Source organism: Mytilus californianus, unplaced genomic scaffold (assembly GCF_021869535.1).
Source record: "Mytilus californianus isolate M0D057914Y unplaced genomic scaffold, xbMytCali1.0.p SCAF_5, whole genome shotgun sequence".
Classification (NCBI taxonomy): Eukaryota; Metazoa; Mollusca; class Bivalvia; order Mytilida; family Mytilidae; genus Mytilus; species Mytilus californianus.
The window spans coordinates 41,543,278-41,662,321 of NW_026262701.1; the positions used below are offsets into that span (position 1 = coordinate 41,543,278).

Consider the following 119,044-nt stretch of genomic DNA (forward strand, 5'->3'; position numbering starts at 1 on the left):
GTCACGGTACCTTTCTATCCCAAATTCATGTATTTAATTTTTATGTTATATTTGTTATTCTCGTCGGATTTTGTCAAATGTCTTAACGTCTACTCTGTTATATTCGTGTGTTATGGTAAAGATAATTAATCAACCCCTTCATTTATTAGATTTTAGTTTGATTCAACGAAATTTATACGATATATTTGGTTTACAGTTTGATTCAGAAGAAACACCGACATAGCTAGATAATGCAATTAACTATCTAATTACTACCACAATTTGATATTAATAAGTATTGTAATTTTCATTGTTATTAATAAATGTAATGTCAGTATTACAAATCTACAAATCAATCCTAATCCTATCTTATTTTTGGGAAATATTTTTTACAAATTCAAATGTGACGTCACTTTGTGTGTTTTTTTTTAGAATTTCAAATGTGACGTCACTTTGTGCGTTGATGCTTTGGCTAACTCGGCTGTGTATTTTTATATGTTGGATTAAGTTGTTTTATGTAATGTATCCGTTTTTATTCTGTAGTTAGTCCCCACTTCGGTTTTATCATGTATATCTATTATATAGTCATTTTATAAAATTTACTGTTTGCAAAATTATAAATTATTCTAAATAATAAGGATGTTCTTGTCCCAGGCAGAAAACCCTGGCCGTGTTAGGCGCAACTTTTTGGAAGTTTTGGTCCTCGGTGCTCTTCGGCTTTGTACTTGTTTTGGCTTTCAAGCTTTTTTCATCTGGGCGTCACTGGATGGTCTTGTGTGGACGAGACGCACGTCTGGCGTATTGAATTTTAAGCCTAGTACCTTTTGTTAGCTATTATTCGTGTGTTTCTTTGTTCTATATGTTCTCCCATTTATTTGTATTGTGGTCCTGTCATTTGATGTTGTCGTTTTGGTGATGTTTTTGACTTTGCCATTAAAGCGGGAGGTTTGGCATGCCACAAAACCAGGTTCAACCCACCATTTTTTTCTTAAAATGTTCTGTACCAAGTCAGGAAAATGGCCATTGTTATATTATAGTTCGTTTCTGTGTGTGTTACATTTTTAATGTTTTGTTTTTGTTGTGTCGTTGTTCTCCTCTTATATTTGATGCGTTTCCCTTAGTTTTAGTTTGTAACCCGGATTTGTTTTTATCTCTATCGATTTATGAGTTTCGAACAGCGGTATACTACTGTTGCCTTTATTTCCATATGAACGATTGAACCTCAAGGTGTATAATTCCATATAAAATAATTGAACGCTAAGAGTTACTGAAACACAAAGTGTATTTTTCTAAACATATTTTAACATTAAGGGTAACTGAAATTAAGTATTAATTCAGTCTGGTATATTAATTATGAATTTAAGACACAGACAATTACCACTTCCTATGTTTTTAAATAATAGAGGGGGAGGGTCCCCAAGAGCTCCCTTATATAGTGTTAATTCCAATTTTTCGGACTTAACAAGAGAAAATGAGACACAATTTGTTTCAAATAGTGGGTTATCAAATATGCCAAGTTTACATGGTTCTTCAAGTCAACTTACCTTGCCTGCTTTAACCAGTAATAATTCATTAAATGAACCGGGGGTGTCAATGATAAGAGACAGTGCACTGTGCATTAATGTTCTTGTACAGAGTGCATTGAGCACAAACGTACAACATCAGAGTGCATCATGCACATACATTCAAACTCAAGGTGCACCTATCACATGTATTTCATCACAAAGTGCACTGAGCACTGGTTATTATACCCAAAGTGCACTGGGCACCGGTCCATATACCCAAAGTGCACTGAGCACTGGTCCTGATTCCCAAAGTGCACTGAGCACTGGTCCATATACACAAAGTGCAATGAGCACCGGTCCATATACCCAAAGTGCACTGAGCACTTGTCCTTATACCCAAAGTGCACTGAGCACTGGTCCATATACACAAAGTGCACTGAGCACTGGTCCATATAACCAAAGTGCACAGAACATTGGTTCATATACCCAAAGTGCAACAAGCACATTTATTCAAAACAGTAGCGCTTCAAACACTTATGCAAAAGTACAAGGTGTACCAAGCACATGGTCCTTTTCCACGAGAGGAATAAGCACATCTTATGCCTCTAATCCATTTCATGATCAGACAAAGACGGCTAATATACCAAAAATCACATCGTTCAGTGACACCAGTTTCAACAGACCAATCAGCCATAATAACGGTGATGACCAACAAGAAGTATTTAAATTGAGGGAGAAAATAAGGGAAATTGAAAATGAAAGAGATTATTACAGACAGCAGAATCTCCAATCAGATTATGCAAGACAGCAAAATTTTCAAATTGAAAATGAAAGAGATTATTACAGACAGCAGAATAACCAACCAGATAATAATAAAATACGGATTCAGTGTTATTGAAAAATGTTTGAAATTATTTAAATTAAAGAATGTATCTCCCTCATGCAAAGCTCTGATTCCCTGCCCGGCTTTGGCTATACTTTTTTGTCCTTTTTGGCTTATAGCTCTTCATCTTTTTAATAAGCTTTGGATTTTCAAATATTTTGACCTAGAGCATCACTGAAGAGACATTGATTGTCGAAATGCGCATCTGGTGCAGAAAAATTGGTACCGTTTATGTTAATAATATAGGACAGCAAAATTTTCAACCAAATTATACTAGACAGCAAAACAACCAAATGAGATACCGAACAGACTCCACATCTAGCATGCAAGATAGTTATCACTAAAGACTACCATTCCTCAATGGAAGAAGTTACTGGAGTACATTTCAGATGCAATTTGAAATAATTGCTGAAAGAAATAATTGGGACCCAAGACGTCAAGCTGAGGAAATATTACTAGTGTTTAAAGATGAAGCTGCAAAATTTGCATCAGAGCTACCGTATGACACAAGGAGCTCGTTTCGACTTTTATCCAAAGATATGGAAAGAAGATTTGGAGATAAAAACCTGCCTGAAACCTACAGAAAAGAGTTGCAATTTACCAGAAAAATTACAAGGAGTCAGTAAATGAATATGCTGCTCGCATTCAGACAATGGTCAGGAAGGCATATCCAGACATGGATAATCAACTATTCAACAATATATCAATTGAACATATGTTAAATGGATTAAATGATCAAAGTATTACCTATGATGTATTGACAAAAAGACCTAACACTATGGAGAAAACAATCCATCTTGTAGCATGGCATACTACATGCAAAAATTGATTGAGAAGCAAAACTCAAATAAGGCAAATTGAAATTGAAGAAGAAGAAAGGTCTTTTGATGCTGATCAGTCTGATGACATAGAAGTGAGACGAGTTGGAGGTAAACGATTTGTTAGAGGAGCGTCTGAATCAGTTTGGTAGAGAGATGAAATAAAGTATCACGACTGAAGTAACAAAGTCTATTGAGAACATAATGAACACAAGACTACCAACATCAAATACATACCAGCCTAAGAAGAATTTTAACAGTCAAAATTCAAGATGGAATAACAAGGACAAAAACCAGAAGCAAAACAACACAAGATGCTATGCATGTAATGAAGAAGGACATTATGCAAGGTCATGTCCTAACCAGAAACCGACACAAGGACAGGCTTCAGACGGAAACCCGTTAAACTAAAACGGGCTGAGACTAATGGCCAAGTGTCAGCCCGCAATTGCAAAATTAAAACAGACTTAGTATATATAAACCAGACAAATGAGGATCAAGTAGATAGAAACATTGAAAGTGTGTTTCTAGGTAAGGGGATTGAAAATCAAATGGTGAACTCTGCCAGTAAGAAAGAAAATACAGATTTTGTTGCTGAGCCTATACCGGAGGACCAAGGTCTCTCTTTAAATGGTGATAGTGGTCAGGATACAGGTACTGAGAATGACGTGATATTCAACAATAAGGAGGAAATTGTTATTGATCGCGTAACAGCAGCCAGTATTAAGGTAACAATGGAAGTCAGTAATCAAAAAGTAAAAGCTGTAATTGATACTGGAGCAGAAGTTACTGTTTCAAATGAAAATGCTGAGTCAGCAGATTTTAATATTGATCTAATTTTTGAGGAATTCGAGATACAGAAAGGAAACAATGAACATATTCAAAAGGATTTAAGTCCTTTGACTCCTGTGAGGATAACAAAGATTGTGGAGGTAATGTCTGAGTTGACGTCAGGACAAAGTACCTCAACTGCTGTATTGACTCCTATGGTGAAAAAGGAGAATGTTGACAGCAGAGAGCAATCAAGTTGTGATATCCAGATAGACAGAGTGAGGTCTGCAACCATAAAAGTCCCCATAAGTATTAATGGGCAGGTGACCAAAGCTGTTTTGGATACAGGAGCGGAAGTAACAGTTCTTAATAGCAGTCTCTTTTGGGATTCCAGAGGAAAAGAGACCACTATTAAAGAAAGCGACCAGAAAGCTAGTAGTAGCTGAAGCAGGGAAAACATGGAGACCCATGGAATAACGACCATGAATGTTAAGCTTGGGAACCATGAATTTTCTTGGGAAATGTATGTTGCGCCTATAGGTGATAGTATTCTTCTTGGGTGTGATACTGTAGATGAACTGGACATTACAATAAACTCCAAGAAGGGAATACAGGTAGACGGCAAGTGGATAGAATGTCACACCGAGAGAAAGGTGGACGACCAGATAGAAAGAGTATTAACTGAAAATGTAACCGTTCCAGCCAATTCAGAAATTATATTGTCTGGTGGGATTGGTAATATTGATTTTATAGATACCAGATATTCCATGCTACAACCAGTGGTTTAGGATAGTCAAAAAATTATGGATGCACATTGGAATACGAGAAATAGGAAGACTAAAACAGAAAACTCCTTGGATGTGAAATTTGATAGGTGCAGAAATATGGCCGATATTTCTACCATACCAGATCATTTCAAGGAACCCCTGACAGACACAGTAAAGAATTGTACATTTGATGTACATGTAGGAAATAGACCAATTTGTGAAAAACCATCCAAAAGGTAATGCTGAAGGATTGCAGAAGGACCATGACATTAAAATGAACAAGTATCTAAGTGAAAATGAGGAAAAGGTAGAAGACTCCAAAGAAAACTAATGATGAAGAAAGAAGATTTGAAGTTCTGTGTGTCTTGTGCACTCAAAGAAGTGGAAAGACCTTATAATTTGCATGATTTATATTGAACTTTTTAATGAATGATCGACTTGACTTGTGAAAATTGTTTAACATGTTATGCTATTTTATCATATATCAATTCTGGGGACAGAATTCTTTTTCTTGATGGGAGACAGTGTTGTGCCACGATTATTTACAGTAACATTTTTAGCCTTCATTTCATTCGTATTTCTTGATGGGAGACAGTGTTGTGCCACGATTATTTACAGTAACATTTTTAGCCTTCATTTCATTCGTATTTCCCGGCGTATATTTTCCGCGAAAGTGGGTCATACTTATTTTCACTTTTGCACACTTGCTTGTTATGCGGAATGATCTTTCATAGTTACAACATAATTACCTTATTCAGACGTTATTAATGCATCCTATTTAATCCATATTTATCCTTTTATAAAGTTAGAATTATCCCAAATTCTACTTGTCAACTAGAAGACCACGTTGGTTTACTTTCACATGTGTGTACACATGTACTATTTTTAGCGTGTATTGAGTGACGTCGTCTTACAAACGTTTTGAGAAAGATAGTTTAAGTTTTCAAATTATAGCCGCTGGCGAACAGCTGATTTTTAGACAGTGACCCAGATTTATTTATTCAGGTATTTTGGCACACAACGCAACTCTATTTACATACATTGTAATTTATTAATAACTATTATTAATGATATTAGCTTTTAATAAAGCTGTATTTATTTATTTAAACAAATCTTATTCCTTGATTATCCAAAGTTTGGACTTCAAAACAGTTTTATTACTTTGACTTAATAATTGATATTTGTATAATATCTGCCAACCATTTACAATAACGGTTGGCGCTTCAAATGTTACAGAGAAGAAATGTACCACCAAATTACAAAGGAAATAGGAATCCGTAAAATAAATACAGGCACACTGCTAGGAAGATTAGAACAAGAAAACACAGAAGAATATAAACGGAAGTTAGAAATCATTTCGGTCTTGCAAAAACAGGACGTTTTGACTTACCAGAACATCCGCAACCTCAATCGTAACAGCAAAAACAAAATTAAAGTACATGGAGGAAGATTCACATAGGGCGTAATATGCACCAATGAGGACAGTTGTGCCATAAGGCCATAAGATTGAGGATTGAGGAATGTTAGTACATTTACGGTAAGTAAACCTAGCTGTTTTTGTACATTTTCCACGAATTTCATAGAACACCCCCTTTTTTAAAAATGACTCAATCCGGCCTGAAAACTATTATTAAGATTATTGATTATGCCCGGACACTGCAAATTTCACGACAACCCGTGACAAGCCTAGCTGCGAAACCGTAGCTCTTATAGTTTAACATGTTTAAATATGGTCCTTACGACGTTCTTTGACAATTTGCAAAGCGGACCATATTAAGCGATACGGTTCCACAGCTACCACTAGAGTCAGTAGAGATCCATACACACATACAAAATATTTCAAATTGTTAAAGTCGGGCCCTTGCCTGCAAAGTTTATCGTGGAGCCGATTAGACTTAAGTGTGTTTATTTTATCTTTTTATTTACTATTTTTGTTAACTATTTGCTGTTTTACTATCAAGCTGCCCCCCCCCCCCCCCCCCCCCGAAAGCATTTACAGATAGAGAATAAAAACGAATGGGAACTACGATTAGGTGTACCGACACAGTGATGTCTCCTTGCATTAGTTACAGAGGCGGATTTAGGGGGTGCTTTGTTGGAAAAATTTGGTTGATTATTGAGAAAATCACTGAAGCATGATTGGAGCGATCCCTCTCTAAGGCAGTCAGTGCCCATCCCCCTTGTGAAAATTTCTGAATTTGCCACTGAGTTAAGTCTCCCGGTTTTTTTTTAAAGTTGAAATTCAGCCCCCATCCAGATCCTTCAAAATCCATGACCAATGCCATTCAGTTAACCCATTCAGTTCTTATTCTTTAAAACAATTTTTAGGGAAACAACAGGTAAGGGCGAGAGTTGAGCGCTCACATGTTTAAACCGGCCACACTAGTCTTTATGTGCCTGTCCAAAGTCAGGAGCCTGAAGTTCAATGGTTGTCGTTGATTTATGTCTGTCGTATTTCTTTTTCGTAAATTGTTTTGCTATAGATTAGGTCGTTAGTTTTCTCAATTGCATTGTTTCATATTTTTCATGTGGTGGCTTTTTATAGCTGACTATACGGTATTGGTTTTTTTCATTGTTGAAGTCCATACGGTTGCCTATAATTGCTTACATCCACTTCATTTGGACTTTGGTGGATAGTTGTCTCATTTGCAATCATCCCACATCTCCTTATTTTTACAAGGAGGTTGTATGATGTTCTCCTTGTTTGGGAAAACTGTACAGTACATTTGTTACATGATCATGCAGCATCGTGCGATGTGTTTATGTATGAAGCTGTTACTGTAACAGGGTAATTTATGAAAAACTATCAACAAAATCGAACGACAGACAGAAAACTTTTGAAATTTAGTGAGCAAGAAAAAACAAAAAAGAAGTTATTCAAACAAATTAAACATACATTTATTGCGAAAAGATCTGGACAGCACATTTCAAGAGTGTTCAAATCAGTGGAAAAATTAATGTTATTAAGGAAATGACATATTTCATTGATCTTCAATCAGATGCATGGGGACAAAAAAAAACTTTCAAGGGAACGACTTCAATTCAACCACTAAGAACCCTTAGTTCAATAAATTCTAAAATCAGTAATTGTGATAAATAAATGTTAAAATTATGAAGTGTATAATATTTACATATATATATATGTAACTATATAATATGTAGTTTCCATTTCTCGTTTCAGCATTTTTCAAACAGTGGCTATACCTTTCATGTAACTATTTACGTGTTGCTTATGAATTGAATTCTAAAATTTCTTAGTGACTAGATAGGTTAAACCAATGCCTTCCTAGAAAACTACGACACCAATAAACAGCACCTGACCTTTTGCCGTTCCTGCTTATAAAGTAAAATTGGCTTCACTAGAAAAGGACGACACCTAGAAAAAGCATCAATTCCATGGCTTTCCTACTTGAAAGATTTATTTTTCATAATTCCAGTGTATATGCCAGTTTACTATAAATTCACTGTAATTTTCATATTTAAGCCAGTCCAGTTAGATATCGACTTATGATATGCAGTCAAGACAGATCATTGCAAATTGTTTAAATTACCGATAATTAAAATACATGCATGTTTGGGATACATCTTTTTACAGCCAATTGTAAACAGACATCCCCCTAAAAGCATTTAAAAAAATACCAAACAAGAACTTTGTCATACACCATGTTAACAGGCAGAGATGCAAACACAATGACTTAAAAACTTTGCTGTATCACTATCTATTTAGTATGCATATTGCCATCTATATCAAAATTTAAGACAGTTCCATTTTCTATCTATCAATTGAAATTACTAACTATGAGCATGATGAAAAATAATAGTTTTACAATTTAAAATATGAATACAACATACGGCTGGTTAGAATGCGAACCGTTCAGCTTGCTAAATACGCAATGCAGACCTGACAAATACTAGTATACGCATAGAGTGAGAGTTTAGCATACGCCAGGTCGGTATGCCTGCATACAAACCTGACAAATACTAGTATACGCTTAGAGTGAGAGTTTAGCATACACCAGGTCGGTATGCAGGCATACAGACCTGACAAATTCTAGTATAAACATAGAGTGAGAGTTTGGCATACACCAGGTCTGTATGCAGGCATACAGACCTGACAAATGCAAGTAAGAGAAAAAAGACTGAATTTAGCATACAATTCATTGAAACATCTGAAATAAAGATGGGTAAATGCTATGTTATGTACATATTGCAAAAATGGCATAAAAGTATAACAAAAATGCAGAATGAGTAATTTTTTAAGGTTTATTTGCTTCAACTATTTCCTGAGTGTTGAAATAGTTCTTTCTAGCATCCTATGAAAAAGGTTAATGATAAAATGATGAAGTTTGGGATTTGCATTAACAAAAAAGACAAAAAATCTTGCAAAAAAATGACAGACAAATATAAATAATGCTACACAGTGACTTTTTAACGCGAAATGTATCAATCATGCCAAAAGATGTAGCTTTTTCACACAAAAATGAGTGTGCATATGAGAATTTCTAATTTTAGATGAGAACGTGTTATTGGAATAAGAACATGGCTTTGTTTCTAAAGCAAATGAAGAACGTCATATTATAATATTTTGATTCTCTTTTGATCTGTATGTTCATCAAAATTACTGTGTAGTCATTCCGAATGAATAGCCCATTTCGATAATTATTTCCTTCAATGTTAACTACACATATGTATTATTTTCCCCAAGGTCGTTTAGATTTTCGTATTGTTTATGTATTTTACAACTACATTTTCAGACTTTTAACAATATTTGTTATAATTCTTTGCCCGTTATATTCCGTTTATGCGTTGATATTACCCTGTATATGTGTCTTCCAAACTACTACTTGAGACAGCTCTTAACTTGTGAATTGTGGTGAAACTTGAACAAAATGAGCACATGTATTTATAAAAACCCAGACAATGCTTGTATTTTAATTTTAAAATAGGGCAAACAAAACCAAGGCGTTCCTGATGAAGGTAAATCCAGAAAAGCGCTTCGGACGCATGAATTTTTTTTAATAAAGTGTTGTACAGTAGACCCGTGAAAACAAATTTGAAACAGTTAACAAGAGACAACTAACGGCCTGTCTGACTTAAGTCAAATCTTTCAGGCAGGTAATTAATGTGCAAATGTAATCTGTCAGAATAAATTTAGTGGTTTTGGTCAATTTGTGTTAAATTATCAACAACAGGAGTGTATCTATATATAGTAATAGTATGAATGTAGAATAATAATTTAAAATCTGAAGAAAGTTTGTGGCCTCAATATTCTGTTTAGAAATTTCATCTTCAATACGGGACTTGCCCTGGACAGGAAGATGTACGTTGGAGACAATTTCTTTACAATTAAACTAACCCCCCCCCCCCCCTGTCTCTCTTTGGTATAAAAAATTTCTTAACATTCTTATCTTGTTTACCAAATAACACAGTACATCATGTACATTTGAGTTGAAAAATTCATTGTTGTTTTGTGCTTAGTATTTTTAAATACAAAATTTGTGTATCCCATATTCCAAACAAGGTACAAGACACCTCAGCATAATTTGAATGGTTGACGAGGAGTACATATGTAGCTCAGCTGCATTTTTAGAATTTTTAGGCAGAGAAATAACTTGTCCCTGGCAGCGAAACAGCATGCCCCGAAAAGTCTGTATTCAACATATAAAAACAAAATCACTATTTACACTTGCTGTGCATGTAATTTATTTTGTTTGCTCATTATTGTTACCACAAATTCTTCATTTTTTTACGCCGTAGTGGAGGGGGCATTTAGTTTTACCCTTGTCTGTCTGTACGTACGTCTCAAAATTGGTTTCTGTTCTCTAACTTCAGTTTGCCTCAACCAAATGATATGAAACTTATACAAAATGCTTATTACCAACAAACACAGATCAAATTTGAATTTTTTTTGGTGGTGTCACTTTTACTGTTCTAGAACTATGCCCCTTTACAAATGGAAAAATTACTGAATTTTTTGTTTCCGTTCTGTAACTTTAGTTTGCCTCATCCAAATGTTATGAAACTTATACACATTACTTATTCCAACAAAACTCAGATCAAATAAAAAGTTGGGTAGTGTCACTCTTACCGTTCTTTAGTTATGTTCCTTTATAACTTTATATCCAAGTGGGGGCATCATCTGTGTCCGATGGACACATTGCCCATTTATTTAAAATATGAATTAGATTGTGCTTTTAAATGTCAATCATGGTTGATTTTCTGACAGAATTACTCTGACATTTAATTTCAGGCTTCAAGTACATGTACAAGGAAGGAGTGATTTGTTGTGAAAGATCCTGGAATGTTCAACTTTACTTGGAAACTATTGGCAAAGTACTGAAGGAATTTACAGGAGATTAGCCAGTATCATCTTGTCTTGCAATTGGGAACTAAATGTAAAGTGCTGAAACTTAGGAACAACCAACATTAGAAGCCAAGATCAACAATACTTGGAACTACATGTATAATCAAAGTACTGTCAGAATCCATATGAGAGAACCCAAGATCATCTACACTTGGTGTCTATATGCAATGTGTTGTCAGAATCCACTTAAGAAGCCAAGATCAACTACATTTTGGAACTGTATGCTTTAGTGCTGTCAAAATCCATAAAAAAAAATCCAAGATCAAAAGGACCTACTTTACCTACCTGTCCCAATGTTGAATACAGACTATTGAGTCTTATAAAAAACACTGAAGATTAATATTGATGTAAAAATAATGAAAATATAGAGCTGATCAGCTAATGATTGTACATGTACATGATGTATACATGTCAACAATTACTAGTATATTGAAACTAACAATGCTAATTAAATGTTTTATAAATTTAATCTCATAGACATTTGAGGAATAAAAATAAAAAATGTTTCAAAAAAATGAATTTTGATAGAGCTGAATTAATTTTTTTTTTTGCTGTCTGTAGTGAATTTTGCTGCAAACACAATTCATGATATGCAAACTGCAATATATACAGTTGTCTTTAATACAGAAGGTAGCTATGAGATTTGTAAATTTTGGAAATCATAATACCAAGTGGCAGTTATGGTAAATGCACATGCCTTTGCCTCATCTTTTACCTCACCAACCCCTGACCTAAATGGCCACTTGAATTATTTTACATCATTTGGCATTTGTTTTCCATCCATATGCTATTCAGTTTCTATTTCAAAAGTTATATTTTTTGGATAAAAGGAGAAATAAAATACAGTTTTGGTCAATGAGACAGCAACCAAACAAAACAACCAAAAGAATTATATATTGTCTTGCAAAACTTGTCTCACTATTAACTGACAACATTTTTACCTACTGTAAATTCAGAAATTATTGCGTGCATTTATTATTGCGATTTTTGACGAATTGACTAAATTGCGAGTTTAATTATTGCGATTACAAAAAAAATCTGCATAAAGATCTATAATTCAGTTTTCAGAATGCAAGTTCTTATTATTGTGATATTCACCCTGTCGAATTATTTGCATTAATAATAACCTCACAATAATTTCTAAATTTACAGTATCACAATGATCCAGATTAATATTGTTTTGTAAAGTTAGATATGCACTCAAATTGATACAGATTGCTACAAAGATCTCAACCTCATTTCATGGATCAGTGATCAAGGTTAAAGTTACCTGATTAGGGTGTTTATCAGATACTGTTAGCAATAGGTCATTTGTCAATGTCATGTTTTTGTGTTTTTGTCTGTTTTTTATTATACTAAAAGTACATGTAGTAGATAAACTATATGTATGCAATGATTCACAAATTTAAGGTGTACATGTCTGTCTGGCAGTTGTCATTGACCACATTTGCAAGGTTCATTGGTCAATGGTAAGTCCTCTTTTAACATGCTGCATTGTGTAATCAATAGGTTATTATATATGGTGTATGGTATGATTATTAAATGTATATATTGAAATATTAAGTAAAAAGATGTGATATGATTGTAAATGAGACACTCCACAAGAGACCAAATAACACAGAAATAAACAACTAAATGTCACCATACGACCTTCGACAATGAGTAAAACCTATACTGCATAGTTGGTTATAAAAGGCCTCCAAATGACAAATGTACAATTTAAAACAATTCAAATGAGAAAACTTAACGGCATGATTTATGTACAAAATAATGAATGAAAAACAAATGCCTGTCTTACAGGGTCTATCTGAACTTAACCTCATGTCCATAGTTTCGTCTGTTACTGGCAAAATATATATATGTTTCAAAATATTTGGTTGATGGGGTGATTGTAACAGAGGTGGATTTAGGGGGAGGGCCCATTGGTTGATTATATAGGGAATCACTGAAGCATGACTGGAGCAGGCCTCTCTTGGGCAGTCCCCTTACCCCTTTCATGAAAAATTCTGGTTCCGCCACTGTGTAAGGCTGGCTTGGCTTGGTTTATCTGATCATTTTCATGATCATGGATAATATTAATAAGTCCCCTACCGACGAAGTCGAAGGGGATTTTAGGTTTGCACTCCGTCTGTCTGTCCATCCGTCAGTCCGGCAAATCAGCTTTCCACACTTTTTTTCTCCATTCTTGAAGATATTGATTTGATATTTGGTATATAGTTTTATCATGACAAGTTATAGATCAAGTTCGAATTTTGTTCGGTCTGATGATTTAGTCCAGAGTTATAGACCATAACTCTGGACCATATCTAATGTTAGAGTACTATGTTAAACCATATTTCTGTACAAAGGGAGATAACTCATTTTTTAAAAGACATTCTTTGTTAAATTATTTGAAGAATTTTTTAACAGGTTTGTTTGTTATTTAGCATGTTTAGTATAAACTAATTTTCTGAATACTATATATATAAAAAAAATTATGAAGAGAAATCCTTTGATTAGATAATGTTTAGTATGAACTAATTTTCTGAATGCTATATATATAAAAAAAATTATGAAGAGAAATCCTTTGATTAGATAATAATCTATTTTTATTAATGTATATATTTCAATACATTACATTGTGTAGCTAAAAGTTGTTGACATTTTATAGATAAGTTACAAATCTATATTAGTTTGTGACAAATGAAAGAAAAAATTATTTGGAACTATTAATTATATTTGATTATAATTTGAAAATAGATATACACTGTATTACATCATATCTAATTTTAGAGAACTATTGACCATATCTAATGTTTTTTTCATCTTGTTTATAAGATATTGATTGATAATTGGTATATAGTTTTATCATGACAAGTTACAGATCAAGTTCAAATTTTTGTTTCGGTCTAATAATTTTGTGCAGAGTTATGGTCCTTGGACTTGAAAAATATACTCATATAATCAGTTTTCCACACTGTTTTTAGTCATGCTTGAAGATATTGACATGATATTTACTTTTTGTTTACACCATGACAAGTTATAGAACAAGTTAGCATTTTGTTCCAGTATAATGAATTTTTACCCTGTAGGGGACTATGTTTTTTTCTGATACTTGTAATAAAACTTTATCTTTAGGAATATCAACATAAAACCAATCATGAATGATGATTAGTAAAGCAGGTGAGACATTTCAGCTTGTGCACTCTTGTTAACACAAAAATTATATGGACTGCTGCCACTAGAAAATGAATGGACAAAGCATGCTTGGTATGGACAAAGTTCCTCCTTTTTACCCTACGAGGCTGCGTATTTATCGTGGGGGGGGGGGGGGGGGGGGGGGCGGGGGCACTTCCTATATTCAAGGTGATAGGATGTGCCGCTGGAATAAGCCACCTTTTCAAGCTTGAAAATATGTGAATAGGTCGGCAAAACTATCAAAAATATATGATAAGGTCAATAAAGTTTCCATAACTTCTTCGTCTGTCATCTTTCTTGGTGTTCCCGGGTGTGATTTTATCAACCAAATTTTCTCTTTCAACACTTTGGTATTCTAGTCTTACATTACACTACATAAAACCCAAGCATTATAGGGAAAAGGTTACATTTTTACCTACGCAATATATGAAAAGTTATACATTTTTGAAATATAAATTACTAGTATATGAAAAAATTGGGCCCCAGCGGCACCCCCTATATCAATTAAGTATTGAAGTGCCCCCTCCCCCACCCTCCGAGGTATTTATACATCCAGCTGTATGAACACCCTGTCATAGCAAGGGATTATCTGTCAGATTAGGGAAGTCATATTTCAATACCCTACGATATGAAAATAAGGAGATGTGGTATGATTGCCAACTATCCACCAAAGTTCAAATTTAAAAGTCAATATTAAAAAAAAATTTCTTCTCCATATTATCATCATAGGCCGATAATTACGTTTCTTTGCAGCTAGCAGGTGGGTCAAACCAGTGTTCACACATCATTAAAACAGTTTTCACACATATTTCTTGCCGCAATGACACACTGCACTTTAATTTTTTTAAATCGAAAACTTTCCTTATTAGCTTCCCTTTTGAAAAAAAACGCATGTCAAAAAGTAAGACAGAAGTTAAAGTTTGCCAATATCACCGACTAATATAGCGTCCCTGTTTACTGGGCGGAGTTTTAAAATTACAATCCCAACTTTTCCTGAACGTAGTAAGTAGTATAGATTTTGTTTATATATATAATGGCTTTAACTGGTAGTGTTTGGAACTGCCCGGTGGACTGCGGATGTGTGTCCTATGCAAAATCCCGACTTGGTCAAACCAAATATTTTGCGCTTCTCCGCAAATCATGCGGTATTGAGGGATAATAGCATATACCGATATATAAGGTCGGAATACTAGTATGGTCCCGGTTACTATTGGCCAATTTTCATCTACATGATCAAAGGTGGAAAACTGCAAATTATTGAAGTGTCCGGTTTTATTTCTGCGTAAAACAAAAAATGTGTTGCTCGAGTTCCGTTAGACTATTATAATAACTCATTCTTAATCAATTATTTTAGTTTTTACGCTGATATTTCCTCTTTTTTTTTCTTTTTTTTTTTTTAATGCGAACTCTGATGGCATATTGATAGATACAACAGAACATAGAAAATTAACAAATAGCAAAATAAGTAAAAGGAAAATATCATAAATAGAAAACATTGGCCCCGAGGTCTCATGTTATAGGACTATAGAGTTCTAAAAATCATAGAATCATGATACGAGAAAATTTGTTAGATATTTTCGTGCCCATTATTTGATAAAGTATATAAATCTTTAAATAAAAATGTTATGTGTGACTGTCAAGTATTTAGTCTTTGTTTGAAAATTGTAATGTCCAAAATTTTTTTGGGAAAATAAAAAATACTTAACTATTATAACAATTTTGCAGTGTTAAAATATTTCACATACTCCGGAATTGTTATGTTCAAAAAATTTTGGCAAATAAAAAATACGTAACTATTATCAAAATTTTGCAGTGGGAAAATATTTCACATACTCCGGAATAAGATCCTACCAATACTTGGAAATGAAGATAATTCAAGTAAAAAAGAGATTTATGACAATAACAAAATGTTATAATACGCAAAACGGATAAAACGGTTAAAAGCTCATTAATTAGAGCTTATGTTGACTCTGTTTGTATACTTTGCCGACTCTAAAAAAAGCTTGTTTATTATTATTTATTTCTTATTTATAGCGTACAGATGAACCCCGATGCCTTTATACTATAATAGCATACTATGGGTTTTACTTGTTTTTGAAAGCCGTAAGGTGACATGCAGCTGTTTACATCGCTATCCTTTGTTTACGGTTAAACGTTGCGTCATTGGCAAAATATTTTCATATATATATACTAATACATCAAAAAGAAATCTTTTGATATATTCAACCAGTATTTAAATGAAAATAGGGTGCGAACGGATCCAAGGGGCGAACGTGTAGGGTGAGAATGTGTTTTTGGAGCGAACGCACGTCAGATACCGTCGTACATGTCAATATTTATATTTTCTTTTTTTTAATGTTGTGCTTTAATATATATTATGTGTAATTCTGTCCTTTTTATGTGAAAAATGAACAAACCACTCTGTAGTTCTGACCGTACGTGTTTCTGTTTTGTAGAACGTTTTTCATGGTTTGTTGACATCGGGAAAGGGTGCTTTCATACACGCCCGCGTTCCAATGTCGTCAAACGTCAAAACTATTTTTGAGAAAACCCCTCAAAGCGACCGTTTCCAAGGCGCTCGTCGTTAGATACATGCGTTAAAATATGCGCACTGTTAAAGGGCCGAGCCACCTTAAGCGTAAAATTCTTCAACGGAGCGTTTTCCTGATTCTATCAATCACATTTATGATATTTTTGTAGTGTAATGTAATTTTGTTATGTATGACGATCCGTACACTTGACAAAATACAAGTAAGACATCCCGGATACAGAATAATAAATGGAAACTTAGTATAATTTAAGATAAAAGATAAAGTTGTTTTATGATTTTATAACAAATTCCACATCATATTAGTATATACATATACCTAATCACAAACTTTTATGTAAAAAGTGCAAAATAGACTGTGACTTAGGGGCGGAACCAAATCATCTCCATGGAAATAAGATTTCCCAATGCTAAAACAACTGCATACCAAATATCAATGAGCTATCATTAGTCGTTCTTCTTCAACTGACATAATCACAAATTTTAAATGTATAATATGCAAGAGTTTCAATTACTTCTTGAACCGACATAGTCACAAACTTTGAATGTATAATGTGCAAAAGTTTCAAAGACAATAGACTATGACTGAGGGGGGAGGGGCCATGCAAACCCATGGAGGTGAAATGCGTGAATGCTTAAAACTGCATACTAAATATCATTGGCTTACCAAAAGTGGTTCTTCTTAAACTGACCTAATCACAAACTTTAACAATTGTTGACGACACCGCTGACGCCAACTTCGAAAACAGCATGCCTAATTATCTCTTCCACTGGTTTCATGCATTGATTTTAAACGGAAATCATCTTTTGTCACTTCTACGATGTTAGATGTGAGCAAAAGGAGCGCCTATCATATCCATTCCCCCTCCTTTTCTTTCCTTATACAAAATTTCGTATCTTTCAAGGCATATTATCCCTTTTACTCAACTTTTGAATGATGCATTTTGTTTTTATCTTCAAGTTCAATTTTAAAAGTACAATAAAGTAATCTTACCTATGAGTGTATTAAGTTCATCTGGCCATGCATGCCAATCCGTGTCGGATATAAACATAGATATCCAACCTAAATCAATACAACCGTTCCCTCCGATGCACCACTGCCAAAGTCCAAAGTACTGGTCATTTTCAATCATTTTTATCAAAAATGCTTTAAAATTTACCGAAGGAACGTAAAAATCAGCTTCAAAATTCTCTGTAAACGACACTGAATTTTCCGGTATATGAACTGTTATCCAAAAAGGAGTAGAAATTCCCATGATCAGTGAAAATATTGCCATTGATGTTGATATTAAAAGACATTTGTTAAGGACATTTAGTGATTTCCAACCATCAGTGCACGCCATATTGAATATTTCTTTTGTTCTGATTAATATGGAAAGTCCTTGTCAGTTGATTTTGTAATCGAGAATTCTTGAAGCCACACGTCCGTAATAGTATAAGTATTCAATATAAATGTAAATATTAAAAGCTTTCAATTGATTCAAGACAGTATTAATCGACTTTCTGTAGGAAGAAAGAAAATTTCCATTCCCCTACGTATAAACTATATCCAAATTCACTTGTTTAGTATAAATGTATATTAATGTTTCGCTGATGCGTTTTTTCTATACTGTTAAATGCATGACTACGAATATACACATTCATCTTGTTCGATATAAAAAGAAGATGTGGTATGATTGCCAATGAGACAACTCTCTACAAGAGACAAAATGTCAAAGAAATTAACAACTATAGGTCACCGTACGGCCTTCAACAATGAGCAAAGCCCATACCGCATAGTCAACTATAAAAGGCTCCGAAATGACAAATGTAAAACAATTCAAACGAGAAAACTTACGGCCTAATTTATGTACAAAATAATGAACGAAAAAAACAAATAAGTTACACAGCAACAAACGACAACCACTGAATTACAGGCTCCTGACACTATTATATAAATGACACATAGCTGAGAGGGTGATAGAGCAGATTGTTACCCCGAGAAAACATTGTCAACTGAGGCGAAGCCAAGGTTGACAATGTCTTTTCGAGAGGTAACAATCTGCTCTTTCACCTTCTCAGATATGTGTTAATTAATTTATTATACTGAATGTTCTGTTATTACTATCGATTAAATTTCAAATTCAAAGTAATAAACTATGACGTCTAGTACATAACAACCATCCGTATTTAATAAAGCGCACACTTGATCAAGCGTCTCCGTGAAGGGTAATAGAGTATTTGCCATAGGATAGAGAGTCGTATTTAATAAAGCGCACACTTGATCAAGCGTCTCCATGAAGGGTAATAGAGTATTTACCATAGGATAGAGTAAATTATTCCACTGTTTAAACATATTGATAATTTAATCAATATTTGATTGGTTGAGACTATCCCACGTGTCATTGAACAAATCTTCATATTCCATTCTGAGGATCATATTCCCCTCTGAAATGTCGGGATTACTTCGTGCGACGTTACGCGCGGTTAATGTACATAACGTTTTTAACTTCGTATTCTTCTTAAAATAGCGATAGCAAAAATCATTATCATGTTCAAATTTATTTCAGACGATAAAACAAAAAGACTTATAAATAAATTTTGATCCTTACTGTTTATCAATGGGTATGTCGTGTTTAGTTGACTTACAAAAACAAAAAGCGGATAAGAAAACAAATGTATGCAAAATAATATTTAATGTATTGATAGTAAACAAAGCATAGGCAGTGGAATAAAACATTCATTTCCCTTTGCCTCGGGAGATATGAAGATTTGCTCACCCTCGAAAAATCATATTTCCCTCGGGCAGAGCCCTCGTGAAATATGAATATTCTTGGGTGAACCAATCTTCATATCTCCCTCCGGCACGGGAAATAAATGTATATTGTCTCCCTCGTATTAACCAATCAAAATCTTGCATTTTGACATGAAGTATAATAATACACAATGTTGTGGTTTTCAATTGAAACTGATTGAACATAAGCGAATATATATTTTGATTGAAGTGTCATTATATTTTCCTTCAATATTTCGGCTTATTTAAAAATAACATCAATAAAGATGAATAATTCAAGCAGTACCTTATTGTACATATTATTCATTTAAATTCGTTTAATTATTCTGAGCAATATACGGATATTTCGAATCGTCTTACTATCCATGGTTATAAGAATGGTGTCATTCCGTTTTTATGACCTAGAACTGTGTCCGTTGATCTACATTATAAGTAGAAAGGTCCGTTGGTCTGAAAATGTGATTTGGATTTACCAAAAATTCTTAAACGTTTGAAGATCAGATGCGAATCTTATATTATTATACAATTTGTACTCTTTATTTTTTAATATGAAACATGTATGCAGCAATAATAAAGAGATTTGATGTTTTGTCTGTGTCACTATCACTATACAATAAGTTGAAATTAGGGCCTAAAGGAGAAATCAGCTAAGGCCTGTGTATTAGATTTCGTAAGAAAAAAATGTAAACATGGCATCATCATATCTGTTTTCCCTTGAAATTGCTATCTGTTTAATATCAAGAGACATTAAGATCATATCTTTAATCATATAAATTTGAAATTGAAACCGAAGGTTCATGTTATCTATTGCAGCAACTAGATGTCCGTCGTGGTCAGTTTTTGTTTTAATTGTATCCTCTGAAACAAACATGTCTATCTGAACTAAACTTGTTCACAATCATTCCTAGGGAATCTTGTTAAAACAAAATGTGTCGCGTATGTCCGCCATGAAAAACACTAGGCTTTTGTTGTTAAATATAGAACATATTGGTCAGATCATAAGTTAAGATATTATCTCGAAAACTATAACAGATAGAAAAAACCTCTTTCCTAAAAATGATCAGCACCTCACTATCTACCATTCCCTTCGATGGTACGAAATTGTCAATCGACTCCTTATGGAGCAAACGTGATCAGTAAGATAAGATCTATAAATACAACTATAAATAAGTTAACATAATCAAAATTGTCGATCGACTTCTTAGAAATTTTGAACAACAAAAATGATCAGCAAGAAAATATCTAAAAATAATTCAGCATGATCGATATTGTCTATGGAAACCTTATATACACCATTGAGGACTAAATGTATGGACTGCTTGTCCCCGTGAGTATCATCAACTCTAGGTTGGTTCCCTCCGTAAAATATTCAGTATGTCTTCGGGATATACAAATCCAATAACGGCCGGGTACCAGTCTACATCAACTCAGAAGTCAGTGTTTCGGTATCGACATGATTTATAACATATATTTCTAAAATTCCCCGTTGATGAATTAAGAAAGTGTTAAGAAACTATGGTACAAACTCCCTCAGGCAAAGATGACCCCGATGAATTAGGTTATTCTTTTTATGTTCCTTTTGTTTGATGATATAAATGTAGCTCCTACCGTTTCTACATATTTTTACATCCCTGCCTTTCAAAAGGTTTAGGTGTGAGCGTTCCCGATGAAGGTAAGTCCAGAAAAACGCTTCAGAATCACGAAATTTAAGGATTTATTAACCTTAAGTGAATATATCCCAAAAATGACCAACCAACCAAGATCTACCAATGGGGCAACATGACCAAATCGTCAATTGAATCCTAGCAGAAGTTATTGCCTTTTTTATAATTGTGTGAAAAATGACTGCCAACGTTCCATATTTGTAGGTTCATGGGAGCTTTTAACATTATTTTATGTTTAAAAAAGCTTTTTATTGCATTTTTGAGATTAATATGTGTGTATTTTAGTGAGATCTCATATATTGGCCTGTTGGCAGGTAATTCACCGGCGATGAAACAGTGCAAGGTCAATTGTTCCGAATCTTTTTTTTTAGTGTATTTAATGATAGTTGTTTATTCCAATAATAGAAGAAGGGTTGAATACTCACAAACTACCTTTCGTGTTTAAGGTCGTCTTTTTTTTAATTTGAAGCATGTTTTAATCTTGAGATTTAGATGATAAGATCTATGAATAACATAACACATAAGTTATCATAATCGAAATTGTCGATCGGGTCCTAAGAAAATTTAAAACGATCAGCAAGACAATAGCTACACATATGTCAGCATAAATAAACGCATTAATTAAACATTAACTCAATGCAAACCAATTTAATATATAACATTTTTTCTGTAAAGCTGTATCTCCCGTAGGTCCTTCAGTGATCCTCACATATATATATATAAATAAGGAGATGTGGAATGATTACCAATGAGTCAACAATCCACCAAGGTTCAAATGAAGTGGATGTAGGCAATTATAGGCAATCGAGAACGGCCTTCAACAATGAGAAAAAACCATACCGTATAGTCGGCTATAAAAGGTCCCGACATGAAAAATATAAAACAATTCAATTGAGAAAACTAACAGCCTAATTTATAACAAAACAATTTACCACAAACAAATTTGACAGACATGAACCAACGACAACCACTGAACTACAGGCTCCTGACTTGGGACAGGCACATACAGAATGTGGCGGGGTTAAACATGTTTGTGAGCGCTCAACCCTCCCCCTGCCTGGGACAGTGGTGTAACAGCACAACATAAGAACAAACTATACAAATCAGTTGAAAAAGGCTTAACTCATCAGATCATATAAATGTTTGTACAGGTCTCTTTGGTTTCTGTTGCAATGAAAATAGTCTTTATATACTGGTATTATACTAAATATATATTTATACTCACACAGTCAATGCATTACATCGGTACACAGAAAACAATTGAATATACAGAAAAAAATATATATACATATAGTGATGAGAGAGGCACACTTGAATCAATACACAACTGATGTAATAAAGGGTATATAGCAGGGAAAAGTAATAATATCTATAAATTTGTTTAAAAAAATTAAGTTTCAGGCGCTAGTCCATTTTGAAAAGTCATGTTGTGGCCTCTAGATATCTTTTGTGGTTAACTTTTCGTTGCCAAGTTGCTGTCTAATTGATGTTTACCCCGCATCTCATTTATTTAGAGATCATGATTATAAAGATAATAACCAGAAAAAAATGTGAGTGATTTGAAATGCGACAAAATTGTTTTTTGTTTGCACCTTTTCGTTTACTTTATTTTCGACTTATGGGTTTGAATGTCCGTTTGGTATCTTTCGCCTCCCTTTTAAATCAGTAAACTGCCAGTATTACTTTACACAGTATTCTTATTACTTACCAAGCGCAAGAAATATGTAATTTCGAAGAAAACAACATTAAAGTTGAAAATTTGCAAAGCTTTGGAATTCATGCAAATTCGTCTTTCATAGAATATTACCGACGTGATCATGAATAATCATTACAATTTTTTTTTTCTTTTAATTGTAATATTGACTGATTTTATCACTTAGAACATGGGGGGACTGGAATATCAAATTTGCGATATTTTGGAAAAAAAGATGGAAACAACTTGTCAAATGACTGAGTCAAATATGTTATATTCATCAAAGGGCTTAGTTATATTACGTTCTATTGATAAACAGACAGTATATTTATTATTTTTGAAAATATGTTGTATTTTGCATTCTTTGCTCAGGAAATAATTATAAAGCCGCACATTAATTTTCAGTGTTGTTTGATGCAAATTTCAATGTTCATTTTCACTCCTCTAATTTTTACCGCACATTTTCAAACATTTGTTATTAAAAAGATTTGAATAATTATCGTGTCACCTTTCAGTTTTATTCCAAAATAAAACAAACATTTAACTCCTTAATTTCTCTTTATTCTCTTTGTAATGATGGAACATTTGGTTAGATAATCAGTAATATGTGCCAAAAGACTACGAATTCGAGAAAACTATTAAATTGTACAAAATTGATTGCATTTTTTTTTACACGAGTTTCCTACTTGAACAACTGACTTTTCTTCTATGCAACATACAAATGCAGATCAACCGACTGAGTTCTCGCTTAACCAAATGGGACCCTTGAATATCATAATAAAAAGTAACAAGATACTGAGGGATCACTACAAAATCCTTTGTCAAAAAGTCACTACAAAACCTTTTATTTGGCCAAAAGGAAAATGATGCAGAGACAAAAAACTAAATCCTACCTAATCCTTGAAATCAATATTGCATTCTAATAATTGAGCAACTCGGACACATTATAAATAAACTTAATATAAAAACAGTGTTAAATCAAGAACGGTAAGCATTTCCTCTTCCATATGTGGCATCCATCTTTTTACCAAAGACACATGTATGTAATCGAACAAAATGCAGTTAAAATCAATTAAAAAATATACCGAGCTCCAAGGTAAATTCAAAAAGGGAAATTCCATAAAAACTGATAAAATCAAACTTTATCAATCAATGGAACGAGTGGAAAACAACTAACATATTTCTGACTTGGTACAGACATTTTCCGAAGAAAATGGTGGGTTAAACCTGGTTTTATAGCTAGCTAAACCTCCCACTTGTATCACAGTTGTTTATGCCTCCATTATATTGACAAAATCGGTGAGCAACCAAAACAGAGATAATTTTATACATCTTTAAATATCCCTAAGTATCAGACAGTCTAAACCAAAGTATTACATAAGATGTAATCAAAAATTTCGTCTCTCTCTCTGTTTATTTTTTTTAATGTTAGTGTAGGCCATACTCGAAACTTTGAATAAAATAGTCGGTAATTATAGATGATGATATGTAGTTAGTGGCTTCAGTTTTGAAATTATACTAGTGTTTAATTCATAATGAAGAATGGAAGGAATGAAAATCAAAATCAAAAAATTAAGAGAGAGGTTATTGTTATCATAAACACTTTCTGAAAATAGTAGAATCAATTTCTCCTGAATTTATTTCACACCATGTAATAAAAGTCTTTCAAACTTGTTTACTAAAAATCTTAGTATAAAAAAGGAGATGTGGTATGAATACCAATAAATCAAAAAAACACCAGAGTTGTAATGACGTAGATGTATGCAACTACAGTATGATAGCTTCGTGTATGAACTTTTTATAAGATTCGTATTACATTGTCACGTATTGTTGAATGTGTGATCAACTGAACAGTTCCTTAAATGAATCAAAACTATAATTTTGGTAGATGATGGCAAATTCTGCTCTTTGCATGAAGATGGTGTACTAGAACCCATACAATAGTTAAATATCAATCAATCGATCATTCCATACTTTATTTAGCATGATGCAATATTAATTTTCAACAACTATGTTTTTGGGCATACAAGTCTTCTCAAACAGTCAAGAGAAAAATATTGTGTCTATGTAAAAGAGAGGCGGAAGATACCAAAGGGACATTCAAACTCATAATTTGAAAACGAACTGACAACGCCATGGCTAAAAAAATAAAAAGACCAACAGACAAACAGACAAACAACAGTACACAAAACACAAAACACAACATAGAAAACTAAAAACTGGGCAACACGAACCCAACCAAAAACTGGGGGTGGTCTTAGGTGCTCCTGAAGGGTAAGCAGATATTCTGCTCCACATGTGGCACCCGTCGTGTAGCTCATGCTAGTACAAACCCGGTAGTAAGTCTAATTCGGTAGGTCACATTCTGGAAAAAGGGGACGGGATTGTAGTTACGACAATTGGAACATATCAACTGTCATCTCTGAAACGGATATTCCATAACGGTCAACCAACTCGTGATGGCGTCCGTAAAATTTACAAAGTGATGATTTCAACTTCACCACTTGGAACTCTTGGTTTAATAGCTTCCTTGTCAGCAGCAACCCTCTATCAAGGAAATCTTGATATAGGAAATACAAGTAAGCCCTGGAATAAATATTGCGTTTCAATGTTAAGTCTAGATCTGCACACACGAACAAAAATTAAGATTTATTTAAAAAAAATGATTATTCAGTTAAAGAAGTAATATTTTTTACAATCAGAAATTTAAGTCTTCTTTATAATTGCATATGTATATAAGATCTTTTCGATTTGTTCAAGTCATCTGTAAAAGTGTATGTCCAAATATTGGCCCTTTGAATTATCTGTTGTTAATTATTAAAATAAAAATATTCGTTGCAATTCATTCCATTTTGGTGGTTTTTACGGACGCAATCACGAGTTAGTTGACCGTTATGGAATATCTGTTTCACAGAAGACGACGGATATGTTCCAGTTGTCGTAACTGCAATCCAGTCCTCTTTTCCTCGAATGTGATCACCGCATTAGACTAATCACCAAATATGTACTTACATGAGTGACACGACGGGTGTCACATGTGGATCAGAATCTGCTTGCCCATTCGGAGCACCTAAGATTACCTCCGGGTTTTTTTTTTTTTTTTGGTTTTTTTTTGATTTTTTTTTGTGGAGTTATTGTTAAAATTGAGAATGGAAATGGGGAATGTGTCAAAGAGACAACAACCCGGCCATAGAGCAGACAACAGCCGAAGGCCACCAATAGGTCTTCAATGCAGCGAGAAACTCCCGCACCCGGAGGCGTCCTTCAGCTGGCCCCTAAACAAATATGTATACTAGTTCAGTGATAATGGACGTCATACTAAACTCCAAATTATACACAAGAAACTAAAATTAAAAATGATACAAGTCTAACAAAGGCCAGAGGCTCCTGACTTGGGACAGGCGCAAAAATGCGGCGGGGTTAAACATGTTTTTTGAGATCTCAACCCTCCCTCTATACCTCTAGCCAATGTAGAAAAAACAAACACACAACAGTACGCACAGTAAAACTCAGTTTAAGAGAAGTCCGAGTCCGATGTCAGAATAGGAAACAAAAGAAAATAAACAAAAGGACAATAATACATAAATAACAACAGACTACTAGCAGTTACTGACATGCCAGCTAAAGACCTCAATTAAACTGATTGAAAGATTATGTCTTCATCATATGAATATCAGGCACAATCCCTCCTGTTAGGGGTTTAGTATTATACCATCGTAAAATATATGAGAAGAACATAACCCGTGTCATGCCAACAACTGGTTTTAGAATAAATATGTTTAATTCCGATGCAAAGACCTTGCTCAGTCTTTAGTTTTCTAAGTTGTGTTTTGTAGACTTGTTTGTCTTTTGGTCGTTTTTCGTTTTTTTTATTTTTTTTTGCTGAGGAATTTTCAGATCGTTTTCGACTTAAGAATGTGAATATCCCTTTGGACTAGTCCGCCTGTCTTTAACCATATCTTGTCTAAGAATCGGGACGATTTAAAGAATAGAATGTTATAGTCTTAATTACATTTGTCTTTTGTTGAAGACCGTATGAAGATCTGTTTTTGTTTGTGGTTTTGGGGAGGGGGTGATGATGCAGCATTTACATATACCAAACATAACATCTTTTATATTCGAACATATCCGGAATAATAGCATTTCCCTGTGACACATGACACAGAGAGTCAACATAAGAAAAAAATGAGGTTTCTACTCTTAGAATTTGTTCGCAATGCGACAATATAAACCACATTAAATAACATTAATGGTACCAATCTTACTGTTAACCTTATGATCTCTTCGTCTGTTTTTTTGGAGGAAAATGATAATAAAAAAATTTGGTATGAAAGAATAAAAGGAGATCTGAGATTTGTTAACTATAGAGTTATACTTTGAATGGCGCTGATTTTTGTCATTATTTTACCTCTAGAGGAGATCATAAAACTGAGTCTATTATTTTAGTATTATGGAAACATATTTTGGCAATCCTAAATGATATATGTTGAACACATGGCAATGTTATTTGAGTAGCAAAATCGGAAGACAATATTATATTATCACAAAAATCAATATACATGCTAAAAAAAGATTTTATCACGAAATGTTGTGATTAACATTTATTATCGAAATATTATTCTTAAAACATCTCTATCCAATGTTCAAGATTTACAACAACTAAACAGCAATCATGAAAACAGTTGAGAATTTTTTCCTTGTGATTTGTGGAATTTTTGTTATCAGCGTTAGCGCACATCTTAGAGACAATAGTAAGCCTTAGTATAGTAGAAAATGAACATAACAACTAAATTGTAAATGTTGGTCTCGCCTGTGATAATTATACCAGAATGTTAGAGATAGGCATGTAAATTTGTCTATGCTGTATAAGGCAGTATATTTCAAAGGGTATCAGATCTAGTTCATTCCATAACACGTATGCATACAGTATGGTGGGGTTTAAGTACTAGTTAGTAGTTGCAACCTTAGTTTCAGTATAAGTCAATAATTCATCCATTTTACAGTCATGTGCATGTAGTAACCAACTTGATATCAATTGTATTATTACTACATTCATTTTTTTTTTGGTTTGAAATAAAATTTCTTCATACGTCAGGATAACGCCGTTTTCATTTAAATATTCTTCATCTTTTAGTACTCGCCTTTTTCAATCGATACAAGTTCTTAACTTCTTTTAAGACTGTCACAGGACTTGCGTTTGTTTTGGTACATTTTAATTAAAAAATACATAAGGATTTAAAACATTAAATGAAACAGACATTTAAACTTTGCACACATGTATAAGAATCTGTAGAATCTTTGGCCTCGGTTCACAATGTTTTCTCGGGGTAACAATCTGCTCTATCGCCCTTTCGTCTATTTGTTATTTATATAGTGTTCACTGATCCAGATTAGGGTGAGATGGTAGTACCAGTGCGTTCCAATATTGGTAAACACAGTCAAGGAGTATCATATCGGAATTCATAACGAGACAAAAACTTGACGTTAAGCTCAGTTAGAATGAACTTGCACCAGCTAAAAAATTGAGATTGGTTGATTGTTGATTGCTTAACGTCCATCAGTAAAATAGCTGGAAAGACAATTTACTTTTACTTTAATACAATATTCAAAGTTTTTTTTTATGTTTTCGTGTATTAATTTATATTAGGTGTTTCAAAGGAGGATGAATGGTAAAGTAAATTTTTACAGAGATTGGAAAGAATATAAAGAAGGATTTGGAAGTCTGCAGAATGAATTTTGGTTAGGTATGAATTATTTGTTAATCATCTTAAAAACAAGACATTGTTCTTTGTCTCGTGGTCTTCGCATTCGTGGATACCACATCATACAACCACTACGTACTTAAAAAGAAATAATTCATGCAAGACTTAGATTTGTTTTAAATCTTCACATAACATCTTTTGTAAGTTTCAAACAAGTTTTACATAAAAACAAATAGAAAACTTGATTGGCAAGTAAAAAATAACTGCCATTGAATGCACATTTTATGCAAAAAAAATATGTTCATGCTCAAATTACATTTTGAACATTGTTAATGTAGTTAAGTTGTGTTTTAATTTAATCCGGTCTGTCCAATTGACAATTGGTATTCACATGTTAAAATTGAAGCTCTAATTGATAATGCACTACATAATAGAAATAACAGTTCTGTAGTATTCACAGCGAAATAGACATTATATATTTAGTGTTTGCACATAGGTTAAAATACATGTGGATTTACGTCCGGGGGGGGGAGGGGAGGGAAGGAGAGGAGGTAGACTGTAACAGCTATAAATATGTACATCTGTGAGTCCTTCTCTATTAATATTTTATCACGCTGTTATTTACAAAGCGAAAGCAGAGCAGCCCTTCATATTAAAATTTAGCTTCTGTTTTTTACATGGAGCATGAGAAGATGGATTTGGAAGGTGCATGGGGTAAAATTTTCAAAGTAATGCAATGTCAATATTGGTGGCTATATTTGTAGACAATCTCGAATTGTGATATTTGTGTCAGAATTGGGATGTCAAAGATATCCGTACACTTATACTTAAGTATGGGGATGAAAGCATACACAACCGCGCCTGCTAAGAATTTTTTAAAGCTAATTAAATAGAGTACAAGATTACATGTATGAATGAGTGAGCTCTTTTAAAACAACAAATAACTCATTGTTTTATCACATTTTGAAAAGGGACTGACACTGATGACGGCCATTTGTTGAACCGAAATATCTCTCAATGCGATTTCATTTCATCTTGTTCGTATATTTTTTTTATCTTTTATCAATATCGTTGCCCTAGCCTTGTCTGTGCTGTACAGTCGTTAGACTGTCCAATGTGTATTAGCGAGAGAGAGAGAGAGAGAGAGAGAGAGAGAGAGAGAGACATCACATTCTAAATATCTTTGACAGTTTGACGGAATGTTAAATACTTTACCTTTCAGGCAATGACAAACTCCATATGCTGACGGCACAAGGGAAATATGAACTGATCATAACCATGGAAGATTTCTCCAATTGGAACCGTTATGCTAAATATGATAACGTTAAAGTAGGCGATGAGAAATCGAAATATGTGTTGACCTTTGGTACTTATAGGGGCGATGCAGGTATGTTTAACTTACCACTAGAAGTTATAGCTTCTGTAAATCTAAATGAGGAAACTTGTATTGTGTGTCTCTTCTCCAATTACCACAAACAATAAATCAGTAGAATTTTTTGTGTTCTGGAGCCACTGTGTCTAGAGCTAGCTTAAACAGCGTAGTTTGTTTTCTTCACTTTTCATTACTTATTTGGTATTATCAAGGGAATACTCGAGAAAAGAAAACGATTTTTGAATGTTCTTCCGTCTTCCGCTTCAGATCGACGTCAATATTTTAATTTGTTTCCTGTGTATCAAATAGTAAATATATGACTTTAAAAGCAACATATTAAAACGCACCGTTCCTTAAATATTTCAAACAACACAGCACAACGTGCATAAAAGATAGTGAAATTGTCGTTTGTCAAACATAGTGGAGTCCATGACAAATGGAATCAGGCAATTTTACTCGACGAAAGTGGTCTGCAGTTAATCCGTTGAAAAAAATCCGAAATTTGAAATATATACCCATTAATTTTTTTAATAAGCATCATAAGTAACAATATTAATCTTACAAAGTAGAATGATATTGCCTAAGTCATATTTTTTTAAATAACGTTATAGAAAAAGCATTGACGTTAAACAAAATCAATACAAAAAAAATCATTTAAGGTTTAAACACAATTAAAATTCCTTTCACTCCCGTGTTGACAGTAATGAGTTGTAACGTGTTAGTACTTTTTCGGTCTGTCAGATACCTTCTCCCTATGTGCAATCTGCTAGTATATGTTGAATGAACATTCAAAAGTTTGACACACATTTCTCCAATACCATAGAACAGAATGGGATCATATTTGGCCTGCAGCTCACCAGTAATGAGTTGTTATTAACATGTTCTTTTCGGATCTGTCAGCGCTACTTCCTCCAATCTGGAAATTTTACAAAAATTTACGACAAAAGTTACGATTTTTCGTTCTCTATTGTAACTTTTGCTTTTGTTTGACGGTGAGGTTCCTTAGGTCCTATCTTTAATGTGTATATATACCAACTCATTCTCGATACTTATAGTTGCATTGCACAAGATCATGGTTTTCTCTGACTGTTTATGACGTATTTATTTAAATCCATTGGATGTGTACTGATTGATATTATAGTCTTGGATACATTATTTTTTATTCATTGTAATTGGCTGGGAATACGATACAGTTACAGGGGAGGTTAGAACGTTGCTAGCGTACAATGTTATTTTTCGCGACTTCAAACTGTGACAAATCGGGAAAAGATGCATTTTTAGACTGATTTTAATCAATAGCTTGAAAAAATGACATTAGGCTTGATTATGTATGAAGATTAATTGTAACAATTTTTATAAACAAATCACCGATGAAATATTTTTTAATGAGATAAATGTTCAGCATAAAATGTTGAAAAAAAAATTTGATAAAAATGAAATATTTCCAAAAAATTGTTACACAAATTTAGAGCATACTTAAGTTAAGAAGATATTCCAAATGTTTTTACAAAAATTCGCTTGTGATAATCGTTTGAAACCAAAACGATGGGCATGTCCGTTCATAGGATAGAAATGTCCAAGAAACTGACATTTTGGGTAAATGTCTAAACTTTCGACCCCATTTATCTCCAAAAGTAACACATGAAGGTATACTTTTTTTATAACATATTTGAATTGACTAGATGAAAAATAGCTTGCATGCAAATGTTAGTCAAAAATTCACCGTCGGATCAAAACTGTATTGTATGCCCTTAACTAGTTGCCAAGTGTTAAACGAATTCGTCTATTTCATATGGTTAGAAAAGGCATTATTTAACACCTAAGTGGGTGACTGGGTATTAAAATATGGTCTTTAAAATGCAGGAATATTTCACTGACATTGAACATGTTGGAGGTTAGAATATGCTGGTTTTTTTAAGTAGCAAAATTTAGAATTATGTTTAAATAGAATTATTTACTCACAAAATATCATATTTATAGATCAAATGACAGGAAAAACTACTGAAATGAAAAAAAAAACTTTAAACTAATTTTCAGGCAAATTTTCGTTTTTTAAAGATGTACTATATATACTGGAGAAAATAAAAATAACACTATTAAAATTTGATGCGTCCAAAGCGTTTTTTTCTGGATTTACCTTCAGCAGAAACGCCAAAACCCAAAATATTAAAAGTCAACCTCCATTCCCATGTTTGTGAAATAAAATGTTTTGTATATATAATTTAATGAAAAGGGAGTACTTTGTGTATTATACATTTAAGTAAGAGAAAAATAAAGAAAAGTCTGAATGCTTATTATTGACACAAGCATCTGACAAAATTAAAAATTTGATAGGAAAAGTACATCTCCGATATCATATCTGTGGAGTTGACAAATCATTGTATCAACCTCATCAACTGTCAATAACTGTATACTATCCATTTTTTTGCAACATCATCAAATATTCCGTCTGCTCATATTGTAGAGTAGTTGTATTAATCTTCTGGTTTTTTTTACAGGAAATTCTCTTTCCTATCATAAAGGTCAAAAATTTTCGACAAAAGACCAGGATAATGATACTCATTCTGCAAATTGTGCAACCAGTTTCAAAGGAGGCTGGTGGTATGAAAGATGTCATGGTGCCAATCTGAATGGACTCTACCTGTCCGGAAAACATTCTTCTTATGCTAATGGAATAAACTGGAAGGCATGGAAAGGCTACCATTATTCACTGAAAACCACAGCAATGATGATAAGGAGACTAAAATAAAAGAAAAACATATTTTTGTTTCGTCTGCATGAAATGTTGAATAAAAATATTCTACCATATGAGTCGTTCATCCATCGTACGTCAGTTCCTCCGTCAGCACACTTCGAGTTAAGTTCTTTTTGGCAGAGTTTTAAACGGATTGAAACTAAACTTTACAGTTTTTACACTGTGCAAAAAAGCTCTAATCGAGAATATTGTTGTCTTCTCTTAGAGCCTTTATTCAAAATTGCAAAAACAGTCAAATTATTCAAGACTTTTAAAACTATGTTACTTGTATTGAGAAACAAACAGATAAATACAATCTGGAAAACACTAGTGCAGAAAGGTTACTTGGAATGTTGAAAATTATATTTTTAACAAAAAAGATGTTATTTTAAACATGTTTTTTGTACAAAATAGATAGGAGCTAAAGTTTTACCGGAAAAGATATTTTACACATCGTATCATCTTTATAAAACGAATTTGAAGCAAAATATCTTTTTGGGTAAAGCCATGGTTCGTAACTTAATTTAAATATCAAGAACCCATTTCGCAGTTTTGATCTAAATTCAAGGAGTTGAAACTTTTGCGCAAATGTTTAAGAAAAAATTCAAAACCATTACTACAGATATGTGTCAGACTATGAAGATCTAAACAAAATTATTTGCTTGACTTAAAAAATTTTGATTTTCGAATTCAAGGGACCAAAAATAGTGATATAATCATGCACTCTATTTTTGAATTCATTCATTAATATCCTGCTATTTTCCAACCCCATTGGAGGGTAATAAGCATCAGTCAATCCCATTGTCGTTTAAAGTTTCCCTAGTTTTTGTCATGCATGCGACAAAAAACAAAAGAGACCTTGACCTTTATTTTATTGGCCATTGAACAATGTTTAGTTTTAGGGTTTTGGTCTATTTCTCAGGTACTATAAGCAATAGGGTCACTATATTTCAGTATGGAATGATTGTAAGTTGTACATGTCTGTCTGGAAGGGTTCATCTGACCTTGAACTCATTTTCATGGTTCATTGGTCAATGTTAATTTTCCATGGTTTTGTCAGTTTATCAGGTACATATAGCAATAGATCAACTATATTTGGTGTATGGAATGATGGTTTGGTCACCATGTTTGTCTAGCAGGTTCATTTGACCTTGACCTCATCCTCATCATTATTATTCAATAAAATTAAAACATAAACAGGCGAAACATTTCAGCGGGTGCACTCTTGTGATTCTTTGAAACTTCATAAAAACGTCGTATTATCATCTGCGGACAAAATAAATGACAATTAAAAATTGTTTCTGTGATACCAGTCATCCACCTCATATTGTTGGACTTATAAAAAAAAGACTCAACATAGTATTGCTTCAATCTTTTGTTTGAGATGATCTCTCGTTGTAAAAGAGGGACGAAAGATACCAGAGGGACAGTCAAACTCATAGATCGAAAACAAACTGACAAAGCCATGGCCAAAAATAAAAAGACAAACAGACAAATAATAGTACAGATGACACAACATAGAAAACTAAAGACTAAGCAACACGAACCCAAACAAAAACTGGGGGTGATCTCAGGTGCTCCGGAAGGGTAAGCAGATCCTGCTCCACATGTGGCACCCGTCATAATAATTACAAAACTTGAAATTAAGTGAAATCAAACTATTTATCAATTCTAAAAGTAAAAAGTTGATCGATGTTTACAAATTGATTAATTAATTGCACTAAGTGTTCCTAAATAGATATAAGAAGAAGTGAACATCTCAAGTTGATATATTAACTGTCTGGGTCAATTTGGTATATAATTATGTGTTCAGGCATGAGCATGGAATTGATTGATACGAAAGATAATGGTATATGAATTTATGACACAAAATCTATGTACGCATTATCAAAACCAAAATCAAGGGAACAGCCGTTTATATATGTTATTTAGCACATACTTACAACTTCTCGTCCAATCAAATTGCTTGAATTTGCCTTCTAGTTTTCATAGTACATACTTTTTTCGTGTACTAAGTAACTACGCATGAATGACCGCAAGGATAAAATTTTATTGTATCGTAATCAAGATATTAAAACAAAATTGCCACTGGCTATTTTTAAAATAAAATGCTGCGTTCCAAATTAAATTAAATAGTTTGTAATTAGTTTTCACATTGATTTTTAAATATCCTGCTATTAAAATCTTTGGATCTAAAAAATGCCTTTGACGATTGCAAATTTCTTTCATTTAGAAAAAGAATAACAAATATGGTTCTTTATACCTTGATTATTATAGTACAACGCCATCTTAAAATTGTGATAATTTATCATCCATGCAATTACTTTGTACACAAAAAAGTTACTATGAAACCTTGTGAAGGGAAATTAAGGCAACTTGATATATTTCTTCATTAATTGATTGATTAATTACTGATTGCTTAATGTCCAGTGGCAAATATTTCATTCATGTTCAAGACGATGTCATGAATTGAAAAACCGTGATAATGTCTGACGAGAATGTGCCATATATATATATACATGTTCTGATAAATCGTTTAGTTTTTACTTTGAAATAAAAAAAAAACCATAAACTCTAGTATCTTTAATCTATTGGTAGTTGCTTTTTAATGAATATCCGCTAGACTATATATGGGGACATACCCAGGGCGGATCCAGCCATTTTTAAAATAGAGGCTACAACCCAGAATCAAGAGGGGGGGGGGGGGGGGGGGGTTTGGGGGGGGGGGGGGGGTCCAACCAAATGTCCCCATTCAAAAGCATCGATAGTCTAAAAAAGGGTTTTTTCCAATCCCCAGACCCCCTCCTTTTTTGGATCCGCCACTGCATACTATCTAATAATTTATCATAGGTTTAGTTTTACTGTGAAATTGAAAAATATTTTCAAGACATGTAAAGCTTCCACTGCAATTTAATTTTTGCCTGCTTTTGGTCAATTTATGTTGTCATCTTACCATGTAAAGAAGTACATGTATAGTAAAACACCGCTTTATATCAATAACCATAATTACACCAGCAGCTACCATCTTTTCATTCTGGAGTCAAGGGCCTTTTGAAATCACATATTTTACAATGATACTAGTGAGTACATTTACAAAACTTCGTTTATGAGCTCTGTTTTACCAACACCTGCGATACAAGTAGTCAGCCAAAATAAACTATCAATAGACCAATTAAAAGATTACTCGAGTTGTAAATATGTGCTAAATTGGATAGTCTATGAAACGGTATGTACTATGAAATTAAATGCTCGGGGCAAGCCCCTCGCTCTAAATTTCATAGTATATACCTTTTCATAGACTAATCTAGACTTATTTCTAAGTCACAATGGGGTCAATAACACAAAGCAGCTCTTTGCAAGTTCAAAACGGCCCCTAGCACCGGTTTAATTCTTCGATACGATATCATACTCTATTATGTGCACTGACTTGGGATAATATCAAAAAGATATAACAAAAATACCGAACTCAAAAAGGGGAAGTCAATACAAACTGACAAAACCAAACGTTATTAACAAACGGAACGAGTGAAAAACAATTGTCATATTCCTGACTGGGTACAGGCTTTCCCCAAGGAAAATAGTGTGATGAGCCTGATTTTATAGATAGCTCAATCTCCCATTTGTATGACAGCCGTTATATTGACAAAAACAAACAACTGTTACAATTAATTTTGGTTTGCATCTACACAGTCACTGCTGTATAAGATTCTTACTATTTTCCAGCTTGAAATTTAAGGAACATTACATGTATCAACTGCCGATACAATCGTCAAATAGAGACGGGCATAAAATATTATATTTGCTTTCTTAGCTTGTCAAAGTTATGGGTTTTTTAATTCTAAATAGCTTTGCCTACAGAAGAGACGTTAATTGTCTGTGCAGTACAATTGGTAGCATTTAATATTACTTCTACCTCATGGTCGCTATCTCCAGCAACACTGATGAGACATTACTCGTCAAAATCAGCATCTGTTGCATTAAAATTGGATCCGTTTGATAACAATTTTATCCCTGGGTCGATAGCTTTGCTGCCTGACTGTTTATCAGCATTCCATTTCTGGCAATAAGATAGCCTAAGGGATGTTTTACTGAAATTTGATAAAATAAAAAGCCACCCGGGCTTAGTTATGCGTTTGGTTCTTTTTAGTGATATTAGCTGGTAAATGTATTAGGTCTAGAACTTTGTAATAGTTTGGCCTTAAACATCACTTTGCAGACAAAAAATATAAATGTGCTTCTGGATCAATAAAATTGGTAAAGTTTAATTTTATCGTCATTAAATATCAGTAGTTTTGAAATCTCAGAATGTTGTTTGTACAACAAAGCTGAATATGTTAAAGACGATGAAAGAGAAAGGAACGTAAAAAAGAGTTAAGAGAGGGAGTGTCCCACCTCCCTCTCTTTACCCAAAAGGTTCAACTTGATTAAAACAGGAAAATCGTACGATACTTAAATTCAAAATTTTAAATCCATATGAATATTGTTAACTGCAGCGACATTTGTATTTGTTATGAGGCACAAAAAGAAAATCTCTACTAATCCTACTCCTGACTCACCACTAAACATTTACGTTCAGCCCAAACAGTCAAATTAAATGTGTGTTATTTGTAAAGACCCGTGTGATTCTAATACAAAAAGAAAACATTTCGATATACCGTAAAAGAAAAACATGCATATTTGACATTACAAGCTATAAGTTTTTACGTTTTAAGGTTTCCACATGCCTCCATGGTAATGCATTTCAGTATCAAATGCAGCTTATTTGGCGACTTCTTAAATTTAGTGACAAAACATGGTTGTGAAAAAGCTTCATGTAATATTTTCAGCATAAAGTCATAGTTTTCATGGAGTATATTTTTACTCTGTAACAACTATTTCTGTGTATACTGAACAGTCTACATTACTGTAATTTAGTTATTGGTTGAACTTCATTCTTGAACATCAATATTTCAGCAATTGCATTGTATTCAGTACTTTTCTATGTAAACGAATATGTATAATTCTTTGAATAATGGTGACGTAGCTAAGATAAATTAATCGAATCGAACAATACCATATTGCTTTCTAAAACAAGTGATCAAGTTGTGACAAAACCAATTTTGAAGACCAAATATCTTATAAATTAAAATAAATAGATACACGACGAGATGGCACCAACCACTGGGAAGATTTCGGACTCTGGATAATCTCATGGATATCTAACGTGATTAATGGGCGCTGAATTTTGTTCTCCTCTTTTTCGTATATCTATAGAAGAACACAAGTTATAAGAGCAACATTACAATAGAAATAATCGAAAGCAATGTATACTAGAAGTATAAACGAAGGCTTGATTTAACAAGAAATGTCATTGTTGTATCATAAACATGTAATAATGAGAATTAAATTCTTCTTTTTGTAATTGTTTTATGATGTAAAAGTTTCCACGGGTGCATATTTAGCATAAATACAACAAATTTGCGCTTTGGACATTTTCACTACCCTATAAAATTACAACAAAATGCATTCAATTCTTATATTTACATTTTTATTATACAATCAAGATATTTCGAGTTCTAGTCTTTCGTTTGTATTTCTATGCATTCTTTTACCGGAGAGCAAGTTCAGTCTTAGACGTTTGCAGTTTAAATGGAAATAAAATATATAGTTTGGAATGCCTTAGATAATAATTAACGGAATCGTATGAAACTTCCATGTAATATAATTATTACTGATTAACAGTTAAATATGAAGTTTCGTTATTGTTTTTGGTTTAAATGGGGAAATATTTATATTAAAGTTCAGTATTTTCAAAAACCCCAAAGATTTCCATCAAGGATTTTTTTTTACACTAGAGTAAGCAATTTTAACTAGTGTTTGTTCAATTTGTAGTTATGAAAAAGCCACAATTCAATAATAAAAAAGGCCTCCTATGATTTTATACAATGATCCGTTTTCAAAAAGTTAATTTTAAAATCACCGACTTTGTTTCAAATTTGGGATTTTTTGGCAAGGGAAATGACTTCTAGGCATAACAAACGATACCACTATAGACACATGCATCCAGGGGACATTTAGACACGTTTATCTTTGTGAAGACTGAAAGAGTAAAAGGACTTAAGGTATAAGTCAATGGTATGACATTCTTAAGAAACAAAAATAACTAAATGGCAACAAGTGTCAAAATACAGTCTTCAACAATAAACCAGAGTCTATACAAAACATGCCAGGCTCTAAATGTACTGATGAGTCTTTTGTAGACGAAACGCGCGTCTGGTGTGCAAAATTCTAATCTTGGTATCTATGATGAGGTTATTTGTCCTTAGTCTATGAAAGTTGTTAATAATTCGAACAGAAACAATCAAAGATCTGTCATTTACACCCAATTCTTCAGATAATGCAATCTATGGTGGCTTTAATATATTTCTTTCTTTGTGTGTGTCTCATTGGTTGGCATCCGCTTTCTGTAGCCAAATGATAGCGATATCAATAACAATGAAAATTAAAATAAAAAATTGATTTTGTGACAGGGTTTACTTTTCAAAATTGTGAAATCATTCATTTTACTCTGTTTTTCTTTAGTAACATCCGAATGTGCAGTCGAAATAAAGCAATAGATATGACAAGAGGTAAACATTTATAGTGCTCAGCTTATTCGTAAATGAAATTATGTTTGGTGAATAATTCATGAAAATCTGCAACAATTTATACATACAAAAGTCCAGTACCAATACTCATGAAATATGTTTATTTACATTGACAACAGACCTGTCAGAAATGTTTATCTACATTTTCTAATCAGACAATTCCATAAAATATTTAACAGATTGTTTATTTGAACTTTCAAAAATTCACCTGGACAATCACCTCAGCATATACACCAAGACTTGGTTGCACAAACGTCTATTAAGTTAATATATTATTAACTCTTAATAGACTATTAAATATCTAATTAATACTGGTTCTCTGTAACAATTTAAACTCTTATATAGGGAGTGTGGCACGCATGGTCATGGATTTTCTTCAAACTTCACACACTTACTAGTCTTGATGAAACAAACAAAAAATGGCAAAATTTTGGTTGCTAAGCATATTGGTTGCCATAGCAACCGATGACCAGTTTTACCTCTTCTGAATATCTATGATTTTAAGCTGAAAAAGGCCATTTTCAACATAATTTTTCATAATAAATAATTAAATAATGAATATTGTTTTATGATTTTATTAAATATATGCATTTTATTAATGTAATTTAATAACTGATATTTTCATATTCCATTTCAATCATTATCACATATACCCCCCTTTTTATGTGGTTTGCATTAGGTAAAAAATACCCTTTTGAGGTCATTTTTGAATGCTCACCATATTTGTTTGCGGACACCTGAGTTAAAGTCAACCATGAATTCATAGATATCATAGTCTTATCTTATCAATGATGCGAAAAAGTTACCATGGATACAAAATGCTTAGTTTTCATTTTTTCAGAAATTTTTTTTTTTTAAATTTTGAAAAAAAATGTTTTAAAACCTAATTCTGCAGTCAGAAAAAAATAAATAAATATACAATATGTAGAAATTATTGTAATCATCAAAATTTTAAACATATTCATATATAACGGTATTATAGTTTTAATTGTGTTGCTATGGAAACAATTTCATTTTGATACACAAGTTTAAAACAATTTTGAAAAAAGTTTCAGTTAGTTTCTTAAATGTGCACAAAATTAGGAAAACTAAAACACTTATTAAGTTTCACTGTATACACACATGTGTATATATAAATGATTTTGCTAGTATAGTATTTCGATAATGGTGTTACCACTTGAAGGAAACAAACACAATTTCTCTATTCTGGATAAAAGTGCTGATTATAAAGAAATGTCAGTCTGTTTTCATGATCATGAAAAATATACAAGAAAAACAATTACTCAATCTAGAAAAAAAAACAAATAAAATCATGTAAATAATTACATATTCAATTGTACAATATTTGCCATTGAATGTGTTACCATGGAAACAAGTAGTTCATTTTGAAAAAATACGGATAAGTACTAATTTTTACAAATGCGTTTTAATGAACTTCGATACATATAACAATGAATGTATACAGTTTTGCTTACATAACCAGGTTTTCTTGTATTTGAGAAATATTAATAATATTCCAGGCATTATTAGTGATAGTGTTGCCATAGAAACAACAAATTACATGTATATGCATAAACTTGGAAAACGCTTGAAAATAGACTAAATCTCTCATACAAAAACTCTCTTCTGTAAGTTTTCAATTTAATGCAGTGTCAAAGAATGATGGCTTTTACAAGTCAGTCCATCAACTAGTATTCAAATGCTGTAGTGAAGATTAAAGATCAAAGTGCCACTTGGTGTTGACAGATTGGAATTTTAGCTACTAGCTCCTAACTATTTATACATAATATTAAGAAGATACAATCAGAACATTGTTCAGTTGACAGTTCAAGAAAGGCCAAGCTTAAAATTGTTTGTGTGAGGCACAGAAATAGATACTTATCACAAATGAAAATAATCAATATCGGGGGGGGGGGGGGGGGGGGGGGGGGGTAATATTTTGTAAAAATGAAATGATCGATTAGTTATGGTTTGCTTTGTGTCCAGTGTCAAATATCTCATGCATATTTCAGAAGAGAACAAAATCAATAAATTTAATAGGAACATTGTTGGTCCAGTGCTAGATATAAGAAGATGTGGTATGAGTGCCAATGAGACAACTCTCCATCCAAGTCAAAATTTATAAAAGTAAACCATTATAGGTCACAGTACGGTCTACTGACCCAAAATTAATTAAATGTAATAATTTGATACACTTCAAAGTAAATGATGATTGACCATCTAACCTTTCTTTCTATAAAGGAAAAAATACCTATATTATGAGCTGTTTATTTTTCTTATTCATTATTAAACTCGATGTTGAAATGGCAAAGCATGTATAGCGATACGTTTTGAATGTTATTGTACTATTGGATGATGAGTATCAACCTGAAGATCATTTTTGAGGTGAAGTTGAAAAAAATAGACAATTTCAAAAAGATCCGGCAATATGGGTAGGCTGGGATGAAGGCGGACAATTTGAAATATCACTGGAAATCGGGATCAATTGGACAAGGACAGAAATTTCAATAGGTCAACTTGGGTGCCCCTAAAAGAATTAGCACAAGGGTTCTTTAGCAAACAAAGGGCGTAACCAACAAGGGCGGGTACTGTCGGCCGTTGACCCGATGGTCCCTGCTATCCACCCGACACATTTCTTGTTTGCCGTTCTGGCCGGGGAGGAATTTTTGAAATTTTCCAAAAAATTCGTTTTCCTACGAGGACCCGCGGAAAATCTGTCAGATGGTGGCTGCGGGTCTTAAAACGAGCAGTAGGGGGGAAATATACCATCTGGACAATTTTCATATAACGGGTCCCACTGACTGCCTAAAGTGATGGCCCGCTACATTTATTCCATATGTAATCAACCAAATATTTCCAATAAATAAGGAGGGGACGGGCCCTCAGGGCCCCTGGATCCGCCTATGGTAGCACTATCTTAACATTAGTATTAGGCATTGGATTATTGAAATTTAAGAAAATAACAATTATCTTAAGTTTATGGATTTTTAGCAGCAAATTAAAAAATATTGACCATAAATTATGATTACTCTTTACGATGAAAGGGTAACTTTAAAAGAATTATATACATGTACATATAATTTGATTTTCACTGAACATGCTGAAAGCCCATTACAGAAAGATGTTTCTCAAAATTAGTATATTGTCTTTCTTTTAACAAAAAAAAATTAGATTTTACTTTGAAACAAAACTCAATGTTTATAACATATAATACATGTGACTTTTTGTCCTTGGCTTTTTGTCTGTGACTTTCTGTCCTATATTCTGACCGTTATCATGACCAGGAAAAATGACTTTATACCTATTTATATGTAATAGGCTTTGCATCAAATTTATAGAAACACTTAGATTGAACCATTAATTTTATCAAATAAGAAAATATAAAATGCTTTTCAAACATATTAGCAAACGATAAATGTATTGACTTTCGAGAACATTTGGCATACCTCAAGTTAAGTCGTTGAATATGTTTACTTATTACTATACTATATAATAAAATATTAATTTTCGCGAACCATTTAGGTCACAGAAATTCCAAAAAATGGCATCAGTAAGGAGAGTTGTACAAATGATGTGAATACACAGAACCCGGATCCAAATTATCTTTTACTAAAAGTATTCATCATTTTCTGTTTTGTATGTACTAACAACATTTCATTTTTCTACAATTTCGATTAAAGTATTATAAAACCTGCAGTTCAATAGGTCACATGCCCCAAATAAACATTCCCCGATTGGTCGAACTACTGTGGCCTCGGTGTAAAGCAACGCAAGCCTCGATGTAAATATCACGCTTCCAAAAATAGAGGTTTGTCCCAACTTAACATTCCCCGATTGGTTGAATTGCTGCTCGGTGTAAAGCAACGGATGCCTTGATGCAATGAAGAAAAGGGGTTGACAGGATAAACGTAATCGTTATAAATTTTAACTTCATGGTTCTTATGCAAGCAAATTTAATAAACAATGATTTTATACAGATCTGTTATTGTTTTCACCTTACATAGGGCTTTATTTCTGATCTTATTTCTGTGTACACAATTCTGAATCTACATATTTCACCTATATCAATATTAGGTAATCCGTTTGGACGATTCCATATACTATTATGTTTTAGGGTTTTTTTTAGCTTCAGTGTCGAGTTGGTGTATAGTATTGAAGGCTGTCTGCGAGAAATAAATCCTTTTTTCTGATAGATTAACTAAATTCAAAACCAATATAAAAATAGTTAACACATATATTTTATTTAACTGAGTAAATTGATCGGAATGTGAATGATACATGACCATACATAAACCTAAAATTCGTTTTGGTCTATCCCAGTGATGACATTTGCGCGGGAATTTAGTCCATTGACATATCGTAATATAAATTACTTTGGATTATAATTATCTTTAGATGTAATGTTACAGGATATAATGTGAAATTATTTGTCTCTTCTTTTATAGTACACGAGTTTGACGTCAGGTTTGTACACATGAAGTCTCTAGTCTAAAAAAAGCCAGTGGCAGTGACAGAACGCTTTCGAGACGCGACGGCCATACTTCCATGACGGCCATGGGATGTTTCGGCCATACCGTCACATCGTCCATGGGACATATCGGCCACACATTGTGAGACGTATCGTCCACACTTTAAAAATTTTTTTTTATTGAGGTTATAGCACAAAATATAATAATAAAATAAGTATTTATTCATAATAATAACATTAATATGATTTTGTAGTATTTTTTTCTGTACAAGAGATCTTATTTATTCTTGTAAGAGTTATCTTTGCTTGATCATCATCACTCGTGTTTACAACTTGTTGGGGCCATATTATGTAAGTATATTGACTATTTCTTCATTATCAGTTATAAACAATTTCTGAAGAATCATTTTTATTGTAATGTGATATAAAGGCATCTTATTTTATATGAAGTTTAAACTGTAGGAATGTTGACTGTCGCTGTCGATGACGATATATAAATACACGCACATGTCACAGATCTTTTTATTATATCTGTAAAAAATATATTATTCTAAACAATAAAAATCTTCTCAATCTCAGTCTTGGTGAAATTTAAAACAGGACTCAGTGTTAAGGTTAACTCTAAGGAAGGCAGTTCATCAAGTTCGAGTTATATTTGTCATGTTCATCAGACAGTACATAGTTTAATAATTCTGTATTTTTTTTCTTTCTTATAGTTTAGAGTCATTCCATTTGCTGAACATCTTTCCAAGACGGAGACTACTGTAGAACTTTCCAATAACATAACAAATTACCCGTAATATCCGACAGGAATGTGCACCCTAATAACATGATAAAAGATGGCCAGTTTCATTTTTATCATACTGAATGTTCTTTTTGCTTAAGTTTGTTCATTGTGTTGAATACTATTTGTTGACAATTTAAATGTTCCCATTTTTGTGCATTTGTTGATGGAGAATTGTATTATGGACAATCAAACCAATATACTCTAGTATAAGAAACAAAAAGATAATATTTTTGTTTAATATATTTTATTTATTCATTCAGTCATACAGATAAACAAATATACAACAAACATATAAATCATACATCATTCATACACAAAACACTCATATATATTATTCTTTTCGTTCAGACATGTAGAAAATCAAACACATCGAAATGTAAGAACATACATATATACATATGCCATTGAACATTCATCTTATATACATTTTTTAAATTAACAATCTCACACTTTTTCTCTCATATGCTCATGTCACTCATTCATTTATTCCACTGCATACACATTTCACCCAATATTCAAACATTTATATTCACATTCACACATATAACCTATATCATAAAGCACTAAAATACATAAACGTGCAGTTATAAAAGTCACAACATAACCATTCAGTTATAAAAGTCACAACTGAAACAAAAGCACTAAACATACCAAAATATACTATATTATGATCATTTACTTCATGAACTCATTAAAGTTACTATTTTAACAAAGCACTATACACATAATAAGCACAACCAATAAGTTCTTCAAGTCACTACAATTAACACTTAATCAGACTCGATGTCGGAATCTTCAGAGTCGGACTCTGGGAGGGTCTCTGGCTGTGGAACAGGGGGTGCATACAGATGGCCCACGGAACGGAGGAAGTCTGATGTTCTGATACTGTCTTCCTCGTACTGGTCCCACAGTGAAGTTAGACGGCCTTGAAGCTGCTTGTATGTGTCTCGTTGATATCGGCTGAGTTGCTGTTCACTCACAAGCTGCTGTGTGATGGACACGGTCTTTGCTTCTTGTAGGAAGGCTGGCACAATCTTATAGAAATGGAGGTGGTTGTGGGCAGCCTTGCCATTGAAACGCCTATGCCACCCTAAAATAAACACAATAATTACTAAAAATTTGAATAAAAACGAAACAATTTTAATGTTAATAGTTATAAAAACTCAAATATGATGATAGTATAACTTTAACTTTACCATCCTAAACTAATTAAACACAATAGATACTAAAAAATTTTTAATGTGTAAAGTTATTTTATTTTAAGATTGAAATATGATCATAGTATAACTTTATAAAATGCAATAAAAAAATGATGAAGCGGTATTCATATGGGTTCTCATTGCTGCTGGTTGGAAGTTTCGGGAATTGTTGTCTCATCTTCTTATTTTTATTTTATTATTAACTATAAAAAATATTAATAATAAATAAAAATACCTTCTACATCATTGTTTGTCCTCACTGAGAGCCGATGGACAGACCACTGTTGAACAGTACAGACTGTGTTGTTGAACCAGGTACGTTGAAGGTAGGTCATCAGCTGCTTGATCTGTGGTGAGGCTGTTGCAGTGGTTTGAAGCATCTCTGTAAAAGCTGGTCTGATGTGGTCAGATGGCAGGTATGGCAGAGCAAGTAACTTCCTGATGAAGAGGTGGACGCTCTTCTTGGAGTCATAGGCGGTCTTCAACCCCAACTTGGCAACCTTCCGCATGACTGCTTGGCACCAGTGGAATGAACATCCCTTTATCTCGGCTGTAGGAAAGACGGTCTTGATGGCTGACCAGGCTGCTGTAAATTTAAATGACACATATTAGTTTATACATTTTAAAATTATATGATGAAGAGATTTTATAATAAATGAAATTTTACACTAATATACCACTTTTTGTTTTTTCATACCATTTTGTTGGATTTTTTTTTTTTAAATAACTGTAATATATGGATGGAGAGTTGTCTCATTGGCACTCATACCACATCTTCCTATATTTACATATATATAAATATTTTGTGACGTGTTTATAAAAGTAAAGAAGTACATTTGATCTTTGTTAGAGAAATGTTTCATTGACAATCATACCATGTATTCTTATTTCTATAAACCAAAAAAATTACATATATATATATATATATACAATAATTTGTGACATGTGTAATAACAGTTTAACAGAATACAAATATATAACTTAAAAATAAACCGACCCACTTGGTCTCTAAGTCACATCATATATAATACATTTTCTTTATATGATAGATCTATTATAATTATACCTTAACTGTATACGAAAACCCGTCACTGCTGACTAGCTTCTTGGCTCTTTTCATCGTACCGTTCTCCACTACCTCGAAGGTTACTGGTCTGTCGTCTACAAATGAGTCTGAAAGCTCTGGATCTTTAATATCACTGAAAATAATGAAAATTACATTTGTAACTTTAACAAAACTTAGTTACAAATTAGAGATATTATCTTAATGGCTTTAACAGATTCAATATTTTATTATAGTCTCACCACAGACAAACATAAAAAGAGATTCACTTAAATAAATTTAAAACATTAAAAATATTGCATTGTATGCACCAATCTTAAAAAGATTTATGAGAGACTTTTAAGATATAACATATACATATAAATATATTTTTACACCTTTATATTTAAAATTTACAATATACACCAGTTTGACTTAAAATTATTAAAAACTTCTTTTGCCTGAAAATAACATTATTAATTTTAAAATAATTTATTAATAATTATTACATTAAATTAATTTGAAATAGTAATAAAAAATTAAGAGACTAATAAAAAATATGATTAATTAAACCAAATACCTCTCAACAACTGGATTTTCTTCTGCTACTTCAAGTGTGATATCAAATGAATGGTCTGGTAGCGTATCGTCAAGTGGTTGTGGGGATGCTGGTGGGGGTGATGGTGGTGCTGGTTGTGGAGAAGCTGGTGCTGGTGGGGGTGATGCTGGTGCTGGTGGGGGTGATGCTGGTGCTGGTGATGGTGGTGCTTCTAATACTGCCTAAACGAAAAACATATGTATAAAAGTCGTGAAACAAAATATAATTGTGTATTTTTGCACAAAAAAAGTATAAAAAAAAACGTCAAATATAATATGATATTATATGTCAAAATATAATTCAAAATATATAAATTCACATTAATATTTGTAACATTGTTTGATAATTGGCAATCACGTAAACTAATTAAAGGATTAACACCTCCGAAATGTGTATACTTTGTATTTAACAGAGACACGCGCCCAATGATTGGATTAATATGATTTATGATCGGTCTTTTTTTTATAGGTCATCATACATAATCATAAATAACGGTTTGAGACCTTTTGCATAACAGGACTTATTCGGAATAATAGTCAACCACAAAAAATGAAAAATTTAGGTTGAATACAATTGTTCTTCTCAAAATAATAAAGGAACGATAAGAAATTAAAACAATTCTGTCGAACACACAACATTTAAAGAAATAATACAATAACGTATATGTACCTCAACCTCCATATCTTGTGGTATGCGGACACATTCTGCACAGTGGAAAATAATGTCGACTTCTTCATTTACCATCAGGCGGTAATCAGTAATTGATATACCTGAAATAACAAGAAATTAAAATATGACATATATTTCTTTACAGTCAAGTAATATTAATACACTGATAATAATGTTTAAGGCCGTAGTAAGGTGACCTATAGTTGTTAATTTCTGTATCATTTGGTCTCTGATGGAGAGTTGTCTCAATTGGAATCATACCGCAATCATACCACATCTTCTTTTTATATCTATTAATTGATACCTATGGTCCATTTATTGGACAAATGTGTAATGCAAATAACACTTAAATATAGATTTAATTCTTATCAGGAAAGCGTCTTAACCAAAATTAAAGTAAAAAAAAAAAATGTATCTAAAGTATGACCGAAAGTACGAAATATGATTCAAAGGAAAAACTAAATTAATATTAAATTTGTAAATACCTGTATTGCAAAGCCTGTGTTGCCATTTATCACAATCCTCACATTGGAGAGCATGTTGTCTTGGTCGGACTTGCTGGTCACATAGCACACAAGGGTACGACATGATGAACAGCAATTTTCCAAATGAGTGCCACCGACATTTCTGGTTACTTTTATAAAGCAAGGTCGGTACATCAAAAAGACTGCTCAAACAGCTTGTATTTTTACAAGAATTTCACTACCAAATGTATGTTTGCACTCCGCTTGCACTCAGCTTGGGTGTTGTGTTTTTATAGTGATCTTGAATTGTATTTCCATTACAATTTCTTGACAAAAGCATAATTAATACTTGTGTTCATCAAAGAAGTAATAATAAGCAATCAACAATCTTCTTAAATTTCAAACTTAATCATTACTTGATTATACCTTGTTTTATATTTCAAAACTGAACTTATTGTTTTAATTTTGACAGAAATTAGTCTCCCATTCGGATATAGTCATTCATATTTGTTCATTTTGTTCTGTTTGTTATACGCAAGATATCAAAAAACCATTTAGAAAACAATATGATATTTAATATTTTATTAAATTAAACACATTCATTTACGATATATATATAATGATTAAACAAATGATATAACAAAATTAAACATGATAAATAATATAAAAACAGTAAAGTTTATCTAAAAGTTATAATAACCATCTATAAGTATCAACATAATTCATAAATAACATCTATATAAAAAAAAAAAAAAAAACATGGACGATACGTCTTCACAAAGTATGGCCGTTTTTGTCATATGGCCGTTTCATCTTTTCGGGGTATGGCAGTTTCATCCTATGGACGTCATGGTTACAATACACCATTAGATTTTATGGGCGCAGCCATTTTATGAGCATAACATGGTATTCAGAATTAAGAGTATAGCTAATCCTGATTGGTTGAAATGTGCGCCCGTTGTTTTTTGTTATTAGAGACTTCGTGCATTCTGCATTATACCAAAGGCCAAATAAATTATTTTCCTTAGCCCTAACGGAACTGAGATGTCTTTTAAACGCTAGGATGAGACACGTATTTTTAAGTGCAAAATTGATAGGCATGGGAGATAAGTACAAATTACGCTAAGAAAAGCAACGCGAACCTATATTTTTTGGACCAAAAAATACTGTCCTAATAATTTTTCTTTAATTCTAGCAAGGTTTCGTTAAAAAAATCAACTTTCTAAAGTCTGTATCTCGAAAAAGGCTATCATTGTCGCCTATGGGGAAATTAATTGTTTATTTCAATCTATAGGCAGTATGGCCGTCACGTCCTGCATCGGACAGAACGATAAACAGATAAGCAACTGTCTATAGGGCCAAGTAAGGGAGGTGAAAAAGCCAGTATTACGCAGACCGATAAACAGTTACATAGACGGATCCAGGGGGTGGGGAAAATTTTGTTGATATTATAGGGAAGCAGGGGCGGATCCAGCCATTTTATAAAAGGGGGGTTCCCAACTCAGGACAAAGGGTGGGGGGGGGGTGTTCCATCTATGTGTCCCCATTCAAATGCATTGATCGTCCAAAAAAAGGGGGGTTCCAACCCTCGGAACCCTCCCCCGGATCCGCCACTGGGGAAGCATGACGGGAGTGGGCAACCCTTAGGTCAGTCAGCGGCCACCCCCTTTTATGAAAAGTTGTGGATCCGCCACTGAGATTTATATAAGCAGGTTTTCTTTGTGTAGATACCTTAAAATATCACCAACTGTGACTGAATACACAAGTTGATTCATTTTAGCTCATTAGCTGGGCTCACTCGCTAAAAAGGTTCATTGCGGGCCTGCTCACTGGCTAACATTTTACGATATTCATGACTCGTGTAGAAAAGCCGATAATCTATACATGTGTGTGAGGAGTAGTTATCAAGCTTGCTTTCGTCTGTAAAAACTGTCTTAGGCCAAGTTGGGGAGGTGAAAAAGCCAGTAATAGAACGATAAACAGATGATCAGGTTTTCTTTATATAGATCCAGAGCTCCAGATAAGAATTCACAAATTGGGGTTTTTACCCACCATTTTTTTATGTAAGTTGGTGATAAAAGTTTTTTAATTGCATTATCAATTCCAATTCACCCCTCAAGCAAATATCAAATTGGGTTTTTCACCACCAAGCTCCTTAATGTATTGGGTTTTTTCATCAACACAATATTGAATATTTAGGCATGTTATAATCACATTATATCAACCCCAGATGTGTTTCCATCTTAAATGTATTTCTTTCTTTGTATATGTGCTTAGCTGTTTTATTTGGTTTATTCACTGACGAGCAATTGTACTTTTAATTTGTGTCCCGTTTTAAACGTTCTGTCAGTTTTGTATTTTCTCAAAACTTATGTAAACTGCAGCTGGTGTCACTAGTTGGACAGTAACTAATTGCCTTTCTAGATCCCATATGATCACCCTACAGTTTATAGTTGGGGTAGGTGTGGCTAAGTGTTTAGATTTTTATGTAATATATGTGAAATTTAGGTGCTGTAAGAAAGTTTTGCCAGTCCTTTCACCTATTTGCCAGATCTACTTTTTAATAAAAATAAAAAGTAGTTCCCAGATTTAAGATATACCCCAAAACCTTGAGATTTATAGGGTGGTTTTATGATGGAGACCACATTCAACTTCAATTTACAAATAATTCTGCAACATCAAGTAAATAAATGACAATGTTATACTGCACTTGCCAATAAGACAACTATCTTAAGCATCCAGAACAATTAGACCAAAACAAAGAAAGGGTCAAGCTGCATAATTTGACGTAAAAAACGGATATGTGTATTCATTCATCAACTAAAATGAAAAAAATAATATATAAACTGTTTTTGTTTAATTCAATTTACATAAATCTGGGTTAAGTTGTCCCATATCAGAACTTTTGGTTTCCGATGCTTTCCAACTACATATCATGTCATAATTGATTTGGCCTTTCACTTTTTCCAACTGATTTCGTTTTTTACGAAACCCCGTGCAGTTTATCGTTCTATAGCAATGTTCTCGTCAAGGTACGCAAACACGCCCGTGCGTTCAATGGACGCTTCCTAAAATCACTAGCTGAGTCTTGTAATCATCATAACTTTCCCTCAGCTATCAAAAAGAAGCCGAAAACATGCTTCTATTCAATATTTTTATTGGACATTTACTTTCGTTTTAATTCATTGTATGTTATGATAAATCCCGAGCAATTCGAAAAAATATGACAGCATGTCACACGCTAACTGGATAACCGCCGAGAAGATCGAAATGTTTTCATAAACACGTGTACCTTTTGAGCAACGGAAAATTCCAACAGGGACCCATTACAGCTACTTGATGCAGGGCTCTATTTTAAGAACGAAAGGACATTTCCAATTATGAATATTATAAAAATAGATTTACGCGACGACTGTAATCAGATAAGGGTAAATAACGCAATCGATAGCAAATAAAAGCGTTAAGAACTCATGGTTTTGGCATATAATTGGGTTTTCCTTTGAATTAATTGGGTTTTTGAACCCTGCAATGGGCAATTGCATTGGGTTTTTAATTATTTGTATTGCGTGATCACGCAAATACGCAGCTTATCTGGAGCTCTGTAGATCCCTTAAAATATCCCCCACTGAGGACACAATTTGATTCAATTTAGCTCATTAGCTGCGCTCAATCGTCATAATAGGTTCATTGTAGCTTACTGGCTAATATGTGTAGAAAAGCTGATAACCTATACATACATGTAAATGTATATGGTCAGATCATATGTTTTCGTACGTCATATGAATTTGTACTATGCATGCCTTTTCAATGGAAATTGTGACGACAGTACGTAATGAGTATGCATTCTTAATAGCACGAAAAACGATGAGAAGAGGATACATAATTTATGTCAACCAAAATTTTTCAGCAACGTCAAAATATGTGAGGACACCCTATCAAGATCTATCAAGCTTGCGTTCATGTTGCGTTAAAACTGTTTTAGGAAGGTGAAATATACCAACAATATAACAATAGATAGATAATCGATATTGTAAAATATCAATGTGTTGAAAAGCCAATGATCTACATATATACTTAAATATGTCAACCATAAAATAAAACTGATTTAATTTACACCACAACTGTTGAAAAAACCTTTATGTTTATATAACTTATCTCATTCTAGTCCATTCAACTGACAGAATCGGTGTACATTTCATGAACTCTTTAATAACAAGAATCATCATGGACTATTCTTTATAGCAATATCTGTTAGCCATTTTGGGGGTCTTTTGCATTCAAAGTTTAGTTCATGATGTTCATGAAAGACCTGTAGTACAAAGTATATCACTGGATTGAGCTTTTTGTCTAAGTGTATTATTAAAGTGCTTTGCTTTGAGCTCAGTTCATTGTTATGCAATTCATTCTTTGTGAAATAAAGATTTGACAGACAACTCTCATGTACAAGGATTTGTCAGGGTAGTATCCATTCTATGTACAATGTAAGTAATAAGGAGATAAAAGCATTTTATTATGATTTGAACCAAACATTTTTTGTCCATTAACCAAATTTTAAAAAAAAGAACAAATTTACCCGACAATGCTACACTCGCTACTAGCAATATGATGCTAGGTTGTTTTAATACATCTGTACTGCCTACTGATGACTCGGTCCTGAGTGTAAATGGTCATTCAGTATGTTAAAAAAAAAGACAAAAATTTATAAGGCCTATCTGGCCTAATTGATTTCTAAAACTATATTTCATTGTACATGTTCAACATTTTTCATTCATTTGTTTATTTCTTAATTTGTGTGAATTAACATTGTTACAGTAAATGTTAATTACTACACTTTCATACCACAACAAATACTGTATTGGTATCACTTATATTTGTATCCATATAACAAAAAAAATTGAAAAGAGAATAATTTTGCAATACCTTTTTCATATTGAATACTATAACTTTTTTGATATTTAGACATATTAAGTAGATTTTCATAATACCCACTTGACATGCTTGAAATTCTATCAGATTACTTTTGGAGCAGTTATGAGTCTTTGAAGCATGCTCACAAAGGTTTTTTTGTTGATATCATTTTCATATTGGTCAAAACTTTTTTTTGCTTCGGCCAGCTTTGGAGAAGATGTTATCAAAGAATTGATAAAAAAACAACACAGAAGTTTACTTTCTAGCTCATCTAGCCCCAAGCATCATGTCAGGCATTGTCATTACTAAAAACCAATAAATGTCTTCTAATCTGAGAAACAATTTCGACATTTTAACAAAATATTTTACTAATGATACTGACAATCCACCACAAAGTAATATAAATAGAACCATACAAATAGTGAGCAAATACATATAAAAAAGATGTGGTATGATTGCCAATGAGACAATTCTCCACAACAGACCAAAATGACACAGAGATTAACAACTACGGGTCACCGTACAGCCTTCAACAATGAGCAAAGCCCATAACGCATAGTCATTTATGTTATTTACGTACACAAAATAACATAAAAACAAATATTATGAAAAACATAGACAAACGACAACCACTGAATTACAGCCTCCTGATATCATGTTCTCAGATATCATCTCCCATTTAAAAAAAAATCACATGAAAAAATGAACCTATTATGTGTTGCTCTCCTAGCTACAAAATGTATCCAAAATGAAAGATGTGGAAAATATTCAATCATAATCATTTGGTAATTAATGCAATTAGTGTCTCTTCCATGCCTGTCTTGAACATAAAATCTAAATATTAAATAAACAACACTCCTCATGCTCAGGTTGGTTGTCATCGTGCAACACAGTTAATAACACCATATAGGAAAAACATAGAACTCCTTTTGTCATATAAAACACTGTCAAACATCCAAACATACTATCCACATTCATCTGTGTCCACACTTGTATTTTATTAAAATATTTTAAACTACCAAGATATCGTGCATGCAGGGGCTCGGGCATACCTCAAGTAGTCCGCGAAATGTTTATTTTTTTTATGAAAATATTTAAAACTACCAAGATATCCTACACAAGGCTCGGGCATGCCTTAAGTTGTACGTGGAAATAATTATTTACTGTTATGAAAATATTAAAAAAACAATTATATTGGATTTATCAACTTACAAGTATTTTTGGCCTACTTCACACCTTTTGTGTGTTACTTTATATTTGTGATCAAACGTGTCAAATTATAACCGGTAATATACAACATAATTTACAACATAGTAAAATACAATATACTACTCAATACCATAAAAAGTTTAAATAACCTGGTGCCCGTCACAGTACCCTAAACTGTTTTTCCAAGTTTTTTTTTATCATTTGATAAAGACTTTACCATTCAATCTTAATGGTTTTTTTATATAAATTTTAAGCAAATCCTATAAGATATGAATAGGTATTAGGTAGTACAAAGATCAGGACACAGTCAACGTTGGTCAGGTCAAGTTTTTTTTTACCCCAAAACATATATCCCCCCCTTTTTTTAATGATATAAAATAACACAGAAATTTTCATCAGTTAGGTCATTGTAAAGTTTTCTATATTTTTTCTTATATTTATGTATTAAATGGACTAAATTTATAGCAATTCAAATTTGACAAAATTTTAAGAAATAAAAAAGTTATTAGCATTTTCGTTTTGGTCCAGTCATTAGTGTAACCCGTCAAAGGGAGGTAATTCGTATTGTTAGGAATATTGCACAATGACCATTTTTTAGAAATTAATTTCAGATGTTTCTAAGTAGATTCCCCATAACTTTTTTTGATTTTTGATAAAAACAAAACTGAAATTAATTGTTTTTGTGTTTCTTTTTAATAGATGTAGCCGCATAATTTCACAACACTACACCAAATATTGTGTTTTCTCAAAATTCCCAACTTTCTCTGCAGTTACCATGGTAACCAACCAATATATATATCGGTTGGCATTATTTTTCTGACTAGGCTTATAGGATATACATATCAGCCAATTTTCAGAAAGATCGGTGACTATGTGTGCCGAAAAAGTTCAAGTGGTTACAGAGAATGAGTATTAACTATTAGTTAATAGAGTTGCACGAATCACTATTAAGGCTTTTATTAACTAATAGACTATTAAGTGACTCTTAACGTTTTAATAGTCAATTAAGCCCCAATTAATTCCAAAATTCATTGCGACGTCACGACGCGCGTGCATTTTTGCGATTTTCATCATTTTTCACACGACGTCATCACGATTTCCTCGATTTTCATCATTTTTCACGACGTCATCACGATTTCCGCGATTTTCATCATTTTTCACGATGTCATCACGATTTCCAGGAGAGTCAAAATGACATGATGAAGAATACAAGTTTTGTTGGTTCGACGAGAGAGGAAAGTCCTGTGAACGAAGGTGCTTTGATAGTTTATGTACAAATAATAGTAAAAAGCCTAACATGTGAACTCGCACACCATAGTTCATTCCAAAGTATCTTTGAAATATTCTTATCCCTTTGAAAACGAGCAACTTTATCTTCAAATATGTCTAATTTATTTATGAAACTTGCACAACGGAAAGTTCTTTTATTTTTGGAAAATGACGCTATCAGCGGCATGTTTCCGATACCATTGACCAGAACTAACGGAAGTTGATTATGCCTCCGCCTACCGCACTCGGTTTCATATTTACTATTTTACATACTAACTGGAATCTGCTTGTATTACGCTACACTCGAACAAAGTGTTGTAGTCGGACGGGAACCAGTTTACATACGTTATTTTATTTACCAAAAAGATATCTTGACCTGTCCATATGTTTTTTGTTATTAAATGGTATTTGGAGCTATCCCTTTAATTGTTATATTTTTCATATTTATTCGAGCTTTGACTTTTATGCACATGTCTTACAATCGTAAACAATCGGTATGTATACATGATAAATAGATCCGTTTTGTTATGGTGTTGGACTTTTTACCCTCCAATGATCAGCAATCGCTAGACAAAATAGTTCTCCTAAATAATGTGAGCCTTCCATGCCATTTCAACTTTACAATCATTAAAAAAGTAATAATCGGAATCATTTTGATATCCATTGGATAGAAACTGGTCTTTATCCAGATTTACGAAGATTTTAATAATCGGAAATTAGTAATACGGTTATACCCACGCGGTGGGTATGAATCTTTGTTTATAAAGTTATCTTATAGCAGCAGAGTCTGTAACTGTATCATTATTAATTAACTACACTGATATTGTACTTAATATGATGAAAACTGCATATGCAATATAAGATGTCAACTCGGCCAATACAGATTTTTTTCCGTATTGGCCGAGTTCTGATCCGGCCAAAACAGGATTTCGGAACGTCTCTAGTTTTTAGATCGTAAGTCACGATAAACTCAAACTGAAAGTAAACAGTTGTTTGTACGACACAGTTTTTATTTACTCACCATAAACAAGCTGAAACGTTCAGTATGGCATATATTTTAGGTTAAAGACGGTCCCATTCATTTGAAAAGCATTTTTGAAAGTAGACGATGGAATTATTTCAGGTTTGGGGAACGAGTAAATTATCACAAAGTTCATTTCTTGACGACCTCATAATTTCATCATGTCGATGGTACAAATCGATTTTTACTGTTTACTTTCGCTTCTCATGTTTTGTAAACGGTCTTTTATTTTTAAACCCGAACCAGGCATATGCATTCTGTAATTGCGCAAATCTTCGTTCTTTGGTCAATTGGCTTATGGATAGTTTTATCAATTTCAACTCTTACATTATTTTTTTTTTAAATATATTTGCATTACACATGCAATGGCAGTACCTTTCCAATTACTATTTATGTGTTGTGTCTAAATTAAAGTTGTAATATGGTATTATTACGTGAGTATTTCTGTATTGGCCTTGTTATTGGTCCGAGGCTTGTTGTATTGGTCTGAGGCGAAGCCTCAGACCAATACAACAAGCCTCGGACCAATAACAAGGCCAATACAGAAATACACGTAATGATACCTTTATTAATTAACTACAGCGTTAACATTGTTTTATATACCACAAGAGATAAACATTTTTTACCTTGAAGTGGAACTATCCAAATCTGAGTTCCCATTTATCATGTTTTACTTTATAAGCTACAATATCAAATGATCTGGAGCTGTTTCCAGGCGTCTTCTACATTTTCTCATCTAATGAATTTTTCTACCCTTACCAGTCACTATAAAGTGTTACAGTTCATATTTAGACGCAACACATAAATAGTAATTGGAAAGGTACTGCCATTGCATGTGTAATGCAGAAATAAATTAAAAAAAAAAAATGTAGGAGTTGAATATGATTGAAAATGATACAACTATCCATAAGGCAACTGACCGAAGATTTGAACAATTACAAGTCACCCTTCCACAATGCATATGCCTGGTTTAGGTTGAAAAATAAATGACAATTTTACAAAACATGAGAAGCGAAAGTAAACAGTAAATCGGTTGTACCTGCAGTCGACAAGAAATGAACTTTGTGATAAACTACTCGTTGCCCAAACCTGAAATAATTCAATTGGCTGCTTACAAAATGCTTTTTAAATTAATGTGACCGTCTTTAACCCGAAATATATGCCACACTGAACGTTTCGGCATGTTTATGGTGAGTAAATGAAGACTGCGTCTTCCTAACGACTGTTTACTTTAAGTTGGTGTTTATCAAGACTTTCGATCTAAAAACTAGAGGCGTTCCGAAATCCTGTATTGGCCGGATGAGAACTCGGCCAATACAGAAAAAAAATCAATATTGGCCGAGTTATTCTGTATTAGCCGAGTTGACACTTTTATATTGCATAGGCAGTTTTCATCATATTAAGTCCAATAACAGAGTATTTAATTAATAACACTTTATAGTGACTGGAAAGTGTAGAAAAATTCATCAGATGAGAAAAGGCTGAAGATACATGGAAACGGCACCAAATCATTAGATATTGCATCTTATAAAAAGAAACTGAGATTTGGATAGTTCCTCTTCAAGGTAAAAATGTTTATCTCTTGTGAAATGAAATAAAAAAATATTGCAACACTGTAGTTAATTAATAAAGATACTATTACATGTATTTCTGTATTGGCCTTGTTGTTGGTCCTCGGCCAGCAGTATTGGCCTTCGGCTTCGCCTCAGACCAATACACCAAGACATGGACCAATAACAAGGACAATACAGAAATACTTACGCAATAATATTATAGAATGACAGTATGGTTCAATAGCGGGAATCAGCCCCTCAACTACTTTTTACATAAATATTAACTTCTGGCTTCAACTCCTTGTTCGTCTTGTCTGGAGATCTTGTTGTAGTTCCAGTTAGGCAGGCATTTTAGAGACGTATCCCGTCCATCCTCTCTTGACTTATAATTTCTGGTGATAGATTTTGTGTTTGTGGTTTCAAGTTTCATATAAAGCGACCTGACTGACATGAAATAAAAAATGAAAGGAGTATCCCTTTTTGTCTAATCTTCAAGGTGAAATAAAACTAGTAAAACAATATTATACTATTGTCTAAATCTACAGAAATATAATTTGCTTCAAGTAACAGAAATAACTAGGTCACTAGTAACTTATTTAATGAGTATGTTGGGTATAAGAGCTTGATAACAACAGGCTCTTCATAATCATTTGGTTTGAAAAGGATACTAGTAGTCTATATTCTTGATTTAGAAAAATGTAATTGCAAGACAAAAATCACATTACTTAGAATACTTTAGATCATTCAGGTAGTCTTTATTTATATGTACAAAAGAACAGCCAGTAGTCATTGGATATTGTAGGTCATTCAAATAGTCTTGACCTATTTATTAGTACAAAAGAACAGCCAGTAGTCATTGGATATTGTAGATCATTCTGGTAGTCTTGACCTATTTATTTATAGAAAAAAACAGCCAGTAGTCATTGGATACTGTAGATCATTCAGGTAGTCTTGACCTATACATTTGTACTAAAAAACAGCCAGTTGTCATCTTCACATAACACACACAGATACGAATATCAATTATATGCTTACGAGACATGTTGGAATGTTAAACTAATTACGGTATGTGAAAATCAAGACTTGCATAAAAAATATCACAATATTAGAGACAGTGGCGTCATTTTTCCTCAGAGCTTTCAGCTCTTTGATTTAGTCTTCAAAAGTATGTGCATGATTGTGTATTTCTTTTTTTTTAACGTGATGGTACCCAAATTGCACCTATTTTGACAGTTTTTTCACCTACGTTTATTTATGATCCAGACGAAAGTTTCCATTCTGTGTTTATTTTGTAGATGTATCCTCATTTACTTTATAGTTACACCAATTTAATTTTCAATCCATATTGAATCATTGAAAAATGTGTTTGAACCGACCTCTAAACGATCCATGATTCTGTAATGGGGAGTACCCAAATTGCATCTATGCTTAAATTCACATCCTTAAAAATCGAGTAACAGATGTTTTGTTTTATTTCTTCAAATATTTAGAACAATTTGACATTAGTCCATGCTTACTATTCATTTTTTTAACGAATTGGATGCTTGTAACATATTTTATTTGCTCATTTTTAAAAGATGACTTTTTGTGGACGTCGCATGGCGACGTTTCCGTAGAATTTACTTTTCTCGGTGAAAACTTCATCTATTGATATATACTGTAAACGTTTTGTATATATTTAAATATATTTACCTATGTTGAAAGACGTGTATAATATCAAATCATAAAAATACAAATGGTTTAGTATCAACGAAAACTTGTAAGTTTTTCGCTGCTATTTTTGCTGAATATGTGCAATGTGGATACTCGGTGCAATTTGGGTTCTGTGACGTTAGACATCCAAAATTTCACGTAGTAAATTTGTCTAGTTTAGTTTATCTTTTCTCTTCACGTCACATTTACGGGATCAAGCAAACAACAATAACCAAGAAAAACAAATGTGCATTATACAATATGGTACGGTAACCTAAGGTCGTCATTTGGTTAAGTGGACAGTTATAACGAGATAAATGTGTCATTATTAGCTATTGCCATCATTCCCCCCTCCCCCCCCCCCCCCCCCCCCCACCTCATCTATTTTGCCAGCAAATATAAGGTATGGTCTCATTGATATGAGGAATCAAAGACTTATAATAAGTCATTGGAGGAATATAAATAACACTCTCAAACGTGTCCTTCCCCCCAAACGTATCAACTTCGCCCAAACGTGTCCTTCCTCCCAAACGTGTCAACTTCGCCCAAACGCGTTCCTTTTGTCGTTGCAGTTAAACGTCTACTTTCAATTGCCACAAAAACATATCCAATTCCAGACGCTTAAACGTGTCTGTTTTTTAATGACGCCAACACGAGTCCATTAGTATCTGCTTTTCGTTGTAAATTTCAAACCAGCGGAAAATATATGGTCCTTTTTAGAATTATACGGCAATCTGCAGTTTTTGTTATAAATTTCTCAGTTATCATTATACAGGTTTTAATGTGTGCAATAAATGCCATAGTGTCTTCATTTTTCGGTAAAGTATACATTGTGTTTAGTTTACAAGGCCGTACTTCAAATTTTAACATGCTAAAAACCACCAAAAGGTAAAATATTATTTCTAAATGTTGTCGATTGAACATTTGTCTAGACATGACATCGAGGACACGTTTTGAGGAAAGGACACGTTTTAGTGTTATATTATATTAAGAAAAAGTGTATAACGATGAAACAGCCCCCCCCCCCCCCCCTACTCCCACCACCACCACCATATGCAAAATGATGATAAAAATACCATAAATGAAGGTCATAATGAACAGTCTGCATGCAGTCCCAAAGAATGGCAACAAACCCGCGCGCAAATGTTTAAAAAAGATGTCCCTTGCATGACACTATTCATGCTTTGCATTCAGACTTCATACAAATTAAGAACTACTGGAAGTGAACCAAGTCAAACAAAGCTTAGCACACGACTAATGTGTTCAGTATCTTTATAAAGAGTGCAAAAAGTATGCGTTGATAGTCTCTCCTTGAGCTTCCTTCGTAGAATACGCTTAATTTCCGTGTGAAAATTTAAGCTATAGTAAACAACAAGTGTCCGCTATAATAACGTCTCAATTTTACGATCTGCCGTCATATATTCTTTAGTTTGTATTGCCACTGGTTATCGCAAAAAACAAATAGAATTACTGGGTAGAATTCAAAATAAATTTGATGTCAAAATGAATAAATATTTAAAGACTTTTTATATCATCTCATAATAATTGATATCGATTTAATGATATTTCTGCGCTGACAAACAAAACGGTAATTTTTGGACGACGTTACACTTTTAGTTTATTTTATCGGAACGGACTATATTTTAGTAAGCTGGGGCGCCATCTATAAACAACAAATATTTGTATTAGAAGCCACATTGTGATGGATGGTACTGCCTAATGCTCCTATCGTTCGGTAGGTAAATAAATTAGCCCTGTTAGATTTAAGTGGAAAATTTTATCATTCTCTTGAAAACGTACATAAATAAATGGGAGCTTTTGGGAGAACTTTCTTGAGAACTTCGATGAAATGACCCTGAAATTCTAGCTTCATCAGACTTTCTACTGCACAGCGCGAAACATGCAAACTATCGATGTCGATACTTTTCAAGGAAAATTGTCGACGACGTCTTGAAAAACTTTGTAACGTTGTGCATAGCTGCGAATACGTAGCTCTTAAGGTCCTTTTGATGATTTTGATATTTGCGGACCATATATGACAAAAAAAATTTCGCAGCTACGTTGTGCATTGATGTACGTGAAAATGAAATGCATGCATGTGTGTGCCCAAAATGTAAACATTCGTAAAACTTATGGCAGCCCGGTGCCTCAGAAAGCTGTGTTTGTTCTAATATATTTCATTGGATTGTTAAAAGTGATAAAAACAACGTCTGCGCTTTGAAAAGGTATCTGTGTCATATTTAATTGAAAAGAAACACGAGTTGTATTGCATTTGTTGAACTGGTGTGTACCGAAATATTTCTATTTATATCACGAAAATCAATAGTCTGTTTCCTTATCCACTTTCACTTTAGGCTCTTGAAAGTTATTTTTACAAAAATCACAATGAATCGAGATGTTATACTACAACACACTACAGTGTTCATCAATAATTTAAATAAGATTTGTCTCCTTAATTCTTTTGCTATTTATTTCAAATAAAACTACATGATTTCAAAAAAATACTTTGAAAGCATTTCTTGTTTGATTTAAATGAACATAGTACCTTAAGAATAAAAATTATCACAGCTTTATTTGTTTATTTGGACAAAGTTTTGTTGTGAAGTGCTCTAATTTGCTGGTGATATAAACACACAAGTATAATTTTTGTCTTGAACTTTTTATATAAATTTCTACCAATTAATTGAATTGCTCAAAAAAATATTTATACATGTTCACAAAAAATACAACATAATGACCCATTAAACAAATTTACTAGAGACATTTCTGTGACTAACAACACATGGCTTGTTAACATCTAACCATTAATACTTTCAAAATATTTTTTTTATCAAACAAACAGCAAAATGTTGTAGATGTCAGACTAATACTAATTGCATAACGCATATCTCTACTGTTTTGGATTACATTTTGCTTTGAGAAAAGTTGGTTTTGAAAATACTTCAGATAAATGTCTGCTCAGACAACATGATTTTATTTTACTACACAAAATTTGAAAAATGCCGTTCAGAATAACTTAGTTATATTTAAGATTAAGAATCTTGTATAATGATTTTTTGAAGGGATATCTTTAAAACAAAACAACCGATGACTTGTTCTGCTTCCAACAAGACTGAATAAACACTACAGTATAAATTGCAGAGATATGTTCTATATGCAGATACAGTTTACATTGTAATGTTACTATTAACAGTTACATTTACAAATAAGAGCTAGAGCAGCAGTCAAAACATACTCCATTTTAAGTATAATATTGCAGAAGCGTGTTTGAGACGTTGGTATTCTGTCAATTAGAAGACAATGCAGCACACATAAAGCCTTCAGCAACAGAAAAAGTACTTTTCAAGAAGTCCAGTTTTAAAATCTTTTAAGAAGAAAATGTGGGCTTTTGGATGTTTTAATTTTAAAGTCATATGCTATAAATGTTGAGATAAAAATATTATATTTTCTATTTCTGATCCAATACCATATGCTGTATGACAAGACACTAAGGAATTCAAAAATAGTTTGCTACTATATGAATTTGCAATTATTTGTAAGTATGCTGTTAGAAATATCTTTGTCAATACATGTATCAAATATTTACTATTAAAAGCAAGGACAAAAAAATACCTCATTTAAAGGTATCCAAATTTTAATTATTCAGTAAGATGTGTGGTTTAATGTCAATTATTGATTGATTGGCATTAAACACTACTTTCAGCACTATTGTGCTATTTTGTGGAAGTCAGTTGTTATTTGTGGAGGAAGTAGGAAAAATTACAATCCTATTGAATAAAAATTGTAGTCAAGCTCTCCTGCCACTTGCAGAATTCTAAATTCACAACTCCAGTGTTTACAGGTTAGTGATACAGTAGTTTGACTACTTACAAAATGTAGACCACTAAGCTACTGTCAATGAGACAGTAACACAACTATATAGCATAGAAAAACCACAACATACAGCATTAATCTATATATAAATGTCTTACCATATATATGAAACTGTATATTTCATGAGATTCTGTTGTGATGTTTTTTTTTAAAGTAAATTTGATAATCTAGAATTTCTGCACAATTGATGATAATTATTTTTTTTCTGTTTTAGGACTTTATATACCATGTGAAGTGAGTTGAGACACTAAAGATGTAAAGATGTACCTTGTTGTATGAATATCTGATAATTTGTAAGCATTCTTGTAGATAAATTTCTTTTTATTTAAGATTTTTAAAACCATTATCATTAACAAGAATGACATGGTATAGGAAAACCTTGTGTCTGAAATCATCTTAAATATAATTCTACAAAATTAAAAAAATTCACTGTATAGTTCTTGCTTAAATTTATACTTAAAACAATCTTTCAATTGTAATATTAAAGGCAGGATTTTGAAGGCCTATTGTATGGTTTCTTCATTATTGATGTACTATCATGACTACCGTATCAATTTAACCCATTATTGTTTAATATTTGATTTGGTCATCGCCTGTTCTTATCCTGGGGACATGTACATTAGAATACACACACTCATGCACACACAAATTATAGTGTGTCTTTTTATGTTGTAATGTTACACAGTCTCGGGTTAGGATGAAGGTTGGCGCCTGTTAAAATTTTTAAACCCGTATAGCTTGCTGTTTGGTGTCAGCCAAGGCTCTGTGTTGAAGGCAGTATTGTGACCAGGATTAAAATTGTGTACGTCAGGCGCGCTATGTTCCGTCTCCAAAAGACTAGTGATGCTGGAATCAAAAAAGTTAAAAAAATACAAAGTTAAAAAGTATTGAGGAACCCGAATTGCAAAAGGACAAATGATCTGAAAAAAGGCTTTAAGTAGTATACAATGTAAAGGCATAAACAAATCTGAATGGGAATACTAAGATAGAGGAAACATTATCATTCACATATATAAGCTTCAATAAGGGATAACAATGATAATGGTTCTATACAAATAGAATTTAAAAAGTTTAAGATCTATCTTGAAAATTAGAGATAGCAATGATAATGGTTCTATACGAATAGAATTTAAAATGGGCAAGATCTATCCTGAAAATAGTAAAACAAAACGTCGCATTGGGGTTACTTCTGTAAAATAAAGGTGAAAGGACAAGAAAGAACCGTGTTTGGCTTTTGCATGATAAGATGCAAACAAAAGCATACGAATCTTATTGACCAGGATACAATAATTCAAAATCAGATACAAATAAAGGGTTCAATCACTCAATCTTCACCACAAATGATGAATTTGCTGTAAAAGTTAAAATTGTCTCTGCTAACCAATATTTATATTCTCATTAAAGTATATTTTTTTAATTCGAATGACATCAAATTCAATTCCAAGGAATAATGTCCAAAAGAGAGGCGAATGATACCAAAGGGACATTCAAACTCATAAGTCGAAAATAAACTAACAACGCAATGGCCAAAAAAGAAAAAGACAAACAGACAAAAACCGGCACACAAAACAAAAGCAACACCAACCCAACCCAAACCTGGGGATGATCTCAGTTGTTCCGAAGGGTAAGGGGATCCTGCTCCACCTGTGGCACCCTTCGTGTTGCTCATGTTAGTACATACTCGGTGTCAAGTCCAATTCGGTAGGTCACTTTCGGGGAAAAGGGGACGGGATTGTAGTTACGTCAATTGGAACATATCCGTCGTCATCTGTGAAACAGATATTCCATAACGGTTAATCAACTGGTGATAGCGTCAGTAAAATTTACGAAGAGACGATTTCAACTTCACCTTTTGGAAAACTTGGTTTAATAGCTTCCTTGTGAGCAAGAACACTTTATCAAGGAAATCGTGATAGGAAATACATTTCTGGAATATCCTATCAACTGGGAGATATATACTCCGTGTGAATACGCTGCTGAAATGTTGCTACATAGAAATGGAAAGTTCACATTTGGGAAGCTGAAATCATTTCTTTGGTCGTAAAACTTTGTTTTCAACCGACCATCATTGTCAATTTTTAGGTGCAAGTCAAGATATGGGCAGACTTAACTGTATCTGTTGTATCCTTTATCTCAATTTCGAAGGGATAGATGCGTTCAATATAGTTTTCAAATGTTCACACTGCAATCAATTTACATTAAAATACCACTCTTTGTAAAGAAGATAATTTTGATTTTATGTGTTTAGATAAAAAGAAAATCTCTTATTGTTGGTATCCGATAAAAACTAATTTCGTATAAATCTTATTTACATTCTATACTCATTAATCGACGACAGTATTGAAATAAGTCAAGTGTGTTTACATGCACGCAGGTGACGTTTTGCAAATTTTCATTGATATTAAAAACTTAATATCAAAGTAATAATTAAAAAAACCATAACTTTAAATGTCTCATGTAGCACAGTACATGCATTATAAAACAGTTTTTTTTTAAATAATCATGACTACAGATTTATGTTGTGAGAGACAGCTTCTTAACTGGTGGAGTAAGATATTCGAGTTTTTCCAGAGCACCTCGTGTCATCCCATATAAAAGTTAATGGTAAAAAGTAAAATAACAAAAATACCGAACTCCAAGAAATATTCACATCGAAAAGTCCCTTATCAAATGGCAAAATCAAAAGCTCAAACACATAAAACGAATGGAAAACAACTGTCATATTCCTGACTTGGTACAGGCGTTTCCTTATGTAGTAAGGTTCATATTGCTCATTCATGTTTTTGTGTAGTCACCCTTTTTCTTTTGATTAAGATGTTTTCTGTCTTTCTTTAGTATCTTCGTTCATTTTTCAAAAAGGGAGGAACAACCAGATTGTTCAAACTTCGTACCCGCACCTGTTTGGAAAAAACTAACTTTCCATAATGAAAAAAAAATAATAACAGCTTCCGCAATTGTTTTGGTCCGCATTTCACTCATAAATAATTTCCGTCTTGAATTTTTTTTTCAAGATAGATTCTTATCTTATGAATAAATAACTCTCGTCGCTTAATATTATAATATTAGATTTTCTCCGAGAAATTATGGTTACAAAATATTACTAGGTGCTTCTCGATACAAATAATGGCTACTTAAATATACACAAACGTATTAATGTCAAATACGATCCGATCATGAACAGCTTTAGTTAGTACACTTTTTGACCAGACTCAAGCTAGCGAACACTAAGCCAGCGAACAATAAGATGCATCAAGCTAGCGAACAATAAGCCAGCGAACAATAAGAAAACGCGCCAACATGATCATGCCTAAAAACCGAAGACTTGCAATAACACAAAACGTCCTTTTAATTCTAATGACAATAGTTTCCAGTAGGAGAACGAAATGCAATTCCATTTATCACACAGACAAAATTAATTAGTTATTCGTGTATCTAATACAACTTTTTTTTAACCGGACATCTAAAATTCCTATTAGGTAATCCTTTCTCTTTTTAGTGCTCTCTGATTAGAGATAAGTTTGTTGTTGTTTTTATAATAATGAAACAATTAATAACAATAGTTCACACTAAACTAGTGTACATGTAACGATACAAATAAATCTTCTACTTTACATATGCGTTTGAAAAGAAAAGAAAAATAAATCGACTGATTTTGGAACGTCCAGTATTTTTTGTTAGATTTTCTTTAGAAATAAAAGCATTATACGCGTTTTTCTTCTTTTGTCAAAGAACTAGTTAATTTTTCTAATTATTCAAAAGTATGTCGTCACTCTGGTAATGTATTTACTATATTTCGATAGGAAGAGTGATAAGTGTAAGAGTGGCACCCAAATAGAACGAGAAACGAATTGAAATAAAGATTTTGGTCCAAAGTTGGGGTAGGGTGACCCAACCCCCTCCCTTATTTAATTCATAAAAAAGTCCCTACGGCAAAGCTTTTGTCAACTCTATGCACAAATCATAGGCAATTGCCTAAGGTTGCCTGGACCCAAAGACCTAGGTGGGTAAAGTTACGGACTGTTATTATTGAGGTCCAAAGTTGGGATATGGTGACCCAACCCCCCTCCCTTCTTTAATTCATAAAAAATTTCCTACGGCAAAGATTTTGTCCACGCTATGTACAAATGATAGGCAATTGCCTAAGGTTGCCTGGACCCAAAGACCCAGTTGGGTAAAGTTACGGAACTTTTTTAATTGAGGTCCAAAGTTGGGGAAGGGTGACCCTACCATCACCCAATTTTAATTCATAAAAAAGTCCCTACGGCAAAGCTTTTGTTCACTCTATTCACAAATGATAGGCAATTGCCTAAGGTTGCCTGGACCCAAAGACCCAGTTGGGTAAAGTTACGGAACTTTTTTAATTGAGGTCCAAAGTTGGGGAAGGGTGACCCTACCATCACCCAATTTTAATTCATAAAAAAGTCACTACGGAAAAGATTTTGTCCACACTAGGTACAAATGAGAGGCAATTGCCTAAGGTTGCCTGGACCCAAAGACCCAGGTGGGTAAAGTTACAAAACCTTTTTAATTGAGGTCAAAAGTGTTGGTAGGGTGACCCTACCACCACCCAATTTTAATTCATAAAAAAGTCCCTACGGCAAAGCTTTTGTCCACACTAGGTACAAATGATAAGCAATTGCCTAAGGTTGCCTCGACCCAACGACACAGGTGGGTAAAGTTACGGAATTTCTACAACTGAGGTCCAAAGTTGGGAGTATGGTGACCTTACTCCCCCTCTTACTTCAATTCATAAAAAAAGCAATTGCCTAAGGTTGCCTGGACCCAAAGACCCAGGTGGGTAAAGTTACGGAACTTATTTAATTGAGGTCCAAAGTTAGGGTAGGGTGACCCAAGCCATAAAAAAATCCCTACGGCAAAGCTATTGTAAACTCTAGGCACAAATGATAGGCAATTGCCTAAGGTTCCTGGACCCAAAGACCCAGGTGGGTAAAGTTACGGAACTTTTTTAATTGAGGTCCAAAGTTGGGGTAGGGTGACCCTACCACCACCCAATTTAAATTCATAAAAAATTCCCTACGGCAAAGATTTTGTCCAGACTAGGTACAAATGATAGGCAATTGCCTAAGGTTGCCTGGACCAAAAGACCCAGGTGGGTAAAGTTACGGAACTTTTTGAATTGAGGTCCAAAGTTAGGGTAGGGTGACCAAGCCATAAAAAAGTCCCTACGGCAAAGCTTTTGTCCACACTAGGTACAAATGATAAGCAATTGCCTAAGGTTGCCTCGACCCAACGACACAGGTGGGTAAAGTTACGGAATTTCTACAACTGAGGTCCAAAGTTGGGAGTATGGTGACCTTACTCCCCCTCTTACTTCAATTCATAAAAAAAGCAATTGCCTAAGGTTGCCTGGACCCAAAGACCCAGGTGGGTAAAGTTACGGAACTTATTTAATTGAGGTCCAAAGTTAGGGTAGGGTGACCCAAGCCATAAAAAAATCCCTACGGCAAAGCTATTGTACACTCTAGGCACAAATGATAGGCAATTGCCTAAGGTTCCTGGACCCAAAGACCCAGGTGGGTAAAGTTACGGAACTTTTTTAATTGAGGTCCAAAGTTGGGGTAGGGTGACCCTACCACCACCCAATTTAAATTCATAAAAAATTCCCTACGGCAAAGATTTTGTCCAGACTAGGTACAAATGATAGGCAATTGCCTAAGTTTGCCTGGACCAAAAGACCCAGGTGGGTAAAGTTACGGAACTTTTTGAATTGAGGTCCAAAGTTAAGGTAGGGTGACCAAGCCATAAAAAAGTCCCTACGGCAAAGCTTTTGTCCACACTAGGTACAAATGATAGGCAATTGCCTAAGGTTGCCTGGACCCAAAGACCCAGGTGGGTAAAGTTACTTTTTTAATTGAGGTCCAAAGTTGGGGTAGGGTGACCCTACCACCACCCAATTTTAATTCATAAAAAAGTCCCTACGGCAAAGATTTTGTCCACACTAGGTACAAATGATAGGCAATTGCCTAAGGTTGCCTGGACCCAAAGATCCAGGTGGGTAAAGTTACAAAACGTTTTTAATTGAGGTCCAAAGTTGGGGTAGTGTGACCCTACCACCACCCAATTTTAATTCTTAAAAAAAGTCCCTACGGGAAAGCTTTTGTCCACACTAGGTACAAATGATAAGCAATTGCCTAAGGTTGCCTGGACCCAACGACACAGGTGTGTAAAGTTACGGAATTTCTACAACTGAGGTCCAAAGATGGGAGTATGGTGACCGTACCCCCCCCCCCCCCCCCCCCCTCCTACTTCAATTCATAAAAAAGCAATTGCCTAAGGTTGCCTGCACCCAAAGACCCAGATGGGTAAAGTTACGGATATTTTTTAATTGAGGTCCAAAGTTAGGGTAGGGTGACCCAAGCCATAAAAAAGTCCCTACGGCAAAGCTATTGTACACTCTAGGCACAAATGATAGGCAATTGCCTAAGGTTTCCTGGACCCAAAGACCCAGTTCGGTAAAGTTACGGAACTTTTTTAATTGAGGTCCAAAGTTGGGGAAGGATGACCCTACCACCACCCAATTTTAATTCATAAAAAAGTCCCTACAGCAAATTTTTTCCCCACACTAGGTACATATGATAGGCAATTGCCTAGGTGGGTAAAGTTACGGACTTTTATTATTGAGGTCTAAAGTTGGGATATTGTGACCCTACCACCACCCAATTTTAAATCATAAAAAAAGTCCCTCAGGCAAATCTTTTGCCCACACTAGGTACAAATGTTAGGCAATTGCCTAAGGTTGCCTGGACCCAAAGACCCAGGTGGGTAAAGTTACGGAACTTTTTTAATTGAGGTCCAAATTTGGGGTAGGGTGACCCTACCACAAACCCAATTTTAATTCATAAAAAAATCTCTACGGCAAAGCTATTGTACACTCTAGGCACAAATGATAGGCAATTGCCTAAGTTTGCCTGGACCCAAAGATCCAGGTGGGTAAAGTTACGGAACTTTTTTAATTGAGGTCCAAAGTTGGGGTAGGGTGACCCTACCACAACCCAATTTTAATTCATAAAAAAGTCCCTACGGCAAAGATTTTGTCCACACTAGGTACAAATGATAGGCAATTGCCTAAGGTTGCCTGGACCCAAAGACCCAGGTGGGTAAAGTTATAGAACTTTTTTAATTGAGGTCCAAAGTTGGGGTAGGGTGACCTTACCACCACCCAATTTTAATTCATAAAAAAAGTCCCTACGGCAAAGCTATTGTCCACAATAGGTACAAATGATAAGCAATTGCCTAAAGTTGCCTGGACCCAACGACACAGGTGGGTAAAGTTACGGAATTTCTACAACTGAGGTCCAAAGTTGGGAGTATGGTGACCGTACCCCCCCCCCCCTCCCCGTCCTGCCTGGACCCAAAGACCCAGGTGGGTAAAGTTACGGAACTTTTTTAGTTGAGGTCCAAAGTTAGGTTAGGGTGACCCAAGCCATAAAAAAGTCCCTACGGCAAAGCTATTGTACACTCTAGGCACAAATGATAGGCAATTGCCTAAGGTTTCCTGGACCCAAAGACCCAGTTGGGTAAAGTTACGGAACTTTTATAATTGAGGTCCAAAGTTGGGGAAGGATGACCCTACCACCACCCAATTTTAATTCATAAAAAAGTCCCTACGGCAAATTTTTTCCCACACTAGGTACAAATGATAGGCAATTGCCTAGGTGGGTAAAGTTACGAACTTTTATTATTGAGGTCTAAAGATGGGATATGGTAACCCAACCCCCTCCCTTCTTTAATTCATAAAAAAAACCCTGCTATCAAAGCTTTTGCCCACACTAGGTATATATGATAGGCAATAACTTAAGGTTGCCTGGACCCAAAGACCCAGGTGGGTAAAGTTACGGACTTTTATTATTGAGGTCCAAAGTTGGGGTATGGTGACCGTACCCCCCCCCCCTCCCCTCCTACTTCAATTCATGAAAAAGTCCGTACGGCAAAACTTTTGTCCACACAAGGTACAAATGATAGGCAATTGCCTAAGGTTGCCTGGGCCCAAAGTCCCAGGTGGGTAAAGTTACGGAACTTTTTTAATTGAGGTCCAAAGTTGGGGTAGGGTGACCCTACCACCACCCAATTTAAATTCATAAAAAAGTCCCTACGGCAAAGATTTTGTCCACACTAGGTACAAATGATAGGCAATTGCCTAAGATTGCCTGGACCCAAAGTCCCAGGTGGGTAAAGTTACGGAACTTTTTTAATTGAGGTCCAAAGTTGGTGTGGGGTGACCCAACCCCCTCCCTTCTTTAATTCATAAAGTAGTCCCTACGGCAAAGCTTTTGTCCACACTTGGTACAAATGATAGGCAATTGCCTAAGGTTGCCTGGACCTAAAGACCCAGGTGGGTAAAGTTACGGAACTTTTTTAATTTAGGTCCAAAGTTGGGGTAGGGTGACCCTACCACCACCCAATTTTAATTCATAAAAAAGTCCCTACGGCAAAGCTTTTGTCCACACTAGGTACAAATGATAAGCAATTGCCTAAGGTTGCCTGGACCCAACGACACAGGTGGGTAAAGTTACGGAAGTTCTACAACTGAGGTACAAAGTTGGGAGTATGGTGACCGTACCCCCCCCTCCCCCTCCTACTTCAATTCATAAAAAAGCAATTGCTTAAGGTTGCCTGGACCCAAAGACCCAGGTAGATAAAGTTACGGAACTTTTTTAATTGAGGTCTAAAGTTAGGGTAGGGTGACCCAAGCCATAAAAAAGTCCCTACTGCAAAGCTTTTGTCCACACTAGGTACAAATGATAGGCAATTGCCTAAGGTTGCCTGGACCCAAAGACCCAGGTGGGTAAAGTTACGGAACTTTTTTAATTGAGGTCCAAAGTTGGGGTAGGGTGACCCTACCACAAACCCAATTTTAATTCATAAAAAAATCCCTACGGCAAAGCTATTGTACACTCTAGGCACAAATGATAGGCAATTGCCTAATGTTACCTGGACCCAAAGACCCAGGTGGGTAAAGTTATGGAACTTTTTTAATTGAGGTCCAAAGTTGGGTAGGGTGACCCTACCACCACCCAATTTTAATTCATAAAAAAGTCCCTACGGCAAAGATTTTGTCCACACTAGGTACAAATGATAGGCAATTGCCTAAGGTTGCCTGGACCCAAAAACCCAGGTGGGTAAAGTTACGGAACTTTTTAAATTGAGGTCCAAAGTTGGGGTAGGGTGACATTACCACCACCCAATTTTAATTCATAAAAAAAGTCACTACGGCAAAGCTTTTGTCCACACTAGGTACAAATGATAAGCAATTGCCTAAAGTTGCCTGGACCCAACGACACAGGTGGGTAAAGTTACGGAATTTCTACAACTGAGGTCCAAAGTTGGGAGTATGGTGACCGTACCCCCCCCCCCCTTCCTACTTCAATTCATAAAAAAGCAATTGCCTAAGGTTGCCTGGACCCAAAGACCCAGGTGGGTAAAGTTACGGAACTTTTTTAATTGAGGTCCAAAGTTAGGGTAGGGTGACCCAAGCCATAAAAAAGTCCCTACGGCAAAGCTATTGTACACTCTAGGCACAAATGATAGGCAATTGCCTAAGGTTTCCTGAACCCAAAGACCCAGTTGGGTAAAGTTACGGAACTTTTTTAATTGAGGTCCAAAGTTGGGGAAGGATGACCCTACCACCACCCAATTTTAATTCATAAAAAAGTCCCTACGGCAAATTTTTTTCCCACACTAGGTACAAATGATAGGCAATTGCCTAGGTGGGTAAAATTACGGACTTTTATTATTGAGGTCTAAAGATGGGATATAGTGACCCAACCTCCTCCCTTCTTTAATTCATAAAAAAATCCCTCCTATCTAAGCTTTTGCCCACACTAGGTACATATGATAGGCAATAACTTAAGGTTGCCTGGACCCAAAGACCCAGGTGGGTAAAGTTACGGACTTTTATTATTGAGGTCCAAAGTTGGGATATGGTAACCCAACCCCCTCCCTTCTTTAATTCATAATAAAAACCCTGCTATCAAAGCTTTTGCCCACACTAGGTATATATGATAGGCAATAACTTAAGGTTGCCTGGACCCAAAGACCCAGGTGGGTAAAGTTACGGACTTTTATTATTGAGGTCCAAAGTTGGGGTATGGTGACCGTACTCCCCCCCCCCTCCCCTCCTACTTCAATTCATGAAAAAGTCCGTACGGCAAAACTTTTGTCCACACAAGGTACAAATGATAGGCAATTGCCTAAGGTTGCCTGGGCCCAAAGTCCCAGGTGGGTAAAGTTACGGAACTTTTTTAATTGAGGTCCAAAGTTGGGGTAGGGTGACCCTACCACCACCCAATTTAAATTCATAAAAAAGTCCCTACGGCAAAGATTTTGTCCACACTAGGTACAAATGATAGGCAATTGCCTAAGATTGCCTGGACCCAAAGTCCCAGGTGGGTAAAGTTACGGAACTTTTTTAATTGAGGTCCAAAGTTGGTGTGGGGTGACCCAACCCCCTCCCTTCTTTAATTCATAAAGTAGTCCCTACGGCAAAGCTTTTGTCCACACTTGGTACAAATGATAGGCAATTGCCTAAGGTTGCCTGGACCTAAAGACCCAGGTGGGTAAAGTTACGGAACTTTTTTAATTTAGGTCCAAAGTTGGGGTAGGGTGACCCTACCACCACCCAATTTTAATTCATAAAAAAGTCCCTACGGCAAAGCTTTTGTCCACACAAGGTACAAATGATAGGCAATTGCCTAAGGTTGCCTGGGCCCAAAGTCCCAGGTGGGTAAAGTTACGGAACTTTTTTAATTGAGGTCCAAAGTTGGGGTAGGGTGACCCTACCACCACCCAATTTAAATTCATAAAAAAGTCCCTACGGCAAAGATTTTGTCCACACTAGGTACAAATGATAGGCAATTGCCTAAGATTGCCTGGACCCAAAGTCCCAGGTGGGTAAAGTTACGGAACTTTTTTAATTGAGGTCCAAAGTTGGTGTGGGGTGACCCAACCCCCTCCCTTCTTTAATTCATAAAGTAGTCCCTACGGCAAAGCTTTTGTCCACACTTGGTACAAATGATAGGCAATTGCCTAAGGTTGCCTGGACCTAAAGACCCAGGTGGGTAAAGTTACGGAACTTTTTTAATTTAGGTCCAAAGTTGGGGTAGGGTGACCCTACCACCACACAAATTTAATTCATAAAAAAATCCCTCCTATCTAAGCTTTTGCCCACACTAGGTACATATGATAGGCAATAACTTAAGGTTGCCTTGACCCAAAGACCCAGGTGGGTAAAGTTACGGACTTTTCTTATTGAGGTCCAAAGTTAGGGTAGGGTGACCAAGCCATAAAAAAGTCCCTACGGCAAAGCTTTTGTCCACACTAGGTACAAATGATAAGCAATTGCCTAAGGTTGCCTGGACTCAAAGACATAGGTGTGTAAAGTTACGTAACTTTTATAATAGAGGTCCAAAGTTGGGATATGGTGACCGAACACCCTCCTTTCTTTAATTCATAAAAAAGTCCCTCCGGCAAATTTTTTGCCCACACTAAGTACAAATGATAGGCAATTGCCTAAGGTTGCCTGGATCCAAAGACCCAGGTGGGTAAAGTTACGGAAGTTCTACAACTGAGGTCCAAAGTTGGGGTATGGTGACTCTACCCCCCACCCCCCCCACCCCACCCCCTACTTCAATTCATAAAAAAAGTCCCTACCGGCAAAGCTTTTGTCAACACCAGGTACATTTGATAGGCAATTACCTAAGGTTGCCTGGACCCAAAGACCCAGGTGGGTAAAGTATATAACGGAAATTTTTTAATTGAGGTCGAAAGTTGGGGTATGGTGACCTAATCCCCCTTCTACTTTAATTCATAAAAAAATCACTATGGCAAAGCTTTTGTCCACACAAGGTACAAATGATAGGCAATTGCCTAAGGTTGCCTGAACCCAAAGACCAAGGTGGGTAAAGTTACGGAACTCCTACAACTTAGGACCAAAGTTTGTAGACCGTATCTCCCAACTTGAATTCTTAAAAAATTTCTCACGGCAAAGCATTTTTCCACTCTAGTAACAAATGATATTAATTGCCTAAGGATGCCTGGACTCAAAGAACCCGCAGGTGGGTAAAGTTCCGGAACTTCTACAACTGATTTCACATTTGGGGTTTGCACACCCTATCACATCTCAAGTTTAATTTTGTCAAAAAATTATTCCAGCTAAGCGTTTTTCTACACTAGGTACAAATGATAGGCAATTCCCTACGTGTTACCTGGAACAGATGGGCCGGGTGGATAAATTCTTGGAACGTTTGCAACTGAGGTCCAAAGTTGGGAAATGGAGACCTTTTCCCCTCAAAACTTTAATTCGTCAAAACAATTCTCTACGCGGCAAAGCTTTGACCACATAAGGTACAGATGAAATTCAATGGCATAAAGTTGCCCGGATTAGATGAACCTGGTGAGTTAATTCACGGAACTACTGCAACTGAGGTTCAAAGTTGGGATAAGGAGATCATTCCGTCCAAACTTTAATTGTTATAAAATTTCCTACGACAAAGCTTTAATTTTGTCCATACTATGAACAAACGATAGGTAAGGCCTTGAAGTTGCCCGGACCAGATAGCGGAGGTGGGTAAATTCACCGAATTTCTTCAAATGAGATTCAAAATTAGGGTATGGAGACCCCTCCCCTCCCAATTTTACATGTAACCCTTAACAGATTCCTATGGCAAAGCTTTTGTCTTTTGCCCAGACCAGATGGCCCATGTCATCAGATGAATAATCTTATGAGTAGTATTGTCTGTGGTTTTTTAACCATCCACCAAAACCCGTGGTGCTGTAGTTTTCCCATATATGGTCATGCCCCGCCCCTTAATGCCAAATATGGGCATGTCCCACCCCCTAATATTATATATGGGCATATACCGCCCCCCTTCCCCCAACCTAATGACGTCACCGGAAGTAAGTATATATATATTTTATTCTGGTATCACCTATGTTGAACAGAGGTAAGGAAGATGAATCACGACGGATGCATGTTGACCATATTTGGATATGAATATAACAGTATGACTCACGTAGAACCATGCCAAAACTATGAGTCATATCGAATGCACACCCGCCATATTTGGTCATGATGCGATCCGACCATTTCGATACAACGAGTCATCAGGATGCAAGATCAGGGCATGACGCACAACATGACACAATACCATTAGTCACACCAGATGTACGTTGACCGTATTTGGTCTTGTTGTGTAGGTCTGACGAGTCAGACGTCCGTATGAGTAACAAAGTCGACATTGTTGGTACGTTCATTATACAAGGGCATGTCTCCCTTATTCGAAAATTTAAATTATATAAAATTTTAAAATGCAAAAATCCACACAATTCAAAATTTTATAAAAATTGTTAAAAATTTTGAGATGCAAAAAAATCAAAAAATTTAAATTCAAAATTTGAAAAATAGAAAAAAAATAAAAATAAAAAAAAAAAAAGTAATAATTTTTTTTAAAATAAATAAAAAAAAAAAAAATCAAATAAAAAAAATCAAAATATTTTGAAAATCGAAAAAAAAAAAAATCACTGCATACATAGATCAACCTATCTATAAGAATGCCTGAAGCAAAACGATGGATGAATTTTACCTTTACGTATCCAGCGGATTTCTTTTATGCTTTTTGAAAATAATAACGGTGGCGCATTAACGATTCAACTTCACAAAAGCTACATATTTAAAATATAAAATTTTGAATTTTATGGATGTTTGAATTTTTGAATTTTTTATAATTTATAAATTTTCCAATAAGGGAGACATGATGCCCTTGTATAATGAACGTACCAACAATGTCGACTTTGTTACTCATACGGATGTCTGCTCGTCAGACCTACACAACAAGACCAAATACGGTCAACGTACATCTGGTGTGACTCATGGTATTGTCATGTGGTGCGTCATGCCCTGATCTTGCATGACTCGTGGTATCGAAATGGTCGGATCGCATAATGACCAAAAATGGCGGGCGTGCATTCCCGATAAAGGTCCGACCCCCCCTCACTCATGGAATTGGCATGGTTCTACGTGAGTCCTACTGTTATATTCATATCCAAATATGGTCAACATGCATCCGTCGTGATTCATCTTCCTTACCTCTGTTCAACATAGGTGATATCAGAATAAAATGATATATATATACATTTGTACTTACTTCCGGTGACGTCATTAGGTTGGGGGAAAGGGGGGCGGTATATAAACATATCCAAATATGGTCACACATGCATCCGTCATCTTCCTTACTTCCGGTGACGTCATTAGATCCGGGGGGGGGGGGGGCGTATACGCCCATATATCATATAACATAAGGGGGGGGGACATGCCCATATTTGGCTTTAAGGGGCGGGGCAAAAACATATTTGGGACAACCACAGCAGCACGGGTTGTGGTGGGGGTTAAAAAATCACAGACAATACTACTGAAAAATATATATCAAATGAATCTGCAGTTCCATACTGGGAAAAATACCAAATTATTATTATTAGCTTCTTTAACAACATGTTTTTCAGTAACTAGAATACTCAGTCAATCCAAGATGCGGGGTTATTAGTCCAGCTTAATGGAAAGTTCTAGTTAACCTGGTCTAAAGGTTCAGTGTGAGCTTTTTACAATATTTGGCGTCTGTTGTTTGTAGTCCGTAATCGTCCGCCGTCATCATCCATTTACTTTTACAAAAGATTTTCCACAAAAATGATCCGCTAATTATGATCTACTTATTAGTTATTGTCGTCAGTTGATTGTTTATATATTGCTGGTTTTTGCAGATAAATTTCTATATTTTGTTAAATAATCTAATTTAAAAGTGTAAACAACATTCCCTGTTATTTTATCAACTTTTCAACTATAAATTATGTGTTGTGTGAAATGGCTTTCCATACTTTCGGCATCCTGTCAAATAGTTCCTAAAATAACATTTTTTCTAGAATAAACGTATAGACAATGTAAAAACTATGTAAATGATTACCTTTCAAGACAAAAGTGCTTCAGTAAATTGATTTTTTCTTGAAAAAGCGGATTTCGTTTTTCTTTTTGTTAAAGGCTTGAGAACTATATTATGTATCAATGTATGGTACGCAACTTTTTTTATGAATTAAATTAAAAAGGTGACATACCCCCAACTTTGGACCTCAATTAAAAAAGTTCCGTAACTTTACCCACCTGGGTCTTTGGGTCCAGGACACCTTAGGCAATTGCCTATCATTTGTACCTAGTGTGGACAAAAGCTTTGCCGTAGGGACTTTTTTATGAATTAAAGAAGGGAGGGGGTTGGGTCACCCTACCCTAACTTTGGACCTCAATTAAAAAAGTTCCGTAACTTTACCCACCTGGGTCTTTGGGTCCAGGCAACCTTAGGCAATTGCCTATCATTTGTACCTAGTGTGGACAAAAGCTTTGCCGTAGGGACTTTTTTATGAATTAAAGAAGGGAGGGGGTTGGGTCACCCTACCCTAACTTTGGGCCTCAATTAAAAAAGTTCCGTAACTTTACTTACCTGGGTCTTTGGGTCCAGGCAACCTTAGGCAATTGCCTATCATTTGTACCTAGTGTGGACAAAAGCTTTGCCGTAGGGACTTTTTTATGAATTAAAGAAGGGAGGGGGTTGGGTCACCCTACCCTAACTTTGGACCTCAATTAAAAAAGTTCCGTAACTTTACCCACCTGGGTCTTTGGGTCCAGGACACCTTAGGCAATTGCCTATCATTTGTACCTAGTGTGGACAAAAGCTTTGCCGTAGGGACTTTTTTATGAATTAAAGAAGGGAGGGGGTTGGGTCACCCTACCCTAACTTTGGACCTCAATTAAAAAAGTTCCGTAACTTTACCCACCTGGGTCTTTGGGTCCAGGCAACCTTAGGCAATTGCCTATCATTTGTACCTAGTGTGGACAAAAGCTTTGCCGTAGGGACTTTTTTATGAATTAAAGAAGGGAGGGGGTTGGGTCACCCTACCCTAACTTTGGGCCTCAATTAAAAAAGTTCCGTAACTTTACTTACCTGGGTCTTTGGGTCCAGGCAACCTTAGGCAATTGCCTATCATTTGTACCTAGTGTGGACAAAAGCTTTGCCGTAGGGACTTTTTTATGAATTAAAGAAGGGAGGGGGTTGGGTCACCCTACCCTAACTTTGGACCTCAATTAAAAAAGTTCCGTAACTTTACCCACCTGGGTCTTTGGGTCCAGGACACCTTAGGCAATTGCCTATCATTTGTACCTAGTGTGGACAAAAGCTTTGCCGTAGGGACTTTTTTATGAATTAAAGAAGGGAGGGGGTTGGGTCACCCTACCCTAACTTTGGACCTCAATTAAAAAAGTTCCGTAACTTTACCCACCTGGGTCTTTGGGTCCAGGCAACCTTAGGCAATTGCCTATCATTTGTACCTAGTGTGGACAAAAGCTTTGCCGTAGGGACTTTTTTATGAATTAAAGAAGGGAGGGGGTTGGGTCACCCTACCCTAACTTTGGGCCTCAATTAAAAAAGTTCCGTAACTTTACTTACCTGGGTCTTTGGGTCCAGGCAACCTTAGGCAATTGCCTATCATTTGTACCTAGTGTGGACAAAAGCTTTGCCGTAGGGACTTTTTTATGAATTAAAGAAGGGAGGGGGTTGGGTCACCCTACCCTAACTTTGGACCTCAATTAAAAAAGTTCCGTAACTTTACCCACCTGGGTCTTTGGGTCCAGGACACCTTAGGCAATTGCCTATCATTTGTACCTAGTGTGGACAAAAGCTTTGCCGTAGGGACTTTTTTATGAATTAAAGAAGGGAGGGGGTTGGGTCACCCTACCCTAACTTTGGACCTCAATTAAAAAAGTTCCGTAACTTTACCCACCTGGGTCTTTGGGTCCAGGCAACCTTAGGCAATTGCCTATCATTTGTACCTAGTGTGGACAAAAGCTTTGCCGTAGGGACTTTTTTATGAATTAAAGAAGGGAGGGGGTTGGGTCACCCTACCCTAACTTTGGGCCTCAATTAAAAAAGTTCCGTAACTTTACTTACCTGGGTCTTTGGGTCCAGGCAACCTTAGGCAATTGCCTATCATTTGTACCTAGTGTGGACAAAAGCTTTGCCGTAGGGACTTTTTTATGAATTAAAGAAGGGAGGGGGTTGGGTCACCCTACCCTAACTTTGGACCTCAATTAAAAAAGTTCCGTAACTTTACCCACCTGGGTCTTTGGGTCCAGGACACCTTAGGCAATTGCCTATCATTTGTACCTAGTGTGGACAAAAGCTTTGCCGTAGGGACTTTTTTATGAATTAAAGAAGGGAGGGGGTTGGGTCACCCTACCCTAACTTTGGACCTCAATTAAAAAAGTTCCGTAACTTTACCCACCTGGGTCTTTGGGTCCAGGCAACCTTAGGCAATTGCCTATCATTTGTACCTAGTGTGGACAAAAGCTTTGCCGTAGGGACTTTTTTATGAATTAAAGAAGGGAGGGGGTTGGGTCACCCTACCCTAACTTTGGGCCTCAATTAAAAAAGTTCCGTAACTTTACTTACCTGGGTCTTTGGGTCCAGGCAACCTTAGGCAATTGCCTATCATTTGTACCTAGTGTGGACAAAAGCTTTGCCGTAGGGACTTTTTTATGAATTAAAGAAGGGAGGGGGTTGGGTCACCCTACCCTAACTTTGGACCTCAATTAAAAAAGTTCCGTAACTTTACCCACCTGGGTCTTTGGGTCCAGGACACCTTAGGCAATTGCCTATCATTTGTACCTAGTGTGGACAAAAGCTTTGCCGTAGGGACTTTTTTATGAATTAAAGAAGGGAGGGGGTTGGGTCACCCTACCCTAACTTTGGACCTCAATTAAAAAAGTTCCGTAACTTTACCCACCTGGGTCTTTGGGTCCAGGCAACCTTAGGCAATTGCCTATCATTTGTACCTAGTGTGGACAAAAGCTTTGCCGTAGGGACTTTTTTATGAATTAAAGAAGGGAGGGGGTTGGGTCACCCTACCCTAACTTTGGGCCTCAATTAAAAAAGTTCCGTAACTTTACTTACCTGGGTCTTTGGGTCCAGGCAACCTTAGGCAATTGCCTATCATTTGTACCTAGTGTGGACAAAAGCTTTGCCGTAGGGACTTTTTTATGAATTAAAGAAGGGAGGGGGTTGGGTCACCCTACCCTAACTTTGGACCTCAATTAAAAAAGTTCCGTAACTTTACCCACCTGGGTCTTTGGGTCCAGGACACCTTAGGCAATTGCCTATCATTTGTACCTAGTGTGGACAAAAGCTTTGCCGTAGGGACTTTTTTATGAATTAAAGAAGGGAGGGGGTTGGGTCACCCTACCCTAACTTTGGACCTCAATTAAAAAAGTTCCGTAACTTTACCCACCTGGGTCTTTGGGTCCAGGCAACCTTAGGCAATTGCCTATCATTTGTACCTAGTGTGGACAAAAGCTTTGCCGTAGGGACTTTTTTATGAATTAAAGAAGGGAGGGGGTTGGGTCACCCTACCCTAACTTTGGGCCTCAATTAAAAAAGTTCCGTAACTTTACTTACCTGGGTCTTTGGGTCCAGGCAACCTTAGGCAATTGCCTATCATTTGTACCTAGTGTGGACAAAAGCTTTGCCGTAGGGACTTTTTTATGAATTAAAGAAGGGAGGGGGTTGGGTCACCCTACCCTAACTTTGGACCTCAATTAAAAAAGTTCCGTAACTTTACCCACCTGGGTCTTTGGGTCCAGGACACCTTAGGCAATTGCCTATCATTTGTACCTAGTGTGGACAAAAGCTTTGCCGTAGGGACTTTTTTATGAATTAAAGAAGGGAGGGGGTTGGGTCACCCTACCCTAACTTTGGACCTCAATTAAAAAAGTTCCGTAACTTTACCCACCTGGGTCTTTGGGTCCAGGCAACCTTAGGCAATTGCCTATCATTTGTACCTAGTGTGGACAAAAGCTTTGCCGTAGGGACTTTTTTATGAATTAAAGAAGGGAGGGGGTTGGGTCACCCTACCCTAACTTTGGGCCTCAATTAAAAAAGTTCCGTAACTTTACTTACCTGGGTCTTTGGGTCCAGGCAACCTTAGGCAATTGCCTATCATTTGTACCTAGTGTGGACAAAAGCTTTGCCGTAGGGACTTTTTTATGAATTAAAGAAGGGAGGGGGTTGGGTCACCCTACCCTAACTTTGGACCTCAATTAAAAAAGTTCCGTAACTTTACCCACCTGGGTCTTTGGGTCCAGGACACCTTAGGCAATTGCCTATCATTTGTACCTAGTGTGGACAAAAGCTTTGCCGTAGGGACTTTTTTATGAATTAAAGAAGGGAGGGGGTTGGGTCACCCTACCCTAACTTTGGACCTCAATTAAAAAAGTTCCGTAACTTTACCCACCTGGGTCTTTGGGTCCAGGCAACCTTAGGCAATTGCCTATCATTTGTACCTAGTGTGGACAAAAGCTTTGCCGTAGGGACTTTTTTATGAATTAAAGAAGGGAGGGGGTTGGGTCACCCTACCCTAACTTTGGGCCTCAATTAAAAAAGTTCCGTAACTTTACTTACCTGGGTCTTTGGGTCCAGGCAACCTTAGGCAATTGCCTATCATTTGTACCTAGTGTGGACAAAAGCTTTGCCGTAGGGACTTTTTTATGAATTAAAGAAGGGAGGGGGTTGGGTCACCCTACCCTAACTTTGGACCTCAATTAAAAAAGTTCCGTAACTTTACCCACCTGGGTCTTTGGGTCCAGGACACCTTAGGCAATTGCCTATCATTTGTACCTAGTGTGGACAAAAGCTTTGCCGTAGGGACTTTTTTATGAATTAAAGAAGGGAGGGGGTTGGGTCACCCTACCCTAACTTTGGACCTCAATTAAAAAAGTTCCGTAACTTTACCCACCTGGGTCTTTGGGTCCAGGCAACCTTAGGCAATTGCCTATCATTTGTACCTAGTGTGGACAAAAGCTTTGCCGTAGGGACTTTTTTATGAATTAAAGAAGGGAGGGGGTTGGGTCACCCTACCCTAACTTTGGGCCTCAATTAAAAAAGTTCCGTAACTTTACTTACCTGGGTCTTTGGGTCCAGGCAACCTTAGGCAATTGCCTATCATTTGTACCTAGTGTGGACAAAAGCTTTGCCGTAGGGACTTTTTTATGAATTAAAGAAGGGAGGGGGTTGGGTCACCCTACCCTAACTTTGGACCTCAATTAAAAAAGTTCCGTAACTTTACCCACCTGGGTCTTTGGGTCCAGGCAACCTTAGGCAATTGCCTATCATTTGTACCTAGTGTGGACAAAAGCTTTGCCGTAGGGACTTTTTTATGAATTAAAGAAGGGAGGGGGTTGGGTCACCCTACCCTAACTTTGGACCTCAATTAAAAAAGTTCCGTAACTTTACCCACCTGGGTCTTTGGGTCCAGGCAACCTTAGGCAATTGCCTATCATTTGTACCTAGTGTGGACAAAAGCTTTGCCGTAGGGACTTTTTTATGAATTAAAGAAGGGAGGGGGTTGGGTCACCCTACCCTAACTTTGGGCCTCAATTAAAAAAGTTCCGTAACTTTACTTACCTGGGTCTTTGGGTCCAGGCAACCTTAGGCAATTGCCTATCATTTGTACCTAGTGTGGACAAAAGCTTTGCCGTAGGGACTTTTTTATGAATTAAAGAAGGGAGGGGGTTGGGTCACCCTACCCTAACTTTGGGCCTCAATTAAAAAAGTTCCGTAACTTTACCCACCTGGGTCTTTGGGTCCAGGCAACCTTAGGCAATTGCCTATCATTTGTACCTAGTGTGGACAAAAGCTTTGCCGTAGGGACTTTTTTATGAATTAAAGAAGGGAGGGGGTTGGGTCACCCTACCCTAACTTTGGACCTCAATTAAAAAAGTTCCGTAACTTTACCCACCTGGGTCTTTGGGTCCAGGCAACCTTAGGCAATTGCCTATCATTTGTACCTAGTGTGGACAAAAGCTTTGCCGTAGGGACTTTTTTATGAATTAAAGAAGGGAGGGGGTTGGGTCACCCTACCCTAACTTTGGGCCTCAATTAAAAAAGTTCCGTAACTTTACTTACCTGGGTCTTTGGGTCCAGGCAACCTTAGGCAATTGCCTATCATTTGTACCTAGTGTGGACAAAAGCTTTGCCGTAGGGACTTTTTTATGAATTAAAGAAGGGAGGGGGTTGGGTCACCCTACCCTAACTTTGGACCTCAATTAAAAAAGTTCCGTAACTTTACCCACCTGGGTCTTTGGGTCCAGGCAACCTTAGGCAATTGCCTATCATTTGTACCTAGTGTGGACAAAAGCTTTGCCGTAGGGACTTTTTTATGAATTAAAGAAGGGAGGGGGTTGGGTCACCCTACCCTAACTTTGGACCTCAATTAAAAAAGTTCCGTAACTTTACCCACCTGGGTCTTTGGGTCCAGGCAACCTTAGGCAATTGCCTATCATTTGTACCTAGTGTGGACAAAAGCTTTGCCGTAGGGACTTTTTTATGAATTAAAGAAGGGAGGGGGTTGGGTCACCCTACCCTAACTTTGGGCCTCAATTAAAAAAGTTCCGTAACTTTACTTACCTGGGTCTTTGGGTCCAGGCAACCTTAGGCAATTGCCTATCATTTGTACCTAGTGTGGACAAAAGCTTTGCCGTAGGGACTTTTTTATGAATTAAAGAAGGGAGGGGGTTGGGTCACCCTACCCTAACTTTGGACCTCAATTAAAAAAGTTCCGTAACTTTACCCACCTGGGTCTTTGGGTCCAGGCAACCTTAGGCAATTGCCTATCATTTGTACCTAGTGTGGACAAAAGCTTTGCCGTAGGGACTTTTTTATGAATTAAAGAAGGGAGGGGGTTGGGTCACCCTACCCTAACTTTGGACCTCAATTAAAAAAGTTCCGTAACTTTACCCACCTGGGTCTTTGGGTCCAGGCAACCTTAGGCAATTGCCTATCATTTGTACCTAGTGTGGACAAAAGCTTTGCCGTAGGGACTTTTTTATGAATTAAAGAAGGGAGGGGGTTGGGTCACCCTACCCTAACTTTGGGCCTCAATTAAAAAAGTTCCGTAACTTTACTTACCTGGGTCTTTGGGTCCAGGCAACCTTAGGCAATTGCCTATCATTTGTACCTAGTGTGGACAAAAGCTTTGCCGTAGGGACTTTTTTATGAATTAAAGAAGGGAGGGGGTTGGGTCACCCTACCCTAACTTTGGACCTCAATTAAAAAAGTTCCGTAACTTTACCCACCTGGGTCTTTGGGTCCAGGCAACCTTAGGCAATTGCCTATCATTTGTACCTAGTGTGGACAAAAGCTTTGCCGTAGGGACTTTTTTATGAATTAAAGAAGGGAGGGGGTTGGGTCACCCTACCCTAACTTTGGACCTCAATTAAAAAAGTTCCGTAACTTTACCCACCTGGGTCTTTGGGTCCAGGCAACCTTAGGCAATTGCCTATCATTTGTACCTAGTGTGGACAAAAGCTTTGCCGTAGGGACTTTTTTATGAATTAAAGAAGGGAGGGGGTTGGGTCACCCTACCCTAACTTTGGACCTCAATTAAAAAAGTTCCGTAACTTTACCCACCTGGGTCTTTGGGTCCAGGCAACCTTAGGCAATTGCCTATCATTTGTACCTAGTGTGGACAAAAGCTTTGCCGTAGGGACTTTTTTATGAATTAAAGAAGGGAGGGGGTTGGGTCACCCTACCCTAACTTTGGACCTCAATTAAAAAAGTTCCGTAACTTTACCCACCTGGGTCTTTGGGTCCAGGCAACCTTAGGCAATTGCCTATCATTTGTACCTAGTGTGGACAAAAGCTTTGCCGTAGGGACTTTTTTATGAATTAAAGAAGGGAGGGGGTTGGGTCACCCTACCCTAACTTTGGGCCTCAATTAAAAAAGTTCCGTAACTTTACTTACCTGGGTCTTTGGGTCCAGGCAACCTTAGGCAATTGCCTATCATTTGTACCTAGTGTGGACAAAAGCTTTGCCGTAGAGACTTTTTTATGAATTAAAGAAGGGAGGGGGTTGGGTCACCCTACCCTAACTTTGGACCTCAATTAAAAAAGTTCCGTAACTTTACCCACCTGGGTCTTTGGGTCCAGGCAACCTTAGGCAATTGCCTATCATTTGTACCTAGTGTGGACAAAAGCTTTGCCGTAGGGACTTTTTTATGAATTAAAGAAGGGAGGGGGTTGGGTCACCCTACCCTAACTTTGGACCTCAATTAAAAAAGTTCCGTAACTTTACCCACCTGGGTCTTTGGGTCCAGGCAACCTTAGGCAATTGCCTATCATTTGTACCTAGTGTGGACAAAAGCTTTGCCGTAGGGACTTTTTTATGAATTAAAGAAGGGAGGGGGTTGGGTCACCCTACCCTAACTTTGGGCCTCAATTAAAAAAGTTCCGTAACTTTACTTACCTGGGTCTTTGGGTCCAGGCAACCTTAGGCAATTGCCTATCATTTGTACCTAGTGTGGACAAAAGCTTTGCCGTAGGGACTTTTTTATGAATTAAAGAAGGGAGGGGGTTGGGTCACCCTACCCTAACTTTGGACCTCAATTAAAAAAGTTCCGTAACTTTACCCACCTGGGTCTTTGGGTCCAGGCAACCTTAGGCAATTGCCTATCATTTGTACCTAGTGTGGACAAAAGCTTTGCCGTAGGGACTTTTTTATGAATTAAAGAAGGGAGGGGGTTGGGTCACCCTACCCTAACTTTGGACCTCAATTAAAAAAGTTCCGTAACTTTACCCACCTGGGTCTTTGGGTCCAGGCAACCTTAGGCAATTGCCTATCATTTGTACCTAGTGTGGACAAAAGCTTTGCCGTAGGGACTTTTTTATGAATTAAAGAAGGGAGGGGGTTGGGTCACCCTACCCTAACTTTGGGCCTCAATTAAAAAAGTTCCGTAACTTTACTTACCTGGGTCTTTGGGTCCAGGCAACCTTAGGCAATTGCCTATCATTTGTACCTAGTGTGGACAAAAGCTTTGCCGTAGGGACTTTTTTATGAATTAAAGAAGGGAGGGGGTTGGGTCACCCTACCCTAACTTTGGACCTCAATTAAAAAAGTTCCGTAACTTTACCCACCTGGGTCTTTGGGTCCAGGCAACCTTAGGCAATTGCCTATCATTTGTACCTAGTGTGGACAAAAGCTTTGCCGTAGGGACTTTTTTATGAATTAAAGAAGGGAGGGGGTTGGGTCACCCTACCCTAACTTTGGACCTCAATTAAAAAAGTTCCGTAACTTTACCCACCTGGGTCTTTGGGTCCAGGCAACCTTAGGCAATTGCCTATCATTTGTACCTAGTGTGGACAAAAGCTTTGCCGTAGGGACTTTTTTATGAATTAAAGAAGGGAGGGGGTTGGGTCACCCTACCCTAACTTTGGGCCTCAATTAAAAAAGTTCCGTAACTTTACTTACCTGGGTCTTTGGGTCCAGGCAACCTTAGGCAATTGCCTATCATTTGTACCTAGTGTGGACAAAAGCTTTGCCGTAGGGACTTTTTTATGAATTAAAGAAGGGAGGGGGTTGGGTCACCCTACCCTAACTTTGGACCTCAATTAAAAAAGTTCCGTAACTTTACCCACCTGGGTCTTTGGGTCCAGGCAACCTTAGGCAATTGCCTATCATTTGTACCTAGTGTGGACAAAAGCTTTGCCGTAGGGACTTTTTTATGAATTAAAGAAGGGAGGGGGTTGGGTCACCCTACCCTAACTTTGGACCTCAATTAAAAAAGTTCCGTAACTTTACCCACCTGGGTCTTTGGGTCCAGGCAACCTTAGGCAATTGCCTATCATTTGTACCTAGTGTGGACAAAAGCTTTGCCGTAGGGACTTTTTTATGAATTAAAGAAGGGAGGGGGTTGGGTCACCCTACCCTAACTTTGGACCTCAATTAAAAAAGTTCCGTAACTTTACCCACCTGGGTCTTTGGGTCCAGGCAACCTTAGGCAATTGCCTATCATTTGTACCTAGTGTGGACAAAAGCTTTGCCGTAGGGACTTTTTTATGAATTAAAGAAGGGAGGGGGTTGGGTCACCCTACCCTAACTTTGGGCCTCAATTAAAAAAGTTCCGTAACTTTACCCACCTGGGTCTTTGGGTCCAGGCAACCTTAGGCAATTGCCTATCATTTGTACCTAGTGTGGACAAAAGCTTTGCCGTAGGGACTTTTTTATGAATTAAAGAAGGGAGGGGGTTGGGTCACCCTACCCTAACTTTGGACCTCAATTAAAAAAGTTCCGTAACTTTACCCACCTGGGTCTTTGGGTCCAGGCAACCTTAGGCAATTGCCTATCATTTGTACCTAGTGTGGACAAAAGCTTTGCCGTAGGGACTTTTTTATGAATTAAAGAAGGGAGGGGGTTGGGTCACCCTACCCTAACTTTGGACCTCAATTAAAAAAGTTCCGTAACTTTACCCACCTGGGTCTTTGGGTCCAGGCAACCTTAGGCAATTGCCTATCATTTGTACCTAGTGTGGACAAAAGCTTTGCCGTAGGGACTTTTTTATGAATTAAAGAAGGGAGGGGGTTGGGTCACCCTACCCTAACTTTGGGCCTCAATTAAAAAAGTTCCGTAACTTTACCCACCTGGGTCTTTGGGTCCAGGCAACCTTAGGCAATTGCCTATCATTTGTACCTAGTGTGGACAAAAGCTTTGCCGTAGGGACTTTTTTATGAATTAAAGAAGGGAGGGGGTTGGGTCACCCTACCCTAACTTTGGACCTCAATTAAAAAAGTTCCGTAACTTTACCCACCTGGGTCTTTGGGTCCAGGCAACCTTAGGCAATTGCCTATCATTTGTACCTAGTGTGGACAAAAGCTTTGCCGTAGGGACTTTTTTATGAATTAAAGAAGGGAGGGGTTGGGTCACCCTACCCTAACTTTGGACCTCAATTAAAAAAGTTCCGTAACTTTACCCACCTGGGTCTTTGGGTCCAGGCAACCTTAGGCAATTGCCTATCATTTGTACCTAGTGTGGACAAAAGCTTTGCCGTAGGGACTTTTTTATGAATTAAAGAAGGGAGGGGGTTGGGTCACCCTACCCTAACTTTGGGCCTCAATTAAAAAAGTTCCGTAACTTTACCCACCTGGGTCTTTGGGTCCAGGCAACCTTAGGCAATTGCCTATCATTTGTACCTAGTGTGGACAAAAGCTTTGCCGTAGGGACTTTTTTATGAATTAAAGAAGGGAGGGGGTTGGGTCACCCTACCCTAACTTTGGACCTCAATTAAAAAAGTTCCGTAACTTTACCCACCTGGGTCTTTGGGTCCAGGCAACCTTAGGCAATTGCCTATCATTTGTACCTAGTGTGGACAAAAGCTTTGCCGTAGGGACTTTTTTATGAATTAAAGAAGGGAGGGGGTTGGGTCACCCTACCCTAACTTTGGACCTCAATTAAAAAAGTTCCGTAACTTTACCCACCTGGGTCTTTGGGTCCAGGCAACCTTAGGCAATTGCCTATCATTTGTACCTAGTGTGGACAAAAGCTTTGCCGTAGGGACTTTTTTATGAATTAAAGAAGGGAGGGGGTTGGGTCACCCTACCCTAACTTTGGACCTCAATTAAAAAAGTTCCGTAACTTTACCCACCTGGGTCTTTGGGTCCAGGCAACCTTAGGCAATTGCCTATCATTTGTACCTAGTGTGGACAAAAGCTTTGCCGTAGGGACTTTTTTATGAATTAAAGAAGGGAGGGGGTTGGGTCACCCTACCCTAACTTTGGACCTCAATTAAAAAAGTTCCGTAACTTTACCCACCTGGGTCTTTGGGTCCAGGCAACCTTAGGCAATTGCCTATCATTTGTACCTAGTGTGGACAAAAGCTTTGCCGTAGGGACTTTTTTATGAATTAAAGAAGGGAGGGGGTTGGGTCACCCTACCCTAACTTTGGGCCTCAATTAAAAAAGTTCCGTAACTTTACCCACCTGGGTCTTTTGGTCCAGGCAACCTTAGGCAATTGCCTATCATTTGTACCTAGTGTGGACAAAAGCTTTGCCGTAGGGACTTTTTTATGAATTAAAGAAGGGAGGGGGTTGGGTCACCCTACCCTAACTTTGGACCTCAATTAAAAAAGTTCCGTAACTTTACCCACCTGGGTCTTTGGGTCCAGACAACCTTAGGCAATTGCCTATCATTTGTACCTAGTGTGGACAAAAGCTTTGCCGTAGGGACTTTTCTATGAATTAAAGAAGGGAGGGGGTTGGGTCACCCTACCCTAACTTTGGACCTCAATTAAAAAAGTTCCGTAACTTTACCCACCTGGGTCTTTGGGTCCAGGCAACCTTAGGCAATTGCCTATCATTTGTACCTAGTGTGGACAAAAGCTTTGCCGTAGGGACTTTTTTATGAATTAAAGAAGGGAGGGGGTTGGGTCACCCTACCCTAACTTTGGACCTCAATTAAAAAAGTTCCGTAACTTTACCCACCTGGGTCTTTGGGTCCAGGCAACCTTAGGCAATTGCCTATCATTTGTACCTAGTGTGGACAAAAGCTTTGCCGTAGGGACTTTTCTATGAATTAAAGAAGGGAGGGGGTTGGGTCACCCTACCCTAACTTTGGGCCTCAATTAAAAAAGTTCCGTAACTTTACTTACCTGGGTCTTTGGGTCCAGGCAACCTTAGGCAATTGCCTATCATTTGTACCTAGTGTGGACAAAAGCTTTGCCGTAGGGACTTTTTTATGAATTAAAGAAGGGAGGGGGTTGGGTCACCCTACCCTAACTTTGGACCTCAATTAAAAAAGTTCCGTAACTTTACCCACCTGGGTCTTTGGGTCCAGGCAACCTTAGGCAATTGCCTATCATTTGTACCTAGTGTGGACAAAAGCTTTGCCGTAGGGACTTTTTTATGAATTAAAGAAGGGAGGGGGTTGGGTCACCCTACCCTAACTTTGGGCCTCAATTAAAAAAGTTCCGTAACTTTACTTACCTGGGTCTTTGGGTCCAGGCAACCTTAGGCAATTGCCTATCATTTGTACCTAGTGTGGACAAAAGCTTTGCCGTAGGGACTTTTTTATGAATTAAAGAAGGGAGGGGGTTGGGTCACCCTACCCTAACTTTGGACCTCAATTAAAAAAGTTCCGTAACTTTACCCACCTGGGTCTTTGGGTCCAGGCAACCTTAGGCAATTGCCTATCATTTGTACCTAGTGTGGACAAAAGCTTTGCCGTAGGGACTTTTTTATGAATTAAAGAAGGGAGGGGGTTGGGTCACCCTACCCTAACTTTGGACCTCAATTAAAAAAGTTCCGTAACTTTACCCACCTGGGTCTTTGGGTCCAGGCAACCTTAGGCAATTGCCTATCATTTGTACCTAGTGTGGACAAAAGCTTTGCCGTAGGGACTTTTTTATGAATTAAAGAAGGGAGGGGGTTGGGTCACCCTACCCTAACTTTGGGCCTCAATTAAAAAAGTTCCGTAACTTTACCCACCTGGGTCTTTGGGTCCAGGCAACCTTAGGCAATTGCCTATCATTTGTACCTAGTGTGGACAAAAGCTTTGCCGTAGGGACTTTTTTATGAATTAAAGAAGGGAGGGGGTTGGGTCACCCTACCCTAACTTTGGACCTCAATTAAAAAAGTTCCGTAACTTTACCCACCTGGGTCTTTGGGTCCAGGCAACCTTAGGCAATTGCCTATCATTTGTACCTAGTGTGGACAAAAGCTTTGCCGTAGGGACTTTTTTATGAATTAAAGAAGGGAGGGGGTTGGGTCACCCTACCCTAACTTTGGACCTCAATTAAAAAAGTTCCGTAACTTTACCCACCTGGGTCTTTGGGTCCAGGCAACCTTAGGCAATTGCCTATCATTTGTACCTAGTGTGGACAAAAGCTTTGCCGTAGGGACTTTTTTATGAATTAAAGAAGGGAGGGGGTTGGGTCACCCTACCCTAACTTTGGGCCTCAATTAAAAAAGTTCCGTAACTTTACCCACCTGGGTCTTTGGGTCCAGGCAACCTTAGGCAATTGCCTATCATTTGTACCTAGTGTGGACAAAAGCTTTGCCGTAGGGACTTTTTTATGAATTAAAGAAGGGAGGGGGTTGGGTCACCCTACCCTAACTTTGGACCTCAATTAAAAAAGTTCCGTAACTTTACCCACCTGGGTCTTTGGGTCCAGGCAACCTTAGGCAATTGCCTATCATTTGTACCTAGTGTGGACAAAAGCTTTGCCGTAGGGACTTTTTTATGAATTAAAGAAGGGAGGGGGTTGGGTCACCCTACCCTAACTTTGGACCTCAATTAAAAAAGTTCCGTAACTTTACCCACCTGGGTCTTTGGGTCCAGGCAACCTTAGGCAATTGCCTATCATTTGTACCTAGTGTGGACAAAAGCTTTGCCGTAGGGACTTTTTTATGAATTAAAGAAGGGAGGGGGTTGGGTCACCCTACCCTAACTTTGGGCCTCAATTAAAAAAGTTCCGTAACTTTACCCACCTGGGTCTTTGGGTCCAGGCAACCTTAGGCAATTGCCTATCATTTGTACCTAGTGTGGACAAAAGCTTTGCCGTAGGGACTTTTTTATGAATTAAAGAAGGGAGGGGGTTGGGTCACCCTACCCTAACTTTGGACCTCAATTAAAAAAGTTCCGTAACTTTACCCACCTGGGTCTTTGGGTCCAGGCAACCTTAGGCAATTGCCTATCATTTGTACCTAGTGTGGACAAAAGCTTTGCCGTAGGGACTTTTTTATGAATTAAAGAAGGGAGGGGGTTGGGTCACCCTACCCTAACTTTGGACCTCAATTAAAAAAGTTCCGTAACTTTACCCACCTGGGTCTTTGGGTCCAGGCAACCTTAGGCAATTGCCTATCATTTGTACCTAGTGTGGACAAAAGCTTTGCCGTAGGGACTTTTTTATGAATTAAAGAAGGGAGGGGGTTGGGTCACCCTACCCTAACTTTGGACCTCAATTAAAAAAGTTCCGTAACTTTACCCACCTGGGTCTTTGGGTCCAGGCAACCTTAGGCAATTGCCTATCATTTGTACCTAGTGTGGACAAAAGCTTTGCCGTAGGGACTTTTTTATGAATTAAAGAAGGGAGGGGGTTGGGTCACCCTACCCTAACTTTGGGCCTCAATTAAAAAAGTTCCGTAACTTTACCCACCTGGGTCTTTGGGTCCAGGCAACCTTAGGCAATTGCCTATCATTTGTACCTAGTGTGGACAAAAGCTTTGCCGTAGGGACTTTTTTATGAATTAAAGAAGGGAGGGGGTTGGGTCACCCTACCCTAACTTTGGACCTCAATTAAAAAAGTTCCGTAACTTTACCCACCTGGGTCTTTGGGTCCAGGCAACCTTAGGCAATTGCCTATCATTTGTACCTAGTGTGGACAAAAGCTTTGCCGTAGGGACTTTTTTATGAATTAAAGAAGGGAGGGGGTTGGGTCACCCTACCCTAACTTTGGACCTCAATTAAAAAAGTTCCGTAACTTTACCCACCTGGGTCTTTGGGTCCAGGCAACCTTAGGCAATTGCCTATCATTTGTACCTAGTGTGGACAAAAGCTTTGCCGTAGGGACTTTTTTATGAATTAAAGAAGGGAGGGGGTTGGGTCACCCTACCCTAACTTTGGGCCTCAATTAAAAAAGTTCCGTAACTTTACCCACCTGGGTCTTTGGGTCCAGGCAACCTTAGGCAATTGCCTATCATTTGTACCTAGTGTGGACAAAAGCTTTGCCGTAGGGACTTTTTTATGAATTAAAGAAGGGAGGGGGTTGGGTCACCCTACCCTAACTTTGGACCTCAATTAAAAAAGTTCCGTAACTTTACCCACCTGGGTCTTTGGGTCCAGGCAACCTTAGGCAATTGCCTATCATTTGTACCTAGTGTGGACAAAAGCTTTGCCGTAGGGACTTTTTTATGAATTAAAGAAGGGAGGGGGTTGGGTCACCCTACCCTAACTTTGGACCTCAATTAAAAAAGTTCCGTAACTTTACCCACCTGGGTCTTTGGGTCCAGGCAACCTTAGGCAATTGCCTATCATTTGTACCTAGTGTGGACAAAAGCTTTGCCGTAGGGACTTTTTTATGAATTAAAGAAGGGAGGGGGTTGGGTCACCCTACCCTAACTTTGGGCCTCAATTAAAAAAGTTCCGTAACTTTACCCACCTGGGTCTTTGGGTCCAGGCAACCTTAGGCAATTGCCTATCATTTGTACCTAGTGTGGACAAAAGCTTTGCCGTAGGGACTTTTTTATGAATTAAAGAAGGGAGGGGGTTGGGTCACCCTACCCTAACTTTGGACCTCAATTAAAAAAGTTCCGTAACTTTACCCACCTGGGTCTTTGGGTCCAGGCAACCTTAGGCAATTGCCTATCATTTGTACCTAGTGTGGACAAAAGCTTTGCCGTAGGGACTTTTTTATGAATTAAAGAAGGGAGGGGGTTGGGTCACCCTACCCTAACTTTGGACCTCAATTAAAAAAGTTCCGTAACTTTACCCACCTGGGTCTTTGGGTCCAGGCAACCTTAGGCAATTGCCTATCATTTGTACCTAGTGTGGACAAAAGCTTTGCCGTAGGGACTTTTTTATGAATTAAAGAAGGGAGGGGGTTGGGTCACCCTACCCTAACTTTGGACCTCAATTAAAAAAGTTCCGTAACTTTACCCACCTGGGTCTTTGGGTCCAGGCAACCTTAGGCAATTGCCTATCATTTGTACCTAGTGTGGACAAAAGCTTTGCCGTAGGGACTTTTTTATGAATTAAAGAAGGGAGGGGGTTGGGTCACCCTACCCTAACTTTGGACCTCAATTAAAAAAGTTCCGTAACTTTACCCACCTGGGTCTTTGGGTCCAGGCAACCTTAGGCAATTGCCTATCATTTGTACCTAGTGTGGACAAAAGCTTTGCCGTAGGGACTTTTTTATGAATTAAAGAAGGGAGGGGGTTGGGTCACCCTACCCTAACTTTGGACCTCAATTAAAAAAGTTCCGTAACTTTACCCACCTGGGTCTTTGGGTCCAGGCAACCTTAGGCAATTGCCTATCATTTGTACCTAGTGTGGACAAAAGCTTTGCCGTAGGGACTTTTTTATGAATTAAAGAAGGGAGGGGGTTGGGTCACCCTACCCTAACTTTGGACCTCAATTAAAAAAGTTCCGTAACTTTACCCACCTGGGTCTTTGGGTCCAGGCAACCTTAGGCAATTGCCTATCATTTGTACCTAGTGTGGACAAAAGCTTTGCCGTAGGGACTTTTTTATGAATTAAAGAAGGGAGGGGGTTGGGTCACCCTACCCTAACTTTGGGCCTCAATTAAAAAAGTTCCGTAACTTTACCCACCTGGGTCTTTGGGTCCAGGCAACCTTAGGCAATTGCCTATCATTTGTACCTAGTGTGGACAAAAGCTTTGCCGTAGGGACTTTTTTATGAATTAAAGAAGGGAGGGGGTTGGGTCACCCTACCCTAACTTTGGGCCTCAATTAAAAAAGTTCCGTAACTTTACCCACCTGGGTCTTTGGGTCCAGGCAACCTTAGGCAATTGCCTATCATTTGTACCTAGTGTGGACAAAAGCTTTGCCGTAGGGACTTTTTTATGAATTAAAGAAGGGAGGGGGTTGGGTCACCCTACCCTAACTTTGGACCTCAATTAAAAAAGTTCCGTAACTTTACCCACCTGGGTCTTTGGGTCCAGGCAACCTTAGGCAATTGCCTATCATTTGTACCTAGTGTGGACAAAAGCTTTGCCGTAGGGACTTTTTTATGAATTAAAGAAGGGAGGGGGTTGGGTCACCCTACCCTAACTTTGGGCCTCAATTAAAAAAGTTCCGTAACTTTACCCACCTGGGTCTTTGGGTCCAGGCAACCTTAGGCAATTGCCTATCATTTGTACCTAGTGTGGACAAAAGCTTTGCCGTAGGGACTTTTTTATGAATTAAAGAAGGGAGGGGGTTGGGTCACCCTACCCTAACTTTGGACCTCAATTAAAAAAGTTCCGTAACTTTACCCACCTGGGTCTTTGGGTCCAGGCAACCTTAGGCAATTGCCTATCATTTGTACCTAGTGTGGACAAAAGCTTTGCCGTAGGGACTTTTTTATGAATTAAAGAAGGGAGGGGGTTGGGTCACCCTACCCTAACTTTGGGCCTCAATTAAAAAAGTTCCGTAACTTTACCCACCTGGGTCTTTGGGTCCAGGCAACCTTAGGCAATTGCCTATCATTTGTACCTAGTGTGGACAAAAGCTTTGCCGTAGGGACTTTTTTATGAATTAAAGAAGGGAGGGGGTTGGGTCACCCTACCCTAACTTTGGACCTCAATTAAAAAAGTTCCGTAACTTTACCCACCTGGGTCTTTGGGTCCAGACAACCTTAGGCAATTGCCTATCATTTGTACCTAGTGTGGACAAAAGCTTTGCCGTAGGGACTTTTCTATGAATTAAAGAAGGGAGGGGGTTGGGTCACCCTACCCTAACTTTGGACCTCAATTAAAAAAGTTCCGTAACTTTACCCACCTGGGTCTTTGGGTCCAGGCAACCTTAGGCAATTGCCTATCATTTGTACCTAGTGTGGACAAAAGCTTTGCCGTAGGGACTTTTTTATGAATTAAAGAAGGGAGGGGGTTGGGTCACCCTACCCTAACTTTGGACCTCAATTAAAAAAGTTCCGTAACTTTACCCACCTGGGTCTTTGGGTCCAGGCAACCTTAGGCAATTGCCTATCATTTGTACCTAGTGTGGACAAAAGCTTTGCCGTAGGGACTTTTTTATGAATTAAAGAAGGGAGGGGGTTGGGTCACCCTACCCTAACTTTGGGCCTCAATTAAAAAAGTTCCGTAACTTTACCCACCTGGGTCTTTGGGTCCAGGCAACCTTAGGCAATTGCCTATCATTTGTACCTAGTGTGGACAAAAGCTTTGCCGTAGGGACTTTTTTATGAATTAAAGAAGGGAGGGGGTTGGGTCACCCTACCCTAACTTTGGACCTCAATTAAAAAAGTTCCGTAACTTTACCCACCTGGGTCTTTGGGTCCAGGCAACCTTAGGCAATTGCCTATCATTTGTACCTAGTGTGGACAAAAGCTTTGCCGTAGGGACTTTTTTATGAATTAAAGAAGGGAGGGGGTTGGGTCACCCTACCCTAACTTTGGACCTCAATTAAAAAAGTTCCGTAACTTTACCCACCTGGGTCTTTGGGTCCAGGCAACCTTAGGCAATTGCCTATCATTTGTACCTAGTGTGGACAAAAGCTTTGCCGTAGGGACTTTTTTATGAATTAAAGAAGGGAGGGGGTTGGGTCACCCTACCCTAACTTTGGGCCTCAATTAAAAAAGTTCCGTAACTTTACCCACCTGGGTCTTTGGGTCCAGGCAACCTTAGGCAATTGCCTATCATTTGTACCTAGTGTGGACAAAAGCTTTGCCGTAGGGACTTTTTTATGAATTAAAGAAGGGAGGGGGTTGGGTCACCCTACCCTAACTTTGGACCTCAATTAAAAAAGTTCCGTAACTTTACCCACCTGGGTCTTTGGGTCCAGACAACCTTAGGCAATTGCCTATCATTTGTACCTAGTGTGGACAAAAGCTTTGCCGTAGGGACTTTTCTATGAATTAAAGAAGGGAGGGGGTTGGGTCACCCTACCCTAACTTTGGACCTCAATTAAAAAAGTTCCGTAACTTTACCCACCTGGGTCTTTGGGTCCAGGCAACCTTAGGCAATTGCCTATCATTTGTACCTAGTGTGGACAAAAGCTTTGCCGTAGGGACTTTTTTATGAATTAAAGAAGGGAGGGGGTTGGGTCACCCTACCCTAACTTTGGGCCTCAATTAAAAAAGTTCCGTAACTTTACCCACCTGGGTCTTTGGGTCCAGGCAACCTTAGGCAATTGCCTATCATTTGTACCTAGTGTGGACAAAAGCTTTGCCGTAGGGACTTTTCTATGAATTAAAGAAGGGAGGGGGTTGGGTCACCCTACCCTAACTTTGGACCTCAATTAAAAAAGTTCCGTAACTTTACCCACCTGGGTCTTTGGGTCCAGGCAACCTTAGGCAATTGCCTATCATTTGTACCTAGTGTGGACAAAAGCTTTGCCGTAGGGACTTTTTTATGAATTAAAGAAGGGAGGGGGTTGGGTCACCCTACCCTAACTTTGGACCTCAATTAAAAAAGTTCCGTAACTTTACCCACCTGGGTCTTTGGGTCCAGGCAACCTTAGGCAATTGCCTATCATTTGTACCTAGTGGGGACCAAAGCTTTGCCGTAGGGACTTTTTTATGAATTAAAGAAGGGAGGGGGTTGGGTCACCCTACCCTAATTTTGGGCCTCAATTAAAAAAGTTCCGTAACTTTACCCACCTGGGTCTTTGGGTCCAGGCAACCTTAGGCAATTGCCTATCATTTGTACCTAGTGTGGACAAAAGCTTTGCCGTAGGGACTTTTTTATGAATTAAAGAAGGGAGGGGGTTGGGTCACCCTACCCTAACTTTGGACCTCAATTAAAAAAGTTCCGTAACTTTACCCACCTGGGTCTTTGGGTCCAGGCAACCTTAGGCAATTGCCTATCATTTGTACCTAGTGTGGACAAAAGCTTTGCCGTAGGGACTTTTTTATGAATTAAAGAAGGGAGGGGGTTGGGTCACCCTACCCTAACTTTGGACCTCAATTAAAAAAGTTCCGTAACTTTACCCACCTGGGTCTTTGGGTCCAGGCAACCTTAGGCAATTGCCTATCATTTGTACCTAGTGTGGACAAAAGCTTTGCCGTAGGGACTTTTTTATGAATTAAAGAAGGGAGGGGGTTGGGTCACCCTACCCTAACTTTGGGCCTCAATTAAAAAAGTTCCGTAACTTTACCCACCTGGGTCTTTGGGTCCAGGCAACCTTAGGCAATTGCCTATCATTTGTACCTAGTGTGGACAAAAGCTTTGCCGTAGGGACTTTTTTATGAATTAAAGAAGGGAGGGGGTTGGGTCACCCTACCCTAACTTTGGACCTCAATTAAAAAAGTTCCGTAACTTTACCCACCTGGGTCTTTGGGTCCAGGCAACCTTAGGCAATTGCCTATCATTTGTACCTAGTGTGGACAAAAGCTTTGCCGTAGGGACTTTTTTATGAATTAAAGAAGGGAGGGGGTTGGGTCACCCTACCCTAACTTTGGGCCTCAATTAAAAAAGTTCCGTAACTTTACCCACCTGGGTCTTTGGGTCCAGGCAACCTTAGGCAATTGCCTATCATTTGTACCTAGTGTGGACAAAAGCTTTGCCGTAGGGACTTTTTTATGAATTAAAGAAGGGAGGGGGTTGGGTCACCCTACCCTAACTTTGGACCTCAATTAAAAAAGTGTCGTAACTTTACCCACCTGGGTCTTTGGGTCCAGGCAACCTTAGGCAATTGCCTATCATTTGTACCTAGTGTGGACAAAAGCTTTGCCGTAGGGACTTTTTTTATGAATTAAAGAAGGGAGGGGGTTGGGTCACCCTACCCTAACTTTGGGCCTCAATTAAAAAAGTTCCGTAACTTTACCCACCTGGGTCTTTGGGTCCAGGCAACCTTAGGCAATTGCCTATCATTTGTACCTAGTGTGGACAAAAGCTTTGCCGTAGGGACTTTTTTATGAATTAAAGAAGGGAGGGGGTTGGGTCACCCTACCCTAACTTTGGACCTCAATTAAAAAAGTTCCGTAACTTTACCCACCTGGGTCTTTGGGTCCAGGCAACCTTAGGCAATTGCCTATCATTTGTACCTAGTGTGGACAAAAGCTTTGCCGTAGGGACTTTTTTATGAATTAAAGAAGGGAGGGGGTTGGGTCACCCTACCCTAACTTTGGACCTCAATTAAAAAAGTTCCGTAACTTTACCCACCTGGGTCTTTGGGTCCAGGCAACCTTAGGCAATTGCCTATCATTTGTACCTAGTGTGGACAAAAGCTTTGCCGTAGGGACTTTTTTATGAATTAAAGAAGGGAGGGGGTTGGGTCACCCTACCTTAACTTTGGGCCTCAATTAAAAAAGTTCCGTAACTTTACCCACCTGGGTCTTTGGGTCCAGGCAACCTTAGGCAATTGCCTATCATTTGTACCTAGTGTGGACAAAAGCTTTGCCGTAGGGACTTTTTTATGAATTAAAGAAGGGAGGGGGTTGGGTCACCCTACCCTAACTTTGGACCTCAATTAAAAAAGTTCCGTAACTTTACCCACCTGGGTCTTTGGGTCCAGGCAACCTTAGGCAATTGCCTATCATTTGTACCTAGTGTGGACAAAAGCTTTGCCGTAGGGACTTTTTTATGAATTAAAGAAGGGAGGGGGTTGGGTCACCCTACCCTAACTTTGGACCTCAATTAAAAAAGTTCCGTAACTTTACCCACCTGGGTCTTTGGGTCCAGGCAACCTTAGGCAATTGCCTATCATTTGTACGTAGTGTGGACAAAAGCTTTGCCGTAGGGACTTTTTTATGAATTAAAGAAGGGAGGGGGTTGGGTCACCCTACCCCAACTTTGGACCGTTTCCCCGATTATAATTCCAATGTTAAAATGAAATAGTTTGTATTGTTGTGATTGCATCCTCTTCTTGTTAATTTAAATCAGTGTAAAGAAATTGTTCTTCTGTTTTAGGTTTTTCCGTCTGTTTCCCGAGTTTTTTTTTAAATATGCCTCTTTGAAAAGCTTTGATTTGAAAATTATGTCTGTTAAAGTAGCTAAAATCTTTATATCCATTTAGATATCGTGTCACGTGTGTCATTGTCACATAAAACACATTTCCTATTGAAATGTTATAAATAAATTGCCAGTTTTCAATCATTCCTAACGAAAACTGTGGATATTTTTTAGCTTTTATTTCAACTTATAATTCTGACTGCAAAATTCTGTACTTTACGTTCCAAAATCGGTATTTTGTTTTCTTTTAAAAAGAATATAAGCATGTGGATTTAATTTTATCTTTACACTAGTTAAGTATGGTCTAATTTTTTTATTTATTCACTATTATCATTATTATAAAGACAAACCGTTTCTACTCAAAGGTAATCAAAAAAGGGAGAGGAGAACCTAAAAGGAATTTTGAAAATCCTACCAGAGATGTCCTGTGGTCAAGAACAATTATGTTGTCTTGAATATATATATAAATAAATAAATAAATAAATAAACAATTTTATTTTCAATTAATAGTCTTTTTGAAAATGTATTGCATTTCGTCTTCCTACTGGAAATGATTGTCATCAGATTTCAAAGAACGTTTCGTGTTAATGCAAGTCTTCGGTTTTTAGGCAAGATCAGTTTGGCGCGTATTTCTTATTGTTCGCTGGCTTATTGTTCGCTAGCTTGATACACCTTATTGTTCGCTGGCTTATTGTTCGCTAGCTTGAGTCTGGTCACTTTTTGTACAGCTGAGTATGTTTCTGTTAAGGCATTATTAACATAGACGAATGGGAATACTAAGAAAAAGGATACATATTTAATTGTTTGACGTAAAATATCACAGGTTTGCATGCTGATCGAAGATGTAAATATTGCATTTTCTACCGAGAAAAGAACATGTGTATGTTCCGGATATCCCACAAATGCAATATAATATAGGTTGCACTTCTGTGAATATAGAATTTGCATAAATAATTTTATTTTTGTAACAATAGCACGGGTGGCACACGAACTTTGAACAACTTGGCTTTACATCGGGTTCGTTTTTGGTTTTAACAGTTCTCCAAAATTTGAATAAGGTTTTGTGATTTCGAATATTAATACCTCGATCATCTCATCATGACGGGTCGAAATGGGTATCCTGTGCAGTAAATTTTGTAAATGCCTAAAATGATAATTCCAAAGTAGAATAGGTTACCTCGACCATCCGCTAATAAGAAAATTCCAGAGATTTGAACATACTCTGTGCACAAGAATCACCAGGTTTCGATTTAAGGTCCAGTTACAGTAAATAAGCTAAGTCACAAATTTTAGTAAAATTTTGCATACAAATGCGGCTCGTTGAACTATTATTCAAACAAATAAGTGAACATTTGTATAGAAAGCGTGTAAAATCGGCAAAAAAATCGTTCTTTTGTTCGTCTTTAAGTCATCAAATCTTTAATTGTTTAGTCCATAGATTTTTCTTTAAAAATCAAATATTGTTGATACATAAATTTTTGTTTTATTGATGTAAAATAGTTATAACGGCATTGACTTCGTTTTTACGCTATACAAATTAAAAGTGGTGTTCTAGGTGAAAAAAAAATCACAAAACGTCGAAATAAGCGTAACGTACTCGATCTTTAACGTTTTTCCCACTAAATTAGGTTACAGATTGTTAAATATACCAAAAACAGAGTAGATGACCCTATGATTATTTTATCTTAAAACGGTAATTTATGTATCGACAACATATATTTTTATTAATGTGTGTCCAGTGCACGATATTTGATCGTTATTGGCACTATCGCGATGTCTACTGTATTGTGTCATTATTGTGTTTACATTTTATCGTGTCTTTACCTTGTGTTTACATTGTTTACATACAAGATGCAACATCGTGTTTATATTGTATAACAAGTCTTAACCTTTGTGTTGACATCGTTTACATTTTAGAGTCCGCGATGCTGACAACAGCTATTCAACATTACGTTTATATTGTATACCGAGTCTATACTTTTCTGTTTACATCGTTTACATTTTGACATCGCAGTATTGACTAAACTTAACTTTGTGTTTATATCGTTCACATCATTAATATCATGTCAACATCGTGTTTATATTGAGTTCAGGGGTCAATACCTTTGTGTTAACATTGTTTATATCGTTACTTCATTGTATACATCGCGATGTTATCGATTTCAACGCTGTAGATAGTATATATAAGAGCTCCAACAATGTTAACAATGATGACATGGTGTAGTGTTAACAGTGTAAAAATTGCGATGTCGACAATTTTGTTTTTACATTGTGCACTGAACAAGAATAAGAGATTTGGTGATTTTAAAACAAATTTAAGAACTTTTTTTTTGTCGATTTTAAGTGCTTTGTATAGAAGTGTTCACCTGTTTTGACAGAATCTAAGCAGCAATATTTCAGAGAATAAAACAAGATAAATGCGTTATTTTTTTTTGTAATTTTCAATAAGTGTTCAACGAGTCAAAGTTTTATATGTATGCAAAATTTTACCAAAATCTGTTAAATTCTAAAACCTCTTTGAAGTTTAAATTTCACCCTTGGTATCTTCTTCTTTTAAAATGGATTAAAATCTGAATATCATAATTTTTATTGGATAAACTGACTTCCGGTATGAACCCCGACGAACATTTAATGAATTGCTATATAATTTGTAAATAGGACCATTCTTTTAACAACACATCAGAGAAACCAGTCTTGTAATTTGCTATGCCAGATGCGCGTTTTGTCTACACAAGACTCAGCAGTGTCGCTTGAATCAAAACAATGGGACGGTTAAATAAAATACGGAGATTAGGAACATTAAAGGGGCACTAGCTACGAGATATAAAAAAATTATAAAATATGATTTTTTTGGTTAAATCATTAATGAAAGTGGAATAGTGAAATAATAATTCGCTTTTATCAGCTAGTATTGTCTAATTTTGTCAAAATAAGCAAATAAATATTGATGGTGAATTATTCACTTGCAAGTGAATAATTCGACCTCATTGAATCCGTATTCATGTGAACTTCAATTTAAACCCTTAGATAGAGTTGGAAAACCCATGAATTGTGTGCATGTTTGATTATATTAAAAGGAAAATAATGTCAACATTGAAAGTAAACAAAGGTAATTCATTTAATTGACTGATTCGATCCTCAAACAAATCATTCTTATACAGGTACAAATGATAATTAACATATATTTTTAATCTATAAATGAAATTAAATAGACCTAGAAAAATCCAATTGCACGAGTTGCGCTATCTATTTATACCTTTATTTATGTTTATATCCCTTATATGGGCATCGGTGGTTTTCGTGAGGTCAACTCGATAGTAAATTAGATGGCGTCTAATCTAAAATACACACAAAACGAAGCTACATATTATCGACCCGATGCCCTGTAAATTGTTTATTTTAGATTTTTTATAATTTGGATAAATGTTTTACATTGTTATATAACAAATATGAGAATTTGAGTCAAATCGGTGAACAAGAATTTGACAGCTAGTGTCCCTTTAAGGGCATACGATACAGTTTTGATCCCACTGTGAATTTTTAACGAGTTTGCATACAAACTAATTTTCACCTAGTCAATTCAAATATGTAATAAAAAATATACCTTCATGTGCTACTTTAAGAGATAAATGGGGTCGAATGTTTTTGTATTTATTGGAATTTTTGGTTTCTTGGACATTTCTATCCTATGGAAAGACATTTTAAACTTTTTTGTTTCAAAAGATAAACGCTAGCGGTTTTTGTAAAAACATTTGGAATATCTTCTCTACATAAGTGTGCTTTGAATTTTTGTAACAATTCTTTGGAAATGATAAAATTTTATCACATTTTCATGTTTTTAGTCTAAATAATGAAATTTCTTGTACACATGTGAAAGTAAACGCATATAAGAAAGACACCAACAATGAGAATGACTGCCCTTAATATAAAATTAAAATTAACAAAAATTTGGTATGATAGCCAACAGTAAAATTAGTCTACACCTTCTGGTCAATAAATAAATATGTAACTTCTATATTTATATAAGTCGCGTTTACTCAATGAAATCAATTTTAAGAAATCATTTCTAGAAACAGAATAGAATGTGCACATATTAATCATATTTTTGCAAACTGACAATTCAACATAATAAGTTACAGAAATCATAAATGTACGGAGAAATATTTCAAAAATCTGATAATTATCAGTGAAAGTCTAGATCATATTGCGGAGTATAAAATTATGAGGAGTCATGAAACAACAGCAACACCAAAAAATGATGCAATAACTGCCTTAATGAATGTAAACAATTTTTACAGACGTTGTTACATTTTTAACTAAATATTTAAATATTTTACAGATAACTATCGTTGGTCAGGAAATAATTTAGCGGATAAAATATTATACGAACACCTTATACATACCGTTGGTACTGAAATAGATATACGTAATAGACAACGACTTTGTATCATACAGAATATTATACTTAATGCAACGTCGCCTAATTCAACCAAACTATCAAGTGGAAGTTTAGCAGAGGGATTGGATTTACCAGGCTGTGACCGAGATGATATGTACGTTTTAAATAGTATAAACGTAATACAGAATACAAGAAACGCAAACAACATTGTCAGCGGACTACACTAGTTAAGCCGATTATTATAAAGTGTGGTGGAACTAGTGGATTGTTAAAGAATTAATTTCTACCGAACTATAGCTTTTATCTTTCATTAGATAAACAGAGTGAACAGTCGTCTGGAAAGTTAGACACACTATTTTATAAAGTTTTTAACCTACCATATTCGCCTGAAAGAGATCTGTCACACTATTATAAAGAATTTGCATTGTTTGAATATTTATTGAAGTCTGAATCTTCTAAATTTATTATTGGTGTATGTAAATATCACTTTGCCAAAATCAACCAACATGTAGCACAACTACTACCGTCACCATTCACAATAAATAAAACGTAAATGATACACAATTGTTATCATAGATATTTGCAAGACGGTTTATAGACAGATGCTGTGTCGGGTTGGTCGTTATACGCGTCGTTTTATTACGCGATAGGACAGTAGAATATAACCCTAAGTCTAACACATTATGTTCTATCAAGATGTGATCCTAATATGCTGTATTTAGGCATGGGTATATATAGTGAAACAAATGTAAACATCTACAGACAAAATATACATTCTACAATGACATTAAATGACAGGATGAAAATAGCTACTCGAGATTGTGTTATGTACTTGAAAGACTCTTCATTAATACCAGAAGAATTGAAGCTAACACAGGGAGACTTGGCCATTTTAGAACCGCCTATTATCATGTCACACTTTCTTAGATTCCTATGTTATCATCATCTTGTTGATATTCCAAACAGACAACAAGCAATACGTGATTTAAAATCAACAGTGGATAGAAAAAATTATACGGTTCATTCTCAACTTTCAAATTTATGAATGCTTGGAATATGCTATGAACTATCAGGTGAAAAAGACAAGGCTTGCCAATGTTATGAAGGAGCTTTTGAAACAGTATTATTATATATGTCGTACATCATAAAAAAAGAAATCTTTTTTTTAATGCAGTATAATTGCCGATTATCGAAGTTTTGAAGACTCATAAGTATATAAAAGAGAGGCGAGTATATATAAGTAATGATACAATCTGTTGTTTGTCAATATATTCAAGATATAAATATGTGTTTCACTTAACTGGTCGCTGAAATAGGGATGGAAGATATCAAGGGGGAAATGAAAAATCGAATATCGTAGAAAAAAAAAATCCAACACCAATGCCAAAAGGAACACCGACGATAATCAAGTTAAATTCTAAATAAATAACTTTACATTAAAAAAACTCAATATTGAATAACACGAATCCAAGCAAAAACTAGTGCTGAATCCAGGTGTCCCGGAAGGGTAACAGCTCCTGTTACATAAGTGCTACGTGTTAGTTGCTATTGACATCTGTAACGTCCGTGGTTGTGGTATTATTTGATGTCAAGATTTTTGAAAATACTATAAGACATATTTTGATATCATTACTTTCACCAAAGTCAGTTCGCTGTACGTAAAGCGTTTAAAGGAATAACTTAAACTTTACCATTCTGTTTATGTCAATAACTTACAAACAATCAAATGATATTGTGGATAACAAAAAAGGGAGAATACTGTTGTTTGTCTTTTGTCGTTTTTCCGATTTTTGCCATTGCATTGTCAGTTTGTCATTGGTTTATGAGATTCAATATCACTTTGAGATCTTCCGTCTCTCTTTTGCATGGCGCCAAATATAAATTCAACAACCTCAAGTATTATTGAGTGTATTCATTTTATGATGTGAAACTTTTGGATAACAATCTATTTCAAATACAGATCCTGTGTCACCGGTTTGTCATCAAGGATCTGACAACGCTTCATTTTACTTTCTTATTTAAAGGCCTTTCGGGATCCTCTGGTTTTGTCATAATCATTAACACCTTCACAAATTTGAAGGCTGAAATTTCATTAGCTGGTATAATAATTACCAGAAAAGAACTTAGAATTTGTATTTTAATCAGATTGTTGAAAAGATATCATAAATATTTTCTCGCCCATTTTTTTACTTTTTTAATGGAATATCCGTTTCACAGATGATAGCGGATATGTTCAAAATGTCGTAACTACAATCCCATCCCCTTTTCCCAAATGTGAACTACCGAATTAGACTTATTATCGGGTTTGTACTAACATGAGAAACACGACGGGTGTCAAATGTGGAGCAGGATCTGCTCACCATTCCAGAGCACCTAAGATCGATTTCCCCCAGTTTTTGGTGGGGTTTGTGTTACTCGGTCTTTGGTTTTCTATGTTGTCTTTTCTGAGTACTATTGTTTATATGTTGGTCTTTTTTGGTTTTAGCAAAGGCGTTGTCAGTTTATTTTTGACTTATGAGTTTGAATGTCCCTTTGGTATCTTTCGCCTCTCTTTCACAAAATTTACTTGGCCGATGATTAACGAATTTGGTGAAGTCATTTTGATAAGATAAAAGTCCATTACCAATCCGCTATTGCGTGATGCCGCAATTACTTGATATAATTTATCAACGTATTTTGTAAGAGTAACACGGCGGGTGTCACAGACGTACCGTTCCGAGCCTTCTTAGATTGTTCTTTCCTATCCCTGGGGTGACCGTTAGTTTAACCGGTTGAATCCAACATGTTATGAAAACAGCACAAAGTTCTCCAATCATATCTTTATTGGATGTCAAAAGGTAAAAATCACAAAAGACAAAATAAAAACAACCTTAAGTACTATTACAAACATAAATGTACTCTAAAACAAAATTTTCAATACAACGTCAAAAAATTGTCAACCAAATTTATGACACAAATGGCGTTCCATAAAAAATTTAAATGAAAAAGGGGACATTTTACAAAGCATAAATTAGAAATTTTAGAGCGATACAGGCCAATTACTTTCTATCCACAATGACATCATATGCCCAGTCGGGCTACCGTAAGTGAATCGGTCGGGCTACTGGGTCACACGAATTTGACAGGTCGGGCTACCTGGTCACCGGAAGTGGCCTTGCGGGGGATAGAAAATGGCTGGAACTACAAGCAATATTTAAAAAACGGAGAAAGAATGAATAGAGAAAAAGTTAACCATACCCCTGAAACATGAAAGGATAAACAAGTAAAAGTGACAACCGTCACACTCCCTCCCGCTTAAGACCTAATGTAAAAAAACATAGTCTCCGGATTTTATAATTTTTCGACAGGTTACCTACTATGTGGGTAGGAAATCCTGGTACCTGGTCAACTAGGAGTAACCAAAAGAAGTGAAATAAAACATATAATCGGTGCATTTTGTGGGAAATTGGGAATGTGGGGAAGAGACAACAACCCGAAAGTTTACTGTTTTCCGATGACTTTGATGTGTTTAGAAAACATAAAACAGCTAATAATTTTCCCCCTAAATTATACCGATTTCATTTCTTTAGGTCGCTCTTACTTGACCGAGTATCAGGATGTCCTACAACAGAGAAGGTAACCTGTCGAAAAAATTTAAACTCCGGAGTCAAAAGTCTATCATATGAAAATAGTGTATTCAATTTCTTAACTGAAACTTCTTTGTTTGTTGTTGTTTTGTTTTTAAAATCGTAAATTTATCGACGGACAAGCACCCAATTTGTAACGGGAGTGTGTTGTCGAGTTGCCGTTTCCCTTTCCCAAGTTCACCGATAAACGATGATTCATTGAATATATGGTTTATTTTATGTTGTTTAATAAAAAAAAAAAACATATGTTAATGAGTATTTAGTTCCAAGTTTACTTGTTTCCTTACATGGGTAGTAAGATATAGAAGTTTAGATAAAATATAATAGAATAAGCAGCTAGCGTCGTTAATGTTCTAAAGTGCAATCCTGCTGACCCGGAGAGCTTATATATATATATATATACATATTTCTATCCGCAATGACGTCATAGGCCCGGAAACGGCCCGGCGGGGGATAGAAAATGGCCGGAACTACAAGCAAAATTATTAAAAAGGAGGTAGAATAAATAGAGAGAAAATTAACCATACCCCTGAAACATGAAAGGATGAACATGCAAAAGTGACTACCGTTACAACAATGAAAATCAGGTGTTTGCAGAGGTTTTTTCGTCCATTGGCCTCGAATCATAATAGAAATCATTATGAAACTGTCGGTACATATCAAAAGATACAAAATAATATAAAAAATAGCACCAGTGTGGTGGACAATAATACGACAGAAATTGATTAAAAGTTTTCAAGCGAGCAAACATGTGTTAATGTGAATATAATAAATTACCTATGGAAAGCATGTTAAAAATGTGACAGAACATAGATCACCCCCGGTTTTCATAGTGTTCGTGTTCGCTCAGACTTGATTTTGCAATGTTGTGTTTTGTCAACTGTTGTTTTATCGTTTGGTTGTTTTTCGTTTTGTTTTTTTTTTTTTTGTTTTTTTTTTGCCATGGCAATGTCAGTTCGTTTTCGACTTATCAGTTTGACTTTCCCTTTGGTATCATTCGCTTTTCTTTTTATACCATTCACCGTGTACAATATATGTAAGAAATAAAAGACACAAGGATGACAAAATGTAAAGAAAAATAGGATAAGAAAAACCATCAGCCCGATGTAGGTACATATTAACATACAACAAGCAGCTAGGTCTCTTTATTTATTTTCTAGTATGGCTAAACTAAATTTATTCATTTTTTTTTTATCTAATGATGTTTTGCAAAATCTTAAAATCTCCGGCTGAAATTATTCAGAAAACAAGATTCTTAAGTCAAAACTGACCTAAGACCGTTTTTAACTGTTCTTTATATGTTTCTCTTGGTCATAAAGCTGTAAAATAAATCCCGTTTTTGTACATTTCAGCCTTAAATGGTAAATTATGACAAGTTTTCTAGAAGCACCAATTGTATAAAGTGTTATTTCTTATTAATTAAGTGATTTTATATTGCACGTGGCAAATGTTGAAAACTTGATTTCCAGATTAAGAATAGGACAATTACACGAAAAGGCTTTAATTATGGATTGTTAGTACTCGGAGAACAATACAAGAAATTAAAATTTGGGTTTGATAAAGGATTTGCAAGAGAACTATTGGAGTTTTTTTTCCACAACAAAAGCTCTGTAAACAGTTGTGTTTTTCTAAGACAATGCATAAAACTATTATAAGGTGATTCGAAATAAGAATCTACAACGTAAATTGCCACAGTTTCACTTTTATGAGCGACTTGGTTTCAGGAAGTGGACTGTAAAGGATGTCCACTTCAATGATTTTTTTTCACTGTCAGCTAATTATGTTAAATGTTTACCAATTGGTAAAAACTTAACCATTTATATTGAAACAAGTTAAATGTGTGAAAATCATAAGTCAACAATATCGTAAGATGTATATTTGACTTTTAAGTTAGGAAGTAAAGTGGATATTAGTCTCCGCACAAACGTAATAACAATTCTATACATTTTCTAAATAAAAAATTATAACATATAATGTATAAGTCAAATACCTTACTTGTGTTACCCTGGATTACAAGCATTTGCGCAGATATTGTTCAAGCATGCATTTCTTTAAAATGTTTAGACCATTCATATCTTCAAGACAAAGATGCTATATTCATAACGTGCATTTAAATATACATTTTAACATTAGATGCGTATCAAGAGAACACAGGAACAACTCCACAATATACATTCTGGATTTAATATTGATGATTTAACAGTTAATATGTTTGGAAGAAAACGTAATGACACACTAAAATAACGACATGTATCTTACTCGGATGTATGCACTAACTACAAGGCGACGAGGAGTATTACCCATGTGAGGCAAAATGAATGAGTATTGTGTCACATTTCAGTTTAATACAGAGAAAATAAACATTTAACTCTTTAATTTCTACTTTTATATTTGTAATGCTGAACCATTTTGTTGGATTATCAGTGCAAGAATAATATGAAATTGAGAAAATCATTAAATTGTACAAAGTTGATAGCAACTTTTTACCCGAGTATCCTACTTGATTAACGGACTTTTATCCTGTGCAACATACAAATGCAGATCAACCGACTGATTCCTTGCTGAACTAAACGACACCTTTAATTAATTGAGTATCATGTTTAAAAGTAAAAACAATGAGGGATCACTACAAAATCCTTTGTCGAAAAGTAACCTTGTCTTTGGCCAGAAGGGAAATGACGCAGGGAAAAAACAAATCATACCTAATTCATGACATCAATACAACATTCTAATGGTTGAGCAACTCGGACTTGATATAAAAAACAGTGTGCAATTAAGAACGGTTAGCATTTCCTCATCATTATATGTGGCATCCATCGTTTTAACATGCAATGATACGTGCATGTAATCGATCAAAATGCATAACATGTTAATATCAGTTTAATTAAGTTTGACTAAAAACATTGGTGAGAAGACTTAGGGTTAAAATACTAGTTTATGCATCTTTAAATATCCTTAAGTAATACAAAGTCTTAACCTTATTACACCAGATATAATAAAACACTCTTCCCCGCTCTCTGTATATTTTTTTCATTTTTTTTTTCAAGTGTAAGCCATACTCGAACCTTGAATAAAAAAGACGATAATTATAGACGATAACATGTAGTTAGTGTATTCAGTTTTAAAATTAACTTTCATAATGATTTTTAATGAAGAATGGAAGGAATTAAAATGAAAATGGAAAGAGGTTATTATTATCATAAACACATTTAAAAAGGAAGTCGAATCAATTTCCCTTTAATTTATTTCACACCATTTTATAAAAGTCTTTCGAATTATTTACTTACATTCCCAGTATAAAAGAGAGACAAAAGATAACAAAGGGGATTTCATTGACATGGCGTTGTCGAATAATGAGTTTGAATATCTCTGTTGACTAGTCCTCTCACTTTTACCTCATCTTATTTAAGAAACAAGGTGTTTTAAAGACACTTATCTTTTGTTAAAATTCACATAAAGACCTGTTTTCGTTTGCGATTTGGGGGTGATGCAGCATTGATACATAACGAACATAAAATCTTCTTTAATTCGCACATGTCCGGAATATTACCTTTTCCCGGTGACATATGGCACAGACAGACAACATTAAAAAGATTTATAGCCTTGAAATTCGTTTGCAACATTATAAGCCAATTTTATGTATAACTCTTGTAACCTGGTGTTCTTTTCGTATTTTATTTTAGAGGAAAATTATACCTTGCTTTTATTGCTATGGTAAATAAAAGGGATCTGGGATTGGTTAACTTAATTTATTCATAACCATTATTCACCAGAGTGTTTCTTGTTATACTTATCAAACGTGTCCTTGTTGTAAAAGCGCCAAACAATGAAGAGTTGATGTTTTGTCACCATTTCACGCTCTAGAGGAGATAATAAAACCGTGTACAATATTTTAGTATTGTGAAAACATATTTTACAAATTCATCTTGGTATATGTTGAACACATGTCAATGTTATTTGAGTAGCAATATCGAAAGACAACACCTTCATATATTTTTATTATCATATTAATAATAAATAAACATTTTAGAAAAAAGATTTTATCACGAGAGGTTGTGTCTAACTTTTATTATCGAACTACCATTCTTAAAATAATCTCTATCCAATGCTTAAGATTTACCACAACTAAACAGCAAACATGAAAATAGTTGAGAACTTTTTCCTTGTGATTTTTGGAATATTTGTTACCAGCGTTAACGCACACGTTAAAGACAACAGTAAGTATAGTAGAAAATTAACATAACAACTAAATAGTAAAGTTTGGTCTCGCCTATGATAAATATAGCAGAATGTTAGATATAGTGATGTTAATTTAGCGGTGATGTATAAGGCAGTTTATTTCAAAAGGTATAAGTTGAGTTCATTATAACCATACCTGTTCCTACAGTATAGTCGGGTGTTGCCAAGTTTTTAGTTTTCAACGTAGTGTTTCATAGGCTTGTTTTTCTTTTTGACGTCTTTCGTTTATTGCCATAGCGTTGTCAGTTTCTATTGACTTAAGACTTTTGAATATCCCCCTGGTATCTTCTGCCTCTTTTTTATATAGCTTCATTATCCCCTGAAGTTTGTCCTTTTCTTCTTTTTCTCTGTGTAATGACTGCATAAGAAAATCTGATTGTTGGGATCTGAAATGGCATATGAGATACTCAGATTCACACCTTGGGTCAGGGGCATTTTTGAAGTACTACGATAAGATTTAGTTCCCAGTTAAAGCCTACAGAAACCCGAATACTATGTTAATAACATTTAGTTTGTGAGTTTACGAGCCAAGGTAGTCACACTAACCGAAATGAGTAGTGCAAATATTCCTTTCTTGGGCCAATATATATTTTGATTTTGAGTTTACTTTGATATTTTTTATCGTGTTATGAGCAGGTGCATTCAGAAATTTCTTGCAGATTGTTGATTAGTTGTTATTATCTAACATTTGTAAACAACGTATTGACATTTTAACAAATATGTGTTTGTGTAACGTTACTGAGCTAAGAGCAAAGACTGTTCGGCTAGGAGTAAAATAATGTGATCCGGTAGGTTGACATGTCTTCCTGCTGACTATTAGCGTTGAGAATCCCAGATCCACCAATGAGCATTACAACATGGTATAACTTATCAGTATACTATATCGGTAGTCTTTTTCCGACGAAGTCTGTAATAGTTTCGAATTATCCGCGATTGATCTAATGATGCTAAATCTGTTCTCTGATTTGACGAAAATGTCATTTTGATGTTCAAACATACGTTTGGTTTTTTTTTATTTGTAGCAGGTGCTAGTTTTAAACAGAGATAGCTGAAATAAAAACTTATAACAACAGTACAATTTAAGTTTTCTTTATAAGTTGGCTTTAACTAAAATTACAATGAAAACCTTTGACCATATTTATTCAAATATTATTCAATATGTCCACTCAATACATTGAATTTGATAATTTAGATGAATATTTCAATAACCGTCCCAGAGATTGTACAGACATTGATATCAAACGAAAGAGTGGTGTCTATAAAATTTACCCAAAAGGCTCAGCTGATGGATTTAACGTATATTGTGATATGACGACGGAAAGTGTGAACGGCGGCTGGACGGTAAGACTTAGTTTCAAATCATTTTCTTTTTTATGCATTTCCTGCAAATAATTTACTCTTATGCAGTGTTTAGCTTTCATGCTCTCTATTGTGAATACATAATATACTAGCTAGTAATGAATAATCAGCCTACATGAAGGTACATTGTATACTGTTAAAAAGAAGAAGAAGAAGTATATTGTAGTTGAAGTCCTGTAAACAGTTTCAGATTATTTAAACGGATGCGATACATAGATTCTTACATTTGGACCAGTGGATTTTCGGATTTATCCAATCGAGATATTTAAGAGTGCATTTCTTTCTAACACAAACGATGCAAACGGCTAAGCGCGCACATGTTTTGATCATTTGTTTCTAACATACGTTTGCAAAGTTTACATAAACTTTGGCAAACTATGCACTCGCTAAAAATGCGTCTACAGTTTGTCGTTCATCGTTTGTTAGTACAAACGCTACATTTGTTTCTAGCTTCAACCTGATTAAACGATGTATTTGTTTCTACGTTTGCAAAATGTCTGTTTACCAACAACATGTGCATGCATTATTGGAAGTTCAAACAGGGTCAGTAAACACTGATTGAACGATGTATTTGTTTCTACTTTTGTAGCGTTTAGAAAACAACAGCAAACGCCACACAACGTTTACAAAATTTTGGTTAGAAAGAAATGCACTCATAATTGCTGTATTTATAAATTCCGAGTCTCGGCGAGGACTTAAAAAATCGATAATTTACGTATCAACATTGGATAAATCCGATAATCCACGAGTAACAATGCCAGAATCTGTTTCTCTTATGACTATCAAATACATTTTTATTATTGATAAAAAAAAATTCCCTTCGAGCGCCTTTCTCATTCCTGATTTCTACGTCATACACTTAGAAAATTCATGCGGAAAACTCATTAATGCATCTCTAAATCAAATGGAAGCAAATGATAATAAAAGAACATTTTAATCAAGAGCATTGCATTTAATAAACTATATATTCATATGTTATAGTAAACAACTTCAACAACAATTTCTACAGGTCGAACTATTTCCGTATAGTAAAAGTCTTTTTTAAATTGACAATTTCTCTAACATGTGTTAGCACATTTCGATTCACCCAGAGACCTGAAAAAGGTTTTGCCATTTAAACTTGGCCAATCATCTAATGCGATCATCGGCACCACACGTTGATTTTTTTTTTAAAACAATGGATCCAGGAAGGGTTAAATTGCCAAATAATTAAAGATTTTTATTTTTTTTAAACTATCGTTCACATAGAGGAAAAAATGTATTTGACATGAATATGAATGTAAATTGATATATTCACTGATCCAGATTAGAGTGAAATGGTTATACCAGTCCGTAACAATATTGGTAAACACACAGTCAAGAGTATCGAGTATCATATCGGAGTTTATAATGAGACAAACACTTGACGTCAAGCCCTGGTAGGATGGACTTCTTCCACCAGCTAAAGAAAATGAGATTGATAAATTGATTGCTGATTGCTTAACGTCCATGGGTAAATAAAATGGAAAAGATAATATACTTTTATTTTAATATAATATTCAAAGTATTATTTATCTTTTCGTGTATTAATTTTATATTAGGTGTTCCAAAGGAGAATAAATGGTAAAGTAGATTTTTACAGAGGTTGGAAAGAATATAAAGAAGGATTTGGTAGTCTGCAGAATGAATTTTGGTTAGGTATGAATTATTTGTTAATCATTTCAAAAACAAGACACTGTGCTCTGTCCTATGGTCTTGTTGGATAGTTGTGGCTCATTGACAATCACACAACCACTATACTTACTTAAGAAATAATTCATGCAAGCCTTTGATTTGTTTTAAATTTTCACATGGCCGTTTTAATCGAATGTTATCCCGAGCGTGAGCGAGTCCAGAGTTCAAAGACATTGCACGCTGTTTTATTGAACATAGTTTCAAAGTTCCAAACAAGGTTTTACATAATAATAATAAACAAGATATGAAGGCAAGTAAAAAGTAAATGCAATTGAATGCACATTCCATTCAAAAATATGTTGATGCTCAAATTACATTTAGAACATTGTTACAACAGTTTAGTTGTGTTTTTGATTTAATCCTGGTCTTTCTAATTGAAAATTGATATTCAAATGTCAAAATGGAAGCTCCAATTCACCATATAATAGAATTGACAGTTATGCAGTATTTATATCCAGTTCCAATGTTTTTACAGCGAAATCGACATATATATATATATATATATATGTATATAGTTTTTACACATAGGTTAAGATAAGTGTGGATTTACGGGGGTAGGGGGGTAGACTGTAACAGCAATAAATATGTTCATCTGTGAGTCTTTAGATATATCGAGAATTTCATCAAGCTGTTATGTACAAAGCAAAAGCAGAGCATACAGCATGTCATATTAAAATTTAGTTTTTTTTACATGGAGCATGAGAAGATGGATTTGTAAGGTGTATGGGGTAAAATTTCATAGTAATGCACTGTCTATACTGGTGACTGTAATTGTAGACAATGTCGAATGGTGGTTCTTATGCCAGAATTGGGATGTCAAAGATACCCGTACATGTATACTTAAGTATGGGGGTGAAAGCATATGCAACCACGCCTGCTAAGAATCGATATTTTTAATGAAGTTGAAAAAAAATGAAGTACCAGATTACCTGTATATATGAATGAGTGCGCTCTTAAAACAACAAAGAACTCATTGTTTTTTCACATTTTAAAAGGGGACTGACACTGATGAAGGTCATGTGTTGTGCCAAAATATCTTTCGATACGATTTCCTTTTATCTTGTTCGTTAATTTTTATCTTTTATCAACATCGTTGCACAAACCTTAAGACTTTTATAAATGTGTCTGTCTGTGATGTACAATCGTCAGACTGTCCGATATGTAATTAAAATGTGCTGGTTGCTTGGTTGCTTGTTTTCTTTAGATTCAGTCTCTTATATAAAGGGTCTGATTCGGGGGGCGTAGAGGTCGTACGCCCCCTTTTGATCGAAAATAAACTTTCATTTATTGGCATAAAATAGTCAAAAAGAAATTCGCATCGCTCCACTCGGGATTTTACATTATATATGTTTCGTTTTATGGAGTTAAGCCCTTCTATTTGTGGGTTCCTCCCCTAATATGTATATATAGGTATAAATAGAGAGATTAACTGCACCTCAATTAAATCAACACCGACATCTAGCACAGGACAGCGATTTCTAGCCATTTCAATTGCACAATACCTGATGTCATATCTTTAACTTTCAAATCCTTTCTGAAACGTAGATTTGAACCAGAAGCACCATTGTTTTCATTAGATCTTTGTTTTTAGACTTTATGTTAAATACCTTACTTTTCAGGCAATGACAGACTCCATGTTCTGACGTCACAAGGGAAATATGAAATGATGATAACCATGGAAGATTTCTCCAATCAGAACCGTTATGCTAAATATGATAACGTTAAAGTAGGCGATGAGGAATCAAAATACCTGTTGACTTATGATTCAGAAAGGGGTAATGCAGGTAGCTATAAATCAAAGCTTCTATAATTCTGAATGAGGAAACTTATTTTGCGAGTGTCACTCCTTCAAAAAACAGCTGAAAGTTCAGTATGGTCGCGTGTCCTAAAGTAGGATTCAACAGCATACTTTGTTTTTTCATGGTTTATCTTTTAGATTATCTAGGGAATATTTGGGGAAAAGAAAACTATTTCCTTTCCGTCATCTGCTTCGGATCCACGTCAATATTTTCGTTTCCCATGTATGAATTTGACCCTTATTTAAGAATTGAATGCTTCTTTTTGTAACTTCATTGGGGTGTA

The 119,044-nt window shown here is 35.9% G+C and overlaps 3 protein-coding genes and 1 long non-coding RNA gene across 4 annotated transcripts; 3 read left to right on the plus strand and 1 right to left on the minus strand.

The window, feature by feature from the left end:
* The first annotated feature begins 27,582 nt into the window (after positions 1-27,582).
* Positions 27,583-118,772, plus strand: LOC127701981 (fibrinogen-like protein A). The gene is made up of 4 exons (XM_052205954.1): positions 27,583-27,693; positions 115,083-115,231; positions 116,830-116,926; positions 118,582-118,772. The coding sequence occupies exons 1-4, from the start codon at positions 27,615-27,617 to the stop codon at positions 118,770-118,772; spliced, it is 516 nt and encodes a 171-aa protein (XP_052061914.1). The 5' UTR covers positions 27,583-27,614.
* LOC127702210 (ficolin-1-like) lies at positions 28,329-32,824 on the plus strand. The gene is made up of 3 exons (XM_052206322.1): positions 28,329-28,686; positions 29,867-30,031; positions 32,515-32,824. Exons 1-3 carry the CDS (start codon positions 28,605-28,607, stop codon positions 32,763-32,765), a joined length of 498 nt encoding a protein of 165 aa, XP_052062282.1. The 5' UTR covers positions 28,329-28,604; the 3' UTR covers positions 32,766-32,824.
* Positions 43,899-44,787, plus strand: LOC127702216 (uncharacterized). Its single transcript, XR_007982323.1, has 2 exons — positions 43,899-44,195; positions 44,561-44,787. It is a non-coding gene; the product is annotated as an uncharacterized LOC127702216 (long non-coding RNA).
* LOC127702208 (uncharacterized) lies at positions 45,252-46,489 on the minus strand. The gene is made up of 2 exons (XM_052206320.1): positions 46,066-46,489; positions 45,252-45,721 (listed from the first exon to the last, which is right to left on the minus strand). Exons 1-2 carry the CDS (start codon positions 46,337-46,339, stop codon positions 45,402-45,404), a joined length of 594 nt encoding a protein of 197 aa, XP_052062280.1. The 5' UTR covers positions 46,340-46,489; the 3' UTR covers positions 45,252-45,401.
* Positions 118,773-119,044: the final 272 nt, after the last annotated feature.

Excerpts from the sequence above, each read along its gene's own strand:
- LOC127701981 (XM_052205954.1), top strand. The coding sequence starts at position 27,615 with ATGAAAACAGTTGAGAATTTTTTCCTTGTGATTTGTGGAATTTTTGTT. Across the intron at positions 115,232-116,829 it reads GTGTGAACGGCGGCTGGACG|GTGTTCCAAAGGAGAATAAA; the intron begins GTAAGACTTAGT and ends ATTTTATATTAG. Across the intron at positions 116,927-118,581 it reads GCAGAATGAATTTTGGTTAG|GCAATGACAGACTCCATGTT; the intron begins GTATGAATTATT and ends CTTACTTTTCAG.
- LOC127702210 (XM_052206322.1), top strand. The coding sequence starts at position 28,605 with ATGAATGGTAAAGTAAATTTTTACAGAGATTGGAAAGAATATAAAGAA. Across the intron at positions 28,687-29,866 it reads GCAGAATGAATTTTGGTTAG|GCAATGACAAACTCCATATG; the intron begins GTATGAATTATT and ends TTTACCTTTCAG. Across the intron at positions 30,032-32,514 it reads TACTTATAGGGGCGATGCAG|GAAATTCTCTTTCCTATCAT; the intron begins GTATGTTTAACT and ends TTTTTTTTACAG.
- LOC127702208 (XM_052206320.1), bottom strand. The coding sequence starts at position 46,339 with ATGCGGAAGGTTGCCAAGTTGGGGTTGAAGACCGCCTATGACTCCAAG. Across the intron at positions 45,722-46,065 it reads GACAAACAATGATGTAGAAG|GGTGGCATAGGCGTTTCAAT; the intron begins GTATTTTTATTT and ends TGTTTATTTTAG.